The following is a 121,896-nucleotide window of genomic DNA, read 5'->3' on the forward strand; positions in this document are numbered from 1 at the left end:
GTCATTTGATATCAATTCCGGACACAAGCATGGATGTCAGACAAAATTGCAGATAATACTCATTAAGCTTCAAGCATGAGCAAAAATCCTATAGCAAAAAACTAGTCAACACATTTGCGAAATTGAAAAGTAACCATTAGGATGGATAAATCACGAGTGAGTGGGGGAATAAAGCTGAGGTAAGAAAACTTGCAGGGACAAAACCATGACAAAGAATAAAATTTTCTTCTGTGTTCAATAGGAAGCTATTAAAGAGTTTAAACTCAAGAACATGGCACAGTATGATTTAAGGTTTGTAAAAGGTGCCTGTGGCTACCATATGAAGAATAAATTGGAGGTAGACCAGAAAACCATCAATTGATTGCAGTGTGTCTAATAGTTTGGCTGGGAATGCAGGAGAGAAGAGGTTGGCAGTGGAGGTGAAGACAAGTGAACATCTGGGATACAAACTATAGAACTTGCCCGTGTACATGCAGAGGACATGAGAGGAATCCTTTTTTTCATCCACAATCCTGGCTTGAGGCACTTATGGAGGATGTTTCTTTTTACACACTAATTTGAAGGAGCCTGAAGACGGCTGCAAAGTTAGGAAGATGGGGTGAGAATGCAGTGTTTGATCTGTAATGAGTTAAATTTGAGGTGACCGTGACATACATTCAAGAGCAAATAAAAAGCCAAAGTGAACTGTGACCCCTGGAGTTTCTACTTAACATTCTGTATATTCAATGGGGTCTGTCCTGTCTGTCTCAAGGGAGCATGAAGGATACCCAGCTCTGCATGAGCTCTAGATGGCACTCTCTACCATCATTCTTTTTGATTGATTGATTGATTGATTGATTGATTGATTTATAATTTAAATTCAATTAGCCAACATATAGTACATCATTAGTTTCAGATGCAGGGTTCAGTTATTCATCAGTTGCATATAAACACCATCCTTCTTTCCCCAAAAGTTGTTCTAATCAGGCGGTTTTTGTTTTTTTGGAAAACGTCTTCATACATCTTCATTTTCTGGAGGACAGTTTCACTGCATAGAAATCTAGGTTGTGGTTGTTATTTTCAGCAGTGAAGTGTTATTTTATTGTCTTCTAACATCCCCCATTCTTGTTAGGAAGTTTTCATCAGATTTCCTATGATGTGCCTTCCTATGGTTTTATGTCTCTCCTTACAATTTAATTTTTGAATCAATGCATCAGTCATTTTCTCACTTGGGAAGATTGTTCAGCCTTGAGCTCTTCCAACATTATTTCCACCTCACCTTTTCTACACCTGTCTTTTAAGATTCAAAATATACATATTAGAACTTTTGCTGCAGCCCTACGTCTCTTATAGCCTCTTACCTATTTTCCATCCTTTTTTCTACCTGCTTAGCTGTTTTTTCCAATGTATCTTCCAGTTTGCTAATTCTTTCTTAAACTGTATAATGTGATGTTAAACAATCCATTGAGTTATAGTTATTTATTTATTTTTTATTTTTTATTTATTCCTTTTGTACGGTTTTTAGTTCTCAGAAAATTCAAAGCTATTTTTCATAAAACTCCTTGTATAAAATTAAGATGGTTATTTAGCTTTCTGTGCCTGGTAACTACATTATCTGGAGCCATATGATCTGTTTCTGTTGTCGGTTGTGTCTTTTAATCTTGGCTTATCATATTGTCTTGTGTCCTTGTAAGCCTACCTATTCTTTTATTGTTTACCAGACATTTGAACACTTGGATGTCAGTATATTCCTTGGGATATTATTTACCATTGCTTCTTGCAAGCAACTAGGGACACCAGCAATTCTGGATTATTTGAAGACAATTTCACAGATGGAATTATTTGAAGCTGAAGTTGGGCTTCAGTGAATGCAAATTTATTTTGATTTATCAACACTTCTAAGATGCTTGAAGTCTCAATCCAAAGGATTTTGGGATCTCTGCATTTAATACATAATAAGTTCTAATTTTTATCCCCCTAGGTACCAGAGGCTATGAATGGCTCTATTCAGTTTCTCAGACACAGCACCACCTCTTCTGAAATTCACAGATTCCACTAAAAGAAGAAAATCCACCGATGTTCATCTCTGTAGACTTTCTCCTTTTCCCAGATTTTGGCTTTATTGTTTCTCACTGCTTTCATAATAGTGTTGTTCTGCCTTCTATACCATTTCTGATTTTCTATCCACTTGTTCTATCAATTTTGAGTGGGGATGTATACATACATTCAACATATCTAAAATGTTTATTGGCATCCCTGAAGAAGGAAGCCTAAACATATCTGTGTATTAGGCTGCTTGAGGTGGTTGCACAATTTACTAGTAATCTGTTGTATTCCTTTTAAGTTTTTTGTCTTTTGTGTGTTTTATTCTGGATAGTGTTATTGCTATGACTTCTAGTTCTCTTATCCTTTTTTTTTCTTGCAGTGTTTAATTCCTCCAGTGAATTTTTCATCATAGAAATTCTATCTTTTGGGGCGCCTGGGTGGCTCAGCGGTTTAGCGCCTGCCTTCAGCCCAGGGTGTGATCCTGGAGTCCCAGGATCAAGTCCCGCATCAGGCTCCCTGTATGGAGCCTGCTTCTCCCTCTGCTTGTGTCTCTACCTCTCTCTCTCTGTGTCTCTCATGAATAAATAGAAAAATCTTAAAAAAAAAAAAAAGCCTCCTGTTGAGGCTTTTAGCTTTCAGTAAGAGAAGAAGGATAGATAGCCAAGATACAGAAGTAACCATAAGTATAGATGAATGGGTATGGAAAGGATGTTGCACACACACAGAAATAATATGTCGCCATAAAAAGGGATAAGATCTTCCCACATGCAACAGCATAGATGAACAACATATTATGCCGAGTGAAATAAGTCAGACTTAGAAAGACAAATACCATATGGTTTCACTCATATGTGGAATCTAAAAAATAACAAATGAATAAACAAACAAAAAGCACAATCAGACTTAGAAATACAGAGAACTGATGGTTGCCAGAAGGGAGGGAGTGGGAGGGATGAGCAAAATGGGTGAAAGGAAGTGAGAGATACAGGCTTTCAGTTATGGAATGGATTTAATTCACAGGAATAAAATCCACAGAATAGGGAATATAGTTGATGAAATTGTATGGTAGCCACACTGTAGTGAGCATAGCATAATGTATGGAGAAGTCAAATCACTATGTTGTACACCAAAACTAATGTCACATTGCATATCAACTATACTCAAATTAAACAAAAAAATTAAGAGAGAGAAGGAAGGTAGGACAGAGGAGAAAGCCTTGAGCTCCCCCTAATGCTACTAAGGGCAATAATTTTACCTGATACTTCCCAATACTTAGGGAATCTTTCTGAGCCTTATTCCTTTTTCTCTCTTCTCTTCATCTAAGACATGGAAGAGAGACAAGTAAGGTATAGTTTTCAGAAATATTCAAGAGACTCATTTATAGCCAAAGGGAAGAAAAGGAAAAAAGAAGAAAGAAAAGAATGGAAGGGAAAGAAAATAGAAATGGAAAGGAGAGGAAGAAAATAAATGGAAGAAAGAAGAAAAAAGGATAGAAAGATGGAAGAAAACTAACATCCCAGGAATACCAATAACAGTGGGGCTTTGCATATATTATGTGATTAATGCTCACTATAATCCTGTAAAGGAAGATTCTTTATCATTTCCACATCATAGAAGAGGGAATTGTGTCCTAAACAAAGAAAGTAATAATGATTTTGTTGATGCCTACTTTATGTTTTCCAAAGCCAGGCAGTGGCAGGAAGGTGGTGTAGGGTGCAGTGACTCCCGAAAAGGCATCTGGCCATTCAGGAACAGTGGTTGGATGGTAGGCCCTCAGAGGAAAAGCACAGAAGACCAGAAAAAGTTGGAGGCCCTGGGACAACTAAGAGAGAGGAGTGGAGAAGTTGCAACTATAGCAAATGCATGGACACTTTGTGTGCAGGGGCCAAAGATGTGCTCTGAGTCAGTAGGCAGATCCAGGGTATGACTGAGTGAGAGATTAGGTCAGAGGAACAAACTAAGTCTAGAGACACCTTTCCTTTCCCAGGGACCAATGGAACTAGGAGATCTCCAGCCTTAGACTAGAAATGGGAACTTGTAACAAATAGTTACATGGATGTAACAGATGAATGGATTGATTCATTCCGTTAATATTTACTGCAGCTATAGCAACATGGACTGGGCATTCCAATATAAAATGAGCTCTGGGAGTAATCTACCTAATTGGGAAATGAAATGAAGAAGGGCGTAAAATTCACTTTAATAAAACTTTAAGGCAAGTCAGAACTGAATAACATGAATCTGTATAAATCAATTCTTTATAATCTTTATCCCCAAATTTCAGACTTGCAGTAAATTTGTTTCTGAATTTGCAGCAAACTAACTGAATTTGATCTCAGACATCTTTCTCCCTGACTCTTGATGGGAATTATTTGTATAAAATTTGAAATAATATCTAAAAGATTATTCCTTATAAAACTAAAAATTAAGGACTTTAGGGAAAAAGCCCATCCATTATACAATTAATTCTCCCTGTAGTCAAATAAACTGCTAGAGTAGCTGAATGTGTGGGTCACTGATTCATATTTAAACTGATAATTAGGGATCCCTGGGTGGCGCAGCGGTTTGGCGCCTGCCTTTGGCCCAGGGCGCGATCCTGGAGACCCCGGGATCGAATCCCATTTCAGGCTCCCGGTGCATGGAGCCTGCTTCTCCCCTCCGCCTGTGTCTCTGCCTCTCTCTCTCTCTCTCTGTGACTATCATAAATAAATAAAAATTAAAAAAAATAATAAATAAAATTTAAAAAAATAAATAAATAAACTGATAATTAAAACCTTTAAGCTGATCCACTACGTATAAAAGAGTGCTGTGTTGATCATCAGTGAAATCTCAGAAAAACATTCATATGTAATTAAAACATCCCAAGTAGAAGCCAGTCATCAACTTTCAGATAAAAAAAAAAAAAAAAAAAAAAAAAAACAACTTGGAGGGTTTGTTTGAAACAAATCTGTAAAGTTAGGATGAACCTAAAAAAAAAAAAAAAAAAAACTACTGATAGATAAGTACTAGTCAAAAAGCTATCAGACAAAAAGCCAGCAAGGCAAGATGGTGACTCAGTGAATGGATATAAAGGAATTGGAGACCAGAGCTAGCATGGAAGACAAGTGAATGTGGAAATTAATCCCCTAGCAAGAATTGGCTAGTGAGCATGAACCACAATATACAATTAAGGATGTTTCTATTTTTTTATGAAATAAGCCCCGAATAAAAAGAAAGAAAGAAAAAGAAAGAAAGAAAGAAGAAAGAAAGAAAGAAGAAAGAAAGAAAGAAAGAAAGAAAGAAAGAAAGAAAAAAGGAAAAGAAAAGAAAAGAAAAAAAGAAAGAAGAAAGAAAGAAAGAAAGAAAGAAAGAAAGAAAGAAAGAAAGAAAGAAAGAAAGAAAGAAAGAAAGAAAGAAAAAGGAAGAAAGAAAGATCCCACCTATGTCCCTAGGGGCATTGCCAGCTGACTCTCCCTGCTATATCCAGATAGTTTTGTGAACTTAAGATAACAACACTTGTAGGTGCTGGAAACAAAGGATGCAAAGCAGGCTGAAGGAGATGGCAGCTTGTCAGCTCTAAAGATTCATCAAATGGAGTTTGAAAGAGTTGAGATTGAAAAGTAAAGTGTTTAGGGCTAGCTCCAGATGTGGGTATCTGTCTTACTGTTTGGGCTGCTACCACAAAATACCAGAGACTGGTGGCTTATACACATCAGAAATCTGTTTTTTTATAGTTTTGGAGGTTGGAAGTCCCAGATCAGGGCACCCATGTGTTCTGGTTCTGGCAAAGGCTCTCTTCCAGATTGTGAACTTCTCACTGTGTCCTCACATGGTGGAAGACACAAGCTAGTTCTCCGGGGCATCTTTTAGAGAAAGAACTACTTCCTTCATTGGTTTTCTTTTTTGTTTGTTTTCTCCTTTTTTCTCTTTTTTTTTTTTTTTTTTAAGTTTCATCCAAGTTTTTATTTAAATTCCAGTTAGTTAACATATAGTATAATACTAGTTTCAGGTGTAGAATTTAATGATAGGTCACTTATACACAACACCCACTGCTCATTACAACCAGTGACCTCCTTAATAGCCATGGCCTGTTGAAAACATCCTCCTACCCACCTCCCCTCCAGCAACCCTCAGTTTTTTCTCTATAGCTAAGAGTCTCTTATGGCTTGTTTCTCTCTCTTTTTATCCTCATGTCCATCTGTTTCGTTTCTTAAATTTCATGTATGAGTGAAATCATATGATACCTTTCATTCTCTAACTGGCTTATTTCAACATATGAGTTCTGGAGAGACACAGATATTTAGACCATAGCGTCCCACCCCTAGACCCCCAAAACTCAAGTCCTTCTTACATATCATCAACTTAAAAGTCTAAATCCACAACCTAAATCAGATAGGGCTGAGATTCTAGCTGTGAACCTGGAAAAACTATACAAGTTATGGGCTTCCAAAATACAATGTTGGGACAGGCATAGGATAAACATTCCCATTCCAAAAGAGAAATAGAAAAGAAAAAATAAGTAATAGGTCCTAAGCAAGTTCAAACCTGAGGCTCACTGGGGTGGGGCTCAGGGCCCAGAGGCTTCCCTGGGCCCATTCCCGTGGCTTTGCTGAGTGCAGCCCAGGCCATGGCTCGCACAAAATGGGATTACTTGGCTCTATTGGTCTGGGGTGACAGGGATGCCCTGTCCCCATGGCTCTACCAGCCATTGCCCTAGGGGTGGCTTTCTACAATAACTCCACCCTGGGGTGTCTCTCTGTTTGGATCATGAACTGTGACTCCCAGAATCTTTATCCTTTGAAATGTAGAAGGAGAGAGCCAAAATGTAGCCCATTCAGCACCAGGCCCACCAGAGGTGTGCAAGGAGCATGGCATACTGAAATTTGGGGAGAAAAGCCTGAGATGTGGGGGCTAGGCAGCATAGCCCTCTCCTTTAAAGCATTCCAGGGGGCACCTGGATGGCTCAGCGGTTGAGCATCTGCCTTTGGCTCAGGTTATGATCCCAGGTTCCTGGGATCGAGTCCTGCATCAGGCTTCCTGCAGGGAGCCTGCTTCTCCCTCTGCCTGTGTCTCTGCCTTTCTCTCTCTGCGTCTCTCATGAATAAATAAACAAATAATCTTAAAAAAAAAAAAAAAAGGCATTCCATTCTCCAGGGCCCTTCATTCTAAGCCTGTGATGGAAGAGGCAACCCCTCCAAACTTCCCATGATCTCCAAAATGCCTGCATCAGGGTTACTGTTCCATGGTCTTGGACAACATGTCCAAGCTGCCATTGAGATGGCGGACTTGTCTCCTCGAACACCAGTTTGGCCACATCCTTGTTTCCTTCCAGACACATTTTCTTATTTTTCATTTTTTACTTTTGGATAGGTGGAGGATTTCCTAAATTTTTCAGTTCTGCTTCTCTTCTGATTAACAATTCCACTTTTAAGTCATTCCTCCCTTCTCAGACTTTAAGCATTCAAAAGGAAAACAGGCTGCTTAGTGGACACTTTGCTTGAAATTCCTCAACCAAATATCCATTTCCATTGCTTGCAGGCTCTGACTTGCACAGAACACTAAGACACAAAACTCAATTCAGTCAGCTCTGTGCTTCATAACAAGGACCACCTTTCTTCAGTTTCCAATAACATTCCCCATTTCTTGTCTGACACCTCATTAGAACACATTTCTACCAACATTCTGTTCACGACCACTTAGGTATTTCCTCAGAGGATTGAGGCTCTTTCTACAGCTCACCTCTTCCCCTGAGCCCTCAAAAGAGCCAACTTTAATAGTCAGTTCTTGGAAATGTAGGCTTTTCTAGCATGCACCTCTCACAGGCCTCTTGCAGCCTCACCCCACTACCCAGTTCCAAAGCCTCGCCCATATTGTTAGGTATTTGTTACAACAGCACCCCACTCTTGGCACCAACTTTCTGTCTTAGTCTACTCAGGCTGATCAAACAAAATACCACAGACTGAGAGGCTTGTAAACAACAGGAATTTATTTCTGTTGTGAAGGCTGGAAGTCCAAGGTCAGGCTGGAAGCATGGTGGGGTTCCGGTGAAAACCTGCTTCTGCATTGCAGACTCCCAGCTTCTCGCCTTGTCCTCACGTGGTACAGAGAATGAGCTAGCCCTCTGGAGCCTCATTTCTAAAAGCACTAATCCCATTTATGAGGTCTCTGCCTCATGCTCTAATCACCTCATAAATGTCTGACTTTGTAATACCATCACCTCAGGCATTAGATTTTCAACCTATAAAATGTGGGGGACACAAACATTTAGACCATAGCAGTCTCTTCTGATATTACCCCCACCTCTTACCCTTAGATTTTATCAGCTTTTATTGCCATTGATGCTGGAAGAAACAAAACAATGGGTGGCCCTGTCAGTTAGGCATCGACTCTTGGTTTCAGTTCAGGTCATGATGTCAGGGTCCTAGGCAGGCTCCAGGCTCAGGGCTCAGCACAGAGTCAGCTTGATATTTTCTCTCTCCCTCTCCCTCTGCCCCACCCTCCATGCATGCACCCATGCATTCTCCCTCTCTTTCTCTAAAATAAATAAATAAATCTGAAAGAAAGAAGAAAGAAGAAAGAAAAGAGAAAGAAAGAAAGAAGAAGAAAGAAAGAAAGAAAGAAAGAAAGAAAGAAAGAAGAAGAAAGAAAGAAAGAAAGAAAGAAAGAAAGAAAGAAAGAGAGAGCAATGGAAAAAAATAAGAAGGTAAAGGGAGAAGTAGCATTTACTGAGGGCCTACCTGTATGACAAACGCCCCACTTACTACTTCATTCCATACCTTATAATGTTTGATTGTCAAAGTAACCCATTTGGTGGGTTTTGTTATCCCCGTTTCACACATAAGAAAATGAAGGCTCAGAGGTTACACACACCCCCAACCTTGCACAACTTACAAGGGGTAGAAAAATATTTTGGAGGCTCGATCTGTTCAAATCCAAAGTCTAGCAGAGGCTACGTTATTTACAGAAGAAATCCTCTCAATGGAAATAGCATAAAGTCTCCCAGAGGAAAGGAGTGAGGGGGCCTTCTGTCTGGTGTCCTGATACAGGTTTCAACAAAGAACATCCCTCCTTGTGTATCATGGCTATTGTTCTTTTTATGCTAGTGAGAGTCAGTTTACACATATATGATGTTTCCAGAGAAAGCAAGAGGCACAAGTATACACACACAGTAAAATATCAGTGAGGATGACTCCCTGGAGAGATGAAGCAGGTATGAGCAAATACTCAGTGTTTTCACATTTGTGTGTGTTTTTGGAGCTGTGATTTATGATCAATCACAAATGATTATGCACAAGGGAAATGGTGTCTCTTTGAAAAATCGCTAGCAAGAGATTGATCTTAAAACATTGAGAAAATGCAATGAAATGGAAAATAAATGGTGAATAGAGACAAAACTGCTTTGATCCTTTGCCCTTTCATGAGAACATGGCAATAATTTGATGCTAACTTACAGATGACTTATCACCAACATTGTTTGCTATGTCTTGGTCTTGAATTCATTTTCCCTCTAAAACTGAGGGCTAAAGATCACTTATAAAGAATAATTGCAAAAAATAAAAAATAAAGAATAATTGCAATCAATATATTCATGGATAGATATCAATTCAAAAACATTTCTTAGGAGCCCATAAACAACAATTAACATTTATTGGGCCTGTGCCACAGAAAAGAACCCAGCACCTCATTGGGGAAATCTACTAAACATGATAAATTATAATTGAACCCATTTTTAACTGAATATTCATTAATATCTGAGCAAGAAATAAGAATAGATTCTCTAAGTATTCATCACTATTCCAGTAAGATGGATTCAATTGTCATTTGACTTTTTGGAAATGAAATGAGACTTTGTAGATTTTAATATGCAGGTATATATTGTGAATCTCCAAGAGCTAAACTTGTTAGACCATGAAGTCTTTTCTCACAGAATATTTTTATGAAAAATACTTTGAGAAATGATGGTGATGGAGAGAAAACAAACGTGGAAAAAAATTAAAAGTCCAATGTGGAATAAGATAAACATGTTAAAAGAAGTACAATCTGTCACTCTCAACACCCGGGTTATAACCCTCAAATCACAGAGGAACATAAAAAGAATAGCAACCAGTACAGCTTGCACAATCTTAGGGGATTTTCATGACCTTGCTATGCCAGCCATTATCATCCAAAGAAGCAGTGTGATAGCTTATAAAGCATTGGCTTTTACGAAGCCGTAAACATCCCAAGCCATACCCCCTCATCACCATAGCAACCCTATCTCTAATTACCTAATTGTGTGAGCTCTGGTATAAGCAATCTCTTTTGTCCAAGTCTAGGTTTTTGCAGAACTATTGCTCAAGCACCCAGAACGAAAACAGCAAGGACCAGGAGCACCACCTGGTGGCCAGCACTATCTCCTGCGCACTCCCGGCCCAGCTCTGGGGTGCAATACAGGCTGTGAGGACAAGATCTGCTCGCTGCAAGTATCCTCCTGATATACAGGAAGAAATGCAGCATGATTGCCTAGAACTTATACAGTAATAAGCTTCCATTCTTATTTAAGTGAAAACAAGAGTCCCAAACCCAATGACAAATTCTTTAAACATAATAGGAAGCCAAGTCAGGAAATGGGAACTAGCCGGTGGAAATAGAATCACATTTGGTTTTCTGTGTTAATTTCTAGAAACAGAGGCTCCCCTTTCTGGAAAAGGACTCTTTCCTGAGATCGACTTTATTTTTGTTTTTTCCATTTGAAAGCAGTCATTTATTAACAGACCAGATTACAAAAATAATCATGGTAGATACCTTAGTTCATCCTTCTCATAAGCCTATTGATCTGGTCTTCCCTGTTGCCAGCATCTCCACCTTCTACAAAATGAGTGGTCTTTTTCTTCATTCCGCCACGTGGAGAGGAGAAGATCATTTGAAGGGCCATAAAAAGTTGTTTCTTTGAAACGTTTTCCAATGGTATAGATCTCGTGAATCAGATCCTCCATGCAGATGATGCCGTATTTACCAAGAGATCAGGGAATGAATGTGTGACCGGTCAGGGCAATTCGCTTCTTGCCATAACCACGCTTGTAGATCAATTCATTCGCTGACTTCAGGTTTGGGGCCCCCCATGCTATATATGGTTCCACAATCCTTAGCATGTTACCTGAAGCCTTGTTGAGCTTAACAAAGGTGCCATTGAAGATCTGACGAAGGCAAAGAAGCTGCAACACCTTTCAAACCTTTGGGCTCACACCACTGATACTCTGGTCCTGATGACAAATGCCAATTTGGGTTCTACAGGCACGTAGAAGTTGCCAGCTTTTCTCGCCATCCTCGCCATTCGAATCTCAGTCCTGTACATCTGCCTGTATTCCTTGTGGGAAGGCTGAGCTTTTTCGTAGATAAGCTTCCTCCTTGCCTTTCGAAGCATCTTTTGTGCAAACTTTTTTCTCAGATGTTTGATCTTCAATTCTGCGAAATTCCTTCGCCTTTTCTTAAGGGTTTCTGGCATACCAGGGACCTTCTTTTTCTTCTCTTCTGCACCCTCCATGGTTCCAGCTGGAAAAGGGGACCTGAGATGGACTTTAAATGCATTTAATACTGTCAATGAGCAAAGGAGCAGATAAATACCTCGTTTACAATGAATGTTTTAGCTCAACATAGTAAGAGAAAAAGCCAATGAAATGGAAAAGTTTTGGAGTTGACAATCATGGAAGGGCAGTCTTGAGACTTGCTAGAAGCCGAAAAGCACTCTGAGCCGTCTCATTCTTGTGAGCCCATAAATTTCCTTTGATGCTTAAATTTGTTAGAGATAAATTTCTATTACCTGTACCCCCAAAAAAATGCATATTAACACGTACCACATTTTGTTTACTGTTTGTTCACTTTAAAAATTGTATTTTTCTTTTTCCCTGCATTCCAGGAGAACTTTTCAAGTGTGTATTACACTTGACTTAAATAATCTATTAATGGTGAGTTATTTGTTTTTCTGATACTAATACATGACTCAACTGTAGTATGCATTTTTATTTTTCTTCAAGGCTTCTCAGTATCATATGCATCTCCATATTTCTTTCTTTCTCCTCTCAATCTTTCTCTCATTAATCTTTTGTCTTTGATTTGGTCCACATCTTCTTGAATTTTATTGAAAGACGAAGCAAACACTAGGTAAAATTCGCTTCTTTTCTCTGTGATAATAAATATTTCTCAAACAACTCCAAGCATGCATGTATAATGAATGCTATGAAAGTTGTATTTTGAACTTTTGTCTCTTTTCACAGCCTCAGATTGGTTTTTCCCTGTTTACGCACCTTGAGCAAGGACAATTCTATCTTCTGGAATCACCTTCTCGATGTGCATCTCGTTTATGGCAATGCCTTATTACAGATCATAAGCTGGAAGACCAGCAGACAATAATCTACATGAACACTCAGTGATACAGCAGTCTAAGGTGACAAGAGAAAATCTTTGGGGAGCCCCCAAGAAGCAGAATTACCTGTGTGCAGTTTCTTCTCCTTGCTTTGGTGAAATTACGGAGTGAAAGAGCAGCTTTCTCCATTAAATCTTATCTTTGATTTGACCTCACACCACAGTCCCCAGGTAGCTGTTCCTGGGCTTAACCTGGAGCCTCTATGTCTGGGTTTGGAAAGCCCCGAGGCCCCTCTGGCTTTCTGCCTGATAGATCACCACAGGGACCCTGGCCCTCCCAGTGCCTCCCCTGCTCTGCCTGTGTCCCAAGAGGCACATGGCCCCTGGGGTTCCTCAGCCGACCATCACACGTATCCTTTGATCCTTCCCATTAGGGTGTGTCATAGGCAGAATTCTGGTCCATTCAGATGGACCTCAAGATCTCCATATCCTAGAAATGGGTTTCTTCAGCCAAACACTGATGTAAATGCTGCTGCAAAGGCAATTTGTAGATATTGTTAAAATCCCAAATCAGTTGACCTTAAGATAGGATGCCTGGGTGGCTCAGTGGTTGAGTGTCTGCCTTTGGCTCAGGTCATGATCCCAGGGTCCTGGGATCAAGTCCCGTATCGGGCTCCCTGCAGGAGCCTGCTTCTCCCTCTGCCTATGTCTCTGCCTCTCCTTCTGTGTCTTTCATGAATAAATAAATAAAATCTTAAGAAAAAAAGAAAAGGTAGGAAGGCTATCCAGATATGCATAGTCTAACAACAGGAATCCTTTATTTTCTTTAATTTTACTTATTTATTTATTTAATTTTATTTTTTTTCTTTATTTAATTTTAATTCCAGTATAGTTAACATACAGTGTTGTATTAGTTTCAGGTGTACTATCTGGTGATTCAGCAATTCCTTAGATTACTCAGTGCTCATCAAGATATGTGTACTCTTAATCTCCTTCACCTCTTTCATCCATCCCCCACCACTTCCCCTCTGGTAACCATCTATTTGTTCCCTATAATTAAGAGTCTGTTTTTTGGTTTGTCTCTTTTTTTCTTTGTTCACTTGTTTTGCTCCTTAAATTCCACATATGAGTGAAATCATATGATATCTGTCTTTCTCTGAGTGACTTATTTCACTTAGCATTATACTCCCTAGCTCCATCCAAGTTGTTGCAAAAGGCAAGATTTCATTCCTTTTTATGGCTGAATAATATTCCACTGTACATATTATATGCAGTGGGATATATACACTGTATATACTATGTACAGTGGCCATACAGTGAATATATATATATATACAGTGGAATATATATAATATATAATATATAATATATAATATATAATATATACAGTGGTATATATTATATATATGTATATAAATACACACACACACACACACACACACACCACATCTTCTTTATTCATTCATCTATTGATGGACATTTGGGCTGCTTCCATAATTTGGCTATTATAAATAATGTGTATATCTTTTAAAATTAATATTTCTGTATTCTTTGGGTAAATATTCAGTAGTGCAATTACTAGATCATAGGGTAGTTCTATATCCAGTTTTTTGAGGCCCCTCCATACTGTTTTCCACAGTGGCTGCACCAGTTTGCATTCCCACCAACAGTGCCCAAGGGTTCCTTTTTCTCCACATCCTCATTAACACCTGTTGTTTCTTGTGTTGTTGATTTTAGCCATTCTAACACTAGTGAGGTGAAAGTTCATGTAGTTTTGATTTGCATTCCCCTGATGAATAGTGATGTTGAACATCTCTTCATTTGTCTGTTAGCCCTCTGGATGCCTTCTTTGGAGAAATTTCTGTTCATGTCTTTTGCCCATTTTTTAGCTGGATTATTTGTTTGGGGGTATTGGTTTGTATCAGCTCTTTATACATTTTGGATACTATCCTTTATCAGATATGTCATTTACAAATATATTCTCCTATTCAGTAGGTTGCCTTTTAGTTTTGTTGACTGTTTCCTTTGCTGTGCAGAAACTTTTTATTTTCAGGTAATCCCAGTAGTTTATTTTTGCTTTTATTTCTCTTGCCTCAGGAGATATATCTAGAAAAATGTAGTTGCAGCCAATGTTAGAGATATTACTGTCTGTCCATGCTCTGTTCTAGGATTTTTATGGTTTCAGTTCTCACATTTATCTCTTTAATCCAATTAGAGTTTATTTGTGTGTATGGTGAAAGAAAGTGGCCCAGTTTCATTTTTTTGCGTAGCTGTCCACTTTTCCCAACACCATATGTTGCAGAGACCATCTTTTTCCCATTGTATATGCATTCCTCCTTTTTCGAAGATTAATCAACTATTAACTGTGGTTTTATTTCTGAGTTTTCTATTTTATTCCATTAATCTATGTGCCTATTTTTATACCAGTACCATACTGTTTTAATTAGTACCATTTTGTAATATAGCTTGAAATCTGGAATTGTGATTTTTCCAGCTTTGTTTTTCTTTATCAAGATTGCTTTGGCTATTTGAGATCTTTAGTGGTTCCTGGCAAATTTCAGGATAGTTTGTTCTAGATCTGCAAAAAATGCTGGTGGTGTTTTGACAGGGATTGCATTATATAGTATAGGTATTTTAACAGTATCTGTTCTTCTAATCCATGAGTATGGAATGTGTTTCCATTTCTTGGTGTCATCTTGAATTTTTTTCATCACTGTTCTATAGTTATCAGAGTACAGGTCTTCCATCTCTTTGTTTAAGTTTATTCTTAGGTTTTGTATTATTTTTGGTGCAACTAAAAATGGGATTATTCTCTTAATTGACTTTCTGCTACCTAATTATTAGTAAATAGAACTGCAACAGATTTCTGTATATTGTTTTTGTATCTTGCTATTTTACTAAATTCACTTATCAATTCTAGTAGTTTTTTGGTAGTATCTTTAGGGTTTTCTATATAGAGTATCATGTCATCTGCAAATAGTGAAAGATTTACTTCTTTATCAATTTGGATACCTTTTATTCCTTTTTGTTGTCTGATTGCTGTGGCTAGGACTTCCAGTACTATGCTGAACAAAAGTGATGAGAAAGGACATCTTTTGTTGTTCCTGACGTTTTGGGAAAGGTTCTCAGTTTTTCATCATTGATTATGATGCTAGTTGTATGTTTTTCATATATGGCCTTTATTATGTTGACATATGTTCCCTTTAAACCTACTTTGTTGGGATGCCTGGGTGGCTCAGCGGTTGGGCATCTGCCTTTGGCTCAGGGTGGGATCCTGGAGTCCAGGGATCAAGTCCCACATCAGGCTCCCTGCATGGAGCCTGCTTCTCCCTCTGCCTGTGTCTCTGTCTCTCTCTCTCTCTCTCTCTCTGTCTCAAATAAATAAATAAATAAATAAATAAATAAATAAATAAAATCTTTAAAATAAATAAATACATAGACCTACTTTATTGAGGGTTTTTATCATGAATGGATGCTGTACTTTGTCAAATGCTTTTTTCCCATCTATTGAAATGATCATTTGATTTTTATCTTGTCTCTTGCTGATGGGATATATCATATTGATTGATGTGCAAATATTGAATTAATTGCGAATATGGGCCCATTTATTCTTTGCATCCCAGGAATACATCCCACCCGATCATGATGAATGATATTTTTAAATGTATTATTGGATTCACTTTGCTAATATTTTGTTGAAGATATTTGCATCTGTGTTCATCAGAGATATTGGCCTGAGGTTCTCTTTTTGTAGTTGCTTCACCTAGTTTGGTATCAGGGTAATACTGGCTTCATAGAGTGAATTTCTTCTTAATTTTTTTGGATCAGTTTGGAAAATAAGTATTAACTCTTTAAATATTTCGTTGGATTCACGAGAATTGCCTGGGTTCTCTTACTTTGATTTTGTTTGGGTTTTGTTTACTGGTTCAATTTATTGCTGGTAATTGGTCTCCAAATTTTCTATTTCTTTCTGACTCAGTTTTGGGAAGCTATATGTTTCTAGACATTTATTTATTTCTTCTAGGCTGTCTAATTTGTTGGCATGTATTTTTTATATTCTCTTAAAATGTGGATCCTGGGTAGCGCAGTGGTTGCGCTTGCTTGCCCAGGGGCGATCTGGTGACCCAATCAATCCATGTCAGGCTCCGGTTGCTGGAGCTGCTTCTCCTTCTGACTATTTCTTCTTCTGCTTCTCATTTGATATCATTAAATAATTAAATTAATATTCTCTTAAAATCCTTTGTATTTCTGTAGTATGAGTTATTTCTACTCTTAATTTTTTATTTTGTTTATTTGAGTGTCCCCTCTCTTTCTCTCTCTCTCCCTCTCTCTCTCTCTTTTGATGAGTCTGGCTAAAGGTTTATCAATTTTGTTGATCTTGGCAAAGAAGATGCTCCTGGTTTCACTGATCTGTTCTATTGTTTGTTTGTTTGTTTTCAGTTTCTATTTTGGTTATTTCTGCTCTAATCTTTATTATTTCCACTGACTTTGGGTTTTGTTTGTTGTTCTTTTCTTACTCCTTTAGGTGAAAGATGAGGTTGTTTATTTGAAATTTTCTAGCTTCTTGAGGTAGGCCTGTATTGCTATAAACTCTCATAGAACAGCTTTTGCTGCATCCTAAAGATTTTGGATCATTGTATTTTCATTTTCATTTGTTTCTATGTATTTTAAATTTTTTCTTTGATTTCTTGGTGGCCTATTTATCACTTAGCAGCATATTGTTTAACCTCCATAAATTTGTGTTCTTTCCAGATACTTCCTTGTGGTTGGTTTCTAGGTTCATAGTATTGTGGACTGAAAAAGTATATGATTTTGATCTTTTTGAATTTGTTGAGACTTGTTTTGTGACATAGTATGTGATCTATTCTGGAGAATGTATTTACACTCGAGAAGAATGCGTGTTCTGCTGTTTTAGGATGGAATGTATCATTCAAAGACACTGTTTTCTTGGTTGATTTTCTGTTTGGATGGTCTATCCATTGATGGAAGTAGGGTGTTAAAATCCCTACTATTATTATATTACTATCTATTATTTCCTTTGTGTTTTTATTAACTGCTTTTATCTCCCATGAGGTGTGCAAATATATTTACAATTGCTTTATCCTCTTATTGGAGTGTTCTTTTTATGATTATAAAGTTTTCCTCTTTCTCTATTGCTATAGTCTGTTTTAAAGTCTGTTTTGGGAGATCCCTGGGTGGCGCAGAGACTTAGCGCCTGCCTTTGGCCCAGGGCGCGATCCTGGAGACTCGGGATCGAATCCCACATCGGGCTCCCGGTGCATGGAGCCTGCTTATGTCTCTGCCTCTCTCTCTCTCTCTCTCTGTGTGACTATCGTAAATAAAAATTAAAAAAAAAATAAAGTCTGTTTTGTACAGTATAAATATTGATACCCTGGCTTTCTTTTCACTTCTGTTTGCATGATAAAAGCTTTTCTACTCCTTCACTTTAGATCTGCAGGTGTCTCTCGGTCTGAAATGAGTCTCTTGTAGGCAGCATAAAGATGAGTCTTACTTTTTTAATCCATTCCTCCCAAAAGGGTGCTGTCTTTTGACTGGAGTATTTAGTCCATTTACATTCGAAGTAATTATTGATAAGTATGTACTTATTGCCACTTTGTTATTTGTTTTATGATTGTTTTTGTAAGTTGTCTCTATTCCTTTTCTCTTTTTCTTTTCTCTAATAGTTTGCTGGCTTTCTGTAGTGATAGACTTGGATTCCCTTCATTTTATTCTTTGCATACCTATAACTGGTTTTTGATTTGTGGTTACCATTAGGTTTGTATATAACATCTTCTGCATATAGCAGTTTATATTAAGTTGATGGTCACCTAAGTTTGAACCCATCTTTTACTTCTGTCTCCACCACATTTTAGGTATATAGTGTCATACTTTACACTCTTTTATTTTGTGAATCCCTTGACTGATTTTTACAACTATATTTATTTTTACTGCCTTGTGTTTTCTACTTTTACTACTCCTATCTATGATCTTTCTTTTCTACTCAGAGTCCCCTTTAACAGTTGTTATAAGGCTGGCTCAGTGGTGATAATACCTTTAGCTTTTGTTTGTCTGGGAAACTATTTCTCCTTTATTCTGAATGATAACCTTTCTGGATAGAGTATTCTTAACTGCAGTGATTTTTTTCTTTCAGCTCTTTGAGTGTTTATGGTACTTCTTTCTAGTCTACAAAATTTCTACTGAAACACCAGCTCTTAGCCTTAAGAGGTTTCCTTTGTATGTTACTGTCTTATTTTTCTCTTGCTGCTTTTAAGATTCTCTCTTTATCACTACTTTTTGCCATTTTAATTACTATTTGTCTTGGTGTGGATCTCCTTGGGTTGATTTTGCTGGGGATTCTCTGTGGCTCCTACACCTGGATTTCTGCTTCCTTTCCTAGATTCAGGAAGTCTTCAGCTATTATTTTTCCAAATAAGTTTTCTGCCCCCTTTTATTCTCTCTTCTTCTTCTGGGATCCCTATAATATGAATATTATTATGCTTGGTAGTGTCACTGAGTTTCCCTAAGTCTATTTTTATTTTTAATTTTTTTCTCTCTCTTGTTCAGCTTGATTTCCCATTACTCTGTCCTCCAAGTTACTGATCCATTCTTCTGCTCCCTCTAGTTTACTATTTATTCCATCTAGTGTATTTTTAATTTCAGTCATTGAGTTCTTCATCTTTGATTGGTTCTTTTTTATGTTTTTTATCTCATTATTCAGGGTCTTACTACAGTCCTCCTCCATTTTACCAAGTGAAATGAGTAACTTTATAATCACTGCTTTAAATTCCCTTGTATCTATTTCATTTAGGCTCTTACTATGATTTTGTCCTATTCTTTCATTTGGGACATATTCTTCTGTCTCTTTAATTTGTCTAACTCATGGTGTCTATTAGGAAAGTCAGCTATGTCTCCCACTATTGAAAGTAGTGGCCTTATGAAGAAGAGGTCTTGGAGTGCCTGCAGTGCACTGTCCCCTGTTCACCAGAATCTGGCACTTTAGGGAGGTCTCCTATATGCATTGTGTGTACTCTGCTATTGTGCCTGAGCCACTTTTGCCTTCAGCCCAGTCATCTACAATGGCTGTCTTTGCCTGTTGTGGGCAAGGTTTGGTGCCACTTTGCTGTTAGTGGGCCAGTTTGGAGCCACTTTGGACTTGACTTTTCCAGGTGTTTGCCAGAGATGCAGTAGCACTAAACTGCAGAATGCTTTCTCTGTGGTGTCCCCTGAGAAGCTTTCATTGGTGAATGGGGCCTGTAGTCAGACCAGATGTCTGTCCCCAACCCACTGCAGGGGCCACAGTCAGAATAGTATATGTAGTTATTTTCCCCTCTCCCTGGGGCAGGAGTCACTTTGGAGTGGTGCTTGACACACTGGTAGGTTTCTGGCACTACTTTAAGTGGGCTCCAGCCAAGGGTGAACTGGAGGGGGCAGGTCCACTAGAGAACATAGGGGTAAGGCATACAATCTTAGCAAGGTTTTCTTGGATCTGTTGTGGGAGGGGACTTGAACTTCAGACATGGCTGTAGAGGGCATGTCTGCAGGAAAACACAGGGGGCAGGCCAAGCTGTTATCAAGTTAAGTGGCAAGTGTAGCTTTGTTCTTGGTGAACAGCTCCTTTGTTCTTGGTGAAGTCTCCCCAAGATCCTTGCCCTTCTAATGAGGGTTCTGTGATTAATAAAATAATTCTGCCTCCTATATTCCTTGGGAGTTTTTCAAATGGCTGCTTCATGCTGTCTCCTCAAGGCTGTTTGTTCTCTTATCTCTGTAAGGGCAAGGACTCAGTGTTCTATCACCCTCCGGACTCTCCCAGAGCCAGGCCCACTGATTCTCAGTGTTCTAAGTGTTAAGCCCAACTGATTGTAGGAACTCAAGAAATTGGGCTCCTCTGGTTTTCAAAGCCAAATGTTCTGGGAATTTGTCTTTCTTTCTTCTTTCTTTCTTTCTTTCTTTCTTTCTTTCTTTCTTTCTTTCTCTTTCGATTTTATTTATTTATTTGAGAGAAAGAGAAAGGAGGGGCAGAGGGGGAGGAAAAATCTGAAGTAGAATCTGTACTGAGTCCTGAGCCTAAAGTGGGCTTGATCCCATGACTGTGAGATCATGACCTGAGGCAAAACCAAGAGTCAGATGCTTAAACCACTGAGCCACCCAGGAACCCAGATTTGTCTTTCTACTGCAGGCTCCCCATACCTGGGATGCCAGTGTGAGGTCTGTTTTTTTCCTTTCTCTCTGCTATCAGTGTCCTTCCCTCCCAAAAACAGTCCTGTGAGTTCATTTAGCTCCCAAATGCACATCCACCCCTTGATATGGCCTCTTCTCTACATTTAGCTGTAGAGAGTCTGTTCCGCCAGTCTTTGGGTCACTTTCTAGGTTATTTATACTGATGTGGGTGTTGTCTAGCTGTATCTGTGGGATGAGGTATGCTTTGGATCCTCCTACTCTACCATCTTCCCCAGAAGTCCTCAACATGAACTCTTTAAAATAGAGGGTTTTCAAGCATAAGAAGGATTTTATGTGTCCTTTCCAGCTTAAAGATGGAGGGCACACATGAGAAGAATGTGGGTAGCCTGTAGAAACAGAGAAAAGATCCCATATGCAACTAGCAAGGAGATGGAGACCTCAGATTTGCAACTAACAAGGAAATGGGGACTTCAGACCTACAGTCAGGAGGAATTGGATTTTGGCAACTTGAATAAGCTTAAAAGTGAATTCTTTTCCATAATCTTCAGCTAAGAGTCCAGCCTGGCCAACACCTTGATTCTAGCAATGTGAGACCCTGAGCAGAGAACCCAGCAGAGGCCATTCTGACCCACAGAACTATGGGCTAATAAGTAGAAACTGTTTTAAGCTGCAAAGTCCCCAAAGCAATTGAAAATGAACACACAAGTGTGTTAGCAGTTTCTTCTAGGATCTCCTCTGCCCTCTTCTTGGAGTTCTGCAAATTTCTTATGAAAGGAGCTTCAACCCTCAGCATTGCCTTCAATCTAGTCCTATCAGCACTATAAGTAACAAAATTCCTTGAGATGGTATTTCTACTTTACAGATGAGGAAAGCTCAGAAATACTAATTTGCACAGTATTATACAGCTACTTATTTTTAGAGCTAGGATTTTAATGCAAAGAAAAAGCTTATCTTTTTTCAACATTGCTAAGTTTCAGTGATATGTCTTTGCCTAAACTAGGAAAGTCAAACACATGGTAAGCTTTTCTCTACTTCCTTCTCCTGCACCCATGTCAAATATCTCCCATCTATCATAGAGCTCTTGGTCTCAGTCTAGATGGAGCTTCAGAATCCTTCTTAAAATAGAGGTCCAGAGGGGCATCTGGGTAGTTCAATCAGTTAAGAGTCTGCCTTTAGGTCGAGTCATGATCCTGGAGTTCTGGGATCCAGCCCTGCATCAGGCTCCCTGCTTAGCAAGGAGTCTGCTTCTCCTTCTGCCCCCCACCCTGCTCATGCTCTCTCTCTCTCAAATAAATAAATAAATAAATAAATAAATAAATAAATAAAAATCTTTTTAAAAACCCCAAAAACCAGAGGTCCAGAAACTAGGGTTAGTTCCAGTGATCGAAGTTAGTATAAAAATGAACACATTTTGTTCATGAATTGGAAGAATTTATATTGTTAAAATGTCCATACTATGCAAAGTGATCTATAGAGTCAATGCAACACCTATCAAAATTTTAATGGAATTCCTTACAGAAATGGAGTAAACAGCCCTAAAATTTGCACAGAACCATAAAAGATTCCAAAACGCCGAAGAAATCTTGAAAAAGAAGGACAAAACTAGAGGCATCAAACTTTCTGATTTCAAAATATAGTACAATGGTCCAGTAACCAAAATAGGCTGGTACTGGCATAAAAACAGGCATATTGACCAATAGAACAGAATAAAGAGCCCAGAAATAAAACCACACACATACAGCTAACTGATCTTTGATAAGAATGCTAAAAGCACAAAATGTGGAAAAGACAATCTCCTCAATATGTGGTCTTGGGAAAACTAGATAGCCCACAGAGAGAAGAATTAAATTGGAACCTTATTTCACATCATATACAAAAATCAACTCAAAATAAATTAAAAACTTAACTAAAACCAGAAACCATAAACTACTGAAACCATGAAGCTACTAAAAGAAAACACAGGGGGAAAGCTTCCTGATACTGGTCTGGACAATGTTGTTTTGAACATGGCACCAAAAATGCAGGCAACAAAAACAAAGATAGACAAATGAGATTGCATCAAAATAAAAAGCTCTGCATAATAAGAAAACAAAGGCAACAAAGAAAATAAAGTTAAAAGGCAATCTACAGAATGGGAGAAAATATTTGAAAATTATACCTGATAAGGGGTTAATATTTAGAATATACAAGTACTCTTACAACTCAACAACAACAAAACAAAAATCTTGATTTAAAAATGGGTAAAGGATTTAAGTACATTTCTCCAAAGATGATATCTAAATAGCCAAAAAAGCTTATGAAGAGATGGTTAACATCACTAATCATTAGCAAAATGAAAGTCAAAAACATAATGAGATATCATCTCACACCATTAGGATAATATAAAAAATAATAATAAAAAATGTTGGCAAGGATGTGGCGAAATTAGAATCCTTGTGCACCATTGATGGAATTATAAAATGGTGCGACCACTGTAAAAAAGAGTACAGTTTTTCAAAAAAGTAAAAACAGAATTACCATATGGTCTGGCAATCTCATTTCTGGGTTTTAACCAAAAGAATTGAAAGTAGGAGCATCCCCGGGTAGCTCAGCGGTTTAGCGCCTGCCTTTGGCCCAGGGCGTGATCCTGGAGTCCCGGGATCAAGTCCCACATCGGGCTCCCTGCATGGAGCCTGCTTCTCCCTCTGCCTGTGCCTCTGCCTCTGCTCTCTCTCTCTCTCTCTCTCTCTCTCTCTGTCTCTCACGAATAGATAAATCTAAAAAAAAAAAAAAAAAAGGAATTGAAAGGAGGGTCTTAAAGAGGTAGTATCATACCCATGTTCATAGCCACATTATTCACAACGGCCAAGAGGGGGGAGTTCTCCAAAGGGCCACTGACATATGAGTGGATAAATAAAATGTGGTATACACACCATGAAACATTATTCAACCTTAAAAAGAACGGAAATTCTGTCACATGCTATAAGCATAGATGAACCTTAAGAAAATTAAGCTAAATCAAATTAGCCACTCACAAAGGACAAACACTGTCCAATTCCACTTATATAAGTTATGTATAGTTGTCAGATTTATGGAAATAGAAAGTAGAATGGGGGTTACCAGGGGCTGGGAAGCGGAGGAAATGGGTACTTCTTGTCAGTGGGTGTGGAGGTTCCATTTTTCCAAATAAAGAAGTTCCAGAGATCTGTCGCTCAACACTATGAGATACTTAATAGTACAGAACTGTAAAATTAAAAATGGCTGTGATGATAAATTCTAGGTTGTGTGTTTTTGCCACAGTTAAAGGTTAACATTTTTTTTTAATCAGAGGGGAGAAAAGACACATTACATATATACAGAAACATAGACATGTAATTTAGAAACTTAAAATCATCTAAACACCTCAGCTAAAAGGTGGAAATAGTCAGATTGAGTAGAAAAATAGGACTCTGTTATGTGCTGCCTATGAGAATGCCGGTCCAGCTTTGTTTGGATTATCATTAGCATAAGTCTGGTGTTTTGGGGTTTTTTTTTTACTTTAAACATTTTTGTCTTTATATTTATTTATTTTTATATAAATATATAAATATTTTTATTTATTTATTCATGAGAGACATAGAGAGAGAGAGAGGCAGAGAGAGAAGCAGGATCCATGAAGAGAGCCTGACGTGGGACTCGATCCTAGGTCTCCAAGATCATGCCCTGGGCTGAAGGCAGCGCTAAAACCTCTGAGCCACCCAGGCTGCCCTGTCTTTATATTTAAAGTGTCTTGCTTGCAGGCAGCATACAGGATTAAGAAACAATAAATTGAAACTTTTCTAAAAATAACAAAGAAAATCAAACCACAGACCCAAGTAGCTCAGAGAACCTGAAGCACATAAAAAAATCCTGAAGGCAGCCAGGGACGAAAGATACATTCAGAGAAACAAAGATAAGAATAAAAGCAGACTTCTCATCAGAAAATATGCAAGTGGGAAGATGATGCTAGAGATTTTTCCAGACTGAAATATTTCCTGTCTTAGATGCAGACAGAATAGAAAAAAAGAGGCTAAACATGAACTGTGAACCAGTAATTGCAGAACAAGTAATTCCAGGTGTGAGAAAGTACAGGCATAAAGAGGAAGCTTATAAGATCTAACGTTTTATTAAGTGCTTATTATATTTCCTGTACCAAAATAAAGCTTCAGACACTATATCAGTAATTTCTCATGACTATATGAAGTGTTATTACCTCCATCTTACAAATGAGGTATAGGTACCAGGATAATTGTCAGTCCTTCAAAAAACCAGAGAAGCTGTGTATCCTGGTATTTCTGAGACCACATGCACCGTGTTCCTGCTCTGTGGGCAAGGCAACAGTAGAAGCATCAAGAATCCTGGGGATCTGATAGATGGGGATCAGAAGATAATGTTTGGCAAGATGTGAGCAAACAGGAAATTGCAGGAAGTAGAATAGGGAACACCAGAAATGAGAAGGCTGAGAACAGAGCTGGGGCAGGAAGAGATCCCTAAAGGGGCGGAGGTTTTGAGAGTCATGCTGCATTTCCTTTTACCTGCCATGCAGCTGAAAGGGTGCACGTTCCCAGGGGCTGCTCCAGGCTCTCTCAACTCTCAATGAGCATTTCCTAAGCACCCACTAAGTGGATGACACTCTCAAATAATTTAATCAGAGGCAAACAAATTAAGGTAAGGGATTAAAAATAACATGAAACAGCAGAATTTTAAGTTCCAAAGGAAGAGCAGACTGTAAAAACCACAAAAGCTTTCTGGTAAGGTTGAGATTTGCATTGTTCCATAAAAGAAGAGCAAGACAGAGGCAAATCAGTGGGGGAAAAAAGTACATTCCAGGCAGAGAGGAAGGCCCAGAGTTGGAAATTCATATTTCATCATGAACATTATGCTGATGGGCAAAGGGACTTTGCAAAAAAGAAATATCAAAAGTTAAGATTGGAAAGATAAATGCCAGAATTTGTGAACTCTTGACTTTTGGTCTTTAGGGCAATACAAGGTGTTTCATTTTCCAACCATTTCCTATCTCTCCATCAAGGTCCCACAATCTGATGTCAGAGCTTTGGCCTCATAATACCATAATTCTACCGTCACATGCATGACAATGCCATGAAATCACCACGGAGGAAAGGAAGTAAGAAAACTAAAAGCACATTACCATGAGTGTTCAAACACTTTTCTTGAATTTTAGAAGTTGAAAAAATCCAGATTAATATCCTGTTTGATTTGAGATATTCAAGGTTTATGAAACAAACTGACTAGAAATAGCCCATAACAAGGCATTGCCATGTTCTTAAAGTTTCCCATGTGGTTCAAGAGCCTTATACTCTACACCTTTCAATGAAACATATGGTTTATATGTGAAGAGATTCAATGACTTAAGGTGGCTTAGAATTGCTCAGCTATCCCTCCTGTCTCACTGAGACCAGAGCATTCCAAGTGGCTTTAGAAGATGTTTTTGCAAAAAAATAAAAAATAAAAAAAGAAGTTATTTTTGCATAGATTCTAGGGACCCAAATAAAACTGTCAAGAAAAAAAATGGTGAATTCTCTATTTCCTTCCCATGCGAAACTTAACCTGGAATCCCTAGTGTGCCTCATTTCAAGGTTCACAGAAACATCACATTTGGGAATTCAGAGCATAACTTAGTTCATCTCATTATGGCTGTACAACAAAGCCCTAGTTTTTTAGCTTGTGAGAGGCAGAGCCGCAATGTTCTTTGGGTTTTAAAAGATTATAGATTCTACAGTGAAGCTGATTAGAATTCAAATCCTGGCTCTGCCACTTGGAAAGAACCTGGCTGTTATTTTCAGTCTCTAAGACCCTTAACTCCTTCTGTAATATGGGTGCAAAATGCCTGCCCTCTTAGTGTTACGTTGACGGATAAACCAAATGAGGTGAGGTAGACTAAGCACTAGCCATAGTGTAGGCCCATGGGATGCACGTCATATCCTCCTTCTCCTCCTGTTCCCAATGCAAAATTTAATTTTAAAATTATAAAATTTTCCTTGGGTATTTATTTAAAAAATAAGCCTGAAATTAAATAAATACCACATGTAACATTTCTAGAAACTGAGTCAAAAAGGCATTTAACATCTATTGCCATTAACCTGCAAAGAAGCCACAAAAATAGACCAAGGAAGAAAGTGTGAAGATCTCATTACAAATAAATTTAGAGACAGCTTTCTCCTTCCCTAAGGCAAAAATATCTCATGATCTTAATTAAACTTTTCAAAATTCGTCTTAACTCTTCCTTCCATTCCTTTGAAATCTTTTCTGATTCAAGTTGTCTGGTTTTTTTCTCTCTTATCTATTATCTGGAGCATCTATTAAACATGAACAGGTACATATTATGTGTATGTGTTTGTGTATATATATGTCCCTCCCTCCCTCTTTTCCTTCCTCCAACTCCCACTTCTTGCCTGAAAAAATTATTTGAGCCCCTGGAAAAAATTTGTGATTATAATGCATTTATATAGGAGTCCCTTCATTATTTTGCTACCCACCGATTGATGTTCTGAAAATGGAACTGTGGGGTCATTGCCATGGCAGGCTGTGACTAGACTTCGTATCTTTACAGATTTTTAGATGGCTCTTAATTACCTGTAGAATAGGTACAAATTACTTCTTTTGACATTCAGGGTCCTTCCCAGGTTCATCTTTTGCCAGTCCCATTGCATATGGCCTTCTGGACATTCTGGATAACACACTGTTCCTTAAACACACTAGCCTTCCAGAGAACACTCCTGTTAGTTGCACATACCCATTGCCTTCGTCCACGCTGTATGATCCTTGAAATGCCCTCTCCCCACACTGCTTCCAAACCTGGTGATTGTCTCCTTACAAGGATGCTTTGGTTCAAATGTCCTTAATTCTCACTTTCCCTGAGCTAATGATTCCCTCTCCTGTGCCTCCAGCAAACAACAATGAGAATTACCACCTGTGGCTTTAGTTGGTGGTGTGCAATTCTTCCCCAACAGAACATAGTTTTTATAGTTCTTTTGTTCATATCCATCACCCCAGTGCTTTCAGTGCATCATTACAATCTCAGGACATGGGGAGGACAAAAATTTTATGTAAATTTTACTAATGAAAACAGAAATTATTTTATTTCTATTTTTTAACATTTTAAAAAGTAGGCTCCACACACAACATGGGACTTGAACTCATGACCCTAAGCTCAAGAGTTGTATGTATCTACTGATTGAGGCAGCCAGGCACCCCTGAAAACAGAAATTAAATTCAACATGATTAGATCCAATAGTTACTGATGGAAAAAAACAAACAAAAACAGGATTTATTTCTCTTTTATATGTCTGGAGCATTTGGTGCCCATGATTTCAGGGATTCAGGCTCCTGCCACTCTGTTATGACCCCATGCATACCTTTTTTTCACCCCTCATTTTTGCCTCAGGATCAAATATAGTTGCACCAGCTCCAGCCATCCCACCCACATTCAATCCAGCAGGAGATAGGAAAGGGAAGAAAAAGGGCACACTTCTCCAATTAGAAATACTTCCTGGAGTGCTGTCTGGGTGGCTCAGTTGTTAATTGTCTCTTGGTTTGGGCTCAGGTTATGATCTTGGGGTCACGAAATCAAGCCCCACGTCTCCAGGTCCGTGCTCAGTGTGAAGTCAGCTTGAGATTCTCTCTCTCCCTCTCTCTCTCTGCCTTTCCCCTACTGCTTGCACATGCTGCTCATTCTCTGTCTCTCTTTCTCTCAAACAAGAGAGAGAGAAATAAATAAATAAAATCCTTAAAAAACAATTCCTGGAAATCATATTACTATTTCAATTTCTTGGTCAGAAATTAGTAAACTGACACCTAGCAATAAGGGAGTTTGGGAAGTGCAGAATCTAATTATCTGAAGTTTCGTTATGCAAACTACACACATACTTATGAAACAGAATGCCTGAAACCGCAATGACTTATGATAATTTGAAGTTATGCTCAAGGCAAGTTAAAATGTGCAACACATTTAGCATTAATTACTCTACATTCATGCATACATTTGCACGTGTATTTATAGCTAGGACTTAAACTTAACCATGTATTGGGATTACTCCAATCACTGCTTCTGAGATTGCCTCTGTCTCCTTGTGGCAAAATTACTCCCCTAGCTTTGGTTGTTAAACAGGGCACCCCATTACTCCCTGATGGAGTTAATGAAAAACGGCTCATAAGCATGGTATGTGACTTAATTGTAATCAAGAAATCCGTTTAGTTATATTACTTAAAGAAATCACATCTCAAAGTCACCATACCCCAAGCCAAATCCTTCCCTTCCTCCCGTGCTCTCATCTTAATGATGGCACCACCATCTGCCCACCTGCTCAATCCAGAAACATGGAAATCTCTCTATATAGTCACCAAGTTCTGTTGATTCCTCCTGTTTCAATCCCTTGCTCCCTCTATTCCCCTACCACCATGTTCTTAGTGCAGGCTCTCACCCTGCCTGGTTTCCTCCTGTACTTGCTCCTGTACTTCTTCTGTACTGTCCCCATCAGACTCCTCCTTCTAGTCATAGCCCCTTCCTCACTGCTGTCAAAATGACCTTCCAAATTACAAGTGTGTTGTTCTCTTGCCTTAAATCCTCCCTAAGAGTCACAGGATCAAGCCCATACTGGTTAACTCCTACTCCTCCTGGTCACATGAAGAATCCTATCAATCCTTCTGGCTCCAGCTACTGGTAGTTCCCCTTATTACCATAAATCCTTGCTTTGGGGAGCCACTTGCCACTTCCAGAATGCCATGTGACATTCCCACCTTTGCACATGCTATTCTCTTGGTCCAGAAGGCTCTCTACTCCTTTTCGCATCTTTTTCTTCCCATTCTCTGCTGGCCTGACCTTTTCCTCGTTATCCTCCAAAAGCCAGCTCAGACATCATTCCTCTGTGTAACCTCTGCCCATCATCCTGCTCCCACTCCACTGAAGAGTAAGGCCTGTCCTCTGTTCCATTCTCAGGAAACATATGCTTTCATTATAGGACTTATCACAGTTTTTAAAAACTCTCTCTCAGCTAGGTTGCAAGACATTTCAGAATAAGAATTTCAACTGTGTTTGTACCTGTCCTCAGAATCTTGCACAAGACCTAACCCGTAATAGAATCTTAGTGGAATGGAAGACTAAAACATAAATTAGCATGTGTTGTGTTTATGCCTGCATAATTTTGTGTGGTTGAAAATTATCTTTTTTTTCTACTTAAAACTATATAAGAATGTTTTATTTCATAGGGACTGCTGAATCAAACTCCCTATAATATTGTAAGTTTTAATAAGCATCTATTATTTAACTGTTCCCTACTTTTTAAAGTATTTCCCTATTCCTAGACATTTGCATTATTCTCATTTTTATATTTCACATTTTGATGAACATTAATGTTCATGAAGCTTTGCATTTCAGAATACTTCTTTAGATTTTTTAGAAAAAATACAACTAAGTCAATGCATATGGACTCTTTCTGGAGGGTATGGACATATTTAAGGGTCATGTTACATATTGCCAAATGGCTTGCTAAAATGGTTAAACCCATTTGGATTTACAAAAGCAGTATATGAAAGTGAGCATCACATCTTAAGGGCTAATAAGCCAACTATAAAGCCCTTATAGCAGAAGGAAATAAATTTGAGGAATTTGTAAACAGCATGTGCAAGTAATTATTGGAGCTTCCCAGAGCTAGGTAAGAAGTAAGGGTACACAGAAAATAGTTCTTCAAAGAGGGTACTTCTCTGAAAAGAAGTAAGGGTAGACATATTTCCAAATCATGAGGGACAATACTATGAGGAAGAAGAAACAGACTTTGGTGTCATTTACAGAAAACACCAATAGAGTAGCACTAGCTACTATTTATTGAGCATTAGTTGTGTGCCAGGCACTGTGCTAAGCATTGTAGCTATACTAGTTATAGTTACTGATTCTTCATTTTGCAGGTAGATAAATAAGACTTCCAAAGGTTTAGTCATTACTAAGAGTCACAGAGGTAACTGATAGCAGATCTGGTATTCATAAATCCAGGTTGTACTGATTCTAAGACCATGTTTCTCACCACGACACCAGGACTTCACAAACTTTTCTGCCAAAGTAAGCCTAATGGTAGAGAAAAGTGAAAGCTGATCCCTGAGATATGTAGAATATAGTAGGTAGAGCTAACTCCCTATCATGTCCATATGTTCATATCATCATTCACATTGGCCAAAAGGAAGAAGTAACCCAGATGTCCACCAATGGATAAATGGATAAGCAAAATGTGTTGTATTCATGCAATGGAATTCATACAATTCTTTAGAAGAAAGGAAATCCTGCCACATGTTACAATATGTGTCAAAGACATCATCCTACCTGAAATAAGCCAATCACACTGGATAAATTGGATAAATATTATCCAGTTCCACTTACATGCAGTATCTGAAGTAGTCCAACTCATAGCAACAGAATGTAGATGGTAGCTACCAGGGGCTGAGGGGAGGGGGAAGGGGAGCTATTTAATGCGTACAGAGTTTCAGTTTTGCAAGATGAAAAGTTTCTGTAAATCTGTTTCACAGCAATGTGAATATACTTAACACTACTAAACTGTACCCTTAAAATGTTTAAAATGGTCAATTTTATATTATGTGCTTTTTACTGCAGTTTAAAAATCTAGGTACATTTTTATATTATATTTCATTTTTATATTTACCATAACAACATTGTCCCCCTAACTTTCCAATAAAAATGATCCTCTAGGAAGATGTGCAAGTTAACTGTAGCTTTGCCTATCCCTGCATGTCACATGACCAGTTTGAGAAGCACTGCTTGGCACTACACTTGCAAGGAATCCAAACCCCTTTTATTTATGGGAGGATATGGACTATCATTTCTGTATCTTCATCCAGAGGAACAATTGGCTTTCATCTTTCTGGTTTTAATTCTATTGATTTCTTTGTATCTTTATGCTTTCTTTTTGACTACTTGGAGTTTAATTTGTTCTTCTCTTTCTAAATCTTTTTTTTTTAAGATTTTATTTATTTATTCATGAGAGACACACACACACAGAGAGAGAGAGAGAGAGAGAGAGAGAGAGAGAGGCAGGGACACAGGCAGAGGGAGAAGCAGGCTCCATGCTCCATCGGGGTCTCCAGGATCAGGCCCTGGGCTGAAGGCAGAGCTAAACTGCTGAGTCACCCAGGCTGCCCCTCTTTCTAAATTCTTAAGGTGGAATTTAGATCTTCTTTTTCTAACATAGGCATTTGAAGATATAAATTCCTGCCTAAGCATTTTTTATAGCTGCATCCTATAATTTTTAATATATTTTTGTTATTCAGTTCAAAATATTTCAAATTTTCCTTGTGATTTAGGCTTTCATCCATGAGTTATTTAGGACATGTTATCTAGTTCCTAAATATTTGGGGATTTTCACATATCTCTGTTGTTGTTTTCTACGTTAAATCTATCATCGTCAGAGAACTTATTTTGTATCATTTCCATCCTCTTAAATGTTTTGATACTTGATTTATGGCCTTGAGTATAGTCCTTCTTGATGAATTCCATGTGTAATTGGAAAAGAATGTACTTCTGTTATTGTTGGATATAATGTTTTAGTTGGTCAAGTTGGCCAACTGTTTTTCCTTTCAGTTCTATCAGGTTTTGTGCATTGTGAAGCTCTTGTTATTAAATGCATATATATTTAGAATTATTATTTTCTCTTGATAAACTGACTCCTTTGTTATTATATACTTTCTCCCCTTGTTCCTGGCAGTAATCCTTTTTCTGAAATCTACTTTGTCGGATAGGAATGTGGCCACTCCAGCTGTCTTTTGATTGGTGCTTGCATCATATATCTTTATTCATCCTTTCCTTTCTATTTATATTTAAAGTGGGTTACTTGTGTCTGCAAACAGCTGCATCTTGGTTTTTTGTCCAATGTGACAGCCTATGCATTTTAATTGGAGTGTTTAGACCTTTTAAATTTAATGTAATTATCAATATAGTATAATTTGAAAGTTGTTAACGAGAGTAAATTCTGAGTTCTCATCACGAGGTTGATGTATCTATAGGAGATGATGGATGCTACTTAAATTTATTATAATCATTTCTCAATATATGTAAATCATTATGCTGTACATGTTAAACTTTTACAGTGCTGTATATAAATTATATCACACTAAAAATGAAGACAATAAAAGAAAAAATTATTAGTGCAGTTAGATGTAAATATACCATCTTGCTATTTGCTTTAAATTTGTCCCATTTGGTCTTTGTTTCTTTTGTCTTGTTTTGGGTTGGATTTTTTTTTTCTTAATATTCCATTTTATCTTCAGTCTTGGTTTATTAGCTACGCCTCTCTGTTTTTCTGGTTCTCATCTATCTTGTTGTTGGCATTTCTGTTTTCATTGTTGCTCTAAGACCACAATATACATCCTCAACTTACTTCAGTCTCTCATCAAACATCATACCACCTCACCTACAGCATAAAAACCTTACAACAGTATACCTTCACTTCCCACTTCCAATCTTTTGTGCCATTTTGTAATACATTTCACTTTTATAAAGCCCTCAATACATTGCCATTAATTTTGCTTTAAGCATTTTTAAGTGAGAAAAAGTGTGTTTATATCTACCCACCTATTTAAGATCCTTGATACTCTTTAGTGCTTTACATAAATCTGATAGCATTCTTCTACCGCCCAAGGAAAGTTTATCATTTCTTTTAGTTCAGATCTACTAGTAATGAATTTTCTCTGATATTGATGATCTGAGAAAAGTCTTTACTTCACCTTCATTCTTAAAGGATACTTTTCATGCAGATATAATTTTAAATTGCCAGATTGTTTTTCCTTTCAGAACTTTAAAGATTTTGCTCCATTATTTTATTAATTTGTTAGGGCTGCCATGCAAACTACCACAGACTAGGTGGCTTAAACAACAGACATTTACTTGTTCCTACTTCTAGAGGCTAAAAGTCTAAGACCAAGGTGTCGGCCAGATTGGTTTCTTCTAAGGCTTCTCTCCTTGGCTCCCAGATGGCCACCTTCTTGCTATGTCTTCACATGGTCTTTTCTCTGTACATTTGTGTCCTTACCTCCTCTTCTTGTAAAGATACCAGTCATATTGGATTAGGGCCCAGCATATGATCTTATTTGATTATCTCTTTAAAGACCTATCTCAAAATAGAGTCACATTCTGAGGTGCAGGGGTTTAGGACTTCAACATAGGCACTTGGGGCGTGCACATTCAGCCTGTAACAATTATTTTTCTGACAAGAGTGTGCTATCACTCTTAGCTTTGATTCTCTGTATATCATGTTTTTTTTTTATTTTGCCCTGTTTTTAAGATTTTTCTCTTAATCACTTTTTTTTAAAGATTTATTTATTCATTTGAGGGAGAAAGAAAGAATGCAGAGGGGCACAAGGAGAGAGAGAGAGAGAAAGCAAGAGAGAGAGAGAGAGAAACTCTAGCAGACTCTGCACTGAGCACAAAGCCCAAAGGAGGGCTCTATCCCATGACCTGGAAATCATGACTGGAGCTGAAACCAAGAGTCAGAGACTTAACCAACCGCACCACCCAGGCATCCCTCTCTTTATCACTTTTTCTTCAACAATTTGGTTGGGATGTGTCTTGGTATGGTTTTTCTATGTTTATTCTTCTTGAAATTTGTTGGGATTTTTAAACCTGATGCTTATACTTTTTATGAAATCTCAGATATGCCAGCCATTATTTCTTGATCTATTTTTCTGTTCCTTTACCATCCCCAACATTCTCCTCTCGTTCTGAGACTCAAATTTTACATATGGTAAAGAATTTTATTTTAGTTCTTAATTTCTTTAGTCCTTATAATTCTATGCTTAGTTTTAGACAGTCTCTATTGCTTTGTCTTTAATTTCAAGTTTTTCTTCAATGTTACTAACCAACCATTAATTCTATCCAGTGTATTTTTTTTTCCAATACTGTATTTTTCATTCTAGAAGTTGCATTTGGGTCTTTTTTAATATCTTCCATTTCTTCTTTGCTTTCCACTAGTTTCTTGAACATATGTAACATATTTCCAGAGATCTTAAAATCTTGGTTAATTCCATTATAGTTGTCATTTCGTATCTGCATCCATAGAGCTTTCTCCTGAATAAATGTTATATTATCTTACTTCTTTGTATGTCTAATAAAGTTTTGTTGAATGCCAGACATTTTGAATTCTACATTATTGGTCCTGGGTTTTGCTGGATTCCTTTAAATCAATTGGGACTTTGTTCTGGCATGCCTTTAATTTACTCGAAAGCAATATGATTCTTTCATGGCTTGCTTTTTAAAAAGATTTTATTTATTTGTTTGTTTCTTTTTTTAGAGAGAGAAGGTGAGAGGGGGGCATTGGGGAGGGGAAGAGGAGGAAGCTCAAGCAGACTCTGTGCTCTGACACAAGGCTCCACCTCATGACCTTGAGATCATAACCTGAATGGAAATCTAGAGTTCAATGCTCAACTGACTGGGCCACTCAGGGACTCCTAAAGGCTTACTTTTAAGTGTTCTCAGAGTGGGTTCAAATTAGCTTTTGTCTTTGAGAAGGTGCTGAATGGGAAGAAGAATCAAGTCCCAGGGCAGAGTGAATGAACAGGAATAGGACTCAGGAGACAGAAAAGAGCAAGAGGAATGAGCTAAATCAGGGAGCCAAGACCAGAGACCAGCAGACCTGAGAAATTACATTCCTGCAAAATATTTAAATTGGGTAGGGGTGGGAGGAAAGTTGTGTTTATATGTTAAACTGAGCTAGGTTCTGGGCTTAGATGATTATTAACAGGTTTCTCATTTATATTCAGAAGTAGAATGCGTTGTGGGACATACTTTTGGTGCAGACAAGCATCCTTGGTCTCCACCCACTTAAAGGAAATAACCTGCTCCTTTTGCTTACCAAAATTGCTGCTGAACATTTTCAAAATGCCCTCTAGGAGGCGTTACTCCCTCCATTGAAAACCACTGTTTTGGGATTTCAGGATTTGAATTATGCTTCTTACTCAGCTCTTTCTTGGCCCCAATTCCTCATCTTGCCACAACACCAGGAGATTCCCAAGAGCCCTTTTCTTTGTATACTCTTCCTGGATGAAGAATTCATTCAGTTCTGTGGCAGCAGCTGCTTCCCAATGCTCGTGATTCCCAACTCAAATTTCCAGCTTTCCCTTCTTCTGTCTGCCTCTTCCTCTCTGTTTAAAGTCTGTTCATCCTTAAAGGCTCAGCTCAAGTGCTGTGCACTCCATGAAGACTTCTCCCTTCCTCTTGCCTTTGGAAATACCACCTAAGGCTTAGTTCTTAATTGTACAGAATTCCTCAAACTGTAGTCGTGATTGGCACCTAAAAATCTGGGAAATGTTTTTTTTTTTTTTTTTTTTTTTTAAGTAAATGAGGATTTGAAGGCAACATCCTCAAAAAAATATTTTACTGAGCTTCATCAATTATTTTCATTTACAAACACCCAATGTTTGTAATATACATTGTAATGTGCATTCTAACAAGCTTTCAGAGGGATTTTGTTATAAACTGAAAATTTAAGATCCGTGGCCTTGGTCATTTCATTTGCATCCCAACTGGTATGTAAACCCTTTGAATGTAGAAATCCTCTTTAATGGTTGGAAGCTAGCTCCATGCTGAGCACATAATTGGAGTTTTCAGTTTCCAATATCTGGCGGGCATTAAGGATTAGTGGGACCCAGGTGTCTTGTTGACAGATGTTAGTCTTCTGCTTAATCTGGATCAGCCATACTCTTTGATATATGCAACTGATTATGTTTTCTGGGCCTTATATACAGTGCTTCAGTAAAATGCTCTATCAAAGAAGCTTCAGGACAAATAGACTGGCCTTTCTTCTAACCAGTTTGCTGCCCATAATCTCATCCTATGCAGAAATTCTGAAGCAGCCACTGCCTGGGACACAAAGAATAATAAAACCGGTTCTTGTTTTCAAGGAACTTCAAGTCTAATAGATGAGAGAGATAGGTAAACAATTGCATAATAATCAAAGCATGTAAGAGGTACAGAAATATTGGTGGAGTCGGGAAACTAATATCTGAGTTGAATTTAAAAGAATGAGTAAGAATTAGTATTCAACCAAGCAGGAAAGAGCAAGCCAAGCAAGAGAACTGCCTTCGCAAAGGATAGACGGGTAATTAACAGGGTTTTATCAGAGAATGAATAGTAGGTGCAAGAGTTTGATGAAAGAGAGTAGTGAGAATGAAGCTTCCTCCTGGCCTTGGGTTTTCTCATGGGAGATTCGAAACACTGGTGAGGTATATTTGTGGGAATAGTCCCTTGAAGCCACTTTTTTTCTCCCTTTACTCAGAAGCAGACAGTTCCAGATGGCATGGCCCCAAGCATCTCACTTTTTCCAGCACAGCAGCCGCTAAAGCCCCTGGGGCTATACCTCTGGTCTCCACATTCACTGGAGAGCAATGACTTTCAAAGAGCTTTGATTGCCACCCCCAGGAAGGAAGAAATACATCTTATGCTGTGACCTAGAACACACATATGCAAATATAAAATTGAAGCACGATTTCTACAAAACAATATTTCCACTGTTGCCTGTGATCACTTTGATATTTTGTTTCCTAGTCTATTCTATTAAAAGAAATTAAAGCTGGGTGGCATCCACTAAGTTGATCTCTTGAGCCATAACTGGCACTTTTAGAAACACTACCCTGGAACTCACATTTTAGTTTGGAAGTGTTGAGAAACAGCACAGTAGGGTGGCTAAAGACTTAAAACTCTGGGAGCAATGGTCAGAATTCAAGTCCCTTTTCACCTACTTATCTGTGTGGTCTTGAGCAAGTTAATCTTTCTATACCTCAGTTTCTTTGTCTGCAAAATGAGATAAGAGTAGCTACTGGGTAGCATTGTTGTGAAGATTAAATTATAGACACAGATAAAGATATAGACATAGATATATACCCAGAAAATTGCCAGCCATGTACTAAGTGCTGATTAAGTGTTAGCCACCATTATCTTCCTCCTCTTCCTGCTCAGCCTCATCATCAATGATGCTTCCTGTTATCCTATCCTAAAATGAAGAAGCCAAATGCAGCACCACTGGTGGGTGGGGGTGGGGACAATACCAAAAGTTTTATTTATAAAGCTGTACAAAATTATGCAGTGTGTGGGGGCAGGGTGGAGGCCCTACTCTTGCTGCTGTACCCCTGTTTCCAGGGGAGAAGAGGAGAGAGACTCCTTTTTTCCATTCATGGTTTAATATTCCAAATAAAGTGACTGCTGCGTCTGAAATGGTCCCTCTGCTTTCGACTAACAAACATTTTATTTCCTCGCTCACTTTTGTGACCACCTAGAATCCCACACTTCCAATGTGCAGAGAACTTCCTTCTTACCACGCATGTTGGGGACCATTAGAATGTCTATCTGTAGAAGGCAAGATGGAATTTCTTTCCTCACCAATTCAGTGAACTCAATCCAGTAATGGACAACCCAAAGGGGGGTTAAAAAAAAAAAAAAGAAAAAGAAAAGCTAAAGCAAACTTTTCAATTATGCCAAAGGCTGGCATGTTTCACCCACATCACTCAACACCTCTCAGATGTTCTGATGGTCAAACTAATGAACAAAAGGGGTATCTGCCACCTGATGGGTGGAAACCAAATTCAAGGAAATTCTGTCCATCACTCAAAGGACAAATTCAGGAAATAAAGAACAGGAGGCCAGGAGTAAATATTTCATTGGTCATGATGATCAAAAGATGATGATTAATACACACACACTCAGACCTCATCCCACCTGTTGCAGGGCAGAAGCAACACCTCCAGGCCCCCCACCCTTTCCCTGGGCTCTCCTGCCACACCCTGCAGCCACTGCCCCACCCAGGACTCCGCCCTTCACTTGGTATGGCTACTGCCCCACGTGCAGCTTCCCTCAACACGGTGCCTGGACGTTCACTGTGAAGAAAAGCCAAGTACTTGACCTGAGTCTGCGGTGGGCAGGGTTGCAGTGTCCATGAGTCCTTCTCTATCTCCTTTCCCAAATTCTCTCCTTCTCTCCCCTCTCCCACCCCATCATTGTTCCCCAGAAACAAATAGGATGGCTTCACTGGTCAATTCTTTACATATACAAACACCAAAAGCAGAGGAAACACCCCTGGCCACCCCCCTCCCCCCAAACCCCAGTGCTGGGAGAGCAGCCGACGGCCGACGAGGCTGCCTCAGGAACTGCGGAGCTGCTGGAGCTGTCCGGCTGTTCTGGAAACTTCTTTGGCCTCTGGGCTTTACCTAGAGGCCTCTTCCTTCAGCTCCTTGTTTTTCCGCACCTCCTCCGCGTGCTTGTCCTGAGAAGGAAGGGAGTGAAAAGGGGAGGTCACATGGGCTTCCCTGGGAATAAAAGAAAGCCGAGGGGCAAGAGAACCCAAAGTAAAGAATTGCCGTCACAGGAAGTGAAGAGCAAGGTCTGCAAAGATGTCCTGAGAAGGGGCAGAAGGTGGCAGGTGAGACTGGCAGAGGCAGGTGAGTGAGCCAGCTGGTGTGGCCCCGGGGGAGCTCATGGACTGGGGCCAACCTCCCTTGGGGGGACCCACCTCACAGTGACCGCAGAGCCCACCAGCGTCTCCCTCCTTCACCTGGCCATCCTGGGCTTGCACTGAGTGCATGGCTTGAGGTAATGTAAGGAGCAGCTCAGTGTAGCTACAGCCAAGGAGCACAATGGAACGGACAGGCCTCATTACAAATGTCCCCTCCACACACTTGCCACATGACCGCTGCTTTCAAGTGCAACTTTTTCAGTCCCTTGGTGAAAGATGAGGGCTCTTAAAGTATAAATTGAAGAATTTTTGGAAATGTCCCCCAACTCCAAAAAGTGGACTCTCTCACAAGTGGTGTGTGAGAACCCTCTTCGTCTAACAATGTCATCAAGCCAAAAGATGGGATCTGACTTCAAAGACCCATCAGCTGCGTGACTTTGACCAATCACTTCACCAATTAGGCCTCAGCTCTCTGGTTTTTAAAGAGAGGGCTATGAACTAGAAGCTCTTTCTACCTCTAAAATTTTGTGATTTTCGTGTTCACCTCTAGGGCACGTCATGGTCTGCTTTACATCACTGCTCATTGTGATCTGGCTGGGTCTTCTACTGGATGGTAACTTTCCTATAGGCAGGGAACATGCCTTTTTCTTCTTGGTATTTTCTAATTCCTTCTACAGCACTTTGCATGCGACAGGTGCTCAATAAATATTGTCTCTACCAGACCCTGGCAATCATCCAGATAGCATCATTTCCAAATATCAAAAATCAGCCTGGAGTAAGCCCACAGAGGCAGTCCAGGAGCCCAGGATATACTTGAAACTATGAATCCATCCCTGAAAATGCTCTAGAACTTTCCACGGCCCTGGGAAAAGTGTGAGTCATGGTGTGTCTAGGGTAGTGGTTCTAAACCTTATCAGCATGACCTAGGGTATTTGTTAAACTGCTAGGTTCTCAGGCACCATCCCTAGAAAGACAGTGTCAGTAGGTCAGTGGGGTCCACGTGTCTGTAGTTTTAAACTTTATACCAGGTGAATCTGATGTGGATGGTCAGTGACCCAGGCAGGTACTGACACAGAAAGCACTGACTTGGGGCAGGGCAGAAGCCACACACCTGTCTCTTTTTCACCTCCTGCCTTCATCAGTGGCCAAGGGTGGATAGGGGTCATGATCCCAAAGGAGTGATGCTCACTCAGATTTTGACTCTGACATCTTGCTTCTTTGAGTCTTACCCCACCTCGATAGCTATTACTCCAGAGTGGGGACCTTCTCAATCTCTTCCCCTTGGAATCAACCTCCATTCAGCTGAGCTCTCTGGGAAGAACTCTAGATTTCTGGGCTCCCTTTCTTTGGTCTCCAATGGTCCTCTCTCTGACAAAAGGCCTACAGGATGATTGTGGGTTGGTCCCCCTGAAATAGGGGTTGAATGAGTCCCTTGGACTTACATAGCTAGAGAACTATTCCCAGATGCACTAGTTAGTGGCTTTGTGACCCTGGCCAAGTTATTTGACCTTCTCTGACATGGTTTCCCCATCAATTAAATAAGGATAACACTGTTCTGCTTACTTTATCAATTTGTTGTGAGGATAGGAATATGAAGAAGTAAAAATGTTTTTGCCATTTTTGAAATACCATATCGTGGCTCTATCCTCAATTATTCCTTTTGGGTTTGGCCTGAGAGCCCATGCCCTATTTTATGGCAATCCCAGATATTTTTTTTTCCTGCAAGAGTTTGTTCCTAGCCATCCCTCAATAACTGGGGAAGATCGAAATGAGACCCAGATTACTTCCCTCCCATCTGTATACTTGGTGGAGGCCTTACTGCTCTTAGAAGGGTAGAATGTGAGAGCAGAAGGGCTTGCCACATGCCAGCCAGCTGCAGGGCCTATCCACAGATCTTTCTCCACAGATCCCCTGTGAAGAAGCCAATCTTTCTAGTAGCTCTTGTCAAGGGCCTGAGACTCTGGGTGGATGGGCAGGAAGGAGTGGGGACCACGCTGCTCACCATGGGACGAGGCCACCGATCGGGTCCCGGGAGTCACCGCGCAGCAGGCGGCTCCTGGAAATAAAACACAGAGCTGGAGCTCTCCCAGGAGCTGCAGGAGAAACTGGGGCAGCCTTGAGACTCAGGAAATGAGGCCAACGTGTTCTCAGCAGAACGGGCTGTTATTCTGCTGACACGTGGGACCAATCCTAGTCTCTCACGTTTCTCATATGTAGGTGACACCATTTGGTTTATTGACAAAAGGTAGAATATTGGAAAGACCTGTGACTCACTCAGTCCATTTCAAGAGGTTTGGAGAGAATCATGTTTCCTGCTCAATGGTCAACTCAGCTTATCATGCCCTTGGCTTAGAGCCAAGAGCCCAAGTCATCATCTTTCATTAAATCAAATCTGTCCATTCAAGGATGAAGCCAGGAATGTACAACTGCTTATTTGTCCTTACTCTCTTGCATTAGGCAGGCTTTCTCTAGAAGATAAGAGGTCTAATCTCCCTAAGACAATGAGAAATTTCAGTTGTGTAGCTGCGCGTAATATCCCCCAAGGAATTCCAAAGCTCAGCTCATGTTTCTTGCCTATGACTTCCTAAAACATCACTTGGGACTTTGTAAGGATCCAGCCTAATGGAAATACCCCCTTTCCTACCTGAGATTGTTTGCTACCTGAAATAATATGTAGGTCCTTTATACTTGCCATGAAAGGAAGAGAGTGTTCCAGGAGTCTCCTCCCTCACCAAGATCACTTACCTTCTCTTGCAGCCGTTCCAACATGGCAGCAAGGTGGGCCTCCCGGTTCTCCTTATTGGATTCCATCTTCTGAGCCAGTTTTTCCTTAGCCATCTTGATGAAGTTGTTGTTCTCCTCAATGGCTTTTTGGATCACTTCCCGCTCGTGTTCTCGTTTCTCTGCCAGGTGCTTCAGAAGCTCAGCTTCCTGGTACTAAGGAAGCACAAAGGGAGAAAGAGGCCCTTGGAAGAGAGCTCTACACCCAGAAGACATATCTCCCTGAACCTGGTCTCTGGCCCATTGGCAGGAGGGAAGGACACTTTCTGGATTCTCCCACTATTTCCTCAGTTGTTTTTTTTTTCTCATTGTCTTTATTCATTCCCTCTTTCCTTCATTTACAAATATTAAATGACTATACATGTATCAAGCACTATCCTACCAATTTGGGAAAGAAAAAAGTCTAGTAGAGGTAACACATATATTCATAACTCTAACCCAGACTAGCATGTGACAAATGCCTTAAGAAGTAGAGAAGAAATGCTATAGAATTCAAGGGAGAAGAAGATTATTTTCTGCTTCAAAGATGAAAAGCTTACATAAAGATAGCATTGGAGTTGGACCATAAGAATCAATAAGAAACTCAGAGGGTATAAAAAGGGCTGGAAATATATCGTACCATGACCTTTTCCTTCTCCCAGTTAAGGAGCCCTTTCCTTATTTGCCAAGTCTTTCCATGAATCTTTAGTGTTTGTCAGTGTCTTCCTCTTCTTAGTGTGCGTATTAGGCTACCTCTTGGACATATGTAATATAATACCTTATCCCTCTAACCAAACTGTACTCTCCTAGAGACTCACTTCCTTGTTTCCCTCAATGGTGTCTCATTATCTACCCTGTAAATGGGAGGTGCTACCTAAATATTTGTAGGTTGGTGGTGACCCCAACTCAGGGCCCCAACTCAGGGCCACCTCCTATCTTCTCCAACTCCTTCCTATAATGCTGAGTTGGAAGAAAGAAAGGGAGAGCACTTACCTTCCTTCGCTCCTCAGCTGCTTCTAGTTTCTTCTGGATCTCTTCCAGAGATGGGTCTCGCCGCCTGGGTAAGGAGGCATTGAACTCAGGAACCCCATCAAAGGAGGGCGGCTTCAGGATGACTTCAAAGGACTGGCCCGAGGTACATTTGTTCAGCTCGATGACTTCCATGTCAGAAATTACACACCAGTTCAGGTCCACTGTGTCTGCTGTGTAGAGAGCAGGAAAGGGGCTGCTCACCCCCTGTAGACTAGATTGGCACCCCAAAAGCATGCACACATGCACATATATATGGGAGATCTGGGGTCCCCAAGGCAAATCAATGACCAGTGTTCTGGGTTGGTCCTGAACCTGGCACCTAAGGTCAATGGGCTCCAATGGGGCTAAAGGGTTGGTAGCCACAGCAAGCACTCAAGCTCCAAGAATAGAGGTCCCAGGATTTGTGGTTTCTAATAATGGCTGTAGCAAATGCTTTTGCTTTTGCTTCTGCCACAAGACTCTTCCCATCCTGGAGTTCTTGTTTAAATTGTCCTCATTGGTGGCCAACAGTGGTACATTTGCCCACCACCCACCACCCATCCACTCCTTGTCCCACTACCAATCTGATGGCTCAGCCTGTTGCCACCTCTCCCCTGCTCCCTCCTACCCTGCTCTCTTCTTTCTCTCCAGTCAGCACTGTCTTTCCGCTGGCTTTGATCTTTCCTCCTACACTGTCTCCCACACCAGCCTAGACAGAAAAAACAGTCTCAGGTAACCCAAGCACTCCCATCTTTCATTGCCAGAACAAACCTGTCCCTTTCTTTTAATCCCTGGGAAATTAAGAGGTGACCTGTTCCCCATCCCTCCCTGAGCAGAACATGGCCATTCAGTGCTCCCTGCCATTGTCCTGGGACACCATCACAGGTCCCTGTCAGCATGGCCACATTCATTGGGTGGCTGCAAGTGGAAGTCTTCTCTCCACCTCTGGCCTCTCAGAGCATTCACAAAGGAGGCCTGTCAACTTGGAATCTAGTGACTTACACTGCATCTTCTCTTCTATTCTAGGTGTTCCCCAAGGGAAGAATCTGTCTGTTTCACCTCTGCATCCTCCAGAGCATCCATTTGTTAAATGAATGAAGAAAAGCTAAGATCGAGTGCTCTGCAGAACATCTGTCGCAGACTTTCAACTGCTATCTAGTCCCCCAGCTACAGTCCCACATCAGCTCTCACATGCTGCTTAGACCCTTGGAAAAAGTTGTGGTGATTTTACTGGCTATGGGAAAGAAAATGTGACATGGGGAGAAGAATTTAATGAAATTGGACAGGAGTGTGATACTCATGGATATGAGCCCAAGAAACCTCCCCATGTTACTTTCCCAACAGTGGCCCTCACTCACCTTCATATTTATAGGATGATTTATTCAGGGGATCAGCTAGAAAACAGGAGCAGAACAAGGACACCAGTGGAAGCTCCTTCATCTTCTCTTTGTAGGCTGTAGAAACACCAGTAGGACAACACAGTGACCCCTTCTAGACTCAGAAGTCAGCCTTCATCTCAGTTTGGGTGCCTAGACAGCCAGAGGTGACCAGGCTCCACAGAGGCACCCAAACCACCCAGACCCACCCCTTGGCTGAGGATCCAGCCCCCTTTGCTCTGAGCAGCTTGGTTTAGGTTTCCTGTGTGTGATTAGACCCACTTCTGTCCACCTTATTTAGAACCTGAGCCTTCCAGAGCACCTGCATGACCCCCTCCTCCTCAGCACATTGTTTCCCTGACTTAGGTACTTTTTAGTACCGAATACAAAATGCCTTCAGGTAAAGACCACAAGAAGTAATGGTTTTGCCCCAGCCTGGCACCCTGGACCTAGTTCTCTATTTCTTCACACTTGCCAGGATATTTCATTTACTTTGTTCCAAGATGCAGGAAATCCACACTCCATTTTACTCAAATTACTCAGCAGTGTTTCTCTGAAAGGTAAAGAAGCTCACCACCATCCCTCCAGTCTTGCCCCTCACTGAGTGGCAGGGTCAGGAGTGAGTCTTCTCTGACATTCCCAGCACAGTGGTCAAAGGGAGAAGTGCTGGTGTCCATGAGGGCTAGAGGAGTACCCCCCCACACACACCATCTAGCCTCTTTGTGTCAGAGAAGGATTGAAAACCATGACATCACAGGTTAGAGCTGATATGGTGAAGACTGGCCCCCACCTTCCCTGGCCCTGGCATGTGCTCCTGCCTGTACCCCCTCCACCCTGGGGACACTGCGCCTTGTTTTAAGCTCCACTATGCTCAGACTCTCTCTGTTCTCAGCTAAACCCAGCGCACTGCTTAGGCAGTCTCCTCCTCATTTCCTTTTACAAATTGAAAACATAATTAAGTGTAAAATAATACATGTGCATTGTAAAACCTTTTTAAAAACACACACAAATGAGTAAAAGGAAGAAACGCTCAATGGTGATCCCGCCCACTATCAAGTGATAACTTCTTTTAACCCTTGGGTGTACTCCCTGTCAGTCTTTTACCCTTCTCGGTGCCTATGTAAGTACACATATAATACCCTATGCTGTGGTGCCCCATCATATAAAGAGTTTATGTACATACCAGCGAGGGTCATGTTTTCTGGAATGTGAAGGCTGAATCTGGTTGAAAGTCACAGAGTAAGTCTATCCCCAGCTCAGGATGCTGTCACAAATCTGAAAAAGAGAATATTTTACCACTGACAGGCTATTCACATAAGGAAGCTCTTTAAAGAACTAGAGAGTGAATCCCAGGAGGTTACTGGTCTGCTCCCACCTCCAGGAACTCTACACATCCTCTCTCCCTTTTCTAAACACAGACCCCCTCTTCAACATCACCACAATCAAGTTCAGTTTCCATGAGCTAATTTTTAAAAAAGATTTTATTTATTTTAGAGAGAGAGAGAGAGAGAGAGAGAATGAGCAGGGGAAGAGCAAAGGGAGGAGCAGAGGGAGAGGGATAAGCAGATTCCTTACTGAGCAAGCAGCCCAGTGCAGGGCTCTAAGATCTTGACCCAAGCCAAAGGCAGATGTCCAACTGACTGAGCCACCCAGGTGCCTCTCCATGCACTAATGAAGTTTCATAATTGGCTTTCTAGTCTCAAGCCCTCCTGAGCATCAGACATGGATTTCCCAAAACTGTATATGTCAAGAGGTGTTTAGTTTTCTCTCTGTGCAGCAAAGTGGCTGGTGCAAAGCAAAGGTTAGGATCCTAAGTCAGAATCACTTGGGAGATTTTCAAAAATAACTGTGTCCTGAATTTCTCCTTATTCCCACCCCAGATCTCCCTGTCCAGCCTGTTCTATTATGGGATCAGAGGGAACTGGGCAGAGGATGTCAAAATACTACTTCAGATGGCCCCTCACTCACTACCCACCAAGAACCTCTGTCTTAAGCACTCCTTGACCCCATTTAAGATAACCCTGGACTATTAGAGAGACAAACATTATTATAGAATAATATCATCATAAAGTGGTCGGTGCAGAGATGGAAATCAGCATGCAGGATTATTGTAGGAGCACAGAGATGGGGCTTCATACTCAACACAAGGCCCTGGGGAGCCATGGAAGGGGCTTCTGGTGTTAGCAGCACCTGAACTGAGTCTTAAATGATGAGTTGGAATTAAGCAGGGAAGTCACTGTGCCAAGGGAGCAGCACAAGCAAGGGTGGGGGTGGTGAAAAAGCTCTGTGTCTATGGTTGATGCTGGACCAGAGAGTATGAAAGAGGAGGGAAAGATGAAACAGTAGATGACAGGGTCCACTTAAGGCTGCTAGCCAATGGAGTGAGGAGTAGCCTCACTCAAGTTGTCGTCATGGGGACCACTTGAGCCTTGGCCACTGTGGTGGTTAATTTTTGTGTTAACTTGACTAGGCTAATGCCCACATAGCTGGTGAACATTATTTCTGGATGTGCCTATAAGGGTGCCTCGGGGATAGGTTAGCATTTGAGTGGATAAGCTGAGAAAAGATGTCCCTCACCAATGTGGGTGGGCCTCACCCAATTTGTTGAAGGCCTTAAAAGAACAAAAGATGGAGAAAGGATGAATCCACTCTATCTGTTTGAGATGGACATCCATCTTCTCTTGCCTTAAAACATGAGAGCTCTGGCTCTCTGGCCTTCAAACTTGGACTGGAATTATGCCACCAGCTTTCCTGAGTCTCCAGTTTGCTGGTGACCAATTGTGGGATTTCTCAGCTTCCGTAACTGCATGAGCCAATCCATCATAATAAATCTCTTTCTATATGCATCCCGTTGGTTCTATTTTTCTAGAGAATGCTGACGAATACAGCCACCCTCAGTGGTCCCTGTGCCAGCAGAGGGTGGCGTGAGCCAACAGCTTCACTGCCTACATCTCACAAAGCAAAAGACTCTGAAACTGATGTAAAGCCCCTTTCCATCCTTAATAAGGTGTTTTCTTTCTGGCGACTGGGGTCTGTACTGGCTGGGGATGGGCAGGGGAACCAATGGGAGCAGGAGGCTCAGCTTTAAGACCAGACCAATGTGGAGTCAAACACAGACTTGATCTCACTAGTAAGCTGTCACTCACATGTCCAATTTGCTTTCTCCATCTTAATTCTGCACCAAGTTACACAAATTAAATGAGAAAAGCATATGTACAGCATCTAGCAAAAAAAGGAGGTATTTAATAAATGTGAGTTTCCTTTCCTGTATCTTTTCCATCAGAGTAGCCACCAGCCTCCACACACCTACTTCAGAGTCACTGTCTCTAGTTCTCACCAGCCCTGCAATTAAGTCTATAATCTCCATTTGCAGATAAGAGAACAGAGACTCAGAGGGTTTATGTGGCTTACTCGGGGGTCATGAGGTTAGAGAGTTAAAAAAGCAGGGATTTGAAGCCAGGTCAACTGGTCTTACACTGCTATGTTCCCTGCAGAGCCTTCATGTTCTTTGGAGCCAGAAGCCCCTGCCAGGCACCACCCTCTTCACTATGCAGCACAATGGGCCTCTTTCCTTAGAGTCAGGCTGATCCTGACAGTACCAGTGGGTCCTTGGACAGGGTCTGGATGTCCCTGGTCACAAGGCTCCATTCCACACTCTCAGCTTATAACCAGGCTGATTGATAGGGTGACTGGCAGGGTGAGTGAGCCCTTGCCAGCAGAGGGAAGAGCATCAGATTTCACCTAGGTAATAGAGGGTCCAAGTAAGGGAAGTGAGGCAGAAAAGGACACTCTTGAGGAAGAAGAGGAACCTTCTATAGGAGTAGGTACCTAGGATGAGGGACTGTGTCCCTCAGACCGAGCTGGGAATGATAATTAAGGCCCTCTGCTCATGGAGCACAGATTACAACTCCTGTCACTGACATTATCCCAGTTAATCTTCCCGTGAGGCTGAGTTGACAAGACAGGCATCATCAGCTTCACTTTCAGATGAAGGTTAAGACTCTTAGCTAAAGTCATACAGCTGCTTAGTAGTAGAGTTGGCTCTAACTTTTAAGCTCTTCCCTTGTGGCCAGGGGAGGGCCTGGATGCTAGCTGCAGGTTCCTCCAAGGTCCTGGGTACTCAGGGCATGTCAGTCTGGCCGGAAGATATGGTTCAACTAAACACATCAATAGGCACTTTCTCACTTCTATGGAAGATATTGTGCTAGGAGTTGTAGGATAGTGAGGAATCAGGTAGAAAACATGGGTCAGAGAGGCCGAGAAGGAAGACCAGGGCAGGGAGCAGGAGACATTCCAAAGATGGGCAGCGGTATGCATAGCCAAGGGATTTGTAACTGAGAACTCTCTTTTCACAGGGCCAGAGTTCACATAATCAAAAATGTGTATTTATAGATTATCTACTATGTGACAAATGCTTTCATTTTAATTTTCTTAATAGCCTTACAATGTAAGGATTGTTGTTCCCATTTTATAGATGTGGAAATTGAGATTGAAAATCAGAGAGGGTAAGCGACATTTCCAGGGCCACTCAAGTTAGTGGGTAGAATGGTGTCCCCTACTAAGATATGTCCTCATCCTAACTCCTATGACTTGAATATGTGACTTTATTTGGAAAGAGTTTCTGCAGATTTAATTAAGTTTAGGCCCTCAGGGTCAGATCATTCTATATTATCTGGGTGGATTAAATATAATGACAAGACTCCTTAAAAGGAACACACAGTGAGCAGAGGCCATTTGACGAGGGAAGCAGAGATTGGATTCATGTAGACACAAGCCGAGGAGCACCTGGAGCCGCTGGCACCTGGAAGAGGTATGAATGTTTCCTCCCCCAGTCTTTGGGAGAGTGTGAACCCTACTGATACCTTGATCTTGGATTTGTGAACACCAGAACTGTGAGAGAATTAATTTGTATTGTTTTGAGTCACTAAGTGAGTGGTCATTTGTTACAGCAGCTGCAGGAAACTAATACATGCATAAGTGATTGAGCCAAGGTTTAATCTCATGATTCCTCCACCTTATCTCAGCTACTAATGTTTTATATACAATTGATTTGTTCCTTAAGATAATCTGTATGTTTGTACTTATGGGTACACAGAGCCCTTATAAACCCTCATGCCATAGTCACATCATTTCTATTGCATTCAAGACCCAAAAGATGTTTCTACCCATGGGGCACTCTAAGAAAGAATGGAAGGGGACAGGAGGGATGTCATAGATTCTTCTAGAAGGCCAAGCAGTGAAGAGGGGTCCTAAGCCATTGGGTGGTGGCAGCCACAGCAAGGGCTCTGACTTTGCTCCTCATTAACATGGAAGACCAGAGTTGACTGGAGCCAGTCATTCCTGCCTCCCCAGCATCCAGCCTAGCTACAAGAGGACTACAGGTTGTCTGGTGGGTTAGACCCAGATTGGATGCACACCGCTTGGAAGATTAGGTATGCTAATCCATGGCCTAGAGACCTTTCAGAATGGCTCTGAGGCCTCTGTTCTCCCATCTGAGAGCACCAATAGCTCAGGCCATTCTCCTGGGCATGTCCAATCAACCCAAAGGCCCACAAACCAGCCTTAGTCTGTAGGCCTTGTCCCTACAAACTTCTCACAACACTGTGAAATCCATTAAATGACTTGGTGTCTTGGGTTACCTTGGGTTATGTTGTCAGGCCACAGCAAAATACCTACAATGCAGTGGGGCAACCAGGCCTGTCCTGCGACTACCAGAGAAGAGAGTTAAGGGATGTTTTTGCTCAAAGTCACAGAGGATAAAATGCCAGGAATTAAGGGAGGCAAAATGAAAATTAAGAAATAATAGAGGCCAGAGTAGACATGAGTCAGGCCCACCAGGGGGAATTGTATCTAAAACATCACATATCAGAGCACCATGAGTCAAAACTCTGTGCTGAGACAACCTCTGGCCCTCCCAGAGACTCTTTGCATGGTTTCTGTTATGGCAGAAGCCAGTCCCAGGTTGCACCTGGGAAGACCAGGACTATATCCAGCCATAACAAAGATCAAAGCAGTCGCCAACTCAAAGTAGATGACTTATACTCATTCAGCCAATAGCCACAGAACCAGAGCCAACAACAGTGGCCTCCTGACTCTTGTCTAGTGCTCACTCCTAACCACTTTTAATGGGTGGCAGACTGCTGGTCAAGAGGCAGGGCCTCCCTGGGCAGCCCAGGCAGTTCTCAATCCAGCATAGCAGGTGGTGAGAGGACTCAAGATTCAGATGACAAAGGCCAGAGTGTGCTGGGCTTATTTTGCAATTCAGATTCTGGTGTGTAGACTGGATTAATTGGGGGAAGAGAGAGGGCCCACTGGGCTGCATGCAGGACTCACTAGGACCAACTAGTAGGATACCAATAGGAAGATAAGGGATCTCTAGACTAGGGAAAGCATTCGTACTTTATATTCTATTCAGTAGGAAGGCACTGCCATCTTTTGACTAAACGGGAGAGAGAGGAAATTGTGATTCTAATGATAATAGCAAAAGGAATAGCTACCACATCTTGAACACCTGCTGGGTACCAGAAAATTCAAGCCTTATCTCAATTTGTTCTTCGGGGTTATTTGTAAAAAGGAACTTGAAGCTCAGTAAAGTGAGGTTAATGACACAAAATCCTACAGGTAGCAAGTGCAGAGCTGAGATATTCATTCTATTTTTTTTTCAGTGAAATGTTTAAATTTATTAATCCCTAAGAGCAGGCTACATGGGTGCTGAAGCCATCTTCTACCATTAGCATATTACCTTATGGTCTTTATATTTTCTTTTCTTTTCTTTTCTTTTTTTTTAATTTGTTTTTTTTTAAAATAAATTAATTTTTTATTGGTGTTCAATTTACCAACATACAGAACAACACCCAGTGCTCATCCCGTCAAGTATCCCCCTTCATTCTAAAGCCAATCTCCATCGTTAGCTGCTGCTCAGGCAAAAGATTCTTCTGGCAGCATCAGCATGGGGAAAAGATTAGGAGAGGAAGTTTGGAAGCCAGGACTAGGCACAAAGCAATGAGGACCCGCCTAAAACAAGTAACACTCTGGACTCTTTGCATCCCACCAAGTACTGTTATCCTATTTGCAAACTGACCTATACATTTACTCCGGCTCCAGCATCTAACAGTCTATGTATAGAAAAACAAGTGATCACACATTTTTGTTGATGGATTGAACAATTAACATAATTAGTAGAAATAATTAATTGGCTATAGCCAAACCAGGAAGAGACCCAGGCCATAAAGAGATAAGATGCAGAATGATTATGTTTTGACTGGTGGTAGGACTGGGTGATAGAGGTCTAGAAATTAAGGCTTTTGACTAAAGGGGAGATCTCGTGTGGCACAATGGGAGGAAAGATTCTAAAGTGAAGAGATCAGAGCCCCCAGTTTTTCCTAGAACATCAGAATGTCGGCAGTGGAGTGGCGTGAACTGGTGATCACTAGCCAGAGGTTCTCGACTAGAGCAGCCTCACTCCCAGGAATATACATGGGACTCTTTGATGGTCACTAGACTAAGGGAGTCCCAGGCCTTTAGTGGGCAGTGGCTGGGTAAACTAAACACTGTGAACTGCCCGTAACCATCCCACACAACCAACAACTGCCCCTTCCAAAGTGCCATTATGCTCCCCCCCGGGGACCAGAGATCCTGAAGTCACACTGAGTTGATGGCTGAGATGGGACCAAGGTCCAAACCTTTGAATTCCAGTACCAGTACCCTTACCCTTCATACTGATCCCTTCCCTCCTCCCACACACTAGAACACAGGGGAAAACCCACATGGGGCCACCTGAGCAGCAATGAAAAGATGGTGTAGACAGACTTTTTACATGACAAGAAGTGGTGACCCATGTTCTTAGGCTTTCTGTAATGCAGTTGATGACCAGGAACCCATAGAGAAGAGCACCAAGCTCGTTGATGCCACATGATCCTTTACTAGGTGCACACCTGATCTCCTTAGGTGCCTCTGACTACCCACACTACCCAGGTGAGCTCATGTTTTATTTGTCACTGCAAGGAATGCCCAGATAAGGCTTTCAGGATGTGTCAAATCTCATGTGGACTATTTCTGAAGGATAAGAAGCTAATGCAGATCCAAGTGATTTGAATAGAGTGGTCCCTGGCAAGGATGTCCAGAGATGATAGAGAGACTCTGGCATGGAATCAGGGCATGGACACAGTGAGTTCTGATCCAAGACTTCTAATCACGGGCAGTACAGAGAAGTGGCTCTTTATATTTGTACCAATTGTTAGTCCTGTTGAAGTTATGTATGTGCCTGAAATAAGCTGTACAAACTACTTAAATGTTGTTGAAATCATATCTCTGCACAGTAACCCTGGTTATTTTGTGCTGATCAGAAGACTTTGACTCAGGATGAACACCTACCATTTACTTTGACGTGGATGGAACTGGAGGTATTATGCTGAGTGAAATAACTCAGTCGGAGAAAGACAACCATCATATGGGTTCACTCATATGTGAAATATAAGAAATAGTGAAAGGGACCATAAGGGAAGGGGGGAAACTGAGTGGTGAAAAATTATAAAGGAAGATCAAGCTATGAGAGACTCCTAATTCTGGGAAACAAACAAAGGTTTGCAGAAGGGGAGGTTGATGGGGGGATGGGGTAACTGGGTGATGGGTATTAAGGAGGGCACATGACAGGATGAGGACTGGGTGTTATACTATATGCTGGCAAAGAGAATTTATTTTTTATTTATTTATTTATTTTTTGCAAATAGAATTTAAATAAAATATTTAAATAAAATTAGATTAAATTAAAATGAAGACATTGACTGAAAGCCATACATCTTATTTGGGTTAAAAAAAAAAGAGATAAATTATTTTTTCATGAAGGTGGTTCATCCTTTCCAAAATATTTATTGAACATATAATTCTGTGCCAAGCCCTCAGCTGGGTTCTAAAATAACCGCAGGGGTTTTTGGTGATGAAAATGTAAAATAGATCCCCAGGGTGAGAATTTGGAGCCTCTGAAAGTTTTGCAGATGCCCTGTGGGTCTCTGGCAATTCTCCAGCAGTAACATGGACCATGTTATAAAGGGAGAAGGAGTAGATATTAGAGCACAGGCCAAACCTGGACCAGTGAGACCCACAGAGGGCAAAGGGGCAAAGCACAAGAGTGTGTGATTAGCTGGCTTTGTGGAACTGGCATTTGTCTGATCACCACCCCACTTAAGCTGCTTCTAAAGGCTTCAAGAAGAGATGGTGGGAACCGTGGTCAGAAGCAACTTCCAGGTATCTAATGGGCTAAGAAATGCAGCTCCTGTTGTGTTTCTAGGAAATAAAGAAGAGTCACCTGTTGGCAAGCACAGAGCTCTGGAGGCCTAGGTCTAAGGAGCACCTCCTAGTTGTAACAGCTACATTGGGAGGCCAGTCAAAAAAGGAAAATTAAGTCAAGTCTAGAAAAATGCCAGTCCCAAATAATCTACAGTGATGGCACTTTCTGGCATGCTTTGGTTTTCCATTCAATATGTACAAAAGAATTGACATATTAGAAGCAAAATTCCAGGGCACAGACTTCCATTCAGGGTCACTGGATGGAGTGCAAGACATTGTGACCCAGTACGTTGAGAGATCCTGGACTCAGAGTACTTGGAAGCATCAGCATGTAGAACAAACTCTTGTCATCTGAGTCCTAGTCACACCAATAGCAATATTTTGGAGTGCTTTATAGTTTACCAGGCGCTTTCAAGTGCATGTATGTGCACATACACACTTTATATGTAATGTTTTCATTACAGACATATTGATATTCTATTTTGGAACACCTATGTGACAGAGAAAAGAAAGGAAATCCCTGTCATCTTGTTACTTTTTGCAGTTGGCATTTCCTTCTATTTTTTTTTCTTCCTAATGTCTATTATTTCTACCTAGTTGAAAATTGGAAATAAATATATTTTATCATTGCATTCTCTCCAAATCCTATAAAATAGGTACTATTATACCCATTGTCCTGATGATCAATTCAGGTAAGTGACTTGATTTGCTCAAAGTCATACAAGCAGAAAATGATAAAGATGGGACTTGAGCTAACATCTTCAAAGTTCCATCTTACATGTCCAAGGCCAAGTGTAAATATAATGGATGATTGCCTTCATGTGTATAAAGTGTGCACAAAGCCTTGCTCACCCCACATCTACCTCCAACCATGGGACAAGCATTAGATTTGTAGACATTGCCCGGGTCAAGCTCTGCCCATAGGTGGGAGGAGCTGTGGTGATCTCTGGCATCTCCATTTCCTACCCTTTTCAGATGAAGAGACAAAGGGCCCAAAAGAGTCAGAGCCTTTCCTAAGTTTAAGTAGGAGGAGCAAAGCCAGGTTTCCAACCACATTTAACTATGATCAAGGGAGATTCTCATCTTTCACAATATTATTCTTGTTTTCTTTATTCTTTCATTCTTCCCCAGTGCTTTGTAAGTTTTACATCTTATTTTTAATCTTCAAGTTAAAATCATTTATATTTATGTCTTATTACATTAAGAAGAAAACAACACCTAATGGTTTTCTTTGTGAAAGATGAGGGCTTTGTGCATAATTTTATTTCCTTGCACTACAAACCTTCTGATTTTGTCATAGTGATCTACGTTTTCAGTTCTGGATTATTATTATTGATTTCGTTCTTCAATTATTCATTCAACAAATATTTATTGAAAATCTACTATCCATACTACTCAAGTTGCTAGGAAGTAATACAATGATAAATGTAATAGACATATTCCTTAGCTTTATGATATTTGACATTTGCATTCAGCTTTATAAATATGTTGATCATCATAATTAGACAAAGACTCGGGGTGCCTGGGTGGTTCAATCCGTTAAGCATCTGACTCTTGATTTCAACTCAGGTCACGATCTCAGGGTTGTGAGATCAAGACCGGTGTTGGGCTCTGCACTGGGCATGGAGGCTACTGAAGATTCTTCCTCTCCCTCTCCCTCTCCCCCTGCCCCCCAACAAAAAAAATTACTCTAATTTGTCTAATTAGGGATCCCTGGGTAGCTCAGCGATTTAGCGCCTGCCTTTAGCCCAGGGCATGATCCTGGAGTCCCAGGATCGAATCCAGCATCAGGCTCCCTGCATAGAGCCTGCTTCTCCCTCCGCCTGTGTCTTTGCCTCTCTCTCTCTCTCTGTCTCTCATGAAAAAATAATATCTTAAAAAAAATAATACTTTGTCTAATTACCAAAAAATAATTAGACAAAGACACTAAATTCTAGTATTTTCTTTCTTTGTAACCATTATCAATACCATATCTCTTTTGTCCCTGAGTTCTTTAGTTTGACAAAAACTTTTGGTCAGCTAGACTTCTTGGGGTAATATATTTTTTAAGAAGGATTCATGGGATCCTTATATATTTGTTTGGTGACAGATGTAGAAGATAGACAAAGCCATCCCAGGATCAATAATAGTCAAGTAAGTTATGTTAGTGCAGGCAGCTAACAGAATCTATGCACCTATTCCCTCATTGTCTGTTTCAACCTTGCCTTCTACCTGGCTCTCATTTCTGGGCACTGACATCCAAATGATCCACTGGAACTCTTTCACCCTACAGTCTGCACTCCGCTCCTTTCTCTAGATTCACATTCCCGGGTTTGTTCTCTGAACTCCCGAGTTGCTTACACCCTTCCATAAATTAGGCCCATCCCTTCCAATCCGATCTGTCCTCTTACCTCCTACCATCTACCTCTGACAGAACGACTGTAAGGGAATGGACACACAGTGACAATCAGTTTTAGTAAAAAAGACCAGTGATTGCAGGGGACGGTAGGGGGAAGCGTAGATGTGTATGGGGAAGCAGGAGTAGTGTACCTCTATCTGTGTATTTTCTTATCTTCCTAGTGGAACTAAAGATGTAAAGACCTGGAAACGCTTTTTAAAATATCAGGAGAGATTTTTTTTTTTTTTTGTCCATACTGTTCCTCAAAGAAAAACAGAAAAAGCAACCTTTTTCCAGACTATCACATCTCTAAATATAGCAAGTTCTAACTTAATTAGCAAATTAAATTATACATGAATAATGTTTATTGGCCAAGCCAAAAAAAAAAAAAAAGGAGGGCAGTGTAGAGTTTGGTTCTCTACAGAGCATTTATAAAAATTACATTCTGAATATTTTATAATTTCCCCCCAAATTTCGACCTCACTCCCCAAATAAATGTCTCATTTCTACCTGTCTATGATTTCAAAATCACTGGAATTCTGTGTCTCCAAATGATAGTTTCTGGGTAATTGAGAAATAATATAAAGTTATCAAAGGGGGGACACCTGAGTGGCTCAGTGGTTAAGCATCTGCCTTCCACTCAGATCATGAGTCCAGGGTCCTGGGATCGAGCCCCACATCAGGTTCCCTGCTCAGTGGGAGTCGGCTTCTCCCTCTGCCTCTGCCTAATGCTCCTCCTGCTTATGCTCTCTCTCTTTCTCTTTCTCTCTGTAAATAAATAAATAAATAAATAAATAAATAAATAAATAAATAAATAAATATTTTTAAAAAAAGATATGTAAGGGGTCTGGAGAAAGGCTCTTAAGAGTTCAGTAAAATTAAGCATTCCCCCTTCTTTCTATATGGTTGGTTTAATAGAGACACTCTGTCCTCTCTTTCCCCCTCTCTTACCTGCCTTCTTTCCTGTCACACCTCACTCTCTGGATCTCAGTTTATCAATCTTTATTGCTCCACTTTAAATCTTATCAGTCAGCATACTCACATCCCAGAGGGCAAATGTGGCTTAAATGGCCTAGTCGGGAGAGGCAAGGCAGCCAACCTTGCTGGGCCCTGGGATTTCTTTCATTGAGCCAAAATGAAATCTAAATATTAAGCAAAAAAATGCAAGACACGACACGCCTACCACCACACCAGCCAATAGAATTTCCATTAAAGCCTCTGCTCAGGAAGGACAATATTAGACCAAGCTTCTCAATTTTTGGTAGGTCCTTTAGAACGCAGTATCTCCCTAAAGAGACACAGTTTTCCATTTAACACAGCAAGTGGACTATGGACATTTATATATGGAACATGGTCATAGGGACCTGTTCGAACAAGGCATATCTCCTTGCAGGAATTTTCGCAGTCAATGATATGGGTAAATCTTGAGGATATGATGCTAAGTGAAAGAAGCCAGTTATAAAAAGACAAATGCTACATGATTCTATTTATATAAGGTATGTAGAGCAGTCAAATTCATAGACACAGAAAGTAGAATGGGGGTTGCCAGGGGCTAGGGGGAGAGAGGAATAGAGTTAGTGTTCAACAGGGAGAGTTTCAGTTTGGAGAGATAAAAAAGTCATGAAGACGGATGGTGGTGATGGTTGCACATCAGTGTGAATGTAGTTAATACCACCGAACTGTACACTTTAAAATGGCTAAAATGGTAAATTTGGTGTTATGTGTATTTTACCACAATTAAAAATTTTAAATTTTTAAAAAGAAGTTCATAGTCTAGTAAGAGTCATCCATAGGCTTACAGTCGTCGAAAAGGTCATAAGGGTCACTCAGCCAATGTTTTTTTCTTACTGGGACTGACAGCAAAGAACTGCCTTTTATATCATGATCCAGTCTGTACATGTCATAATACTGGCACACTCACACGCATCTAGTCACTGATCCACCTACATACACACACATAAATGTACGTGTAACCAAAATATAAATATATAAATATATGTGTATTTATTTATGAATACAATAACATTTCTAAAATATGTTTAAAAATATAAACAATTTATATTTATAAATATTTACATAACTGAAAATACATAACTAAAAAAAAGTATAGGAAACACTCTACTAAATAAGATGTGTTTTGACTTTTTCCTACTCTATCCCATTTTATTTGAAAACAAAATACCAATTAACTACCCATGAATTTGATTTCACAATCCACTAATGGATCTCAATCTGCAGCTTGAAAAACACTAATCTAGACCCAGTCTCCAAAACAATGCAGAAATCTGTATAGCCACCCTGCTTGGTGGTCATCCAACTTCTGCTTGCACGCCTTCAGTGATGGGGAGCTCACTCCCTACAATGTTCTGTGGTGGATCCATCTAGCAGTTAAAGATCCTTGTCCACTCCAAACCTGTTCCAGGGGTGGCCTGAGCAGAGCTGGGGGTCCCAAAAGGGCTGGGACCTGCTGACAGGTGCTTTGGTGCTTGTGGTAAGTGGGTTTCAAGGAAGGTGAATAGCACAGTTCCTATTAGCAAGGTAGCATCTTAGGGTGGCTGAGGAGAGGGTGCTGGCTGGCCCCAGAGGACAGGGTAGGATCTCTGGAGGCTCCAGCTTTGTTCAGTGGAGCTGCAAAACAGACCTTGCCCCTGTGCCTCCTCACCTCTCACTCCAGCACTATCATTATCTCCTCATCTGATGGATGATCTCATTCCCCCTGGCACCCTGACTCTCTGCCTGTGGGAGACGTTTCCTCCCCCTGAAGGGGGGCTCAGCCTCAGTAGAGACAGATTCTCCCACGTTCCCTCTCAACCTACCACCCACCCTGCAGGACTCCAGTGGACCACCGCTGGCCATCCCCTCCCTGGGTGTTCTCTCGGTCTTGAGATACAGGGGTACCCCTGCCCAGGCTGTCTGGACCTGGGCTGCCTCAACATTCCTGAGCCCCCCAAGGGGTTCAGGGGACCTGCCTTTTTTTCAGGACAATAGGACTCCTCCACACCTGACTGTGTCTTCCTGAGAGGAATGAGACAAAGACAGCATCGCCACGTGGGGACGGAGCTGGCCAGTGGACAGTAAATCCCTGGTCCCCTGGATGAGAAGAGGGCAATGCCTAAACTCCTGGGGAGAGCGGTGGGCTGAGCACGGAGGGGCCACCAGCGGGGACCAGGGCGTGGCAGTGGTGGGTCCCCCGCAGTTCGAAGCCCGCCAGCCTGCCAGCCCTGCCCAGGTAGGAACAGGTTGACCTCAGGGTGGGGCGGGGCGAGGGGAAGGCGGTGATCTCATTGTATCCTTAGAACCCGGGGCCCAAAGTAACCCAGTGCAGACAGAGGAAAAAGAAAAGGATGATACCCATGGGGAAGCGAGCCAAGAAAAACTGTGGCTGAGAAAGGGAATGTAAAACCCAGAGCAGCTGCTAGCTTGAAATGGGTCTGGGGGGCAGCGGCAGTTGGGGGGGCGCGGGTGGGGGGAGCCAGACTCTGCACAAAACCATTCTCCCTGAGTAACAGAACATTTTTATGCAGAAAGAACTCAGCATGGACATCCGACCCGAAAGAAACCCTGGCAATTCCTGCCTGCCCTCTCTCTCCCAGAGATCTGGAATAGGACTGCCCACAGCACACCCCTCTGTCCTTCGGGGTAGCCCCATTCTTTTCACATCACCCCCATTTCCCCCCAGAATTTGGCAAAGTTTGATTGATTGAGTGAAACCAAAAGGCGACGCAAATGGTGCCAGACCCCTGGCTTCTCCTCTCTGTCGCTGCTAATATATATATTTTTTTCCTTTTGCCCAAAAAGCCTCAAATCATTTGCATTCCATCGCCACTTACCTGCAGTCCCGTTTGAGCGTGCTGCTCCCTTCCTCACTCCCTCAATTAGTGGTACCCCGGGCTTCTCTCCCCATCAGCACGGCCGCTCGCTCTCCATGACATCACCTCCGAGGCCCGTGATTGGCCGACAGTGGGTTGCTTGGCAATTGGACAGTCTCCTCCGGCGGAGCAGGGATTGCCTGAGTGAGTAACTCTTCGCAGGCCGGGGAGTGGGAGATGATGTCAGACAATCAGCCTGCTTTCCATGCTGCCTGCCGAGCTGGGGGCCAGAGGGTGAGGGTGGGGATCCAGAAAGAAGGAGGGAGTGGTGCAGGAAGGTGGGGGTGAAGGCGCAGCTTGCCAGCTCAGCTGTCCAGCCAGGAGACTGAGCACCTTGAGAGGCGGAGCGGGGATGGGGGGTGGGGGGTGGGGGGGAAGGATTTCCAGAATCTTGAGCTCTTTCAGATCTGGGGGTGGGAAAATATGGAATCCAGGGGAGAGATCAGAAAGAACAGATGAACCCTAAAAATAGCCTCTGGAGGGCTTGGTGCCTGTTTCCAGCTCTGTCAGAAGGGCTGGTGGGTTTGAGCAGTGACTCAGAAGGCAAGAAGGGGCTGCAGACACCCCAGGCCTTGGAGCTTGAGGGCGTGGCGTGCAGGTCCCAGGAGAGCACGGTGTCCCTCCACCTGGCTGTGATGTTGGCCACACCTCTTCTGTGGCCACTGGACCAGCGCTGGGTCCTGGGGGGGGGGGGGGTACTCCACCACACCCTGGGCCTTCCAGAGGGAAGAAGGCCATGACCAAAGCTGAGGAACACCACTACCCTGGTGACTCCTCTAAAACACCTGGAACCCTGAGGGGAGGGGATGGGTCATCCCTGTTGGCTTCCCTAGCTCCCTCAGGAAATAGAGGCAGGGAGCCCCTGATGTCACCTTCTTGGCCTGTCGGTCAGCCAGAAGAGGCAGGGCCAGGCAGCCTGTCAATTAAGACCCCCTTCTCTAGAATGCCTCACCCATCAAAGCCTCACTGAGCACTGAGCATGTTCTCCGTCCCCTCATTCCCATGGCAGTGCTCCACCACCCCACCTCACCTCACCTTTGGGGGGGTTGGATTTCTTCTATTGTGGTAACATACGCATAACAGAAAACTTAGCACTTTAACCATCTCTCTGTATGACCTTCGATGGCATTAAGCACGTCCACGACGATGCTGTGCAGCCCTCGGGGCCATCCGTCTCCACAACCCTTTCATCTTCCCACATTGAAACTCTGTCCCCGTTAAACACTAACTCCCCTCTCTCCCTCCCACATGGCTCCTGGTGACCTCTAATCTATTTTCTATCCCAATGAATTTGCTTATCCTAGCATATTCATTACCTCATGTATTACCTCATGTAACTGGGATCATACAGTATTTGTCCTTTTGTTTCTGGCTTATTTCACTTAGCATCATGTCCTCAAGGCTCATCCATTGTAGCAGGTGTCAGGATGTCCTCCCCTCACCCATTTTTATGGAGTTTATGTTCCAACAGTCAATTCACTGACCAGCACCCTCCCTGCTGCTGATTGAGAACAGGCAAAAGTTGCCTTCATTCAGCCCATACTTTTAAATCGTTTTTGAATTCCAAGTGCACCAAAGAGCATTTGCACATCCCAGGTTTTTTTTTTTAAGATTTTATTTATTTATTCATGAAACACAAAGAGAGGCAGAGACATAGGCAGAGGGAGAAGCAAGCTCCCTGTGGGGAGCCGGATGTGGGGCTCCATCCCAGGACCCAGTAACCACACCCTGAGCCAAAGGCAGACAGCAACTGAGCCATCCAGGCATCCCTGCACATCACAATTTGTGCATGTAGAAGCCATGCTGTGTACCCCCTCTGCAGGCGTGTTGGGGAGGAAGGAAGTAGGTTCTCAGGCCCTGGTAGGGACCTCACAGCTGGGACCCAGTGGTTGGTATCTCACTGCCCAATGCCCTCTGCTGTTCTCCAGGGGCCCCATGTGGACTTACACCTCCAAACCCCCACTTCTCATCCGGATAGGAAAGCACCCATGAGGCTGCCCCACTCTGGCCAACCACACAGGGTGGGAGGCAGGGGCGGATGATCAGAATAACGAATGACCCCTGACAGCCTTTGGAGTTCACAGAGCTCGTTCCCACTGGTCCTGCAGTGTAACCTCAGCAGCGCTGCAAAGGCAGTGGGAAGAAAACCCTTCTTCTGTAGGAACAACATGCTTATCATGCACGCCACGTGCCATGAACCCAGGACCCTCAGGTCCCAAGCTGGCCCATTTCAAAGGGAATCAGGAGTGCCTATGGCTATCTAAATGGTTGCCTGAGTGTGCAGAGATAATAGAGGCCACATGCATGCCAGGGCTGGTATCAGGAATCCAAGCAAACCGGAATCGTGTGGCCGCCTTTGCAGTCAAGGTTGCCTCTAGAGCTCCCCTCCCCCATCTTTTTCCTCCTCCCTCCCAGAGCTGAGAAGTCTGGAACTCCACAATCTGCTGCTCTGGAAAGGGGGGGTGGGGGGGGAGGAGACAGTGAGTTGCCATGGTGATGGCAACCAATGAGAGATTCTCTGCTACAGAGGAGGGGAGCACTCTGTCTGAGTCCCCTTTACTGACTAATAGGAGAGGGGGCTGGGACCAGCAGCATGAGGACAGGACATCACAACATGAATGCAGGGACCAAGGTGGGGGTAAAGGGAAATGCAGGAAACTGTCTTATTTCTAGAGTTATTTATCTACTATTTGAGTACTACGCTGTGGTGGACTAGATATATGTGTTTGTGTGGGTGGACGTGGGTGTGTGATCAGTAAACCTCACTGAATCCCTGTGAGAAAGGGATTCGCCACCCCATTTATACAAGAAACAGAGTCAGAGAGTCAAGGTAACTTGCACACAGACTCCCATAAATCAGTGTGGCCTAGATTTGAATTGGTGGGACTTAATATTGGGAAGAGGGGCTCCACCCTCCCAGCCTTACCATATGGGAGAGTCCCAGAACTTCCCCAAGATGGCATAAGGCAGTCCAATGATGGAACAGAGAAAGAAATACAGTTCCAGTGCCCAGCATGGAGTCCAAAGGATAAAGAGTGAGGAGAGAAATCCTCTCACAAAGTCAAAGCCAGCAGGTCAAGAGGGTCGGGTCACCATCAGGGAACAGATGGAGGGGAAGGAGATGGGTGGTGTGTTGCTTACTCCTCATAGTCCAAAGCTGCCACGAGCTCCACAGAGGAAGGTGGGTGAGCAGAGGCAGCTGGGCCTGCTGCACCAGCTTTGGGGGGAGCCAGCTGCTTGTGATCGGTCCATTGAAATGCAGCAACTGGACATTCGTCCAAAGGATGCGGGGCCTGGGAGGAGCAGATCTATCGAGGAGGTTGCTCTGCTGATTGCCATTTTCCACAGCTCAGAGGACACTGTGGCAATGACACTCGGAGGATCGCATGAGGCCATTCGCTGGACCCACATGTGCTGCTGGGCTACACTGCGGAACTCCATTCACTTAGCTCTTCCAAGGGTGGAAACATGACTGTCTAAGGTGTGGGAACGGGGGCTCTGCTTCTTCCTATTGATGTTGAAGTGTAGAAAGGAGTAGCATCGTAGAGGATGGATTATCCAGAAGCCAGGCATGCAAGGGTGGTCCCTGTTCAACAACTTGACTCACCGATAAATCACACGTATGGCCCCTGGGACCCAGAGGACAGTGCCCAGGCCCCAGAGGGGCCCCACCTGTCACAGAGGTAGTTCTATTATAAGGGCCAGCTGCACAGTCACCTTGGGGACCCTCAACAAAGCTCTAGTCATTTCCCAAAGTTCAGGAAATACAGTCTTCATCTTGCACAAGAGTTCAGAATATCTGATCACTGCATGTGTAGCCTGCTACACTCATACCAACACGATTTTTGAAAACTGTATATCGTAAATGAGCTTTTATTTTCTTTTTTTTTTTTAGCTTTTAATTTCTGTCTTTATTTTAGGGGGAGACTAACGTTAGGGAGCTTTCTTCTATAGAACTTATTGAAGTGAACACTTCCAGCTATTAAAACAGAAACATGTACTATATAATTTTTAAAACATTTTAAAAATGTGAGCAATGTGGCTCTTCTGCTTCGTGCACTCTCATGATGTCAATGGCTTAGATCTTTTTTTCACCCAACCAAAACACAAAACTTAGGCAATTCAAATTTCGGCAGTGCTGGACTGACGAAGCTGTTTATTTATTAGATTCGTCAACTAAATTGTAACCGTGGTTAACACTTAGAACAACAACATATGATGTTTATAACAACAACATCTATCAATGGGGACTCCAACCTGTAAGTCACTTAGAACAGTGCCTGGTGCAAAGTACGTGCTCAATAACTATTAGCTATTACTGTGGTTGAATTCCAAAGTAGGCAACTCGTGAGTTTTCAAGCAACCGAAGCCTGTTTCAAACTTAACCAAACACGAGTATTTTTATCAAAACTGAACAGGCAATACACACACACACACAAACACACCACAGAGAATAGGCAGGACAAGCATCCTGCCCCCAGAGGAAGGCGCTGTGGTAGGGACTATTGCAGGGGACCCAAGCCAAATAGTCACCTTCAGGATGTGGGCAAAGATCCAAGTGAGACAGCTCCCTTGTAGTGGCACAGTCCATCACCAAGGCTCAATTAAAGGGAGCAAGAGAGTTCAAAACCTCCCAAAGAAACAATGTGATGCCTTAACTCCCTGGTTTCACCAGGCCCTTAAGTAGATAACAGAGATGAAAATGTGAAGAGAGAAGCTGCTCTTACTTGCCAAGGTCACGTTCACAGTTGGAGAGGACTTGGGCACCACAGTTATCCACAATGTTAAGTGAAGCTTCCAGCAAGGAGGATGCTGCAGGTGATACTTTGCCAGTATTTGAACATCACCGTCAAGGAAGTGACAGTTACAAACTGACTGGCTTAGCCAGAGGTGGGGACAATGCCTCTGAATTAAAGAGGAATAATGTCACAGCATTGGGAGTAGCTTTGCTGCAGACTCCTTGTGTTACTGGAGATGAAGCTATTAATGGGAGTGTAAATGCCACTGAACATGTCATCATTCCCCGGATTGGATGTGCCCTTGCTTGTATCATCACAGAGTTCAATGTGAGAGAGCGAAACTTCTATAGGTTAAAGAAAATACAGAAGAAAAAGATTCTCCAGGAAAAATCTGAGCAGGACGTGGCACAGCAAAAGGTAGCTGGAGAGGGGATGGAGCCCACTAATCTGCTGGCTGGAGAGAAGCACAAAAATCTGTTCAGATAGTCTTTCCTGCTTAGTCTCATTCAGAAGCCCTTGCGTGGAGCATCTTAAGTCGGTGTCTAAGTTTGGTATGGGTGGCTCTTTATTGTTTGGTCTAGGAATTTCGCAGGTTGTAAAAACGTCCCCAGTGTCCATTTATGGGATTACCTTTGCAGAATCATAATTCCACAACCATTTAGCACAGAAGAGATTTGTAGAACCAACCGACCTGCCCAAGAACCTGTAGAATTTATTCTGTGCGAGTATTGCCCCAGTCCGTGTACTTCTGTGTTACAAATGATCTGCTTTCCAGGCACATTGAGGAGATTCCCCTTGAGAAACAGCAGTGGCCTCAGGGTGACACATGTTGGCCAACTATGGCTCACACACCTGGCACCATTGTCTGAGACTGTTGTCTGAGACCTTGTGTGACTGTGGCACCTCTCTCTGAAAGCCTGGGCGGGGCATAGTCAGTTAAGCCTCGACTCTTGGTTTTGGCTCGGGTCACGATCTCAGGGTTGTGGGATCCAGTGCTACCACTCAGTAAGTCCACTTCAAGCATGGACTTGGGTGGCTCCTATGTCATCAGCAGGAAGGGCTCCCAGCTCAGCGGGGAGTCTGTTTGAGATGCTTTCCCTCCCCATTTGCCCCTTCCACCACTTGGGTGTACGTTCTCTCTCTCTTTCTCTCTCTCGCTTTCGCTCTCGCTCTCTCTCTAAAAATGAATAAATAAATATTTTTAAAATGAGTTCTTCCTCTTTTTTTTTTTTTTACTTGTTGCTAAGAATAACAGTCACGTGCTTATGCTCAGATCTGCACATGGGATTGTCATCCAAAAAGAGCTTTCTCTGCAGACATGAAGAAGTGGATAGCCTTCCTTCCCACCCACACCCCCACACCCCTCTTCATATATCAGTGTTTTACAGATAAGCTTAATGAGATGATTGTTGAAATTTGGGAGTAGTAATAAATACAGGATTGCCAAGGGGAAAAAAAAGAAAGAAAATGGGCAAAAGATATAAAGAGACATTTCATCAATGAGAATATACAGACAACAAATATACACCAAAAAAAAAAATAGTTTAGCATTATTAGGGATAAGGGAGATGCAACGTAAGACCGCAATGAGATTAGAACAAATAAAATAAAAAATGGCAATATCAAATCTGGTAATGATGAAGAGAATCTAGAACTCTTATACATAGCTGGAGTGACTGTAAAATGGCACAGCCACTCCAGAAAGGAGTCTTAGTTTCTTGGAAAAAAAGAAAACCAACAACACACACACTCAACATACAACCCATCAATTGCACTCCCCAGCATTCTTCCCAGAAAAATGGAAACATGTTCACACAAATGGGTAGTACACAAATGCTCATAGCAGCTTTATTTGTAATAACTCCAAACTGTAAACAACCAAAGTGTCTCTGGAGAGGTGACTAGTTAAACGAATATAGTAGACCCATGCCCGGAACACTAGTCTGCAATAGCAGTGGATGGACGATTAATATAACAACTTGGGTGCATCCCAAAGAATTACACTGAGTTAAAAAAAAAAAAAAGTCAGGGCAGCCCTGGTGGCTCAGTGGTTTAGTGCCGCCTTTGGCCCAGGGTGTGATCCTGGAAACCCGGGATCAAGTCCCACATCAGGCTCCGTGAATGGAGCCTGCTTCTCCCTCTGCCTGTGTCTCTGCCTCTCTCTCTCTCTGTGTCTCATGAATAAATAAATAAAATCTTTAAAAAAAAAAAAAAGTCAGCCTCGGGATGACTGGGTATCTCAGTAGTTGATCGTCTGCCTTGGCTCAGGGCATAATCCCAGGTCGAGGGATCGAGTCCCACATTGGGCTTCCTGTGAGGAACCTGTTTCTCTGTCTTTTTATGTCTCTGCCTCTCTCTCTGTGTCTCTCATAAATAAATAAATAAAATAAATAAATAAATAAATCTTTTAAAAAAGTTCAACCTCAAAAGGCCACAGATCGTGATTCCACTTGTAGAATATTCTCAAAATGACAAAGTTATAGAGGTGAAAAACAGATTGGTAGCTGCCAGGGATTAGGAACGGTAGGAAGAGCGGTGACTACACAGGGGTGGTAGTAAGAAGATGCTTATAGGATGGACTGGTTCTGTGTCTCGATTGCAGATCTACGCATGTGGCAAAATGGCACACATTATACCAACGTCAATTTCCTGATTTGATATTGTACTATGGTTATGTAAACTATAACCATGGGGGAAACAGTGAGGGGTCCATGCGACTTCTCTGGACTATCCTTGCAACTTTCTCCAGATCTAGAGTTATTCCAGTATTAAAAGATGGTTTGGGGTGGGGGGAGCTTTTTTGGTGTTTGTTTGTTTGTTTGTTTGTTTGTTTGTTTGTTTGTTTTAAGGCAGGAGGAGTGTCAGGCATATTTCACCGAACCCAAAGCAAAGAGTGCAACACTTCTCTCAAAAAATCAAGAACCAGAGGGATCCCTGGGTGGCTCAGCAGTTTAGCACCTACCTTTGGCCCAGGGAGTGATCCTGGAGTCCCGGGATCAAGTCCCACATCAGGCTCCCTGCATGGAGCCTGCTTCTCCCTCTGCCTGTGTCTCTGCTTCTCTCTCCCTCTCTGTACCTCTCATGAAGAAATAAATAAAATCTTAAAAAAAAAAAAAACCAGAAAAGCAATCACGAATCAGTTTCTTTGTCTCCCTGTTTCTCTGTGTCTCTTTGTCTCTCTCTCTCTCAGCTCTCTGCAAAGCCACTTCCTTCTTTGTTTTTTTGGTTTGTTTTGTTTTGTTTTTCACTTCCTTCTTTGTAAAGTACTGTCTCCACTGCTTCATGCACGTGGCTGCTTCACAGCCATGAAGGACCCCATTGCCTTCTGATGGAGCTGCTACCCTTTGCGGGTATCACTGGATACCTGACAAGGCCATGGCCATTGCATGCTGACTCTTGAGACACTGGTTATCTGGTGGAGCCACTCTATGTCCTGCCCTTTGGTGCCATGGCCTTGTCCGGGGCCCTCCAGAACCACTCTTGGGGTGAGACTGGGAGGAACTGGTTGTGGGGGGTGAAAACCTTCTGAATGAAGCTGGCAGCCTCTGAGCTTGGATCTGGGCTTGCCTTGGGGACTGAGAAGCCCTGCACAGTGGATCTGTGTTGCTCTAAAGATCCTGTGAGGTTTCCCTGGCAGCATGGTGCCTGTAAGACCTCAATGCACAGCCCTGATTTAATTTAGGGAGACTTGATTTGCTCGAAGCCTTTTCTAGACAGCTTGCTAAACTGGACAGGCGGAGGCAGGCCACATCTGTGGGGGCTTCAGGTTCTTAGAAGGAGCCCTGAGGGCTGTGCCTGGGTTCTTCATTGAGTGTGTTTCTCCCCAGGGTGTGGAGGGCAGTGGAGATGGTCTGCTTTCCCTCATCAGCTGATGGAGCACCCCAGGTGTGCCTCCCGGCAGCAGGCATCACCCCCGCTGCCCAGCCAGAGGACACAGCAGATCGACTTGGAAAAAGCCTCGAAGGATCAGGCCTCCCCGACACCCCTGGCGTGTCGCACGTGTCCTCCTTCCCAGTCCCAGGATCGCCCTGTTTCAAAATTGCGCTCTGCATTGAGTTCTCCATGTGGGTCCCTGTGCGGTGTCAAGTGCTACGGCTCAGTAAGTCCACTTCAAGAGCGGACTTGGCTGGTCTCGGCTCCTGTGTCCTCAGAGAAAGGGCTCCCAGGAGCACAGAGGCATAAGTGGCCTGTCGCCCCCTCCTCTGTAAGCGGGAGCCGCACCCTGGCTCATGTCTCCATGCACCTTACCCGGTCCCAGGAGCCAGGGCAGTCGGACATCCCTCCGTGTGGCCTCTCAAGCCTGCTGAAGCCTCAGCCTCGGGGCGAAAATTGTCCGAGGCCCAGAACACTGACACTAACCTCACCAGCTCTTTCAGCCCGTGCTCCACTCTGTTCCACTGGAATACTCCTCCCTGTCCCAGGACGGGGGATCCGGATGCTTTCCAAGCCCAGAGGGCCCACCTAGGTGCTGGGTGAATCTTTGCGTCCCCAGATGCCAGGCTGCATCTTCCCCCTACCGTCACCCCCCCAATCTTTGGGCTGCAAATTAACAGGAAACTCCTCCAAGTCACCTCAAGCATAAACAGGAAGTTCATTCAAGTTTATAGGAATTTCACATGGAAACCAACACAAAGGGACAGCTGTGCTGGGACTGGAAACTGGAAGCCAGCAGCATCTGAGCAGCCTTCCCCCCTCCCTCACTCCCTCCCCATCCCTCCCTATCTCTTTCCCTCCTTCCCTCCCTCCCCCACCCTCCTCTTCTCTCCCTCTCTGTCCTCTCTCCCTCCCTCTCGCCCCCTCCCTCCTCTTCTCTCCCTCCCTTCCTCCCCCTTCCTCCTCTTCTCACCTTCCCTGTCCTCTCTCCCTCCCTCCCCCTCCCTCATCTTCTCACCCTCCCTGTCTCTTTCCCTCCCTCTCTCCCCCTCCCTCCTTTTCCCTCCCTCCCCCTCCCTCCTCTTCCCTCCCTCCCTCCCCCTCCCTCCCCTTCTCCCCTCCCTCCCCTTCTCTCCCTCCCTCCCTCCCCCTCCCTCCCCTTCTCTCCCTCCCTCCCTCCCCCTCCTTCCTCTTCTCTCCCTCCCTCCCTCTCTCCCCCTCCCTCCTCTTCTCACCCTCCCTGTCTCTCTCCTTTCCTCCCTCCCTCTTCTCTCCCTTTCTCCCTCCCTCTGTGCCTCCCCTCTCTGTATGTGGGTGTGCCTCTTGCCCCTAGCACCCATGCTTACTCTGGTCCACATCTGTCTCCATCTACAAGGCTATTTCTTCCATCCCCATGACAGACTCTGCTTTCTAAGCACTGGCCATCCCATGTTTCTTAAGGCGAGAGACGAGCCCCTGTTTCAATACCAATTTCAAATATCCAGTCCAGAGAATCCATCTGGCCCAGTTTCAATCAGGTGTGCATGTCTGATGTCAAGGACGGGCCAGGGGCCTGGTTGCATGGTACGAATCTGCATGGGTTCTGTTCTCAGAGGGTGGCATTGTGGAGAGCTGAGACATCCCACACGGGTACCCACCAGGTTGCCGACCAGTCATAAAATAGCAACATTGTGCTCATTGCAAAACTGTCTCTGAACAAAAAGCTAATTGCCAACTGCAGAACACTTACACTGGATTAGGCAAAAAATTAAAAAAAGCTGGGGACAGGAGAATATTTGCTTTCTGCATATCTTGACCCTAGCACTAAAGCTGTTTCTTCCCCCAGTATAGGACTCCCAGGAGCTGAACCCCTCAGAGAGATGCCTTCTGGGTGTCACAGCAAGGAGCTAATAGGTGTACCTCTAGTACAGGCTGTCAGAAGGGCTAGGGTCCGGCAGAGGTGATAGCAGTCAGGCACCCAGTTCTGCCTGTTGCATGCCTGTCTGTACATGGAAGGTGCTGGAACGAGGAGATGGAATTACTTCTGGGGTCCATCCTGGCAGATTCCCTCCTGGCCCCACTCAGGAATACAGAGAGATGGAAGCTGGGAGGGTGTGGAGGCAACTAGTACCTCCCCTATGGAATTTAGGTGTAAAGGACAGAAGGGACTTGGAAGACTATAAAAAAGGCAAAAAAGGAAAAAATACATACAATCTTGCCACAATGACAAAAAGCCACGGTGAATTTCATTCATGTAGTTTAGAATCTGCTTCATGCTGCTCAATGTCTTCAAAAATATATTAGATCAATGAATAGTCCAAATTCAAGCAAAGTAATCTTGAAGATGTATGAGCCCATGAAAAATCAATTTGTATCCAAATCCAAGGAAATTAGAAATGCCCATAAGCAGAATGCCAATAACATTTTTATATTCTAGCAAAATAAATAAGACATCAAAGGAAAATGGAACATAAAATGGAGGAGCAGCGATGGAGGAAGAGGACGGGGATTTTGAGCTAATCAGAAAATACAATCAGGAAGATTATATTTCGATGTGTTTACTTTCCAAAGAGAATAAATATTGGCTTGGAAACAACTCATATTTTACACTGACTTTCTTATTTTCTAGAAAGAAATTGGCTTTTTCTTATGTAGACAGATTTTTCTTGATTAAACTTGAATTGTCATGTACAATTTCATTTCTATGAAGCTCTAGGAAAGATAAATCTCATCTGGAGGATAGAAAGCAGATCAGGGGTTGCCTGGGGCAGGGCAGAGGTAGGGATCATGTGGGGAAAGGACAAGGGAACTTTGGGTGACAGAAATATTCCATACCTTGATTGTGGTAGTGACAGGTGTAGGTTTATGTATTTGTCAAAACTCACTGATCTTAAAATGAGTTTATTTTATTGTTGGTAAATCATACCTCGATAAATCTGATTAAACAACAACAACACTGTGTGGGAATGGCAAAAACAATTATTGTAAAGAACAGCATCTTGACCGAAGGGGGGCACTGGTGGGTGTGTCCTCCTGCAATCAGACAGGTGAGCCCCTTCTCTCTCCACAAAGGTAAGGAAGGACAGGGAGGGTCCAGAGAGACTGTCTAAAGGAGAAGGCGATGCGCTCTTGTTTGGATGAGGGACTAGGGTGGAGGGCAGGGGTAGGGAGGGCATTTCAGGTCAAGAGAACAGCATGGGTAGGGCACTGGCTTTCCTGAGTGGTGTATTCAGTGAACTATAATAGTAAAGTCAAAACGCAGTTGAACAAACACAACTTGTAACAGGCAACTAATGCTCCTGGATGAAAACACCAGCCAGTCTTGTGGCTTTGCTGCAGACTCTCTTCTCAGTTCCTAAAGCAGCCTTAATTCAACAATTAGTATGTCCCAGGGCACCCGGGGGGCTCAGTCAGTTAAATATCTGACTCTTGATCCCAGCTCAGGTCTTGATCTCAGGGTTGTGAGTTTAGGCCCTGTGTTGGGCTCCACGCTAGGTGTGGAACTTACTTTAAAAAAAAAATTAGTATGTCTCACAAAGATTTCCAATTTTGTTAGAAGTTACCACTTCTGTCTCCTTCCATCCTGGGGGTGTTTGGGGCTGGGGTCAGCTCCTCTTCAGCGCCCCGCCTTCCTTTCTTCCCCTCCTGCCAGAATGGGAGTGGGGCGTGGGGGGAGAAGGATGTCTCAGTCATGGTGATGAACTGGTCTTCTCTGGGCCTTGCAGGTGTTAAGAGCTGACTTCTTCCTTTGGAGCACTCTGGAGGGCTCTTCAGAGAGCCCCAATTCCATTTCTGGCCTTTCTTGCTTGCAGCTCCCTTATAGTGGGTAGTTGGGTGGGTGCCTCTGTAACTGATTGCTCTAGCAGCTCCTGGGGAGAGGAGGTACACACCAGCTTCTCTGTGTTAGGACCCTCTCCCCTCAAGGGGGCCCCTTGTGGTGGAATCTGTGACAAACTCCAGGAAGCTCAACACACTGGCCACATCAGGTGCTCAGGAGCTTCTCACATGCACTTTTTTCTGACAAGCCTGTGGGCTCAGGCTATTCCTGATGCAGCAACCTCTCTCCTCTGTCATCAGAACTATCCACCAAGCATGGACCCTCACAGTCTGACTTCTCAAGCATTACCAAGATGCCAGCCCACTGTAACCTCTGGCATCCAGTAGGAAGTGCTCCAGGTGTCCCTAAGAAATTCCTTTCCTTGGTCTTGGGATAAGAGAAAGGCATGTCCTTCATTCTCCATGGTGGAAGCATGGAGCTGGAGGGATTGGGAGAGAGGGCGGAGCCCACTGCATCCCAACAAGGCTCCTCAAAGAAATCCTCCTTCTTTTTTCTTTTTTATAATCAATTTTTTTATTGGAGTTCAATTTGCCAACATATAGCATAACACTCAGTGCTCATCCTGCCAAGTGCCCCCCTCAATGCCCATCAGAAATCCCCATTCTAACCTCAGTCCTACCCTTTGGTTTCTCAACTTCTCTTAAAGGTTAGAAGAAGGTCGTCAGCTGAGGGTGGCAAAACAAGGTATCAGTCCCCTTTATATAACTTGCATCTGGGTCTCACCTCCTCACCTTAACATGAGAGAGTGTTTGGCTCTATTTCCTTGGAATCCCAGCCTGAAACAACACCAGCAACATTGCTACATACCGATTCCTATGTGGCTTGGTTTCTCTGCTAGGTTCTTTTTTCTTTTTTTTTAAGATTTTATTTATTTTTTCATGAGAGACACAAAAGGAGAGAGAGGCAGAGACACAGGCAGAGGGAGAAGCAGGCTCCATGCAGGAAGCCCGAGGTGGGACTTGATCCTGGGACTCCAGGATCAGCCCTGGACCGAAGGCAGGCGCTAAACCACTGAGCCACCCAGGGATTCCCTCTGCTAGGTTCTTGACGTAGATTATCTCATTTAATTTTCGGAATCAACCTATATGGCAGGAATGGCTATTGTCATATTACAGATAAAGTAACTGAGTCTCAAGGAGATAACTAGCTTGACCAAGGTCACATCGCTACGTATAGAAGCCAGACGACAATGAGCCAAGGTTTTCCGGCTCCAAGGCTCTGTGCTACACCAAATGTTTTGTTTAGGTTAATATTATGAAAACAAAATCCATAAATCCAAAAGGCTTCCAGTAAGCTACAATGCAGACAGTGTAGGGAGTGACCTCCTTCTTCCTCTGGGCCACCCTCTCCTGCTCATCCTTTCTGTCCCCTCTATAGGACACCCTCGGCCTCCCCCATCCCCCCACTCCTCTCTGGCCTCAGACAGAAGGTTGACACCAAAGTTCACAAAGTATTTTACTGCCCTGTCTTTCCATTAGACTGTGAGCTTCTTGAGGGCAAGGACTGATGGACTTGTTATTCTCTGTGGATCTCGCCGCCTAGGAGTCTCAAAAACTATGGGATTAAGGAAGCCATGAATAAACCATGAACAAATGACAAGGAACGAACTGGCCTCAGAAATCCCGATCTTCATACAAGAACTTGGTCACAGCACTTGATGCAAGGGTTTCGTAGTGTTCTCTGGGAGGGAGAAAGGATGTGGGGATTCAAGCCTCCAGCTTGTAAAATGACAGGGTAGAGCCAGGTCACATCTAAGGCCCTTTGGCTATCGTTGTGGCTCTTTTTTCTTTTCTTTTTTTTTTTTAAAGATTTTATTTAGTTATTTGAGAGACAGAGAGAGAGAGAGAGAGAGAGAGAGAGGAGGAGGAGGAGGAGGGGGGGGGGCAGAGAGGGACAAGCAGACTCCATGTTGATCACAGATCCCAACACAGGGCTGGATCCCAGGACCCTGAGATCATGACCTGAGCTGAAATCAAGAGTCGGTCCTTTAGCCAACTGAGCCACCCAGGTGCTCCTCACTGTGGCTCTAAAGGAGCTCAGAGAGAAGAAAAAGATAGTTCACTGTCTCTGTCTGCTCCCTTCTTTCCTTTGACTGAGTGGTACCTCTCAACAAAACACAGGTACAGGTATTAGGATAATCTGGCAGGATGTAAGCCCAGGATGTACCAGAAACGTCCCAGGAAGAAGAAAACCGAGTAGAAATTTGGGGCACAGAGACAGTAGATGGCTTCATTCTAAGGCACCAGAAGCAAATTTGTACTACCTTGTGGGTTATGTGTTCAAGTTCTGAACAACTACCCTCCTGATGAACTGTTAAAATCTGTCATAATTTAAGATGCCCTCATGGATAATGAGGAAGGCTATAGAAAAGTGCACAGGGAAGTCCACCAGGGCAAAGGGAATAGGACCCAACTCAGAGGTCTTCCACAGGTCTTACTTCACCATTTCCCTAACAGAGCTCATCTAGAGATGGAGACATCGGAAACCACTGTCAACACCGTGTTTAATGTTCATAAAAGATCACGAGCCACCTCTGGGCATTTACCTCAGCCTGAATTTCAGCTCCCCATTTTGGGTCTTCTTCAGCCTGTGGGCATGCACTCTCCACCTGGAGAGAGGTTTACCAGTAATGGGCACAGTGAATGTTGTCCCTGGGGGGAGGACTCAAGTCACAGAAAGCATGACATCATCCTGGCTGCTGAGACACTGAGGACTCCAATGATGCCCTCAGCTCCCCTGGGATGGCTCCAAGGCCCATGAGTGGCTGTAATTCTTTAAGTAATGAGCATCATGGCTGTGGAAGTCAAGCCATTGTTGTCATTCTGTCCTCATACAGAGAATAACCTCACTGGGCTACGGGCTAGGGGAAAAGAAAAAGGAAAAATCTGCTCCTGATCATACCTTCACCCTCCTTTAAAACCTTCAGTGGCTCCCCAGCACCTACAAGAAAAAGTCCAAACCTCTCTGTGTGTCCCTAAGGCCTTCCATGCACAACACTCTCCCCTCTTGCACCACACACACACACACATTGAACTCCTTTCAAGCTGTAACAAAATAGAGTTGGTTCCCCCAAAGATGCCACACCTTTTCCAGCTACTCACCTTTGAATACACCAACCTTCCTCATGGGTGGGGTGACTTCCCACCATCTCTCCGTCTGGCTAACTCCTATTTATCTTTTTAAATCCCAGTACACTTGTCATCCCTTCTGGGAGGCTTTCTCTGACTCAGGAAACAGTGATTCTCACCTTGTGTGTCCCAAAGCACCTCATAGAGACAATGATTTAGAACAGCTAACATGAGAGCTGAATATGAATCAAGACTTTTTTAAAGGGGAACCCAGAGGGAGAGTGGAATTCTTAAATTAGAGGAAGCATGTGGCACAATTTCAGATATGGAAGTATGAACATATTTACTTATTTTATCTTCACATTTGAAAGCATTATTTGCTTTTTACATTTGACTCTACGATCTACCTAATATGTTTTTATAAATCATGTGGGATTTTGACTGGGAGTGTGTTGCATCTTTCAAACAATTGGGGGGAGAATTGACATCTTAATATTGATTAAATATTACAATCCATGCACATGGTATATTTGCTATTTATTTAGATCTTCAATTTTTCAAAATGCTTTTTTTAAATCACAAGGATTTATTTATTTTTTCAAGTTTCAAATGTTTTATACTTTTCTGTGTACAGTCTTCAACATATTTTGTTACTTTTATTGCTCAACATTTAATTTTTCAATATGACTGAAATATCTTTTGTTGAAAATGTCTTTTGTGGGATTCCTGGGTGGCTCAGTGGTTGAGCATCTGCCTTTGGCTCAGGGTGTGATTCCACAGTCCTAGGATCAAGCTCCACATCAGGCTCCCTGCATGGAGCCTGCTATTCCCTCTGCCTATGTCTCTGCCTCTCTCTGTGTGTCTTTCATGAATAAACAAATAAAATCTTAAAAAAAAAAAAGAAAAATGTCTTTTGCTTAACTTCATATTTTAGTTTCTTACCAGACTCATTTGTTAATAATTTATGTGTAAAATATTTTGATTTACCTACACAAATAATTGTACCACCTATAGATACTGAGTTGTATCTTTTTTCTTTTCAATCCTTATGCCTCTTATTTCTTTATCTTGCCTGTCCCATTGTCTAGAACCTCCAAAAAGATGCTGAATAGAAGTAGTAATTGTGGTCATCTTTGTCCTATTCCTAACTTCAAGAAAAAGGCTTTTAACATTTCAACATTAAGTATGTGTTTCCTCTGGGTTTTTGCATATACTCAATTACTAGATTAAAATTTTTTGTTTCTGTTCCCAGTTTTCAAAGAATTTTCTAATAAATGGCTGTTGAATTTTATCAGATGATTTTTCTGCCCTTCTGAGATGATCATACTTTTTTTTTCTCTTGTTAATGGGATGAAATAATTGATTCTGAAACTTTAAAAGCCAGGAATGAAATAAATTCCTGAAATAAACTTATAAATGAAATTGTTCTATAATTATCTTTCTTATAATATCCCTTTTAGGTGTTGATTTGTAATGCCAATTTCATAAAAGGAGTGAGGAGTGTTAGTTACCTTTTCCAGTAAACTAAAGATAGGGGGAACCTGGCTGCCTCAGTCAATGCATGTGTGACTCTTGATCTTGGGTTGTGAGTTCAAGCTGCACATTGAGTATAGAGACTACTTAAGTAAATAAAATAAATCTTAAGAAAAAAGAACTGAAGACAGCTACTAAAACTACAAGAAGCATAAGTACCTTGCAAGTTTCTAGAGGAAAAAAATATACTTTATACAGCAAAATATGGTGAGAAAATAAAACAAAGAAATGTAAAACACATAAAACAGGGTGACAGTAAAAATAAATTTTAGACTTTTCTATTAAAAACAACATCTGAAAAAAGTCTCATTTTATTATTTTATTAAAGATATATCTTTTAAAAATGACACAGAAAGTTAAAATTAAAAGGATGAACCAGTCTAAAGTGGACAAATGGACACAAAAATAAAATAGAGTAGCAATATTATGTCAGATAAAATATAATTCAGCAGGAAGCATGAATAGTGTGCATTAGTTATCTAGTGTGAAAATATTACTTCAAAACTTAAAATGACAAACATTTATTATCTGACACAGTCTCTGAGAGTCAGTAACCCAGGAGTGGCTTAGCTGGGTGGTTCTGGCTCTAGGTTTCTTGAGGGGTTGCAGGTAAGGTGTCAGCTGGGGCTGTGATCATCTGAAAGTTTGACTGTGGCTGGAGGATCTACTTCCATGAATGACCTGGAGACACAGCAAAGCAAGTGACCCAAGAGAGGGAGAGGAACCAAGATGGAAGCTGCAGTGCTTTTATATTTTCCAAGGTTGCACAACATCATTTCTGCTTTATTTTATCATTTTAGAATTGAATTGCTGAGTCTGGCACACACTTAGGGGAATTAGATCCCTCCCTTCAAAAGAGGAGCATGAAAGAATTTATGAAACCTTTTTAAAATCCCTACCTGAAGCACAGAATATTTTTTAAATGGTTATATATAAAACTACAAAGAAATCATCAACAGTTACAAACTGCAAAAATTATACAGGCCTCATTTTTTTACTTCAAAGAATAAAAACAGCTTAAGTAACGTTTATAGTCAGATGACCACAAGACCTAAAATTAAAAACTTCCCAATAATGAAAAAGAAACATAAACATTCATACAAACACAGATATATAGTAAAATATAAAAATTAAAGAATTTTAAATATGATAAAATATAAAATTATAAAGATTATAAAAATGAAGAAGCAGTAAAAACAGGGTATAAATTTAAGCTTGTTATGCCAATTGTTACAAATGGGCTAACCTTGCTTAATAAAAGGAAGCAACTTAAAGATTTGATAGTTATGTGTAAAGATAGTTACTGTCATATCATTTGTAATAGAAAATATTAGAAATAATCTTATTTTTTAAAAAAAATGATGTAAATAAATTATAAATTCGATACAATGGCTCTTGAAAAAGTGAAGTAAAAAAAGAAAAAGTGAGGTAACTCTTATGTGTTATATAAGATAAAATCTTCAAAATATATTTTTAAAAAGATGAAGATATTTATAGTCTGTGACGATTTTGTGGTTTAAAAAAAAGATGTGTTTTTGTTATTTTAGTATATCTCTGGAAAGACCCATAATAAACCAGATAATAGTGCTTGTCTATGGAAAGAGGACGTAGATGTTTGGGACTGAGGGAAGAGGGAAACCTAACTTGTACTGTCTTCCTTTTGAATTTTGCATTTATACCCAAGTGAATACTACTAATTTTTAAATTTTTGATAAAGAAATTTTAATACGATTTTATTTAAAACTTTAATTGAACTAAAATAATAAAAATTTAATGAAGAACAGACCAATTGAACTGAATTGACTAAGTATTCTATAAGATATTTTTTAAGTAGTCAAGGAATTGTCTCCAATAATGGCTCTGGTTCTTTAAACTTTCCAGGAACATACTACACAAAACTCTTCCACAGCACAGAAAAAAAAAAATAGGAAAGTTGGCCAGATGCACTACAAAAGTACCTGAACACTGAAACAATAGCCTGTCAAAACAGCATAATAATAATACACCCACTATGTCCCTATGAAAAGAGTCAAGAAAATACTATCAAGATGAAGTTAGAGTTCTTGCAAATGGATTAGAAAAAGACAAACATCCTGATATAAAAAAATAGGGAAAGAAGACCGATAATTCAGAAAAGAAATATAAAAGGCCACTGAATACATGAAAACATGATGAAAAAAATAAAAAAGAAAACATGATCAACATCACTAATAATGAAGAAAATGAATAAAAAAAGATTCATGAGCTATCATTTTGTACTAGATTATCAAAGATGTAGGAGATTGGAAACATCCAAGTTTGTTTAGGGTATAAAGAACTGCGCAGTCTCATAGACTATTTACATTTCTGGAGAGCAGTCTGAGAACATGTATTTTGATGTTTGACACGGGAATTTCACTTCTAGGAATTTCTCCTTAAGGGATTCACTGAACAAGTGTCCTATAATACTTGTAGCTGCAGCATTTTCAATAGTGGCCTGGGCACTTTAAAAATAAATTATGGGGATCCCTCATATGGGGATCCACTCTCTCTCTCTCTGTGACTATCATAAATAAATAATAAAAAAATAAAAAAAAAGTAAAAATAAATTATGATATATCCATACAATACAATTCCTTGCAGCCAGTAAAAATGATAGCATAGATCCATATACTGGTGTACTTAGAGATTTCCATTTAGTTGAAAAGTTTTTTTTAAAGATTTTATTTATTTATTCCTGAGAGACACCGAGAGAGAGAGAGAGAGAGAGAGGCAGAGACCCAGGCAGAGGGAGCAACAGGCTCCATGCAGGGAGCCTGATGTGGGACTCGATCCCTGCTCTCCAGGATCACGCCCTGGGCCAAAGGCAGGCTCTAAACCACCGAGCCACCCAGGGATTCCCTAGTTGAAAAGTTTTGCAGTTATTAAATACTGTGCATTTGAAGACTATTTAATAACAAAAGTCTCACAGCCAGGGGATTTAAAAAGCCGCAAAGAAAACGTAGCGTGAGTTCATTTCTATAATATCCCGCACTATTGAGTTTAAAAGTACAGGAAAGGATTACATCGAAATGCTTAAGTGGTGGTGGAATCTGGGGTCATTGTACAATTGTCTGAATAAACCTACGTACTTCTATACTTTAAAAAATTGCATCTGAACCTTTAGCTGGAAAACCTGGCACTGTTTGTTTGTTTGTTTATTTATTTATTTATTTATTTATTTATTTATTTATTTAAGATTTTATTTATTTATTCATGAGAGACACAAAGAGACAGAGACAGAGGCAGAGGGAGAAGCAGGCTCATGCAGATTGATCCCAGGACCCAGGGATCAGGATCTGAGCCAAAGGCAGGCGCTCAACCACTGAGCCGCCCAGGTGCCCCCCCGGCCCCGCTGCTCTAACGGCGTATCTCTAACTCCACTTCCTCACTCCCCAAGGCTGGCAAAGAGCAGCCCAAAAGGAAGGCACCACTGTCATCTGCGGGCTCCTAGGGTTAGGGAAGCGTTAATTAACTCCTTAAAGAACTCCCCAGACCGGGAGGCTCAGCTGACTTGCGATTGGCTGACGATGACATCATGCCAGTAGCAGGAGCCAATAGCAGCGTCCTTGCTTGGGAAGTTTCCTAAGCCCCGGATGCCTGGACGAGCCCCTGGGTCTGCGGGGTTGTGGTTTGCGCCCAGCGCCGGCCCCGCCCTGCAGACCCGGAGCCCCCTGCTCCGCGGTCCCGGGTGGGCGCGGGTCCCGGCCCTTGCGGGGCAGCCCTTTGCGGGGGCCTGACTTCACTTTTGCTTTTGTTCTTCTTTTCCTGGACACCTCCTGCCTCTTCTTTCTCAGCAGGTGGCCCTGCATCCTGCGGAAAGCGCTCCTGGATTCACCAGGAGTCGCTGCGGATGCTTCTGTGTGTCCCCACGTTGTCATCCCTCCTCTGTCTGGGGATCCGGTCCAGCCTTTGTGCTCCCTTCTCTCTTGTCTGTTCAGGGTGCGCCCTCCTCCTGGCCTCACAGTCCTGCAAATAAAAAACCCTGCGTCGGGGACCCCAGTCACCACCTGCTTGTCGCCTCTAACCAACTCTTTATTTTCTGAATGTCCCCTTTTCTGATTTTAAGTGTAATGCTTTCTCTTTTTAGAAAAGAAAGGAGGAAGAGGAATGAGGGAGGAGGAGGAAGAAAGCAAAAGTCATATGTAAACACACCATCCACAGACACCCATTGTTCACAATATCAGGTATTTGTGTCAAAAATATGATAGACTTACAAATTTGGAATTGCATTGGTTCTAGTTTGCTTTTTTTTTTTTTTTACCTTGGCTTTTGTTATGTAGCATTTCCTCATGTCCCAATATTGTGAGAGTGGGGGGGGGGGGTACATTACTTGGCTGTTTTGTTTTTTAGTGGTTTCGTGGTATTCCAGCATTTGTATAACTTATTTCTATGCCCCTTCTTCTGTATATTTATTTCCAACTATTCCCTATTTTAAATAATGCTGTGATAAACAGGAGCCTTTCAACATAATTTTTTGTGCCAATATCTGAATATCTCCTCGAGATGCAATCTTAGGGATATGATCACTTTAAAGATTTCTTTTGCTCCCAAATATTTTGATTAACCTATCTTGTTATTCCAAATTAAATTAAAATCGCGTTGTCTAATTTCAGAACCAAATCACAGGTATTTTTATTTATGATTGCTTCTTCAGTAAAGCTTTCCTGTTCTGTTTTAAAATTTAATTCAAGAGGTCGTTTTTATATTTTAGTTGATTTTGTGAAATGGAAGATTTTTTTCGATCATATTTCCAGGGTGGGTAGTGCTGGCATAAAAAGGTGTTGGTTTTTATAAGGAAACATCATTTGGATTCACTTTACCACATCTCCTGGTCGTTCTGCTTTTAGTTGATTTTCTTGGGTCTGTAGGGAATTATTACAAGCAGCAAACTTGCAGTGTACGCCCAACTACTTGTCATAGTTGTCGGTGTTTCTGTCGCTGTGAAATACCCTTTCAAAGCTCACTTTGTCCTTTTCCTCTGAATATCTGCGTGCAATTATTGGTGCCAGCCTTGTTTTCTTCTTATTTGGATGTGTGGTTAGAAACCAGACTCCTTGCTACTGTGGTTCAATTTCTCAATTTTTATCTGAGAAGCATTTTTAATAAGCAGTTGATTGCAGTTTTAAAAATCTTATTTGCAAATCTTAATAGGAATGTATGTGTTGACTTAGCCACTGTTATATTGAATTTTATGGCTTCTTGTTCCCTTTGTTTTCACTTTTGCTGTGGGCACTATCTTTTTTTTCTTCCCTCTTTGTTCATGCTTTGGAAGGAAAATATGCTGTTTTAAAAGTCTCCTAGGGTTTCAGCAACCTTCCAGTATATACTTAATTCGATATAAAAGTACAGAATGAAACATTATTTTTTAAACGATTTTATTTATTTGAGAGAGAAAATGAGCGAGAGAGAGAGAGTGAGAGAGAGAGAAAAAATGAGCAGGGTGGAGGGGAGTGGAAGAAGCAGACTCCCCACTGAGTAGGGAGCTGATGCTTGGGCTCTATTCCAGGACCCTGGGATCATGACCCGAGCAGAAGGCAGACACCTAACTGAGTCACCCAGGTGCCCCTGAAACATATTATTTTTTTAAGATTTTATTTATTTATTTATGAGAGAGAGAGAGAGAGAGAGAGAGAGAGAGAGGCAGAGACACAGGCAGAGGGAGAAGCAGGCTCCATGCAGGGAACCCGACATGGGACTCTATCCTGGGTCTCCAGGATGATGCCCTGGACTGAAGGCGGCGCTAAACTGCTGAGCCACCCAGGCTGCCCTGAAACATATTATTTTAATTGTGTTCTTTCCAACCCCTTTTCCTCATGCAAGGGTCTTTAAAAAACTTTACTTCTCTTAGCTCCAAATTTTCTGGATTTAGTGAATATAACCTGGAGTTATGTAATCAGATTATTGTTGTTAAATTGCACTTAACATTATATATCATCTCTTCCAGAAATAATTTTTGACATTTGCAACCTAATCCGTCTTCAACACAATTATATAATCAAGCGAGACAGGTTTTAGGGACGGTATATTTTTTGAATCCTTATGTTTTTGAAAATGTCATTTTTTTTTTTTTTACTTTCACGTAACGTGTGTGGGTATAAAATTCTCAGACAATTCAGAATTTGCTCAAGATTCCATATACATTCCCCCATTGTCTTTTGGTGACACGGGCCGATTTTAATTCCTTTGTACATAACCCGCTGTTTGTTGTCGTTTTCCTTTGGTGTCACGGATATTAGGAGAGTTGATTTTATAGCCTGTAAATCAAGTATTTGCCATGAGTTTGTCCAGACTGTGATACACACTTTCAACCTCCAGTTATGCCAGTCATTTTATCATTTGTTCGGATTTTTTCCCTGTAATTCTTAGGTTGGATTTCTATTTTGCCCTCCCTTTTTCTTTTTCTTCTTTCAAAAAAGAAAAAAGCAAAGTCCATCACCTCTATCTTCTGGCAACATTTCCGAGTCCGTCTTCTGCATTCTTTGCTCAATTATACCCATGTCACAACTCTGATCTCCGCTGTCTCTTCTATTGGCTTCGGGTCTGCAGTTGGCTTCTCAGCTTTCCTGCAGTTCTGCACTCCCTCACTCTGTCCCTCTCCATGGTAGCTTGCTCCCCTCTTACTCCCTCTGCCCCTGTTGACACAGACAAGACTCCTTGTTGAGGATGCTAGAGATTCTTCTGGATGTAGCAGCTGGCCTTTTAAAGGAGTATGTGCTCCCACAGAGTCAGGATGATTCTCTTCCTTTGTTCTGTGGTATTTTCTCATGCTCCCTGTTGCTTTTAATCCATAAATTCATCCTCTGGAAGGTGGTATCTAACTAGACACATGGATTTCCTGGGCCCCACACAAGGTCCACTCAGGCAACAGCGTGTACACCACCGAGGGCCATTCTGATGGCCCGGCTCCCAGCACCTCCCAGCTTCCAGCAGGCACCAAAGTGGGGTGGCTCTGGTGTGTGCAGGTGGGATGTTCTGGGCCGACAGCTCTCCTGAGACTATGAAGACGTGGACTAATATGCACAGAAACACGGCGACGACTAAACTACAGACCTGTGTGCACCCTCGTAGGGCTCCCTCTGCCCCTGTCTTGTAGGGACACCTCCCTGGCCGTCGATGCTGCCACCAGTCCCCTGTGCTTTCCACCTGCAGGTTTTCTGGGCTGTGTGGTCACTAAGTGTGTATGGCAGGATGAAGGACAGAAGGACACAGTACTTCTGGCCACTGCAAAGAACAGCTTGGGGACTGTAGAGGGCTAGAATATGTAAGGAAGATCCCTCAGTTAAAATAATGTCCTGATCCTGAACTGCAACAAGGAAAGTCATGATTTCCAGGTGAGGGGAATGGCTGGATCTCACAGCTTCAACTTTTGTTTCCCAAATTCACTTTCCCCTTAGGTGCCGATTCGTTCCTTTATGCGTTTATTTACTCAACAAATCTTAGTCTCAGTAAGCTCCCCAGTCACTGCTGCGCTGTCACCCATGGCCCCGCAGCATGGTCTTCCTCCTTCAATTCCCACAGCTGAGACCAGCTTCACAGACAGCGAAAGAGAATAAAGCAAGGAGGAAAAAAACATTAAGAATAAAGCAAGAGGGACTCAGAGGCATGACTTTGTAGCACCAACAGGACCACCTGCTTTGAACTCCAAAGTCTAACACCAGAACCTTCACAGTGTCTGGTCCTCACAGTACAGATGGGGGAGAGATAGACGGAGAGACAAAGTAGCTTCTGAGGTCTCGAGGGTGGGCGTTTCAAGAGACACTCAGGGTGGGTGCTAAAAACCCCATTCCCCTGGCTTTGGAGTTAGGGGGCCTTCCTCCCAACCTCTGCCAACGGGTTGCTGATGATGTGAGTCTTCATCTTCTGTCTTTGCTGATGCTGGGAGAAGCTCTGCCAGCTGCGGTGATTAAACTGTGGAGTTGGAGAATCACTTTATGTCTTCATGTAACAGGAGTCTCTGGGTCTTTCCACACTTGCTGGCTTCCTTCTACCTTCCACATGTTTCTTTGCGTCTGTCACACCATCTTCCCCTGGTCCTGCCTCTGGGTCTCTACCCGAGAAACCCGGGCCCCCCTCGGAAGGTGTGAGTGCTCCCTAGGCTGCTGCCCCTGCCCTCCCCTTTCATTCTAGACCCTCTCCATGTGAGAACTCGGGCTCCAGTAGCTTCCACCAGAGGCCTCTGCCCTGACTCTGGACTCCACTCCCAGTCTCCCATCCAGATCCTGAGCCAGAGCGCCCCGATGGCCGTCCCTGTGCTTCTACCCAGAGTCGCGCCGCACCACCCTGAACCTGGTGCCCCCCTGGCCCACTCTTCACTCCTCTGGGACGACACTTCAGCAAGCCAGAAACTGCCGACCAGCACCCCTGACCCGCCTGAGCCCCTGCCTTCCCCCCACCCCAATGCTGCCTGGCCGTCCTGCCTCCTCCAGTATTTCTAATGCCCACTCCTCCTGACCCCACGGCTCCCCTCTCACAAACCGAACTGCCTCAGTTATGCCACATTTATTGCTGCACACCCCAGATATTTGGGAACATGGGGATGGCACCAGACCTGGGGTTGAGGTCTGGCTCTGCTACTCACTGGTCACATGCTCTGCGGACTGCCCAGCGTGCCCCCTGGTGGTCAGGATTACCAGGAGAGGGCCTGTGCGAAATGTTCTGGAAGTAAACAGGTGAGCTTCACACCTGGGTTCAGTGCTTGAAGGGCCCCTTCAGACAAGAGCTGAGCCAAAGCAGGGAGGGAGTTGGGAAGCCTAATGGCTCAGTGGTTGAGCCTCTGCCTTTGGTTCAGGTCCTGATCCTGGGGTCCTGGGATCAGTCCCCCATTAGCCTCTCTGCAGGGAGCCTGCTTCTCCCTCTCCCTATTTCTGTATGTCTCATGAATAATTAAAGCCTTTTTTTTTAAAAAAAAAAAAAGGGGGGGGGTGAGCCAAAGAGCAGGGGCGTTTGTTGAACCCACTGCACAGACCTTGCCTGGTGCGCGCACCACCTGCACCACCTCCAACTCCCGGATCCCCAGGGCTCCACGATGCTCCTCTCCCAGCATGGGGGGTTGGGTCCCAGACAAGGGAGGGGGGAAGGGTAGCTTGACTTCCCAGGCCCTCCACCTCAGTTCCCCGTGCTGGATCTGCATTGTTCCCAGACTGATTGTTTTCTGAAATACATTATGCAAATCCCAGCTAGCCCAGTATCCATAGAAACCAGAATCTTCCATCTTCCTCAGTCTGTTCCCTAACAAAACTAACCCACCCAAGTGACACCCACAAATGAGGACAAAGAGTGCCCAGAGCCGGGGAAGCCTCCCTCTGTGCCGGGGCCTCAGGCTTTGGTGATCACTGAACCCCTCTTGCCCAGTCAGTCCTCCAGTCATGGCCGGAGGAAGGAGAGGATGGCACAGGCCAATGCGACAGGCTGCATTTTCTGAGCCCCTGAAGGCAGATGTTGCAGTCGCCACCTCAGCAGGTCCTCTTTTGCCAGACCCAAACAGCTCTGCTGTCACTAAGATCACACAGTGGATGTGCATCTGTTGTTGACATCGTCTTTAATCGCGCACATATAAGCACACGAGCCATCTCTGGAACGGGACAATAGTTTTATTGTGCATGACTGATTATTATTTTTAGCCGCAATTTTTTCAAGACCTGCCCCCTCTCTAGAATAACCTTCATTACACTTCAAACATTATGACTCTAGTCTTCTCTTTCTCCAGACTCAAAACTTAGGCAGAGCTCCTGGTGCCACACCCAGGTCCTTAAATACTTCACTTGCAGCAGCAGATCCTACCACGTGCAGGACACTGGGCTTCTGCTAGTGACACAGATTGTGAATCACAGGACCTTAGAATCGGAAAAGGCCTTGGAAACAATTATGCAAGTGTCCCAGTTTCCCTTTTTATAGAAGACAAGTTGAATGGCTTTCTCTAAAGTCTCACAGTTATTTAGTAGCAGAACCAGGTAAAACAACAGTATATGCCAGACCTACGTGTTTTACACATTTGCTCCTGTAGTCCTGTAACCACCTTATGAGGTGGCTTATCTCCGTTTGTCCTAAGGTATCTTTTTTTTAGGATTTTATTTTTTTAAGTGACTGCTACACCCAATGCAGGGCTCAAACTCACAGCCCTGGCATCAAGAGTTGCATGCTCTCCTGACTGAGCCAGAAGGGCACCCTTAAGGTATTTTATAATCACAGGATGACGCTAAGGCACTGAGAAGTCAAGTAACTGTCCCAAGGTCACACAGTAGATGAGTCAGGCTTTGAACCAGGTTGTCCAAACTCACATCCCAACCTTGTAACACTAGGCTATTTAGGTCTCTATAGAGACCTTTGTGAGGCTTGAAATTTTAAAAATCTATGTTGCTGTCTCAGGCTTATCTTCTAATGTCAGGAGCAACTAAATTCAATAATGCTCCCTGTTTTATTTTTTTTTTTTTTTAAAGATTTTATTCATTCATTCATGAGAGACACAGACAGAGGGAGAAGTAGACTCCACGCAGAGAGCCCGATGTGGGACTTGATCCCGGGTCTCCGGGATCATGCCCTGGGCCAAAGACAGTGCTAAACCGCTGAGCCACCCGGGCTGCCCGTGTTGCCTGTTTTAAAACCCAGTGTGAAATATGTGAAAAAGAGTGAAAAGCTAAATCCACTAGCTAAACTAATTGCACAAAAGCATCCATGCCATACCTCCCACTTGAGGATAGGAAATTAATAATATCCTTTGAGTATTCTCCTCTTGGTTGGGTTGCTTAGGGATACTGACCTGGAGTATATGCTTTTTTTTTTTTTTTTAAGATTTTATTTATGTGCTCATGAGAGACACAGAGAGAGAGGCAGAGACATAAGCAAAGGGAGAGGCTGGCTCTTTGCTGGGAGTCTGATGCAGGACACAGTCCCAGAACTCCAGGATCACAACCTGAGCCAAAGGCAGACACTCAACCACTGAGCCACCCAGGCGTCCCTGGAGCATATGTTCTTAAGTGACAGTGCATTGGGGGAACCAGAATATACTTGTGAGCAGGATTTGTGCTCTGCATAAAGTTTTTCTGGAAGTATATCTTTTTTTAATGATAATATGGATTGTCCACAGGAGGGGAGCTGAGTATGTGGGCATAAGTGGGAGACTGTTCTAAGTACCTTTTGTACCTTTGAAATTTATAGCCATGTAAATGGATTATCTACTCAAATACTACACACAAATTATAGACAAGATCCTATTGGTCTTTGTGTGTGTGTGTTGCATGTCTGTATATATAACTCTAAACCCTATTTTTCTTGGTCACTATGAGATAACCATTTTCCCATGGTGTCGAAATTTTTCTTATGCTTATATCCTCCTGTACATAAAGATCCTTGCTAAAAAAAGAGAAAAAACCCAACTCATATAGATCCTTGCTAAAAAAACAATTCAAGAAATTTGAACATGCCCAAGATCAAGTTCTATTTTTCAGTTTCCTTCGGGATTCATTAATGTGCCATCATTACGTTAACATTCAGAATCTCCCACTTCCTGAAGAATTGGCCAATGTGTATTAGGGCTGTACTATGTTTAGGATATAACATGTGCCATTTGAACCAGAAAAAAAAAAAAAAAAAAGACCTCATTTCATCTCGACAGTCTGAGGTAGAAACCCTACTGCTCATTTTAGATGAGAGCACCATGGTTCAAAAGGTTCAGAAAGCTCAGAAATCATATGGTTGGTACACCTGGATCCAGGAGCCCGGCTTTTGGGTGCCAGACCACTTCCTCCTTACCAAAGATACTGCCCATTGTGTAGAGTTCTCTGGAACAGCTTTCCTGAACTCCAGTGTACACACTCAATGATCTTGGTTGCGCCAATGTGGGGTGGCAGTCAGGGAAGCTCTGGGCAGGTCTCAAAAGGTAGCACTGAGCTCAGGACAACTAAAGGCAAATAAAGGAAGGCAACAGGCCCTGCAGGCTGAGGGAATGACAGAAAGCAGCTACTAGAGATGCACAAGTCCAATGGGGCTCAGGAAGGCTGAGCAGTCTGGTAGAGGGTGGTGGCAGAGTGGGCAGGAGCAGCCACGGAGGGCTCTCAAGATGTCACTCAAGAGAAGCTGGGAAAAGCCAGGATGGCACAGTTGCTCTGTGCCAGGGCCCCTGGCACTGCCACTTTTCAAACCAAGGGGATTGTGAGAGACTTCCACTATTTCATCAACAAACAGCCAATCAAATTCTGCTGAGAGAAATTTCATCCTCCACTAGCAGAAGGAAGCAAGGAAAGAGAGGGCAAATGTGAACTTCAGTGTGGCCAAAACATAACTGGTGGCCAACATGGGAGTGACAGGGAAGCCAGGGAGATCAATGAGAAGACCTTCAGTTATCTCCTTTTGGTGCTTCTCAAGCATGCTTTCAGTGGCTGCTGTCATGAAGTGCTCGCTGTGGGACAGTGCTCACAGGCATACTACATCAGACGTTTAAGAGGTGGGAATTATCCTCATTTTTACAGATGAGGACACAAGCTCAGGAAAGTAAAGAGTGTGCCCGTGGAGACAGCATGTACATGGCAGGACCAACATAACCAGAATTGACAGTATAATAGATGTTAAGGACATTCCAACCAAAACAGCCAGCTGAAAAACAAAAACAAAAAACCCAAAAAAAAAACCAAACCAAACCAGACCAAACCAAAAAACTAGCCAGCTGGATGAAGCCAGGCAGCAGGATGAAGATGTCCTAAGAAGCATGGGCTGGCAGGACCTATGTTTTTGTGTAGCGGAGCAGGAACTGGACAACAGAAGGAGAGCTGGGTAATGACGAGCTCCAAACTCTGCCCTGGAGAAATGTAGGACAGCTAGGAGTGGGGTCATCACAGTGAGGTGTGACAATGAAGGATGGTGCTTCTGGCATCTACACATGGGATGGACTGAAGGTGGGAGAAGCTGGAAAGGAGCTGGAAGGGGCTGCCTTCAGCCTAGATGTAGTAATGAGGAGAAGACTGATGTTGGGACGGAAGAGTAGAAGGCAAGGGTAGGAGAGGGTTCCAAAAAAGAGGACACTCGCGCACCTGTCAACAGGTGAACTGCCCCATGCCTTAACCCAAATACAAAAAATTGATTTACATACCTGGGCTTTTATATACCTGGGCTTAAGGGCAGTGTCGAGAGGAAGATTCCTATGATGCACAAGTAATGAGAGAAAAAATAAGACTTGACATCATCTAAGTTAAAAACTTTGGTTTCAAAGGCCATCGTCAAGAAAGTGAAAAGACAACCCACAGAATGGGAGAAAAAAAATTGTAGATCATGTATCTGGTAAGGGACTTGTATTTAGAACATATAAAGAACTCTTACAACTCAATGATACAAGACAAGTAACCCAGTCAAAAAATGGGCAAAGGAGCTAAAGACAGTTCTCCTAAAAAGACATAAAAATGGTGAAGAAGCACATGAAAAGCTGCTCAACATCCTAGTCATCAGGGAAATGCAAATCAAAACCATAATGAGGTATCACTTCACCCCCATTAGGATGGCTACGTTAAAAGACAGACAACAAGTGCTGACAAGGGTATGGAGTGAATGGAACCCTCATGCGCCTCTGAGAAGAATACAGAATGGCATAGCTCCTTTGAAAAATAGGCAGTTCCTCCAAAGGTTAATGAGAGTTCATGCATGATCCGCCAAATCCACTCACAGATATATACCCAAGAGAATGGAAAAACATATGTCCCCACAAAATATACATCCACACATTATTCATAATGGCAAAAAATAGAAACAATCTAAACATCCACTCGCTGAAGACCGGATAAATAAAGTATAGAATATCCACACAACAGCATATTATCTGATCATAAAAAGGGAATAATGTCACATTCATGCTGCAACATAGATGAGCTTATGCTCACAAGAACACTGAAAGGAAAAGGTCAAAAGGAAAAGTGATTTTAGCTCAAATATCATTTTTATTTTTTAAAAAAGAGGCCTAGGCTATCCAAATTATCCTATTCAAAAACCCCTTTCCAATAACCTAAGTTGGAAATAAAAAACATTTTAAAAATTTATTGTAACTAACAAAATAATTCCAGGTCAAGATGATCATAGAGATTATATTTGGTGAGCTAGATAAATAGAGAACGCACACTGGTGTCAGATGTGTTGACCGCCAAAGTGCCTTGAGCTGCCACGTGCCTGGGTGCCTTCAGACAGGACCTGCAGATGCCCATGTGCCAATATTCCAATCCAGTCCCCTTTACCCAGTGGCATCTCCAACTGCATCCCTCTCCATGGCCCCTCCCAATTGTACATGTCACGTTTATAACCACTTCATAGTTCTGAACTGTGCTTTTTAAAAAAAAAAAAAATGTCCATTTCTGTGAACCTGGAGCAGAGGCAGGAGAATGTATATGAGCCCTCGATTGGGAACATCTCCCTGGATTAGACCACCACCACCCCTACAGGACAGTATTTCCTTTCACCCTGCTGTTTCCTGGGACAGGACAAGCTGACCATAAAGAACCCTCTGCAGGCATGTGTGGGGAAGAAAAGATGGAGGTACAGGTCCATATGTAGGCAGGGCAGGGTGGGGGCAGAAGAAATTCAGATGAAAACACAAAAGGCAATAGAATGAGAATAAGCAGGTGGAGGCCAGCAAAGTCCAAGTGAGGTACACCTCCCGTCCTCCTCCCTCCAGGCACCCCCAGTTCCTACCTCCTGAGTGAAAAGGATCCCTCTCTCATTATTTTGCAAGAATGAATCAGAGCTGTTTCTTCCACAGCAACTACAGGTCATAATTTTCCAGTCCTCCTATCTCACTTATAGATGAAGAAATTGAGGTCCATAGAAAGAACAGGTCTAAACTGTGATTTTTAAAATTGTGTTTTCTAAGTGAAATAGTCCAAGAAATGTAAATAGATAAATCAGAGCTGACCTGATGGGAAGCTTTGCCTCTGCCAGCAGGCTCCAGAGGGCTCTGTGGAGTAGTTTTAAAATACTGGTATTAAGTGACAGAAAGTTGAGCCTGGGCCCTATCCCAAAGTCACAGCAACAGTTCTGTATGAACCAGATTGTTCTTATTTTCTGTATTTTTAATGCTCTGGCATCTGGGGTTTCAGTGACCACGAGAAAACTGATCCTCCCAGGACTAGCCAATTTCTGAGAAAGCAAACTCCCCTGGGAGCATGCCATGCCTTCCATATGCAAACCAACTGACCCAGAGCTAAACCCCCAGTGGCTTCCTTTACTTGGTTCTCACATGCTGAGCCAGAGTGCTCCTGGCCATCCCTGACAACTGGGGGCAGCCCCTATGCTCCAGAGCTCACCAAAATGATTCAAACTAGCAGACCCCTAACCTGTGTACCCACAGCCCTGCCTCACCTGGTCCTGTCACTACAGTCTCCTACCTGTGCTTCCCCAACTCCCTCTGCCTCGTAAGGAGCCCTCTGTGCTTCCCCAGGCAGCCGCTCTTCATGATGCTCCCCATGGCATGGCGGTGCCCTCCTCCTGGGAACTGTAAATAACAAACTCTTTCCAACTGCAGCCTCTCTTGATCTGAGAGAAAATAAAACCTACATTTTAAAACAGGCCATTCTAGAAGCAAACTTTATCCCTAGAGATCTGGGAATTAGGATTTAGAAAATTCACATCCTGAAGGTGCCATGACTCTGGAAGTGAGGTATCTCCTGGATGATTTTCAAGTGCGAGTGAAGAAGGGATCAGAAATGAAGGAGGCGGCTCTCCTGGAGCCACAGGAAAAGGATAAGAGTGGTCAGCAGGAAGATCCTAGCAAAGAGGCAGATGGTTCAGAGGTTACTGAGGTAACATGACTTGAGGAAGGACAGAAAGAAAGCTGGACCATGACACAAGTCCCAGGCACTGTCCGGCAGGCCCCAGGCTGGCCTCAGCCATCCAGCTCCTCCTTGACTGTGATGCGCAGGGGGCAGATGCGCAAAGGCTCGGGGGGCCCGTCCCCCCGTGTACCCCCCAGGTAGAAGTAGGGCCGCACCTCCCCAAAGCGGGCGTGGAAGGTGTAGAGGTGGCAGTGGCTCTCGGCGTCATAGAAGGACAGCTCGCCCTCTTCACACTCCAGCTCCACGCGCAGGCGGCGAGGGATGGCCGGGACCAGAGGCGATGTGGCTGGGTCCGAGGTCACGCAGTGGTCCCCCTCCACCCCCTGCGTGCGGCACACGTACCAGAAGCCTGAGCGGGTGTTGTGGTAGCAGCTATGCGAGTGGCCCTCGGCACCGGCGTCCTGGCGCAGCCGCACAACGCCCACCCGCCAGCTGGCCAGCCCCCCCAGGTCCACCTCCCAGGTATGGGAGCCCTGAGAGAAGACTCGGGAGCCCAGCAGGCAGGGCGCTGAGGAGAAGCGCTCCGGGTTCTCCACCTGCACTCGGTAGCCTTGGTTGGTGACACTGGTGAGGTCATCAGACACAGAGAGCCAGCCGGCTGCTGTATTGGGATCGAAGCTGAAAGGCACTGCAAGCAGAGGCGAGAAGTGGGGGAATATCAGCAAACCTCACGTGCCGCCCTCTGTCAAGCCAGCTGATGCCTCCATCCCTCCAAAGCGACTGACCGGGTCCCACCTGGGCTCAGGGGGCAGAGGGAGCTGTTTAGGGCAGAGGGGATGTGTTACTGGCTGAACCGTGTCCCACCAAAAAGATGTTGACATCATAACTGCCAGGACCTCAGAAGGCAGGCTTATTTGGGAACAGGGTCATGGCAGATGTGCTTACGATGAGATCAGACCTTAAACCAGTATGACTGTTGTCTTTTAGCAAAAAAACGACAAGAGACACAGACGCGGGAGGGGGGAAGGCCAGTTGATGACAGGGGCCGACATCACAGGGCTCCAGCTGCCCGCCAAGCACTGCCGGCAAACATCGGAGCTCGCAAGTGGCAAAGAAAGATCTCCCCAGATGATTCAGAGGGAGCATGGCCCTGCTGACACCTTCATTTTAGACTTCTAGCCTCTGGAACTGTGAGCAAGTAGATCTGTCATGTGAAGACATCCAGTCCCAATCTGCAGTCCTTTGTTACAGCAGCCATGGGAAACCATAGACACGGGGGTCCCGGATGCTCACATAACTGACGAGTTAGAGAAACACGTGACATTCCTCTGGGTCACTGCCCTTCTCCTCTTCTTAAAACCATGATGTCTCAGTCAGCTTGGGTTGCTACATAAAAACACCACAGACCAAGTGGCTTAAACAGATGTGTCTTTCTCATAATTTTAGAGACTGAAGTCTGAGACTGGGGTGCAGTGCCACTGGGCTTTGGTGAAGCCACTTCCTGGCTTACAGATGGCTGCCACAGGAGGGAGAGAGGAAGAGGAAGCCAGATCTCTGGTGCCTCTCCTTAAAAAGCCACTCATCCCATCATAAGGCTCCACACTCAGGACCTCATGTAACCCAAATCATCTGCCAAAGGCCCCACCTCCAAATGCTATCACATCAGAGGTCAGGGCTTCCACATACGAATTTAAGGGCACATAAACACTCAAATAGGTCGTTTCGTTACCCACGCAATACAGTTCTGCATAGAGAGGGCAGCCAGTTCCTCTTTCTGCAGAGGTGGCTGAGTGTCAGGACCCAAGAGGAAGGAGTTTTGCCAAGAGAGGTTTAAGCGGTGGGGCAAGGGGTGTGGAGGGCACCAAGGGACCTGTCTGACAGAGGCTAGGGAAGGTCCGACAGGGTGGGAAGCTGGAAGAGATGAAGTCAGCTGGCTCTCTGCCTGGCATGAAGTGCCACCCCTTCCTGGAACCCCTGCCCACACCCCCCCACTCACCAGATTCTACAGACGTGACCATCTTCCTCCAGACGCGGTACTGTAGGGAGTCTAGATACTTGCAGATGTCAATGAGCATGCCAGGCTGGATGGGCTCAGGCTCCATGGTGCAGAAGAGGCTGGGAAAGGAGAAGTGGGCCTGGTGGGCAGGGCCAAAGCTGTGCATCCTGGCCTAACTGGGTCAGCTGAGAACAGCCAACAGGACTTATTTCTGACCACCCTATGCATCCCTGATGATCAGCCAGTGGCCAACTAGGCTGCTCCAAGCTCCTTGGCATCCAGTACACAGACTCCACCTGCCCCAGTGGGGATAAATATAAATAGGAGGTTCTCAGACACAGTCCCCATCCTTGTGGGCAAAAATCTCACTTATACATCTGCACATGGGATGTCTGAGTCAGAAGGGTCTTCTAGTCCCAATTCTCAAGGTTTCATTGGCCTTGGCCTGAAACACTTCCAGTGACAGGAAATTCACTATTCCCCTAAGCATTCTCTTCCCCCATCCTTGTGCAGCTCTGACTGGGATATAGTTCATCACTGTGAACCAAAAGACATCAACACAAACCAGTGTGCCCTGAGACTCTCAGAGGAAGATGTTAACCAAGAAACAAACCTCAATGTTAGGAGGACCCACTGAGAAATACAAGCTGTGTGCAGGATGACACATCCCTTCTCTGCACAGTGCATGATCATTTTCTACACACAGGAAAACAATACTTCACCAGTGCCAATCGAAGTGTCATGCCTTAAAAGAGGGCTCTCTCTACCTGGCCAGCCCCTGCCACTCCCTCTGTATGACACCCAGCTGGCATCATTACCTGCCTGGCCCTGGAGCCACTGCAGCTGGCACCCCTGGTATTTCTGCCTGCTTTTCCCCTCCCCTCCACCAGCCTCGGCAACTTACCGGCGTTTTCGGTTTTTGTGTTTCTAAAAGAGAAAAAAAAAAACAAAAAAAAACAAAAAACAGAGACATAGACACAAGAAAAAACAAACAAAAAAACAAAAAGCATGTAAGCTTCTGATCTCAAAAGGAGGCCTACATCCCATGTTCATGGATCAGAAGATTTAATATTGCTAAGATGGCAATACTCCCCAAAGTGACCTGCAAATTCAACAAAATTCCCATCAAAATTCTAGCTGGCTTCTTTGCAGACACTGACAAGTTGATCCAAAAATTCATATGGAAATTCAAGGGACCCAGAATAGTCAAAACAATTCTGGGCAAGAACAAAGTTGGTGGTTCCCATTTCCCAATTCCAAAACGTATTAAAAACAACAGTAGTCAAGATAGTGTGGTACTAGCATAAAGACAGACATAGATCAATGGACACGGAAGGTCAAGAAGTAAACCCTCATATTTACTGTCAATTAGTTTTCTACAGGGTGCCAAAACCATTCATTCAATGGAGAAAGAATAGTCTTCAGTAAATGGTGCTGGGACAACTGGATATCCACATGCAGAAGAATAAACAAGGATTTCCACCTTGCACTAGATACAAAAATTTTAAAAATTAATTCAAAACTTTAAACAAGGAGCTAAGCCTATAAAATGCATGACCTTGGATTAGGCTATGGTTTCTTAGATATGACACCAAAAGCACAAGCAGGAAATAAAATGCAGATAAACTAGACTCCATCAATGTGAAAAGCTTCCATACTTCAAAGGAAGTTACCCAAAAAACAACAAAATAACAAATAAACAACAAAACAACAAATAACCCACAGAATGGGAGAAACTATCAATAAATCATATATCTGATAAAAGTCTAATATGCTTAATATAGAAAAACCCTTATAATTCAACAACAAAAAGACAAGCAACCCAATTTAAAAAATGGACACAGGACTTGAATGCACAGGTCCCCAAAGATATATAGATGGCCTGAAAAGACGCTCAACATCATTAGCCATCAGAGAAATGCAAATTAAGGTCACAATGAGAGACCATTTCACACCCTTGCAATGGCTACTAGAAGAAAAATAAGAAAAGGTCAGTGTTGGCAAAGATGTGGAGAAATTAGTCTTCACATACAGTTGATGAGAATATAAAGTCCATGTAGTTGCCTGGAAAGCAGACTGGCAGCTCTTCAAATAGTTAAGTTACAAGTTACCATATGATTCCGTACATCTATTCCTAGGCACATAATCAAGAGAAATGAAAACGTAAGTCTAGGGGATCCCTGGGTGGCTCAGCGGTTTAGTGCTTGCCTTTGGTCCTGGAGTCCCAGGATCGAGTCTCGTATCGGGCTCCAGGCATGGAGCCTGCCTCTCCCTCTGCCTGTGTCTCTGCCTCTCTCTCTCTCTCTCTCTCTCTCTCAAATAAATAAATAAATAAAAAGAAAATCTTAAAAAAAAGAAAGAAAACGTAAGTCTATACAAAAATGTGCACATGAATATTTCCAGTCTTGTCATTCATAATAGCTTAAAAGCAGAAGCCACCCCAATGTCTGTCAACTGAAGAATGGACACATAAAATGCAGTATATCCACACAATGCAATATTATTCGGCCATCTCCTGATGCATCCTGCCACAGGATGTGGAGTGAAAGAAGCCAGTCACAAGAGGCTACATATTATACGACTCCATTTATGGAAATCATTTATGCAAGTGTCCAGACCAGGCAAATCTTTAGCGTTTGCTGAGGGCTGATGGCAGGGGCTGGGGTGGTGATAGCTAGAGGGTGTGAGGTTTTTTGTTTCTGCAGCGGATGGTGGTAATGGCTATACATCTCTGTGAACAGAGTAAAAAGCACCAAATTGTACATTTTAAAGGAGTAAATTATATAGTACGTGAATTCTATCTTAATAAAGCTGTTACATTAAAAAAAAAATTTCTGAAAGCACACTGGGTACTGGACCAAGACGACACTCCCAATATCCTAAACAGAAACAGCAAGGAATCTAGTTTTTAGAACCTACTAAATGATTTTGTCATCAGGGGCATTTTGGGGACAGGAGACATCACTGTTCAAAGCCCTGTATCAGGCAGAGAACCCGCAACAGTCCCTAGCTAGCATGTGACACCTGGCCTCAATGGAGGACATACCTGTCCCTTCTCAACCCACTCTCCAAAGTCTCCCCTTTCCAGACAGTTCAGCTGTTCTAAGTAGAGGAGATAGCTTGCTACCCTGACTGATTTCCAGCTACAGAAACATCTCCATAAAGACCCAGTGATTCATTGGAGGGGGAGAGGGGGAGGGAGGGCAGGAGGTGGGGGAGGGGGTATGTGAAAAAAAAATTTTTTTAATTAACTAAATATATATTTTTTAATGAGACAATGGAGTCATCCTCTTAAAGAAGCAATAGAGAATACCAAAACATCCTATTTAAATTTAAAAATTAAAATTAATTGTATAATTTTAGAATATTCCATTTTGTTTTTTTATAAAATCCTATAATCCCCGTCTACTCATGAGAAAAACATCAGACAAATCCAGAGTGGAAAAACACTACAGGCTATCTGGCCAGCACACCTCAGGACTGCCAAGGTCATGAGAAACAGAGAAAGAATAAGAAACTGTCACAGACCAGAGGAGACTGAGAGACAGGACAACTAAATGCAATGTGGGTCCCTGGATTGGATCCTGGAGCAGAAAGGGGATATTAATGCAAAAATTGGTGAATTCCAAATAAGTCTAGAGTTGAGTTAATTATAATGCACCAAGGTCAACTTTCTACGGGCAAATGTGCCACAAGGCAATATAAGGTGTTAACAATGGGAGAAACCAGGAGGAGGGGTATACGGGGCACCCAGTACCACCTTTGCAACTTTTCCACCTTGTTTAAAAGGTACTCCATTGTATTAAGGAGAAGAGAGAGAAGAAATGAAAAGAGAGAGAGCAAGAGTGTAAGGGAGAAAGGAAGAGGGAGAAGGAAAAGAGAGTGAAGCAGAGAGAAGTGAAGAAGCCCTCAGGAACTCCGCTCTGATGAAAATCCCAGAGAAAAAAACCCTCTTGGATTTTCATCCATCACCTCTCCTGACAAGCAGAGCACCTCCTCTGGGGGCTCCTCTGGCCCAGCACCCCAACACTATGGGAAGACTGGGTGGGCCGGGGCCGCTGGTCTCCACCGGCTCCTGAACACCTGCTCCCTGTCCCTGAAGCCAGACGGTGAGCCCCTCACCATGAGAAAAGAAACATCATCCTCCTTCATCTCCACCTGCAGCCGCTCAATCTCACGGGCCAGAGCTTCCGTGTCTTCTGCCAGCTGCTTCATCTTCTCCTCCACCAGACGCTGCTTCTGCCTCGCCTCCTCGGCCATGGCGTCCAGGATGGCTTGCTCCTCTACTCTCAGGAACTCACGAAGTTTGTCAAACTCCTGCCGGATTCGCCCTTCCAGCCAGGTGGCTTCCACCTACAACACAGGGCAGGACAGAGCCACGGAGGGTCAGGTTCAGAGGGAATCTCGTAGGCAGCACTTGACCTCAGAACTCTCAGGTTTCTAACAAAAGAGCTCCATTTTTAAAAAGAAACTGTGGGTAGAACCTCAATAGATAAAATATGCAGTGTACTAGCACAAATTTGTAAGTTTAAATCACACAGCGTAATGAGGTCGTCTTGATAAATTAAAAAATCAGATCAAATCTGCTTATAGAGAGCACCTGTCATCTGGATCTTTCTCAATACCATGTTCTGTATCTTGGTTCAGTGCACAAGAGCAAGGGAAATCCTGAATCACAGAAATGAGCTGTTGCAAATAACGACTTTTAAAAATTATTTGCCTTCTGACCTTAGGATTTCAAATCCGTCTGATCCAGAGGCTTACCAAAAGAGGACTAGGAAGTATTTATTTTAAAACTAAAGCATTCACAATATATCATAACTACAAAAGGCTTTTAAAAAGTTAAAACAGGGGCACTTGGGGGGCTCAGTCGGTTAAGGGTCTGCCTTCAGCTCAAGTCATGATCCCACCTGGGATCGAGCCCCACATCAGGCTCCCTGCTCAGTGGGGAATCTGCTTCTCTTCTCCCCACTTGTGCATTGTCATTCATTCTCTCTCTTTCAAATTTTTTTAAAAAGGTTTAAAAAAAAAAGTTAAAACAAAACCATAAATACACTCAAAGAAAAAGCAGAGAAATAGTTCTTGTCTTGGAATGAGACCTTTTGTAATAAAAAAACAAGAAGCCTCAGAGAAAAATGAGACCATTGAACAGACATAAAAGGAAGTTTTGAATTGCAGGAGTCTATTAATAAAGTTAAATACATAAATACAATTTCAAGAAGACCACTGGGAAAACAACTCAAAATTCGTGTTATAACAATTATTCTTCTTACATACAAAGCACTCTTACGAATCCACTAGGAGAAAAGGCAAATATTCCAAGAAAAAAAAAAGCATGCGAGTTGGCATTCACAGAAGAAACACAAATGGCTTTATATTTGTAAAAAAGTGTATAAACTAACAGTCAAAGAACTACAAATGAGAAGGGATGGATGGCACTGTTGAAACGTCAGGCCTAAAAGACTGACCATTCATGGTGGGAAAGACAGTGAAATCTGGGATGATCTTTGTCCCACAGGAAGATAAAAAACAGCAGGCAGGAAAACCCTGCCAGTGCAAAAGTTAAGTCCAATCATCCTTCCTGCTGGCAATAAAGGAGTAAGCTTTGGGGTACCTGGGTGGCTCAGTGGTTGAATGTCTGCCTCCAGCTCAGGTCATGATCCCTGGGTCCTGGGATCGAGTCCCACATCAGGCTCCCAGCAGGGAGCCTGCTTCTCCCTCTGCCTGTGTCTCTGCCTCTCTGTATCTCTCATGAATAAATAAATAAATAAATAAATAAATAAATAAATAAATACAATCTTTAAAAAATAAATAAATAAAGGGGTAAGCCTCAAAGCTTACTCACTTCCCTCATCTACCTGCACTGATTGGATCTAGGGAAGAAACATGAGCACATGGGAATCCTGGAATCTTTACACCAGGCACATCAGAGGGCTACAGTGCTTGGGACAGGCAGACAGGTGCTATCAACTGGACATACGGACATGACCCAGGCATTGCCACTGCAGTCCCACACAAGGCCAGCCAGGTGAATGGGGCTGGCCACAAAAGGAACTCAAGTGACAGAAGTGAAGCTCCATGATTCCATGGTGCCTACAGGGAAAGAAACAACATGTGCTCTGGCCATGACAGGCCAGTCACTTCATGTCTGGACTAGAAGCTCAACATGTGCTATGGCTCTGACAAGATGACAAAATGATTCATTGGAGAAGTGAAAAAACGCCTCTCAAATCAGTTTTTTGGTCTGTAAGACATGAGAAATGGCGAAGGACATGCATTAACCTCAAGGGAACATTTAAAAACTTCCCAATAAGACAGAATTGTCTTTTTTTTTTTTTTTTTAATAGATGAGGGGGTTAGCTTGGAGTGGGTAACAGATGTGCCTGGAAAACAAGGCTTGGGTTTGAAAGTAGCTCTGCTCTGCAATTTCTGCCCTGGCCATCCCAACATTTCACACTGGCACAGGTGGGTCTTAGCTGAGCAGTACTTAGTAGCAGTAGTCACCCAGGGAGTCACAGAGCAAAGCCAGCACAACCGTCAGAAACCCAGCTGCCAATCCACACAAGACTCAGAGGAAGAGACCACACCAAGGTACAAACAATGAGAGTGGGGGGGGGGAAAGGGAAGTCCATTCATTCATTCAATTTACAAACATTTATTGATCACCTATCATGTACCAAGAACTCTCAGATACTAGTGTAGCCTGCTTTCATTATATTCTACTGGGAGTAAATTAAAAAATAAATAACAAAAAGTTAAATGCAGGTAATGAAGTATTCTGAAGACACCAAAATGGGTGATACAAGAGCAAGTAAAGTGAAGGACTACTTGGGTAAGATGATCAGGGAACGCTTCTCCAAAGGGATGTCTGAGCTGAGATCTTAAGGACAAGCTGCTTCTTATGGGAGATCCAGGGAGAAGAGACTTAGTTCATTTGAGGGAAAGGAAGAAGGCCAATGTGGCTGGAACCAAGCATTGGAGGAGACGAAGCCGAGGCGCAGGTAGGGGTTGGATCAGGGCCTTGGAGGCCATGGTGAGGAGTCTGGATTATGAGGGTGATGAAGCCACAGGACAGTTGTAAGCAGAGGACTGATGCAATCAATGCATTTTTCTAAAAGATCAGTCTTCTCTGTGGAGATGGACTGCAGAACAAGAGTGGAAGCCTGGGGCCCAAGTAGGAGACCAGGTGAGAAACAATGGAGACATGGCCAAGATGGTGGGTGGTGATGGAAACAGAGCACTGTTGGGTGGACATGATGCATTTTGTAGTTAGAGAGGCCAGGACTGCTGATGGAGTGGACCCGGGGAATAAGAAGGAAAGCAGCCTGAGCAGCTGGATAGATGGTCAAGTGCAGCACGTCCTGAAGTTATTCTGAAACCATAGTGCAGATGGCTTAAGTAACTTTTCAAGGCGCTGCGCTGCCAGGGCTGCTGGTATGGCCATGCCCAGCTATATATAGAGGCCATAGTGTGGCAGTGACCTAGGATGTGACTATATGCTAGCTCCCACGGTTAGGGAAGGCTGAATCTGTGTCAACACCCACAGCCTGGGCCAGCCCCCCTCCCCGGCCTCCCCCACCACCATCTCCCCACCCAGCTGGAGTACTCACCTGATTGTGCTTGGCAATGGCCTCGTAGGAGCGCCTCATGGCCCAGAAGGCCTTGGCTTTCTCCCGCAGTGCGTGCTCCATGTTCCTGCACTTGGCCTGCCGTGAGGAACAAGGAGGAGGAACATCAGAGCTGGTGACCAGGCAGGGGGAGGACATACTCCATTTGCAACTGGAGTCTCACTTCACTGTGGGTACAACTCCACCACATTTACTCAACCGGTCTGTCCATGCATTGTAGCACATAGCCCTGGCTTTGAATCTGGTTGTTAGTCTAAAGCCCTCTCAGACACCTTCTAAACGACCCCTTTGTTTTTTATACCTGGTACAGATGGGGAGACAGGGCCAAGGAAGTAAATGATCTGTTCCCTCTCAAGTTGGGCACAGTATGGCATAGGTCATCCCACTCAGGCCAAAAGCTGGTCCAGGCTGTCCATGAACCCCTGAGCTGTGTATCAACTATATAAACAATGCACACACAGGCTCCCTTTATGCCTTTCTAAATTGGACCGGCCTGCAGTCAGTAATGAACAGGTCTGATTATAGGGCAATCCAGTTATTTCTATAGGGCCTTATTTAAATGACATGTCTCCCACATCACCACCTTACTGCAATATTCCAATAGTGCACGGGCTATGCAAAATACTTTAATCGCTGCTTTAATCAAATACTTTTGGCTTCATAGTTTTGTTTTGTTTTGTTTTTTAAACTTTACCATTATTGCTCTGATCTCCTTGGACTCCTTGAAGAACCATTACCAGGTTTAGCTTGGACTTCTACCTTTTGTGTTCAAGACCTATCCGCTTCTCTCCATCTTTATCCTTTTCTCTCCTCATTCTGAGAAAGCCTACCAAGTGTGTCTTTGGAAAAATAGTAACAATTCTAATGGTGTGAATTATAAATGACTAGCATTTATTGAGCATTTACTATTTGCCAGGGAATGTGCTACTTATTTTACAAATTATGTCACTTCATTGTCACTTTATCCCTATTAGGTAAGTAATATCATTAGCTTCATATTATACATTAAAAAACAATCACAACAACAAAACCAAAAGCACATAAAAAGGAAGTGACTAGCCCCAGAGCCCACTGCTAGCATGTGGCAGGACGAGGATATGAACTTAGACAATGATGGTAGGCAGCCCCTAAGATGGCCCCTGGGGATCCCTCCCTCCTATCCAATAGCAAAGTTTATTGCTTTAAGATTCCAAATTTGAGGGCAAATTGTTATGCAGCAATAGATAATGCAGATCTGTCCTGAAAAGCCTCATCCCTACCTGGACCTGATTCAAATGATGAGATTTAAGAGCTGATGCTATAGTGGGGTAAGACATTGGGGGATCTTGGGAGGGGGTGAATATATTCAGCATGCTGGGGGGACAGGAACCACTGGGGAACAGATGGCAAGCTTGAAGGAGGCAGCCTCTAAAATGGCCCCAGTGATCCCCACCTCTGGGGGTTCATGCCCTGGTGGAATCTGCTCCCCGTGGGCTGGACCTGGTGACTTGCTTCTATCCAGCAGAATGTGGCAAGAGCAAAGGGATATCACCTCTCAGGTGAGGTGCCTAAAAGTCGGTGCACGCCCCTGCTGGCCTTCCACTGCTTGCCCACTTCGATGGAAGCCAGGTGCCACACTGGGATCCAGCCTATGGAGGGATGGCCGACAACCAGCAGCCCATGAGGACTGTCATCCTGCCAGCAGCCACACGAGGGAGGGAGCTTGAGTGGCGATCTTGATCCCCTTGAACCTTCAAATAAGACGGCAGCATTGGGGGAGATGTGAGGCAGACACACCCAGTTAAGTCATGCCCCGAGTCCTGACCTACAGGAACCATGAAATAATAGATATTTCTTGTTTTAAACCACGACTTTCGGAGGTGATCTGTCATGTGTCACTAGGCTGTTTGCCTGCTCCAGACTATTAACTGCTGTACTCCAGAAAATGACGACTGATTTCATTTTTCTGCAGGTTTTCTCTTCTAATCATTTTGGCTATTTTTATGATATTGAGAACAGATTTGTTTTGTTTTCTGTATAATAGTATCTCTAAGGTGCCTCCTCAACAGCAAAATAAAATCAGTATGACTATCTCACAAGACCAGAGAAATCTCATCCTCGATGTTTTGTGGGACGAGATGTTTTGTTACAAAATCATATGAGAAAGTCCAAAACAATCCTGTGATTTGCCAAATAAGCATGGATAAGAGGAGTGAAGCCGCTGCCCTCACACATTACTCAGGGGTGTGCAGCCCAGCCCAGCCTTCTGCCTTCAACCTTGATGGCTTGGGTGTTACAGGTGGACGAAGATGGGAGGCGGGGTCAATAGGCCCTGTCCTTTCCCAAACTCCTGATGCACTTGGAGAGTTCTGGTGTCCTACAGCAAAGACCAACCCCAAAATGAGGTGTGAGTTGATGAGATCCACCAATGATTCTATTAGTAACAAGCAGTCATTACTGTGCATGCACTATGCATCACGTACTAAAGTACTTAAGAGGTATCACATTATTCAATTCTTACATTCTTGCAAGGCAGGCACTACACTCCTTTTTTACAGAGAGAAAATAAGGCCCAGAGGAGTTGAGTAACTTGCCAAAATTATACAGTTAGACTTCAGCAGACCCGGGATTTGTATTCAGAACTGTCCAACAATAAAGGCCATGTTTTTTTTTTAATTTATTTTTTATTGGTGTTCAATTTGTCAACATACAGAAGAGCACCCAGTGCTCATCCCATCAAGTGCCCACCTCAGTGCCCACCACCCAGTCACCCCCACCCCCTGCCCACCTCCCCTTCCACCACCCCTAGTTCATCTCCCAGTTAGGCGTCTTTCACGTTCTGTCTCCCTTTCTGATATTTCCCACTCATTTTTTTCTCCTTTCCCCTTTATTCCCTTTCACTATTTTTTATATTCCCCAAATGAATGAGACCATATGATGTCTGTCCTTCTCCGATTGACTTATTTCACTCAGCATAATACCCTCCAGTTCCATCCACATCGAAGCTAATGGTGGGTATTTGTCATTTCTAATGGCTGAGTAATATTCCATTGTATACATAAACCACATCTTTATCCATTCTCTTTCGATGGACACCAAGGCTCCTTCCACAGCTTGGCTATTGTGGACATTGCTGCTAGAAACATCGGGGTGCAGGTGTCCTGGTGTTTCATTGCATCTGTATCTTTGGGGTAAATCCCCAGCAGTGCAATTGCTGGGTCGTAGGGCAGGTCTATTTTAACTCTGAGGAACCTCCACACCGTTTTCCAGAGTGGCTGGACCAGTGCGCATTCCCACCAACAATGCAAGAGGGTTCCCCTTTCTCCGCATCCTCTCCAACATTTGTGGTTTCCTGCCTTCTTAATTTTCCCCATTCTCACTGGTGTGAGGTGGTATCTCATTGTGGTTTTGATTTGTATTTCCCTGATGGCAAGTGATGCAGAGCATTTTCTCATGTGCATGTTGGCCATGTCTATGTCTTCCTCTGTGAGATTTCTGTTCGTGTCTTTTGCCCATTTCATGATTGGATTGTTTGTTTCTTTGGTGTTGAGTTTAATAAGTTCTTTATAGATTTTGGAAACTAGCCCTTTATCTGATACGTCATTTGCAAATATCTTCTCCCATTCTGTAGGTTGTCTTTTAGTTTTGTTGACTGTATCTAAAGGCCATGTTCTTAGCCACACTACACATCCTATCTCAGGGAGCTATTACTATGTTTGTCTGCCTGCCTTTTATGTTTCTGAATGTGTCATCTTATTCCTGAATTTGTTGTCAGTTTTCTTTAGTTCTAGAAAATCAGCTTATAATTCTGTCAATACTTTGCCCAATTCCTTCAATAACCTAGCATGTTCATGAATTTTCCTTCCACAAATGGCAAACTAACACATTTTAAAAACTAATGGATATTTCGGGCATCTGGGTGGTTCCATTGGTTAAGCATCCAACTCCTGATTTTTGGCTCAGGTTATGATCTCACAGTCCTGAGATGGAGATCCTTGTCAGGCTCTCAGCTCAGCAGGGAGTCTGCTTGAGTTTTTCTCTCTCTCCTTCTGCCTCTCCTCAGGCTTGTGCGTGCATGCACTCTCTCCCTCTCTCTCAAAATAATTAAAATCTTAAAAAACAAAAACTAATGGATATTCCAAAACGGGAAACCAAATGCCCATCAACAAGAGATGGATGAATAAATTATGGTATATTCGTATAACAGTAAACTACTCTGCAATAAAAAAGGAACTGCTGACACATGTAACAGGAGTACACCTGTGTGTGTGTATAAATTTTGATGGAAAGAAGCCAGATACGAAAGAATAGATATGTATGTGTCATTCCATTTATGTGGAGCTCAAGAACAGGCAGCAAGAATATTTTCTGACAAAAATCAGAGGTGGTTGCTTCCTGGTGGACTGACTGGGAAGAGGAGAGCTCTCCAAGGTGAGAGAAATGTTCTATAGTTCCTTTGGGGTGGCAAGTATAGGGTGTGGGTGACACTCAGAACTCCTCAAACTCAATAGTTAAGATCTATGCATTTTATTAATATAAATTATACTTCAAAATTTTAGAAGCCTCTAAAATGAAAACTTCAGCAGTTTTAGCCTTTTCTTATCATTTACCAAGAGCGTTCCTTCCTCAGTGAAATCCCTTCAATTTCTCTCGGGTTTAATGAGTTGTTTTTACCTTTTAATCTCTTTTTGTTGGCAAATTTACTTTGGCATAAAACATAAACGTGCCTTAAATACACAGAAATGTGTCTTAAGTAGTTATAAACTGAACACCTCTGTAACCACACCCAGGATGTGTCCCTTCTCAATCTTTATTCCCTTTTTCCTTTTGAAGAAAGCAAAGATCCTAATTTGTATAACATTTCCTTGCTTTTCTTTATAGTTCTATCACCCATGTATGCATCCCTCATCTAAATAATATACTTTAGTTTTGCCTGGTTTTGAACTTTATATTAATGGAGCCATTCGGTATGCATTCTTTTGTGTGCTGTTTCCTTTTACCTTAACATTAAAGTTTGTAGGATTCAAATGTTATTGTATGTAAGTTCACTATTCATTGTTGAACTGTAGTCCGCACACCACAATCACTTCCCTATTCTGGTGTTCATGGACAGTTGGGTCATTTACAATCTTCAAGTAATACAAATAGCATGAATCTTCTTATAGACATCTCCTGGCACACGTGTACACTTGTCACTGTGCAAAATATTTCTGGGGGCAGGAATGGGCCACAGGTGTATTTTCAACTTCAGTATATCATGACAAACTGTTTTCGAAAGCATTTGAACCAGTTTATACCACATAAGCGATGTTAAGAAAAAATGTTTATTCACCACTTGTATCTTTATTTTTAAATACCTGTTCAAATCTTTTGATCATTTTTCAATGGATGTGCCTGCCGTTTTCCTACAGGTTTGCAAATTCATTATAAATGTGCAATGTATGTCTTTCATGGGTTATATGTATAAGTATGTTCTATTGTATCACTTATATTTAATTTCAATATGGTCAAATTTATCACTCTTTTCCTTTAGAATTAGGGCTCCTTGGTTTTGTCTTAAAAATACCTCCTCCCCTCCCAAACTGCTAAAAGAAACCCAAAAAACAAAACAAAACAAAAAAACCCTCTATATCCTAGGATCAAAAAGATAATCTCCTATATTATTTATTTTAAGCTCTATGACTTTCCTTTCTCACTTAGGTCCTGCATGGATAACCTGGAGTTTATCCTGTGAGTGGTGTGAGCTGGGAGCTCCCTGCCTCACAACCATTATTTGGAGTACTAACATTCCCCACTAACATACAGGCCATCTCAACCATATATCAAACAGATCTATTTCCAGTTCTCTAGTTTGTTTCCCTGGCCCAACTGTTTGTTTGTCCTCTGCCAACATCACAGAGCCTTAATTTCTGTGGCTGTAAAATAAACTAAGAGCTAAATGTCTCCAAAGAATGTTTTGGCATTCATTGGCCCTTTGAATTTTCATGCAAATATTAGAACCAGCTTGCCAAATTCCATGAAATATCACACTGGAATTTTGATTTGCATAGTACTGACTCTACAGATCAGTTTGGAGAAAACTGACATCTTTAAATACTGAGTCCTCTCATCTATGAACATAGTATATCTTGCCACTTCCTGTTTGATGTCTCTCAATGAAATTATATATTTTTCTCTGCCAGATAGTTGCACTGTTATATTCCATTTCACTGTTAGATACCCAATTTTTATACTATTGTTTTTTTATTTTTGCTACTAATACAAAGAAATACAGTCAATTTTGGTTGTGTAAACAGCATTCTTCTAAACTCAGCTACATCCATAATTTATCTGTAATATATTTTTATTTTCTCTGCAACATAAATTTCTATGCAGATATATGCAATCATATTATTTGTGTATCACGCCAAGGTAGTTTCCCTCTTTCCTAACCTTATACCTTTTACTTATGATTCCTGACTTACTTAATTAGCTAGGATCTTTAGTACAAAACTAAATACATTAGGCCATAATGGGCATTTTTGTTTTTTTTTTCTTGAACCCAATGAGAAAACTTTCAATGTTTTTTTTAAGGATTTTATTTATTTATTTATTCATGAGAGACACAGAGAGAGGGAGGGAGAGGCAGAGACACAGGCAGAGGGAGAAGCAGGCTCCATGCAGGAAGCCCGATATGGGACTCGATCCCAGGTCTCCAGGATCAGGCCCTGGGCTGAAGGCGGCACTAAACTGCTGATCACCGGGGCTGCCCGAAAACTTTCAATGTTTTACCATGAAATACAGTATCTGCTGTTGTTTGCTGCTGTTCAGTAGGTATCCTTAATCAGATTAGTGTAGTTTCCTTCTTTTCTAGTTTGCTAATTTTTTAAATCGTATACTGAATTTCAACAAATGTATTTTCATCATCTATTGTCACATATTTAAATATGTGACATTAAATATTTAAATATGGTTAAATATTACCATATTTAAGTAGCACAGAACTGGGTTGTTTTCCTATATGGCAACTTTTGTCATTCAACTGGATATTTAACATAATTACTCAATACATTTGCTTTTAAACCTACCAACTTGTTCTGTGCCATTCGACCCACTTGTTCAGTTCTTCCTTTCCCTTTTTGGGGATTTATTATGCATGTTTTATTCCACCTTTTCCCTTTCCATACATTTAGTGATTAATCTAGGAAATACTGCACATAAAAAGTATAAATTCAAATGAATCTAAACAATACACTTTTCATGTTTGCTTTAGATATTCTGATTTTAAACATACTTGTAACCACTTGGACGGACCGTTCAGGGACTGCATGTAGTCCAGAGTGCCCCGAATGAGCAGAAACTGCTGGCTGACTAGAGGGAGCTCTGGTGTGAAGCCTGTCAGGACAAATATGGATCATCACTGCCCTGGATGGAGCTAAATGGCCCATGACACATGCGGAGCATCGCCCAGACCCCAAGCCCAAAACACCAAATGAGCTCTGATTTTAGTTTCAAATGACCACACTCAGGATTACTTATCTATAAACATGCAAAACAGAGAGTTTTTATTTACACTAAAGGATTCTGAATGTGATTATATAGTCTACATTGTTTATTTTAAAAAATTACAATTTGATTCCTTAAGCAAAATTTTCCAATAGTATATATAATACCCTAAGGATTTTACAAAATTGTTTTATCCAAAATGTCCATTAACACAAGTGCTACGTGGTATAACAGAAAATGAGACAGGTGTAGATAAGAAAAATAATAAATATTATTTCCCAAGATTGTCATAGCACCCCTGCGGTACCTATCAAAGTGCTAGTCATGTCTGTAGTCAGGGCTGTCCAGCCGAAGACAGGTTTTCTGTCCTCCAAGGCCCTACTACATATGCTGTCACTTCTGACCAATTCCCGTCTGCACCACCACCCGACTATCTCAACATGGCCTTGAAAATTCAGCTCAGGCTCTTTTCACTTCCTCCAGAGAGGCATTTTTATCTCCCCAGTAGAGGTCAGGTGCATCCCAAGGGCTCTCACAGTTCTTAGGTACACCTCTATCGTCCCACTTAGTACCCTAGGTAATCAACTCACTTCCCAGGAAAGGCTTCAGGCTTCCAAGAAAGGGTAAGTCCTCTGGGCCAGCAGAATGGTGTCCAATGAACCTTTGCAGAAAGAAAGGACGCTTGCCCTGCAAGGGTAGAAAGTGTCCTATCCATGCATCTCCCCAGGTCTCAGCAGAGTAGATGCTCAACTACCTAGCCACCCAATCAAGAAGTACATGAAACGCCTGTGTTGTTTCCCCTATACCACACTGCCTCCTGGACTCAAAGTTAGGAGACCTGATTTATACCTTTGTCTTTGTTGTTAACCACTGGTGAGAACTCTGGCAAAAGCTTGTTCTCTCACTGGCTCGCAGTCAGGCTCCATACCTTAAAAATGAGGTTATGAAAGGTTCTACAGACTCTTAAACTTCACCGTAAAGATGAAGAATGCAGTTGTCTGTTCATGCTTACCTAAGCCCATCACCAGGCTTTCCAGGATCTGCCTCTAACCATTTTTCCTACCTATTTCAAACATTTGTTTTCAGGCAAATTGACACAGCAGTGAAGAGCTCTGGCACTTGGCCTCCCAAGTTCAAATCCCCACTCCTCTGTTTAGTAGCATGTGATTCTGAGCAAATTCCTTCCTCATGTGGGCAAGAGAGATGAGACTACCTAGCGTGCAGGATTGCTGTGAGGTTCCCACTGGTCCATCCACATAAAGTGCTTATAGGAGCACATCAGGCATGTTTTGGCTCTCACTACTATTAAATGCCACTTGGTGGTGGGTAATTTCTCTCTCCTACTGGTTATTCTCCAGTTTTCTTAAATGGATAGCATAAATGCATCCCAAGACAACTTGATCTTGCCCAGGTCCCTTTCTTATCCAACTCCAACCCAGTCTCCTATTCTCTCTTTCCTCCTTGGGGTTCAGGCCTCCTCCTGAAGCAGGGGTCCAATACGATGCCTAGTGCCGGGGTCCCCTAACTCAGGAGCCTCAGTGAGCAGTGTTCAGTAAGCTCCCACCCCTGCCCCCTGGGCACATGCCTTATTAAGCAGGCAGTAAATGTCTTCCACACAACTTGGATGTAGTAGTACCCAGAACATAAGCAGGGGGATCCAGATGGGAGTGAGTTTGGGGGAAAGAAATGCCAGGAAGGTAGGGAGGAAAAACTTAAGGAAAACATGGAATATTCCTGAGGTAAGATTCAGCCAGACTAATTTTAAGAAGGGAACCTCAGATGGGGAATGGATTGGGGTTGGTACAGAGGCTGGAGGGCAGAGATTGGCTCTCAAGTCACTCCACATGAGGAAGGGGTCTGGACAAGGCAGTTCAAGGCCTGGGATTTGGCAGGGGTTCCAGGCAGCCTTGTCTTCAAGATGCGAGGCAGAGCAAACGCCAGACTGGGAGTCAGGAAATACAAGTTCTGATCCTAGATGTACCCTTCCCATTCCCCACCACCACCATGAACTGCTGTATTTCTCCAAGTTTCTGCCTTCTCACTAGTGAAATGGAATCATCTCCCCACAGTGCTCCATGGCTCCGGGCTTATGTATTCGGGAATCTCCAAGTTTTCCAAGGAAGTTCTCAATTAGTGTTTTCATTCAATAACAACAACAAAAAAACCCGAAACTAAGGTAAACCATTTCCGCATCACCTTGTAAACAGTGCTGACACACGCTTTCAGTTCCTCCAACTCTGGTGCCAGCATTTGTATTTGTTAACAACTTCCTTGACACCAATCTATACTACTTTCATTGTCTTGGTCTAATAAGCAAAGAATGGAAATTCACTTAATGCGTGAAGGAGGTGCTAGATCTAAATGAAGGCCAAGTGTATCACAGGAAAAGTTTTGGATGTTTAATGAGGGAAATTTAGGCTGTCAAATCAAATAATCACTTAGAAGACAGTAAAGGAGTCTCACAACTATTGCCAGACTAGCCTCATAGCCACCAAGAGCAATGCTTTCATTTAAGCAAAATAAAGTCTTGTGATGAGTACTTTAGATCTGAATTGACTTTAGTTTTGTTTGTGCTTAATCTCAACTTTTGTTGTCGCCTCTGTGTGCAACGAGAGGCATTTAAACTAGTTTAGTATTTATATGTACGGAATATGCTTTAAGACGCAGCGTTGGAACAGGTTTTCCTTTAAGAATGGGTACATTATTCAAGGTTGAGAAACATGTGCTAGAAGATGTCCCTTCAAGCTCCAACATGCATTCCAGCGCTCTGGTTCAACCACTTTGTGCTCTGGTTTGGATATCTCAGCAGGTCCTTCCCATCAGTACTTAGGACAAAATCTCTGATCTTTAACATGGCCTGATGCCCCTTGGGATCTGCCCTGGACACTCTCATTCCTTATCCAGACGTCTCTGGACTACTGCGTACCCTGCCCTTGGCCCTGCGCCCGCTGCTTGCTGCCCCTCCCTTAGCCAACTCCTCCTGAGCCTTCTGGTCTCTGAAAATCACTTCCCACCAGACAAGAGTGGGCTTTCTTGTTACAGCAGTCTATAAGCTCCTACACTGTCCTTCACAAGATGTCGGTGTGAAATTGTAAAACTAGTGGGATTATTATTTAGTGATGCCTATCTGACTCAAAGAAGCCAGGGGCTTCTCTACAGAACCTACAGTGCCACACACACACAGTAGGATAGTGGTTCCTATCCATTCAGGCCTCTTCAAAACCCACACATCATCAGTTGCCCTCACAGCTACCAGAACGGAGAGCCAGGAGGGAAGGTTTTAACCGGGGACCAGAGAAGTTTCTCTCCAAGTCCATGACCAGAGTAGGGGCTGAACAAGGCCCCAAGGAACTCTGTTGTACTCGCTCTGTGACTCTGGACAAGTTACTTAACTTGAGACATAGGGTCACTGTCTGTAAAATGGGGGAAGTAGTACCTACCTGTAGCAAGCTGAATAAAGATGTCCACACCCTAAAAGTTAGAACCTGTGACTGTATTATTTATATGACAAAAAGGGACTTTATAGATGTGATTACATTATGGATTTTAAGATGATTATCGTGGATTGTCTAGGTGAGCTCAATGTCATCAGAGGGTCCTTATAAGAAAGTCAGTAGAGTCAGTCACAGAAGGCAATGGACAACAGAAACAGAAGTTGGAATGATGTGCTTTAAAGACAGAGGAAGGAGCTTCTAAAAGCTGGATAAAGCCTAGTCTCCAAAAGGCACATAGCCCTGCCAACACCTTGATTTTAGGACTTCTAACCTCACCTCCAGAACTATGAGAAAATATGTCTCTGCCATGTCAAATTGACATGTTTGTGGCAATTTATGACAACAGCAACAGGAAATTAATATGCAACCACATCGGGTTTTTGTGAGGATTAAATTTGTTGATGTGTAAACACTCAAAAGCACCTGGCACACAGTAAGTGCTCAAAAAGTGCTTGATAGTACAATTACTCTTGCTGGCTAGTATGTTGCCTCTTTTTGTCAAATTCCTCACATGATTGCCAAACTGATCTTTCTAAAGCATGTCTCCTCACAAAGTCCCTATTTAAAAGCTTTTAGGGACCACCACGGCCCAGGACGGAAGCCCCTCCGGCCTCATCTCACCTCTCCAGCCTTCTCATACTGCTCTGTGCCCAGTCACGCAGAACTTGTCCATATACTGTCTGACGTCCCCTGCTATCCTATAAGCTCCACAGAGTCAGGGCTCTGTCTTACTTCAGCAGCCTCAGCGCCCCTAATAGGTCCCAGAACACAACATAGCACATAGTTGTCTATCATGCTGAATGAGCTGCACCCTGCATCAGGCTGAGCACACTTAGCTTGCATTCTCCTTCAATCTATTAGGACTAGACTCCCCGCGTCCTTGCATGTCGCCCTGGGTGCCCATCAATCTGACGGCATCAGAACCCTGCTTAAAAAACCCTCCTACTGGGGATCCCTGGGTGCCTCAGCGGTTTAGTGCCTGCCTTCAGCCCAGGGCATGATCCTGGAGTCCTGGGATCGAGTCCCACATCAGGTTTCCTGCATGGAGCCTGCTTCTCCCTCTGCCTGTGTCGCTGCCTCTCTCTCTTTCTCTGTGTCTCTCTCAAAGAAAAACAAATCTCCTACTGCTCCCTACAGTCTTTAGAATAAAGCCTGAGTCCCAGGCCTCATGGCTTCTTCTGTATTTCCAAATTCTTAGTGCTTAGAAAAGCAAGCCTCCCAGTTTCTGGACCTTTCATATGCTGCTGCCTCTGCCTGAAATACCCTCCCTCAACCTCTTCACCTGGCTAACACCTCCTCATCCCTCAGGCCTCTGCTTGAAGTTCCTTGAAGGTATGAATTGTTGTTTATCTCATGCCTTGCAGTAGCCCTGGGACCTAGCAGCACAAGGCATCTGCTGAAGGAACATGAAGTTGTCATTAGACCATATGCGCTTCCTGACACCTGACTCGCTGATCTTAAATTCTGGATTAGCCAGGCCTGGGGGTTCTGCCTTAGTGCTCTTGGCCTTGACCCCTGCCCATTGTCCTGATCTGTACCTGTGCCAGCCCCATGGTGATTAGTCATGACTTGATCCATGGTGCGCCCCCCTACCTCGGTCCCAGCCCCCAGAACGCCCAGCACTTACTTTAGCTGTCCCAAATCAGGACCTGGCACTTCTGCCAGTGGGAATGGGGAAAAGCATTGTTGTGGACCACTGTTAAACAAATAAGGCAACAGGAGTTATAGGGTCATCCCTTTGGCAAGCTACTGTAGTAATCAAACATGCATATTGGTGGCATTCCCCTTCACCTGAACTCTGTCAAGATGTCCATGAAACTCTAACTTTAGATATTTCTAAAGAAAAGCATTAAAAAAAAATATGTCTGGAGACTAGGCGTTAAGGGTTCTTGCAGTGCCTCCTTTTCAATACACTCAGCTTCCTACTAGCTGACCAGCGGGTCTGACCCAAGCATTAGTAGGTGAGGGAATAAATTAATGTCTCACATTCCATGCAATTTTTTAAAATAAAACAATACATAAATATAAAATAACAGAAAATGCCAGAGTACAATAGACATTTTCACAGAATTCTTGTTTCCGCTGATACTTACATTTGGGTGTTCTGGATCACAACGGAAAAAAAAAAAAATGGTCTAAAGTCAAAATTTTTGAAAACTCCCAAGTTGGCAAATCCTTCTTTTCTGACCCCTTTTCCTTCGTATACCAAAGTATTCTCCATGTTACTTTGCCCTGTAAGTTGCTCACTCTATTATAGCCACAGGGGCTAGAGACATCGGGCGCTGGGAGTGACTCAGAATAAACCAGCTGGCGAGGCCAAGAGCCTCTCCACTCCTGCACAATCATAGGGCCGGCTTGGGGAAGTACGTGACCTCTTCTGGGGACATCTTAAGGCTCCGCATCCCTGGCCAGGTCTGGGATTCCCACACCTCTAAAAGTGCGAAGCTCCAAGATTCCCGGGCGTGGCCCACACCTGTCCCCCTCACGCCGGCCGTGTCGCACTCTGCTGGCACTAAGGGCATTGAGGGTGCGCGGTCTCAGCCCTTCAGAAGCGGGTGGGGCCGTCTTGGGAGCATCGGGTAACCCGTTTCCACACTTCCTGCTTACGTTCTTTCTTCCCCCATCCCAAGCCCCCTGGGCCGGCCCCTCTGCGGGGCGCTGAGGGTCCCGGCCGCGGGGGGCAGGGCGCGGAGATCCGGGGCGGCCCCGGCTGCCACGTGCGCGCTCGGCCACCTCCCGCGCTGCCGCTCTTACCCGAAAGTCGTGGGCAGTGTCCTTCACCGGCTGCACGCGGTGCCCCTGATGCCGGGGGTCGGCCTGGCACGAGCAGCACAGCAGCTCCTTGTCGTCGAGGCAGAAGACGCTGAACTGGCCGCGGTGCGGGCGGCAGAGGCGAGGGGAGCGGGGGCCCGCCCAGCGCGCGCCCTCGGCCTCCTCGCGCAGCAGCTTCTCCACCAGGTTGTTGAGGGTGTGGTTGGTGCGCAGGTCGGCGAGGGCCGCGCGGTCCTTGCACACCGGGCAGGTGGGCGCCACCTGCACCTCCCAGCAGCGGGTCACGCACCCGCGGCAGAAGTTGTGGCCGCAGCGCAGAGTCACGGCGTCGCGGAAGGGGTCGTAGCAGACGGCGCAGAGCAGCTCCTCCTTGAAGGAGCGGGAAGACCCGGGGGACACGGCGGGGCCCCGCTCCATAGCTGCGGCCCCCGGCTCCCAAGCCCGCAACTTTCGCTCCCGCCCCTCCCACCCGCCTGGAAGCTCCGGGACCCCGCGGTTAAGCGGAGCCCCGCCCCTTCCGTTCGGAGCGCTGAGCGACGGCGGCGCCGGCCAATCGCGCGGGGCGCGCTCTGGAGGCCCCGCCCCAGTTCCGTTCGGCGCGGGAAAGCCCGGAAGCGCGGGGTGGATCCCTGCGCTCTGCGGTCCGCGCCGGTCCCCGCCGGTGCCCGCCGGTCTGACCCGGCTTCGGGAGGAGGAAACTCCCCGTTTGTGCGGTTAGGGCTTCCGTGTCACCGGAAACCTGTTTCCGATTTGGAACGCGACGTGAAGTTCTGGAGCCTCCTCTTCAACCAGTCCCGGGAAATTTCATGTCCGCAGGTTGGACAAGGGCGACCCGCGCGCTTCGTGGCTGCGAAGTAGAGGCCGGGCCTTGAGGACCGGTGCCCCACCCTGGCTTTGGCGGCTCCCCGAGCTTGGCCGTCCTGGTCCTGCGCCCTGGGGCGAGGAGCAGACAGGTGAGAGGAGCGGCTCGCGGGGAGACCTCCCAAGAAACCGCTTCCCCGTCCCGCGGCTGCACAGGTGGGCAGCGCTCAGGCTTTTCCGAAGCCGTTTCCTAGTGAGTAAAACGGTGGTCGTGCCTCGTCTACGTGACGTGAGGGTGAGGGTGAGGGTGGTCCCGCCACGGACGCCCCGTTCAAACGGAGGAAGCGCCTGACGTAGGACCCAGGCCCGCGGCGCCCCAGCCCCCGGCGCCCCAGCCCTACCTGCCTCGCTGTGATCTCTCCGCAGGTACCGGGCCTCCGCCCTGACGCGTCCGCGTGCCCGGAGTCTGTTGGAAGACCGTTCTCCATGTGTCGTTCTTCCCTCTTTGAGCCCGGACTGCCTCTTTTTGGAATATCGCCCTCCAGGCAAAGATCTTTTTTTTTTTTTTTTTAATTCATTCATGAGACACACACACACACACACACACACACACACACGGGGAGAAGCAGGCTCCATGCAGGGAGCCCCGACGTGGGTGGGACTCGACCCCAGACTCCAGGATCACGCCCTGAGCCAAAGGCATTGATTTGAGATCATTCGTCCTTTTTTTTTTTTTTTTTAAGATTTTATTTATTCATGGGAGACACATATATACACAGAGAGAGAGAGAGAGAGAGGCAGAGGGAGAAGCAGGCTCAGTGCAGGGAGCCCGATGTGGGACTCGGTCCCGGCTCTCCAGGATTAGGCCCTGGGCTGAAGGCAGGCACCGAACCGCTGAGCCATCCAGGCATTCCCTCATCCGTCCTTTTTAATGCAGGCATCACAGCTATCACAGCTATAAATTTCCTTCTGAGCCCTGCTTTTGCTCTTTCCCATAAGTTCTGGTATGTTTTGTTTTTGTTTTCATTCCTCTCAAAAGTATTTCCGTGTCAGGCTTTCTTGAGGACTTTTTCTATCAGTCTAATTATTTTTTAAAGATTTTTATTTATTTATTCAGGAGAGACACACACAGAAAGAGAGAGGCAGAGACACAGGCAGAGGGAGAAGCAGGCTCCATGCAGGGAGCCCGACGTGGGACTCGACGTGGGACTCGACCCCCGGACTCCAGGATCACACCCTGGGCTGAAGGCGGCGCTAAACCGCTGAGCCACCCAGGGATCCCCTGATCTGGCCGACTTAATCCCTGTGATGAAAGAATGAGTCTCCCTGACCTTCTAATTCCTCTTGTATGAGGCAGCCTGCCATGGCCCTCATCACATCGGCTTCTGGGAATCGGGGCTCAGAAAAGTGGCCCCAAATAATTCTCGGATCGCCATTGCTTATTAGTATCAAGCTGCTTTGTCTCTGGTCCGGGAGTCTCCCCTACCAGCATTCTTGAACCTTTGACAGGCTACGGTGTCAATTTGCAAGCAGGCCAAAATCTCAGTCCTTTGACAGGTCTTGACAGTTGTCTTCCAGACTTTTCCTCAGAGCAGCCGCTTTGCCACAATGCCAGGGGGATGAACACCACCAATTTGCTGCCTCCTTCAGTGTTTCTCACACCAGGTTCACGGCCCTCCTGCATTACCTGGGAGCTTTCTAAAAGCGCAGATTCGTGGGCCCACTTTGATCTACTTTTGACAGGCTCTCCAGGTGATACCCGCTTGCTGGCCCATTGTTCTAGATCAGAACTGGAGTTAATAGGGACTCAAAAACTAGCCTTAGAGGCAGTGTCTGAAACGGCCACAAGATGGGGCTATTAACCCTGCACTCCAGGTACCTCCCTGGGAATCACGTTTTCTAGTTTCCTTTTCTTTCACTGAGTTCTTATCTGTGTATCCCAGTGCCCTGTCCATCTGTTTGCTGTCTCTGTGTTTCATTATGTTCTTGCATGGTTTTACCTGTTTGTTTTGTCATTGTTTTGCTCACACTCTTAAGTGGGGCCGCAAATCACAACACGGGTGAAAAATAGAAATTAGGGCAGCCCGGGTGGCTCAGCGGCTTAGCGCCGCCTTCAGTCCAGGGCCTGATCCTGAAGTCCCAGGATAGAGTCCTACGTAGGGCTCCCTGCATGGAGCCTGCCTCTCCCTCTGCCTGTGTCTCTGTGTCTCTCATGAATGAATAAATAAAATCTTAAAAAAAAAAAAAAGTAGAAATTAAATAGGTTTTAATTTTCTTTAAGCACAATACAAAACTTAGCATTCAATGAGAACCAATGAGGTTCTCCAGGCTTTCTGGAGATCAGAAAGGACTTGGTTCTATTCCAAGCCCCACCATGAGCTGGAGGGATGACCTAGGGCACTTTTCTGACTTCCTCAACCATAAAAAGAAAGGTCCAGATAAATGCTCCAGTGGCTTAGCGCAGACACTCTGAACTTTTTTATTCTTTGCATAATTTTGGTATAAAGGGTGACTAATACTTAACCCAGAGACCAGAAAAGAGAAATCTTGGTGACTATAAACAATCTGTATCTTCTTTCAGTAGAAAGGAACTTGCCCAGAGGACCTTGTGGTTCAGGTCCTCTGTTATACCTACTAAATTAATGCAAAAGTCCACTGGCTGTCCCTGACTTACTCCGTCCCATACCCCAGGCATTCTTGCTGGGCACTGCCACTTTCCTGACCCCTGCTATAACCATGAAAAATGTATGTAAGGAATTACAACTATTCTTTTTTTTTTTTTTTATGATAGTCACACAGAGCGAGGCAGAGACATAGGCAGGGGGAGAAGCAGGCTCCATGCACCGGGAGCCTGATGTGGGATTCGATCCTGGGTCTCCAGGATCGCGCCCTGGGCCAAAGGCAGGCACCAAACCGCTGTGCCACCCAGGGATCCCCAACTATTCTTCAAATGTTGTGTTAGAGAAAAAAATTCCTAGGTGCAGAAAGATAGGTGAATTCTTTTTTTTTTTTTATTTTTTTTTTATTTTTATTTTTTTTTTTTTTACATTTTTTATTTTTTTATTTATTATTTATTTATTTATGATAGTCACAGAGAGAGAGAGAGAGGCAGAGACACAGGCGGAGGGAGAAGCAGGCTCCATGCACCGGGAGCCTGATGTGGGATTCGATCCTGAGTCTCCAGGATCGCGCCCTGGGCCAAAGGCAGGCGCCAAACCGCTGTGCCACCCAGGGATCCCCTTTTTTTTCTTTTTAAAGCAGACTAGAAAGCGACTCTTGGAAATAAAAGACAGAGATTAGATTAACAAGATTAGATTTTTAAGAGAAAATCAAGACCCAATTGTATGTTGCCTAAAAAGAGCCCGCTTTAAATATAAGCATACATATAAGTTAAAAGGATAGAAAAAGACGTACCATGTTAATGGGGTCAAAGCTGGAGTGGCTCTGTTAATATCTGAAAAGTAGATTTCATATCAGAATATTACAGGGATAATATTATGTACAATGGTCGCTGAATGCAGCAGTTGCAGAGCTGGCAATTGCAAAAACCACTTCCAGAAATAGGCAACCAGAGATGCAGACATGATTGAACTTATTCAACAGAAATACCATGGAAGTCTTTGACGATATCACTGTAGTCTGATGCTTGATGTGGGCACCAGTGATGGCCTGGGACTTCTCTGAAGCCTGAACTCTGGGGAAAAAAGGAAGAAAGGGGCTCTGATTTAGTTTGAATAATGCAAAGAGAACTTCTATAAGAAATAGTGTTCGTGTAAGCTATTAGGCACACAGCTAGGGTAGTAAATCACCTGCCTCTGGGTCAGATTTTGTTGAAGACTTCTTTTATTTGATCCACATATTTTTCCCCTCTGTATCATTTATCATTTATGACCTAAACTCTAACTTCTATTTTTTTGTTTCAAGTTTTTATTTAAATTCCAGTTAATGTATAGTGTAATATTGGTTTCATGGGTAGAATGTGGTGGTTCATCACTTACATACAACACCCATTTAGCCTGTCCCCCTGCCCACCTCCCCTCCAGCAACCCTCAGTTTGTTCTCTATAGATAAGAGTCTGTTCTATGGTTTGCTTCTCTGTTTTTGCCCCCACTATGTTCACGTGTTTCGTTTCTTAAATTCTACATATGAATGAAATCATACGGTATTTGTCTTTCTCTGACTGACTTAATCTGCTTAGCATAATACACACTAGCTCCATCTACATCATTGCGAATGGCAAACTTTCATTCTTTTTACGGCTGAGTAATAGTGATATATATATCACTATTGATATGTATATATCAACTTCTTTATCCATTCATAATCAATGGACATTTGGTAAGCCTCAACTTTTAAAATGCAACTCAAAATGATTAAACAATAAGAGGATGGATAATCTTATATAACCGAATCTTATATAACTGAAAGTCTAGCAGTAAGAAGGCTATGTCCAACCCAAAGACAGTGAGACCCAGATTCTTTCCATCTTGAATGTCTGCCTATAGCTTCCTTTCGGTTGGAAAATTACTGCAACAGCTCCAGGCATCCTATCCTGATATCAGCCAATGTCCATAAATGGAATAGGGCCACTTCTCTCTAGTATGTCTCATTTTCAGAGCCAAGAAACCTTTTCTAAAACCCTTCAGAAGACTTCTCACATCTTGTTGGTCAGAACTGGGTCACACGCCCACCTCTGAATGCATCACTGGCAAGAAGAATATGACCACTATGGTTGCCTTGAACCAGTCAGGATTTACCTGAGTCACGGAAGTGGAGGGATGGTCACTGAGATGTATTTGAGACTTGGCTATTTATTATGAAAGAGGGGGAAATTGCCATTAGGTAGGCAACTTTAGGTTCAGGACAGTTGGAAACATTTGCAAATCAGGAGATTTCACATTAGTCAGATTTCTACGTTTGCTTTTTTCTTCCCCCAGTTAAAAAGATTTAATTGTGCTAAAAGAAACATAAAATTTACCATCCTAAACATTTCTAAATGTACAGTCCAGTAATGGTAAGTATATTTTCATTGCTCTATAATCAGTACCCATAACCTTTCATCTTGCGAAACTGAAACGCTTTACCTATTAAACAGATCTTGTCCCATTCTTCCCCCAGCTCTTGGCAACCAACCAGACTACTTTCTGTCTCTATGAATTTGATTATTCTAGGTGCCTCATATAAATGGAATCATACAGCATTCGTCTTTTTGTTCTGGGTTATTTCACTTAGTATCACGTCCTCAAAGTCCATCCATGTTATAGCCTGTGTTAGATTCTCCTTCCTTCTTG

The 121,896-nt window shown here is 43.1% G+C and overlaps 2 protein-coding genes and 2 pseudogenes across 5 annotated transcripts; 1 reads left to right on the forward strand and 3 right to left on the reverse strand.

Moving 5' to 3' along the window:
* Positions 1-10,789: 10,789 nt before the first annotated feature.
* Positions 10,790-11,527, reverse strand: LOC121498036 (annotated as a pseudogene).
* Positions 11,528-38,176: 26,649 nt separating this feature from the next.
* Positions 38,177-59,717, reverse strand: STMN4 (stathmin 4). 4 transcript variants are annotated; one of them, XM_041767070.1, is made up of 8 exons: positions 59,618-59,717; positions 45,309-45,400; positions 44,108-44,203; positions 43,378-43,458; positions 42,732-42,940; positions 41,724-41,915; positions 40,981-41,034; positions 38,177-38,789 (listed from the first exon to the last, which is right to left on the reverse strand). In XM_041767070.1, exons 2-7 carry the CDS (start codon positions 45,319-45,321, stop codon positions 41,014-41,016), a joined length of 612 nt encoding a protein of 203 aa, XP_041623004.1. In that variant the 5' UTR covers positions 45,322-45,400; positions 59,618-59,717; the 3' UTR covers positions 38,177-38,789; positions 40,981-41,013. The 4 variants fall into 4 exon arrangements, with proteins under 4 accessions (XP_041623004.1, XP_041623006.1, XP_041623002.1 ...); XM_041767072.1 differs by lacking the exon at positions 43,378-43,458; XM_041767068.1 differs by lacking the exon at positions 40,981-41,034.
* Positions 59,718-62,633: 2,916 nt separating this feature from the next.
* On the forward strand, positions 62,634-64,881 carry LOC121497662 (annotated as a pseudogene).
* Positions 64,882-86,279: 21,398 nt separating this feature from the next.
* TRIM35 (tripartite motif containing 35) lies at positions 86,280-116,304 on the reverse strand. The gene is made up of 6 exons (XM_041767600.1): positions 115,787-116,304; positions 102,057-102,152; positions 98,569-98,799; positions 95,351-95,373; positions 94,447-94,565; positions 86,280-93,138 (listed from the first exon to the last, which is right to left on the reverse strand). The coding sequence occupies exons 1-6, from the start codon at positions 116,219-116,221 to the stop codon at positions 92,561-92,563; spliced, it is 1,482 nt and encodes a 493-aa protein (XP_041623534.1). The 5' UTR covers positions 116,222-116,304; the 3' UTR covers positions 86,280-92,560.
* Between the last annotated feature and the right edge of the window lie 5,592 nt (positions 116,305-121,896).

The sequence above is a fragment of the Vulpes lagopus genome, chromosome 8, assembly GCF_018345385.1.
Source record: "Vulpes lagopus strain Blue_001 chromosome 8, ASM1834538v1, whole genome shotgun sequence".
NCBI classification, from domain to species: domain Eukaryota; kingdom Metazoa; phylum Chordata; class Mammalia; order Carnivora; family Canidae; genus Vulpes; species Vulpes lagopus.

Bases quoted from the DNA above. Each gene is read 5' to 3' on its own strand.
- STMN4 (XM_041767068.1), bottom strand. The intron at 42,941-43,377 runs GTAGGAGGGAGC...CTCTCTACACAG, and splicing joins GAGAGAAAGAAGAGAGCAGG to CAGACACAGTGGACCTGAAC. The intron at 41,916-42,731 runs GTAAGTGCTCTC...GTGCTTCCTTAG, and splicing joins CAGCTGAGGAGCGAAGGAAG to TACCAGGAAGCTGAGCTTCT.
- TRIM35 (XM_041767600.1), bottom strand. From the start codon at position 116,221: ATGGAGCGGGGCCCCGCCGTGTCCCCCGGGTCTTCCCGCTCCTTCAAG. The intron at 98,800-102,056 runs GTGAGTACTCCA...CCTGTGTTGTAG, and splicing joins CCATTGCCAAGCACAATCAG to GTGGAAGCCACCTGGCTGGA. The intron at 94,566-95,350 runs GTAAGTTGCCGA...CTCCTTTCCCAG, and splicing joins CACAAAAACCGAAAACGCCG to CCTCTTCTGCACCATGGAGC.